This window comes from Trichosurus vulpecula, chromosome 4, assembly GCF_011100635.1.
Source record: "Trichosurus vulpecula isolate mTriVul1 chromosome 4, mTriVul1.pri, whole genome shotgun sequence".
Lineage (NCBI taxonomy): Eukaryota > Metazoa > Chordata > Mammalia > Diprotodontia > Phalangeridae > Trichosurus > Trichosurus vulpecula.
Window position 1 is genome coordinate 246,931 of NC_050576.1, and position 121,896 is coordinate 368,826.

Below are 121,896 nucleotides of genomic sequence, written 5' to 3' on the forward strand. Positions count from 1 at the left end.
GCCTTGGCTGGATCTGCCAGAGTTTGCCCTTACCTGACATCTCCAAGCCAGGATAAGCCATTAGAGAAGTACTTTAGTGGAGGAAATATTTTTATAGGCCATCAAAATGTCTGCCTACTTAGTTAATAGATAGACAAGTGAATATACAAATATAATAAGGTACTGCCTCCATTTGGATAGGAGGAGATGCTCATCATCAACTCAGAAGCTTTGATCTCTAAGCACAGTGGAGGAGCTATTAGGAGAGGGAAATCTCGTAGCCTGGGTGGAGTGAAACAGGCATTGGTGTTAGCTCTCCCCAAAACAAGTTCACCCTGGTCTTGGGGTAGGTCTGGAGAGGTGATGGGTCCACTAAAACACATATCATGAGGATCCCTGCCCGTATTGACTTAGAAAAATACATATTAACATTTTCTATGTTCTATTGTATTTTTATTTAGTTGGTGTGAAATATTTTCCAATTACATTCTGGCACTTCTAGTTTAGAGCAGCTACCAATCCAAATCTCTCTTTTATCAACCAAAAGTCTCCATACAAAATGTCTGTTCTTGGTAAACATTGATTAGTGCGTTCATGGAGCTGAAATAAGTTGAGGTCCCCTGGCCATTTCTACAAAGAGCAACATGTAAATGGAGGCTCTTATTATTATCAGGGTCACACTGATAGTAAGCATTGAGGTGGGATTAGAACTCAGGTGTTCCTGATTCCTGGCTTAGTGCTCCTTCCTCTGCCATCCACAATGACTGCTGTCTTCAAGTAGCTAAAGACTTCATAGGAGCTAAAACTTCAGATACCATCCAGGTCAACTCTTTCTCTTACAGTTGAAGAAACTGAGGCCCAAGGCCACACAGAGAATAAACATCAGAACCAGGGAGTGAGTCTGAGGAGCTGACAGTTTGGATACATCAGAAAACAAAACTTCCTTCCTCACCATTAGAGCTGTCCTGCTGTAAATGGGCTGCCTCAGCAGGGTCTGGGGCCCCTACCACTAACAGTCAACCAGGTGGGAGAACCACTTGTTGGGTGTGTGGCAAAAGAGACTCTCATGCAGATACAAGGTGTCTGGGATGGCCTCCAAGATCAGATTATGTGTTTCTGATTCTCTGATACAGCTTTCAAGCCAGAGAATAACTCCCTGAAGTAATTTGAGGATTTTTTTTAGAGCAACAGACCTGCTCCATTTCATTGTGAGAGACTGATTATATCCAGATGGCCAAAGTTTACAGGAAACATCCAGCCAAAGGTAGAAGAGGCATGAAGAGAGCTGGGAAACATTTTAAATAGAATTTCAGATAGAAAAAAAGAGATAAACATCTCATCAGATTCTCCAGTTTGGGCACAAACACTTAGAGAGAAATAGATTCTGTTCCCCATCATTTCTTGTCTTGTTTTTGGCTGAAGCCAAGGAAGGCCCACTCTGGGGATGGATTGGATGCAGTGAAGGGTACTTCCAAAACCAGTGGGACACAGACTGTGCCACTAATGGAAATTATTCTGACAGTCTGACTCAGGATTAGCTCAGGTTTCAACTCCACAGAACCATTTGGCTGGAGGACCCTCATTGTCAAGAAAAGATTGAGAGTATGGGCTTTGCCTGGAAGAACAAAGAGGGTTAGACACAGATTCACTGTCTCAAATGAGACACTCACACAATTCTGAATGAGGCTCAAAGGCACTCTCTCCCATGACCCCAGAGTCACCCATCTCTGGCTCCCTTTTCCATGCAGTTCATTCCCAAACTATCCTTCGGGGGCCATTTCCTGCCTGCCTAGGAAGGGGTCCCAGAACTAGGATATCAGTTTCTTATTCCTTTATGTTACACTGAGATTTTCACTTTCTGGTTACTCTTCAGCTAAAAAAAAAAGTAAAAGAAAATGCCAAAGGGAGAGAAAAGGAAAAATGAATACAATTAATTGTCCAGTATCAGATAGCTCCAAATCAGGGAATTAAATCTTTTTATGAAGTTTTCCATTACAATAAGGGTCAGGCTCCCAAGGTAACCAAGGGCATTCACCTGGGATTATGGTGGATTTTGTACTTTCAGGCAGGGAGGGAAGAGGAAAAGTGAAAAAGGAGGCATAGGTGGTTTTTTGGTTGTTGTTTTCAGGGGAGGTTTGCTGGGTGGCTGAAGGAGGGGAGACAGATTTGGGAAAGAAGATGATGTGAAAACAAAAAGATATAAAGAAATCCATGGATACACACAGGATAGAGATCAGCAAATAAAGAGACAGGATAGAATAGGAGAAGCTCCTAAGAAACTGCCTAGGGACCTGGCTATGTGGGAATTGTCCATTCTGCTACACAGGGTTATTCCAACCTAGTTTACAGGTGTTCTTGTGGATAACTTCTCCCCCACTCTGAGATGTTTACAAGAATCTTTAAAATTGTAAATCACAAGCTTTCCATCACTCTCACTCTCTCTCCTGAAGCCAGAGAGGAGGCAGTTCCTGAAGGAAGTATCCAGCAATCCTGCTCTAAGATTGGCAAATTGTTTAAATGCTGATCAGACCTGGGAAAAGGAGTGATGAACTTATCCTAATTTGATCATTCTGAGTGACCAATGGCAACTGTTGGGGCACATTGCTTTTCTTTTGTCAACTAATTTTAATTACCACTCAGCTCGGACAAGCTCTATTAGTCAAGTCTTTGGAGGTTACATTGTCTTCCAAACTCTCCCTTGAGTAACATTCTTAATTAGTTGAAAAATTAATCCTTTCTTTTCACTGTAACCCTGCCAACCTACACTCTCTTCTCAGCAAGTGGAAAGCTAATTAACATGTTGTTAATTTCTAGGGTTGTTTCAGATTTTTCTTCTTTGGGGTGGGGGGGTTCCTTACTAACTCTTCTGAGAAAAGAAAGAAGTTTAAAGACAAGGAATGTTATAAATGTCACATACATTTGAATGAACACCAAACCATTACACTCTCAGGAAGAGTCATGGAGTTTAAAAGTTTGGATATCATCTTCACCTTGGAAATCATTTTGACAGTTTTATGCCAAGAATCAGGGTCATCCCTAAGGCAGTGTTAAGTGGGGAATCTCACAATGTGTGGGTTTCTCCTCCAACATTTTTAAATGGGAGGAATCAGGTATAAACTGAACATTTCAAGATTCTTGAATGGGAAGAAAACAAAGGGAAATGTATTCCTTGACAAGAGGAGAGAAGCCATTGTTGTTTAGTGATGATGGAAGAAAGGAAAGGTATTATATGGATCTCTGGCTTTTCTAAAACCAGTTGCCAGTTACCTCATTCTCTCTTTCTACCTAGTTCTCTGAACTGTGGCTTATTGACATGAAACCATAGAAGGGTGGAGCCTTCAAAGGTCTGGGTCTGGGAAATTACTAGGATTTGTCATACACTGAGGATGGCCATCCCAGAAGTTTGTTTTTTTTTTTCTGTTGGACTTACTGTCTTAGAATGTGAGCTCCTTGAGAGAGGGGGTGTCTTTTTCTATCTGTATCTCCAGCACTGGGCATAATGCTTTGCACATAGGAGGCATTTAATAAATGCATTAGTCATTCATTTATATTCAGCTATATATTAATACCAGTACTTATTGATTGATTGGTTGGTTGGTTGAATAAGCAATGTCAGATGCAAAATTATACCTGTTTATAAAATGAAATGGAGGGGAACCTAATAATGGAATCTTAAATTTTTAACTTTTAAAATCCTAACAAAGGTCATTTCCCAATATATAAATTGTCAAAGGATATGAGTCAACAATTCTCAAAAAATTGTAAAGTATTCACAATCACATGAAAAATGCTCCAAATCGTGTCCCTAATGATAATAAAAATTTAAATCAAAACGACCCTGAGATTTCACCACACACTCTGAAAATTGGCAAAAATGACCAAAAATGGCAACAGTCAATGTTAGAGGGGTTGTGGAAAGATAGATATACTAATACTTTTTGTTGGTGGAGCTGTGAAATGGTACAACCATTTTGGAAAGCAATTTGGAATTATGCAAATAAGGCAACCATAATATTCATACTCTTTGAATCAGATATTCTATTACTAGGCTTCTACCCCAAGAGCCATCAATAAGAAAAAGGTCTTTATGTACTCTGAAATATTTTGTAGCAGCACTTTTGTGATAGCAAAAAATTGGAAACAAAGAATATGTCCATTGATTAGGGGATGGTAAACAAATTATGGTATATGAATGCAATGGAATGTTACTGTACTATAAGAAGTGATGTGTGTGATGAATACAGAGAAGCCTGGAGAACTCCATAAGAACTGAGGCAAAGTCACCAGGGCCAAGAAAAGAATATATGTAGTAATTACAACAGCGTTAAGTGGAAAGAACAACAACACACCAAAACATTAAAAGTCAGTGCAATGAAATCATAAAGATCAATTAGGACTTGAATGGAGAAATATAAGAGGATGCCCCCAGCCCAGCCCTTAGTGGAAGTGGGAGGTCCATAGGAGTTACACATTACGTAAGTCTTCAGACTTTTTCAAGGTGTCAATCAGTTGTGTTGACTTTTTTTCCTCTTTTATAAATACTATTTGACACATGGTCTGACTATCCGGGAGAGGGGGGAGAAAGGATACATGGAACACTCTGATGATGTAAAAAGCAGAAAACATGAATAAAAATTTACTTTTAAAAATAAAATCCTTATAAAGTTTATCCTACAATTGCTTCTCTGTACCTCTATCTCCCTTATCCCCCCAGCCTTAAAGCACACTATTGCCCTTGATCTGTGTGAAATGCAAGTTCAGTTCTTTTTAAAAGGTTCTTTATAAACACCTCAGGGATTTAGGATCAATATCCCTTTCTGGTTACTCCCAGAAAGTTTATTAAAGTTCTGTTTTCAACATACTCTGTATTGGCTTCACCTCTGTCTCACTGAAAATTCCGTCTTCTTAGATCCAACCATGGAAAATCACTTAGACCTCAGAGCATAACCAAAAGCAAAACAGTTTAATTCAATTAGGAAAAGCAGGGCAGTACCAAGCAGCATCCGATGAAAGAAGCATATAATGCACCAACCCATCCTCACCCCAAGTTACCTCCTCACATGCACTAATTCCTGCTCCTTCAGGTGTCTGGTGCCACTAAGCATTTGCTTCCACCCCAGCCCCCTCAGCTTCACTTTTGTTTACACTTCACTATGATCTTGGAAAAAAGAAAAGGACAGAGCACATAGAGTCCTGGGCTTTGGTGCAAGATCAGTGCTCCCATGACAGATTGCTCAGAACCATCCATCTTCACTCTCAAGAACGGGTATCATCATGTCTGACCTCTAATGCCAGAATAAGGCTGCGACCTCACTCATCTGTTCCCCGTGGGAAGATAGAGCTCCCCTCAATAATGGAAAGCTAAAGGAAGGAAATCATCCCTCCAATGCGATATCCCTTCGCTTTCTTGTTCCCTTGGTGTGTTCACATATATTCTCTCTCTCTCTCTCTCTCTCTCTCTCCCTCTCTCTCTCTCTCTCTCTCTCTCTCTCTCTCTCTCATCATTTTCCTCACTTCCTCCATCTTCATCCTAAGTGATCCATCCAGTCCCCATCTGAAGAAGTACCAAGCATCTCAAGAAGAAAAAGGAAACTAAGCCCCACCCCAGCATATTCCCATAATGACAGTTAATGAGAAGCACCACCCAGAGAAATCCAGCACTGCTTCAATTCAGAAATAAAATCATCCTCACCTAAAACTGGGGTAAAGAGTTTGGGGATTTGTTTTTGTTTTTTTCTCCATTAAAGTCCTACTAATCCAAGATGGCGGCTGGAAAGCAGGGACCAGCCTGAGCTCCCTGCCGAGCCCCTCCAAAAACCTATAAAAAATGGCTCTGAACCAATTCTAGAACGGCAGAACCCACAGAACAGCAGAGGGAAGCAGGGCTCCAGCCCAGGACAGCCTGGATGGCCTCTGGGTGAGGTCTATCCCGCACGGAGCTGGGAGCTGGGAATGGAGTGGAGCAGAGCCCAGCCTGAGCGACTTGGACCATCCAGACCAGAAGCCAGGCGGAGGGGGCCCTAGAGCCCTGATTCAGTGAGCTGCGGCAGTTACAAGACTTCTCAACCCACAAACACCAAAGATTGCTGAGAAGGTTAGTGGGAAAAGCTGCGGGAGTGGAAGGAGTTCCCGGTTCGGCTTCCAGCCCCGGGGGCAGCGGAGGTGGGGCAGCTACGGCTGCTGCTGCTTCCGGCTCCAGGCCCACCTGGTGGGAGGAATTAAGTGGCGGATCAGAGCAGAGGTGCACAGCCTGCCGAAGATCTGAGCCCAGTTCGGGTTGGGGGTTCTTGGGGAAGGAGCAGTGCTGGTGCGGCAGAGCTGGCACCTCCCCCCCAAACGTGGAACATAGAACTCTGTAGTCTACAAGCAGTCATACCCCACTGAAAAACTCAAAGGTCAAGTTAGTTGGCTGGGATTATGGCCAGGCAGCAAAAACGCACCCAGATTCAGTCTCAGACTTTGCATTCTTTCTTTGCTGACAAAGAAGACCAAAACATACAGACAGAAGAAATTAATAAAGTCAAAGAGCCTACAACAGATACCTCCAAGAAAAACATGAACTGGTCCCAGGACATGGAAGAGCTCAAAAAGGATTTGGAAAAGCAAGTTAGAGAAGTAGAGGAAAAATTAGGAAGAGAAATGAGAAGGATGCGAGAAAACCATGAAAAACAAGTCAATGACTTGCTAAAGGAGACCCAAAAAAATACTGAAAAATACACTGAAGAAAACAACACCTTAAAAAATAGATTAACTCAAATGGCAAAAGACCTCCAAAAAGCCAATGAGGAGAAGAATGCCTTGAAAGGCAGAATTAGCCAAATGGAAAAGGAGGTCCAAAAGACCACTGAAGAAAATACTACTTTAAAAATTAGATTGGAGCAAGTGGAAGCTAGTGACTTTATGAGAAACCAGGATATTATAAAACAGAACCAAAGGAATGAAAAAATGGAAGACAATGTGAAATATCTCCTTGGAAAAACCACTGACCTGGAAAATAGATCCAGGAGAGATAATTTAAAAATTATTGGACTACCTGAGAGCCATGATCAAAATCTTTCAAGAAATTATGAAGGAGAACTGCCCTGATATTCTAGAGCCACGGGGCAAAACAGAAATTGAAAGAATCCATCGATCGCCTCCTCAAATAGATCCAAAAAAGAAATCTCCTAGGAATATTGTCCCCAAATTCCAGAGCTCCCAGATCAAGGAGAAAATACTGCAAGCAGCCAGAAAGAAACAATTTGAGTATTGTGGAAACCCAATCAGAATAACCCAGGATCTGGCAGCTTCTACATTAAGAGATCGAAGGGCTTGGAATGCAATATTCCGGAGGTCAATGGAGCTAGGATTAAAACCTAGAATCACCTACCCAGCAAAACTGAGTATCATGCTCCAAGGAAAAATATGGATTTTCAATAAAATAGAGGACTTTCAAGCTTCCTCAGTGAAAAGACCAGAACTGAATAGAAAATTTGACTTTCAAACATAAGAATCAAGAGAAGCATGAAAAGGTAATCAAGAAACAGAAATTGCAAGGGACTTACTAAAGTTGAACTGTTTTGTTTACATTCCTACATGGAAAGAGGACATGGATGATTCATGAGACCTCAGTATTAGGGTAGCTGAAGGGAATATGCATATATATATATATATATGTTTATGTATATATATATATAAGTGAATGTGTATGTATGTATATATCTATGTGTATATATATATGTGTGACACAGGGTGAGTTGAAGATGAAGGGAAGATATCTAAAAGAAATAAAATGAAATTAAGGGATGAGAGAGCATCATACTGAGAGAGGGAGATAGGGAGAGATAGAATGGGGTGGATTATCTCACATAAAGGTGGCAAGAGGAAGCAGTTCTGGGGGAGGAGGGGAGAGGGCAGGTGAGGGGGGAATGAGTGAACCTTGCTCTCATCAGATTTGGCCTGAGGAGGGAATACCATACATACTCAGTTGGGTATCTTACCCCACAGGAAAGAAGAGGGAGGAAGAAAAAAAAATAAAAGGGGGGGATGATGGAGGGGAGGGCAGATGGGGGTGAAGGTAATCAAAAACAAACGCTTTGGGGAGGGGACAGGGTCAAGGGAGAAAATGCAATGGGGCGGGATGGGTTGGGAAGGAGCAAAATGTAGTTAGTCTTTCACAACATGAGTATTATGGAAGGGTTATACATAATGATACACATGTGGCCTAGGTTGAATTGCTTGACTTCTTGGGGAGGGTGGGTGGGAGGGGAAGAGGGGAGAGAATTTGGAACTCAAAGTTTTAAAATCAGATGTTCAAAAACAAACAAAAAAAAGTTTTTGCATGCAATTAAAAAATAAAATACACAGGCAATGGGGCGTAGAAATTTATCTTGCCCTACAAGAGAGGGGGGGAGAAGGAGATGGGAGGGGGGGGTGATGGAGGGGAGGGCTGGCGGGGGAACAGGGCAACCAGAATATACGCCATCTTGGAGTGGGGGGGAGGGTAGAAAAGGGGAGAAATTTTGTAATTCAAACTATTGTGAAAATCAATGCTGAAAACTAAATATGTCAAATAAATAAATTTAAATTAAAAAAAAAGTCAAATGATAAAAAAAAAGTCCTACTAATCCTTCATCATAATGAGGATATGAGCCAGAGTACTCAAAGGTTTCAAACAGCATGTCAGCTCTGAAAGGTCCTACCAGTTGGTCAGTCAACATGCATTTATTAAGCACTTATTATACACCAGGCACTGTGCTAAGTGCTAGAGATGTAAAGAAAGACAAAAACCTGGGCTCTGCCTTTTGAGAGCAAATACTTGTACAAACAAGATATATGTAGGGTAAATGAGAGGTGAGAAAGTGCTAAGAGCAGTGGGGGTGGGGAGAGAAAGGGGCATCATTTATGTGGAAAAAGATCTCCTTCAGAAGTTAGAATCTGAACTAGCGTAGAAAGCCTTGAGGGTCAAGGCTCATGACAGAATATACATATAGTATGCATGTATGTATATATGTATATACATGCTCTTATACATACATATACACATGCTCTTGCCGTAATAATGGCTGCAATGAAAAAGCCAGGGAGTGGACTGCCAGGAGCAAAGGTGATGGGATTCCTATGGGATGTTTTTCTTATTTCCACAGAAGAGTTATGGGCCTGGAGAGAACTTTGGAGGGAAGTAACTAGAGAAGCAGGTGAGCATCACTGCTTAAACATCCATATGTGTCTATGTCTACTGCCTCTGGATCAGCCTAGGTGAACCTTGTCTGTTATTATTCTATATGTTACTACTAATTCTTCCTGAGACCAAGAAGGGGAAGTCTCTTTCCTCTTCCACATGGCAGCCCCATATTACTTACAGATGACACCACAGACAATAGGATGAAAGAATGAATGAGAATGAATTTAAAAGTATTTATTAAACTCCATGCACCGAGTCCTGTGCTATGTGCACCAGGGATACAAATGCAAAAGAGAAATAGTCCTCACCCTTTAGAGGCAGTGCTCAGACCAGTGGCAGCCAGGGAACGAGGTTTTGGCTGGAAAGTTGCAGGAATAGTGAATGATGCCACAGGCGTTAGGTTTAGAGTGCAAGGCCATAGCACTGACCACCCCAGTTGACTTGGGTGATGTCATGGCTCCTTGTAAGGAGCATAGCACAGTCATTGCAGCACTTTGGGAGGAGATCTGGGGTAGAGCAATGCTCTAAAAGGTCCACTTACCAAGGTCTTACAGTCGCCAGGCAGTCTGATGTGAGTTCATTAGTTGTAAAGTTGGTGTGAAGGTCACAGTTGTTATGGGGGGGGGGTCCTATATTGATCCAAACATATAGGATGAACCCCATCACATGTAGGCTGCCCTCCAAATTACTGTCTCTGAAAAGAAATCACATAACAATACACAATGAAAAGTATTAAATACAAAAACTAAAATCCTTCAGGGAATTGCTCCAAAAAATTTTCCTCTGTCAAAGTACATAGTTCCCTACTTTGTAACTCCAGGTCTTGGAAAGTTGCCTAGGAAATTAACTGACTTGCAGAGGGTCCCCCAATGAGTTCATGTCAGAGGAGAGACTGAGACTTCTGGAGTCCTCCTGACCTTGAGCTCTACCTGACCTACTCCCTCTACCAGCTGCCTCTACCCAAAGCTACCATATGGAAAGATTGCCTTCTGTGAGCTTTTGTCATCCATCCCTGTAGAAATTACATTCTTTTGCTGTTTTCTTCACGTTCACCACTGCCATTGATTTCTTTATGAGATCACGATTGAGCAGAAATTCTATTTCGATTCTGTACAAGTCAGATCTTGTCCTGGAAGTGGCGGGGGGAAGAATGTGAACATATAACAAATGGAATGTTTCATTACTGTAGTTTGGGGTCACCTTATACAGGGTTGGGTCAGTCAGTAACTGTCAATATTGACACTATGGTGGGTGGGGGCGATGTCTGCATTTGCAATTCTTGTTGTCATTGCTGTTCAATCCATTCAGTCATTCCATGTCCAACTCTTCATGACCCCATTTGGGGTTTTCTTGGCAAAGATGCTAGAGAGTTTGGCCATTTTCTTCTCAAGCTCATTTTACAGATTAAGAACTAGGGATACCGAGGACAGCCATAATATAATCCTTGTCCTCAAGAAGCTCACATAGTGGGGGAGCCAACATGCAACCAACTACATGCATACAGAATATTTTCCGAGGAGATGAAAGGTGATCTCAGAGGGAGGAGGCAGACCAGGATGGTCTCCTGCAGAAGGCAGGGTTTGAGCTGAATCTTGAAGGAAGTGAAGCAAGAGAAAGGTGAATAAGGAGAGCATTCAAGGCATGGGAGATAGCCAGAATAAATGCAGGAAGTCTGGAGATGGAATGGCATGGTCCTGTGACTGCTCATAGGCCAGGGGCTCTGGATCATAGAGAGAGTGTAGGGCAGTCAAATGGGAAGCAGGTTGAAAAGATGGGAAGGAGCCAGGGTGTGAAACCCTTTTAATATCAGAGGATCATTAACTTTGATCTTAGAGATAATAGTGAGCCGCTGGAGTGCATTGAGTAAGGAGGTGACATGGTTGGACCTGTTCTTTAGTGTGACCCAGGTTTCCAGTCAAGCCTAGAGAATTTGCATTAGACTATCCCAATTGGTGGGAAGAATGCTAATGCAATTCTGCAGGCCTTTATGAGGGGAGAAGTTGGCTCAAGAGCTTTTGTGCCAGGCATGTGACACCTGGAGGAGAATGCTAGACCTAGAGTCAGGAAGACCCAAGTTCAAACCCTGTTTCACACACATCCTAGATGTGTGACAATGGGCAAGTCACCTAACCTCTCTCAGCCTCAGTCTTCTTATCTGTAGGATAGGAATATTACTAGAACCTATTTCATAAGGTTATTATCAAATGAGGTAGCATATAACACGCTTTGAAAACCTTAAAGTCATACAGAAATGCCAGATATTACTATTTTTATATTATTATTGTCTCATGGATATTAATGGAGGTTATCAGTAGATTATCCCTCACTCTTGCTAGAGTTTTGGGCTCTCTTCTTTCCAATCATCTACTTCTCTGGTGACACTCTTTATACCATTACTCTTGCCCAATTCTTCCTTTGTGATATGTTGTAGCCTGCTTATACATATGTTGTGCATTTCCATTTCCTTCTGGGAATTTCCTTCCATTTCCATTTCCTTCGACTCTAGCTCTTGAAAAACTGTAGTATCCCATGACCCACAGCCAAGCAACTCCCTGCTAATGGCATTGTGTTAGTCACCCACAATATTCTGCTCACTGATCCTATTCTCAGTTATCAATACAAAAACAATTGACATTCAAAAGGATGACCCAGAAGCTCTGGCCAAGGCTGAAACAAAGACTAGATGTAGTATGTTTTAGCATCAATTAAATGTTGCTATGTACAGCTGTATTGGCAGCCCATTCTCATCAGTATTTGTATCTCCACACATGGGTGCCCATGTCATAGTGGTATGGTGCCCCTAAAGTAGAAAGACCACCAAGGAGAATCAGAGGGCACAGATTCAAAACCAGCTCTGTTACTCTGCAAGGCACTGGCAAATCATTCAACCTTTCTGTACCTCAGTTTCTCATCTGTAAAAAGTGAAGATGTTGAACTGAATGACATCTTAGATCCCTTCTTTCTCTTTATAATCCTGTGTTGAACTGAAAGAATAAAAAACAAACTTCCAACATGGTGAGCAGGTCCTCCCTCGATGTAGGATTTGGGGGGAGAATGTGGGCAAGAATCATGCAGTTTGAGAAAGAAGTCACAGACAGGTTACGATCGACATCATTAGAGTCAGTGTACATGCCGGCGGTACTCTCTTTTGAACTAGAACAGCCCATTCACTATGCATACCAAACAATGGTGTTTAGTGTAAAAGGCAGAGTTTCCAAAGGAGAGCCCATCTGAGGGGTGGCTATAAGAGTATCTCCAGCTGTGAACAGCCAGCTTACAGGGTTTGGGGTCATATTCTGACCCAGAACAGAGATCCTCAGCTGCTCTTGCACTAATAGTGGCCAAAATGAAAAAGCAGGAAAGAGAGCTGCTGGGAGCAAAGGTCATGCTTTTCCCACTCCCACAGAAGAAATCTTGACCTGAGGAGAACTTTGGAGGGAAGTCACAAGAGAAGCAGCTTGGCATCACTGCTTATTCTCCAGAAGGAACCTGACAGATTTTGGTGGATGAGGAAGATGTCTAGTGACTTTAGCCTCACCTCCTTGGCCCCACCTTCACCCAGACAAGAACAGAGGTTGGACTCTGGAGAGCACAGAGTAAGGAAAAGAAGCTGACTCAGCACAGGCATGAGTAAGACTAGACAAAAAGGGGTTATTTTATCTACCTGAGCAATAGCCCATAAAGCACTAAATATAATGGCACAAAAAGCAAGACAGGAACTTGCCCTAGGGCTGTTTTGTAGGAAACTCATCAGAAATGAGACAAATGGGATGATTAATAATGAAAAGTAACAACTAGTAGAAGAATCAAAATCACTTGGAAACTGCAAATACTGCCCCTCCCCCTCAGGCTGGCTGCATTAGAATTGCCTAGATCTGTCTTCACTGAGCCTACAGAACTTGAGTGGACATCCCAACACTTTCACTCAATTCTTTAAAAAAACAAAAACTAACCGAAAGAACCATCCCCTCTTATACACCTGCCCAAGAGCCTGCCAAACATTCCACTTCTGTGGCCTGAGTGTGGACCATTCCCTACCACCACCCCACCACACACGCACACACACACCAAATAACGCTAGGGGGATAGCAGCTTGTTCCAAGACCAGAAGGTCTATATGAATTGCCCTGATTACAGCTATGAAAAGAATGACAAAGGTCACTGGTATTTCTATGGCCCTTCAAGGCTGACAAAGAATTTTACCTCATCCCATGGCACTCTGGGATCAGAATGCTAGAGACGTTCCTATCCCAATTTTATTGACCAGAAAACCAAGAACAAAGACAAACTGACTTGACCAGTGTCACACATCTTTTAAAAATTTGAGGCAGGACTTGAGCTAGGGTCTTCCTGAAGAAGTCACAACAAAAGCCAGGAAATTCTCAAGCTAATTCCTAAAGTCATTTGAAATTTTGTTGTTGTAAGTTTTTTAACCCAATCGGTGTGAAATGACAATGGGTTAATTAGGATTTTTTTCTAACCCTGCTTTTTAATCACACAAACTGTCTCACTATGATGTTGAAAACCCCCAATATATCCCAGCAGAAAGGATGAGGAGCATGATTTTCCTCAGGCAAAGCTGGTCAGTGTTTTCTCTGGTCATCTCAAGGAAAGTTTGCTGAGCTTTCCTCTAGACCAGTTCAAATGGAAGGCTTCCTCTGATGAAGTCTACACACTCACCAGGTGTAACAACAATGTTGCTTGCAGCTGCTGTGGAGGTATAAGATCATTAACACCAGCATGCAGGACGGCTGCTAGCACAGGTTCTTTGATCTGCTTTTCTAAGGAAAGCAACTTTAAGAGATTTATGATCTCACTTTAATTAAACATACATATATCATTCACTTAGTTCAGGGGGAAAAGCACCCTGAACTTCAGAGCAAATACAAACAGAAATTACAAACAGAAAAAAAAACACAAATCAATAGACAGGATTCTAACTGTCTGACTATAACAATACATACAGTTACTAGAGAGAGAATCACCAATCTGGGTTTTCAAAGCCAGGGGCGGGGAGGTGGGGGAGGGGCACCTTAACGGCTACCCAGAGTCTCATCTGGCCAAATCACATGAACAGTCTTCCAATGAATGAGCCCCAAAGCGAAATGCTAACCTCAGAGTATATATACTGTTTCCAATCAAGGACTCTTGATTCAATCAAAGACTCCTGACTAAAACAAAGGCAAGACTCAATCAAAGGCACCTGATTGCCTTAGTACTAAGAAGCACTCTGAAAGAAAAAACAGCAAAAAGTCCTACTTTGCTTGCCATTACACCAGGAGAGATGTAAATGACACAGGAGAAAGTGTTTTCTTGGACATTTCTTTGTGCTCCTCATCATTCATTTAATCTACTGAAAAGGAATCATCAGTTATGAGCAATAGATGTAATTTTGACTTTACAAATTAATATCCAGATGGGAAAATTGCATTAATAGTGTTATTCCTATTCCATTTAATTTGGGGTTTTTTGACTTAATGGATCAATATTTTTGTGCAAGACTTTCAAAGTTTACTTATGTTTATTCAGACAGTATTCTTGTAAATAAAAGAAGATGCCAGTATTTTCCTGTGCTATGTGTATATTTTTACATTTCATGAAGCTTTTAATCTTCAAACAGCATTTGACTGTGGACTACTATCATCAGATTTTATATTTGTGGTTGTTCTATTTCAGATATTTGTATCAGATTACTACCTTGACAAATAATTTTGAAATATTGTAGAGAACATGCACATGTAATCATACTGAACTATTTTGTATTTAAAGATCTTAATATAATAAATATATAATCATTGGTAGATTGACTGCCAAGAGAATGAACAATCCTTTATCTTCCACAGTTTTCTCAAGTCAGAGCCTTTAACTAGCATTTCCTTATTGTAGCTTGTAGTCACAGTATAAGGAGAACCATACAATTTACCAAATGTTTTTCTCTTTTGTTGACTGGCAATATCATCCATTTTCAAAGGATTTTACTAATTTAACCCTAACCTGAAAATGCACCCCTTTGACTCTAACCCCAAATCTAAATTTATTGGTAGTCCTACTCACAGTGTCTTAATCATGAATATCTGATTTTTACAGAATCAAATTTCCCTAATGAAGAAAATTGTAAAGATATTTTAGTATTTTGTGTATATTTATACCACATTTGTAATCTGCATATTTCTAAACAGAAATATAGTTTGTAAAGGGGGGAGGGTCAGCTAAGGGGTGCAATGGGTAGCACCAGCCCTGGAGTGAGGAGGACCTGAGTTCAAATGCTGCCTCAGACACTTGGCACTTACTAGCTTTGTGACCCTGGGCAAGTCACTTAACCCCACTGCCTCACCAAATTAAAAGAAAAGAAAATATTCCATATATTAGAACCTCCATTTTGCAGAGGCAGCAACAGGCTCAGAGAACTGCCCATGGACACACGGCAAGTAAGTGTTGGAAGGAGGTCTGAAGCCATTTCTCTCTGGTCTCCAGGTACAATGCACTGTCCATTAAAGCACAGTGCCTTTAAGAAAGAGGGATGATATCAGAAACCATGGGCTCATTGCGCTTGTTGTCCTGCCCTCCCACACATCTCCACCCTTCCCTATGTGACAGCCTGCAGCTCACTTCCCTCCCTGGGTCTTTCAGGTCTCCAGTCACAGATGAGTTGCTTATTGAACCCCATAAACACAGATGCGCATAAGTGGATCCCCTCCATATTCCATTCAAGCCATCTCCCTGTCCTGCCCCAGACTCATCTCTTTCACAAAGTCTTTCCTGACTCTGATCATATCGCCTCGCCCCCAACATCTCCCCCTCTTTCTGGGCTTACTCTTGTAACTGGGCGGATGTGCCCAAAACTCAGTCCTTCAGGAGGTCTACACTCTGTTCTACAGGAAATTGTGGGGGCCACCTTCACACGTGAGTGCCTATCTCTCATCAAGACACGGAGGCTCATTTTTGAAAGTGAACATTGTGGGTATTAAAGCAATGACTGATTCTGATAACTTTCTCACTGACTTTGCCATTTCACCTGGAAACTGACTGACGCTGGGGCATGTTCAGGCATGTTCACGCCACCATCTGCAGAGCCACTGATGAGTGACCGTGTCTTCCAACGTGCAGTTGAATGGTGTGTCCCTTTGAGGTAGAACTGGCTTGTAGAAACTTGTCCATTCTTAATCAAGGTTAGAACAACTTTGTTTTAAAATTCCAGAAGAAAGTCCTTTTACATACAGCAGCCACTGTGGATCATTTCCTTGACAGAGCCCCAGTGAGGGAAGAGGATGCTCAGAGATGGGTTCCTCAAGCAGGGTTGTAATTTTGAACATGCTGCAGAAAACAGACCAGAAGAACTGAGGTCAAAACTGACTCCAGCAGATTTGAGATAATCATGAGCAGCCAGAGAACATTCCCAAACCCTGCACCTATCAGCCCTGCCATGGTGGGGGTCATGGTACTGTTGTATGCACAGTTGTATGTACCTTTCAGGCACTGCTCACCACCTTCCTCAGAATGCAGCATTCTCCAATGACTAGCTCCAAGAGGTGGGCCCAACCTAAGCTGGAAACACCCCTTAATTCAGCTACTCTGGTGGTGATGTCAGAACATTTTAGCTCATTTTAACACCTGAGCCAACTGACTCCTGCACCAGGAGATGGCCCACCAACAGGGCAACCCTGTTTTGGACACCACTGTGTCCTATGGCGTATGGCCTATGTCCTATGCTACAGAAAAGCAGCCATATAAACCAAGAAGCCCCTGCCCCTGGGGGAACCTTTGCTGCATCTTCCCCCATCCAAGAAGAATGGGAAGCTAAGTCAAACACACAAAACCATGGGACTCCAGAGGAGCCAGGTCAAGCTGACAACCAAGTCATGTTGAGTTTGTTTGGAGTATAGATGATGGATTAGGGATCAGAGGGTGAGAAGCCAAGTCACCCACAGCAATGGTGACCAAAGCTACTGACAAGCAAGGTCATTCCTCTTTTCATTTATATTTTAGCCATAGACACTTAAGGGTAGACAGTGGTGTCCAAAACCAAACAGAGAAAGTGATTGGGAGGGAGAGGGGGAGAGCATAAAGTTTACAGAATGATTGGGGAGAGAAGAAAGGGAGAGAATGAAACCAAAATCTTAAACCTGAACCTAAAAAGACAATATGGCATTCCTGGACCTTATCCTGGAGGATAAGCCTCTCTAATTGTTTGGCTAAAGGTTTTTGCTTTTTTTAACTTTTGTTTCAGGCTAAGCCTCAAAGCATTTGACTACCCAAAGTGCTCCCTATTGCTGAGAAGAAGTCAATGATGCACACATCTTTTTCATCTATACTCCAAAATGGGAATTTGAATCATCAGAATCCATAGACCCAGCATTGTCACTGAGATTCTAAAACCGGTGAAGAATCCATAGCCAAGAGGACAGTGCATCCCAAAGTTGGCACTTAAGCAAGCCCTAAATGCACCCACCTCCTGCCGGCTTGTGGAGCTTAGCTGTGCTACAGGGTTGTTCTGAAGTGTTGGGGGCAGGGGTGGTGGAAGAAGGTCATTGAGAAGTGACTTTAAGATAGTAAAAATGAGCAATAACAAAACACTTAATTTTTTAAAATCATACTTTTCAGCATCCTCTAAGAGATCTGGGTAATATCCCTTGATCTGCCACTGACTAGCTTCCAATAACTTCTGGGCCTCAGTTTCCTGATTGGTCAAGTGAGTGAATTTGGGCTGTGCTTCCTTCACATCCTTTCCAAGTCCAATTCCAAGAGTCTATTAAATGCATTTCATTAAAATGTCAGCACTGCAAGTCTCTCAGGCTTGACAGATGGTCTCGTTAATCCTCTCCACAAGAGACCCTCTGGTAGAAGTGGAGCCAATGGCAAGCCCCACAATGCACACACTGCTGGGCTGGAGAAGAGGACAACTTGAACATATGGCCCAAGGGACTGTGGATGTGGCATTTCATGGGCCTCTTCTGAGTCAGCCAGTAAGATTTTACAATCCCAGCTTTTCTTGCCTCAGTCATAACTGGCTGAAATGGTCCAGATTTCATTCTTTCGCCATTTTCTAACTTTCCACCTCATCATTCCAGTTAAAGAGACCCAACCTAACTAAAGTAATTTTGGATCGAAGAGATGGGATGGGAGAGGATAGAAGAGATGGGGGGTAGGGTGGGAAAAAGGTGATGGGGGCTTTAGCAGGTCCATAATTTTGCACATTAAATATTTTGTGAGGACAAGATCAATACCAAAAACCCGCAAAAGTTGATGAATACTCTACCAAAGAGAGGCTGTGTATGATGCTTTCCTAATGTGAAACTGTTACAGGCACAAGATAACGGGAATGGGGGGATTTCATCTATGCAGATGTCAGATAGAGGTCTCGTTCTGCTGAAAGAAACAGAAACAGAAAGCAAGCTGATAAATTCCTGACAATTCATCACTTGGAAGGCAATAGGGTGATAGAGAGCTGGAAAAGACCTCAGAGACCATCTAATCCAACAGTCTCATTTTAAAGATGAGACAACTGGGGAGCAGAGCCAAGATGGTGGCTGGAAAGCAGGGACTAGCATGAGCTCCCTGCTGAGTCCCTCCAAAAACCTATAAAAAATGGCTCTGAACCAATTCTAGAACTGCAGAACCCACAAAAGAGCAGAGGGAAGCAGGGCTCCAGCCCAGGACAGCCCGGATTGTCTCTGGGTGAGGACTATCCCCGACGGAGCTGGGAGCAGAGCAAAGCAGAGCCCAGCATGAGCAGCGCAGACCAACCAGACCAGGAGCCGGGCAGAGCATGCCCTAGCGCCCTGAATCAGTGAACTGCAGCAGTTACCAGACTTCTCAACCCACAAACACCAAAGACAGCAGAGAAGGTTAGTGGGAAAAGCTGTGGGAGTGGAAGGAGTTCGGAGTTCGGCCACTGCCCCTGGGGCAGCGGAGGTGGGGCAGCTACAGAAGTTCAGCTGCAGTTGCTTCCGGCCCCAGGCCCACCTGGTGGGAGGAATTAAGTGGCGGATCAGAGCAGGAGTGCACAGCCTGCTGAAGATCTAAGTCCAGTCCAGGTTGGGGGTTCTTGGGGAAGGAGGAGTGCTGGTGTGACAGAGCTGGCGCATCCCCCCAGGCATGGAACATAGTTCTCTAAACTCTACAAGCAGTCATACCCCACTGAAAAACTCAAGGGTCAAGTTAGTTGGCTGGGAATATGGCCAGGCAGCAAAAACGCACCCAGATTCAGTCTCAGACTTTGGATTCTTTCTTTGGTAACAAAGAAGACCAAAACATACAGACAGAAGAAATTAACAAAGTCAAAGCGCCTACAACAAAAACCTCCAAGAAAAACATGAACTGGTCCCAGGACATGGAAGAGCTCAAAAAGGATTTGGAAAAGCAAGTTAGAGAAGTAGAGGAAAAATTGGGAAGAGAAATGAGAAGGATGCGAGAAAACCATGAAAAACAAGTCAATGACCTGCTAAAGGAGACCCAAAAAAAATACTGAAAAATATACTGAAGAAAACAACACCTTAAAAAATAGACTAACTCAAATGGCAAAAGAGCTCCAAAAAGCCAATGAGGAGAAGAATGCCTTGAAAGGCAGAATTAGCCAAATGGAAAAAGAGGTCCAAAAGACCACTGAAGAAAATATTGCCTCAAAAATTAGATTGGAACAAGTGGAAGCTAGTGACTTTATGAGAAATCAAGATATTATAAAACAGAACCAAAGGAATGAAAAAATGGAAGACAATGTGAAATATCTCATTGGAAAAACCACTGACCTGGAAAATACATCCAGGAGAGATAATTTAAAAATTATTAGACTACCTGAAGGCCATGATCAAAAAAAGAGCCTAGATATCATCTTTCAAGAAATTATCAAGGAGAACTGCCCTGATATTCTAGAGCCACAGGGCAAAATAGAAATTGAAAGAATCCATCGATCACCTCCTCAAATAGATCCCAAAAAGAAATCTCCTAGGAATATTGTCACCAAATTCCAGAGCTCCCAGATCAAGGAGAAAATACTGCAAGCAGCCAGAAAGAAACAATTTGAGTATTGTGGAAACACAATCAGAATAACCCAAGATCTAGCAGCTTCTACATTAAGAGATCGAAGGGCTTGGAATACGATATTCCGGAGGTCAATGGAGCTAGGATTAAAACCTAGAATCACCTACCCAGCAAAACTGAGTATCATGCTCCAAGGCAAAATATGGATTTTCAATAAAATAGAGGACTTTCAAACTTTCTCAGTGAAAAGACCAGAGCTGAATAGAAAATTTGACTTTCAAACACAAGAATCAAGAGAAGCATGAAAAGGTAATCAAGAAAAAGAACAAGAAAAAGAAATTGCAAGGGACTTACTAAAGTTGAACTGTTTTGTTTACATTCCTATATGGAAAGATAATGTGTATGATTCATGAGACCTCAGTATTAGGGTGGCTGAAGGGAATATGCATATATATATATATATATATATATATATATATATGTTTATGTGAATATATATATATATAAGCTAATGTGTATGTGTGTATATATGTATGTGTAGTATATATAAGCTAATGCGTATGTGTGTATATATGTATGTGTGTGTGTATATATATATATATATATATATATACAGACAGAGAAAGAGAGAGAGAGAGAGAGAGAGAGAGAGAGAGAGAGAGGGCACAGGGTGAGTTGAAGATGAAGGGAAGATATCTAAAAGAAATAAAATCAAATTAAGAGACGAGAGAGGAATATATTGAGAGAGGGAGATAGGGAGAGATAGAATGGGGTGGATTATCTCGCATAAAGGTGGCAAGAGGAAGCAGTTCTGTGGGAGGAGGGGAGAGGGCAGCTGAGGGGGGAATGAGTGAATCTTGCTCTCATCAGATTTGGCCTGAGGAGGGAATACCATACATACTCAATTGGGTATTTTACCCCACAGGAAAGAAGAGGGAAGAAGATAAAAAAGGGGAGGATGATGGAGGGGAGGGCAGAAGGGGGTGGAGGTAATCAAAAACAAACACTTTCAAAAGGGGACAGGGTCAAGAGAAAAAATTCGGTAAAGGGGGACGGGTTGGGAAAGAGCAAAATATAGTTAGTCTTTCACAACATGAGTATTGTGGAAGGGTTATACATAATGATACACATGTGGCCTATGTTGAATTGCTTGACTTCTTAGGGAGGTTGGGTGGGAAGGGAAGAGGGGAGAGAATTTGGAACTCAAAAGTTTTAAAAACAGATGTTCAAAAACAAAAAAAAAGTTTTTGCACGCAACTAGAAAATAAGATACACAGGCGATGGGGCATAGAAATTTATCTTGCCCTACAAGAAAGGAAGGGAAAAGGGGACGGGAGGGGAGTAGGGTGACAGAAGGGAGGGCTGACTGGGGAACAGGGTAACCAGAATATACGCCATCTTGGAGTGGGTGGGAGGGTAGAAATGGGGAGAAAATTTGTAATTCAAACTCTTGTGAAAATCAATGCTGAAAACTAAATATATTAAATAAATAAGAAATAAAACAAAAAATGAGACAACTGAGGTCATGGGGGCAAAGGGAGCAGAGACCACAGCCCAGTGTGCTGGCACACTCAGCCCACACTTTACGCAGAGCTATGCCAGCAGGCCCAAGGTGGAACAGGCAGTCTGCATCAGTAGAAGCCAAAAGGGGAACTCCTGATCTTAATCGACAAGAAGGACCTAGCTGGTAAAGAAACTCTTGGTCATGCTGTACATGGACCACTGGCCTTTAGGTCCTGGGTCTGACCAGGAATGTTCCTTCAAGGTCCTGAACACCGAACAGCAGGTATGGCCCCCAGAGCTCCACCAGAGGACAATTCGGCTGCCTTGCCTTGCTTTTGGACTCTGAGCCCAGTCTCTGCTCTGTGATTCAGCATGCATGGGTCTTTCCTTTGCTGACTTGGGACTCTGTCCATCTTTTCCCATCTATAAATCCTGCCTCGCCCTGCTGTGATAACCCATCCCAAGGACGCAGTTCTTCACATGCACACCGAGCTCCGACTGACCTTTTGGTTGAACTCCCTTTTTTGGGACAGATGCTTTGGGTCTATCAACAAGTATTTATTAGGTAGCTATTATGTGTCAGGCGCTGAGCTAGGCACTAGTCTGTTCAAGTAGCAAATCCTTCCGGCCACTCAAAGAGGCTTCTGCTGACCCTGGCATTGACCCGCTGCCTACCCTAGGTCATGAGGCTAGTTCCACATATACCTAAATTTGGGGGAAATGGATTTCAAAAAAAAAAAACAGAGAAAAGGTCAACATTCTCCCATAGCCTGAAGCTCTGAGAAGGAAGCTGGTACAACACTGACGTTCTGTGTGTACGTGTGTGTAGAGCATGTGTAAATGACCATGTGCAGAAATGCAGGTGGACTCACATGTGTGTGTCTATGCATTTTATGTACATGTACACACATTCCTTGTGATTTGTACATATACACGCACTTATGTGTTCATATATATATAATACATTTATATGTTACCTGAAAATTTTCAAAGATATAGAGGTGCACACCTATATGGACACATAGATATAGACGTGCTTATTTGATCTACACAATAGCCCTGTGAAGTAGGTGCTGTTATAATTCCCATTTTGCAAATGAGCAAACTGAGGCAAAACAAGATTAAGTGACTTTCCCAAAGTCACACAGCTGGTCAGTATCTAAGGCAGGTCTTTCTGACTTTGGATCCTGCCCTTTCTACACCTAGCCACGTACATCCATATAAACATACATGTGTGAATGCGCACATGTGAAGCGGCAATGTCTTTCGAAAGGCCTTGTCAGACTTTCACATCAATCACATTCAAATGAGGACCCAAATCTGTTTCCCCTTGATCCAATCTGATAGAGACTGGTTGGTGCAGTACTTGGCTTACACACCAAAAGTCTGGGTTTCTAGGTGATCTGAGCCGATCCCTAGTTTGCTTTTCATTTAAAAGGAAAGGAATCAAAGGGAAAAAAAGTGTAATGCAGCCACCCCACCATCCAGCTAAGTAAGTAAACATTTATTATGCTCCTTCCCATGTTAGGCACTGAGGAGACACAGACCAAAACAAGATGGCCCTCCCTGTCCTCAAGGAGCTTATGTCTTCTCAGAAGGAGACGACGCCTTCATGAGTAAGAAAATAAAAAGTCTATACACACAAATGCAAAGCAATTTCCAAAGGGAGAAAGTGTTCCTAATAAGGCAGGAGTTGCTAAACTGGCTCTGAAAGAAGACAAGGATTCTGTGACAGAGGTGAAGGGAGAGTCATTCCCAACAGGGATATCCCTCGAGCATGGAGGCTGGAAATAGATGGAGAATGTCTAGCAGGCAAAGTTGGATTGGAGAGCACATGAAGGATACTAAGATGAAAGTGTCTGGAAGTCAGACTGGAGGAGGGGGCTGTAAAAGAAGTCATGCTAAAGATGTATTTTAGCCTAAAGGCAACGGCCCCTGAAGATTTTGAGCCAGTTAGGGGTAAGATGGTCCAGCTTGTACTTAGAGTGATCAGTTTGGCTTTGGGGGAAGAGGCTGGCTGCAGAGAGACCATCAACATGAACAAGTAGGTGAAGCGCAGCCAACCAGCAACCAAAACACCAACCAAGATTCAAGGACAAGAGACAGCCCTCAACCCACAGTAGGGTTAGGAGGAAAGCAGTGAAGCATCAAATTCAACTGGCAAGGACATTTTTACTCAGAGTCCTCTCCCTAATCAAGAAACAGGGAGTCTTTTGAGTCTCAATGCAAATGTTTCAAAGGAGGTTATAACCAAGGTGGGGGGGGGGGGGAGGGAATTAGCATTTTTCAGGAAAGACTGCCAAAATTTTCCCTTGAATGAAAATCCCAGCCTTGCCAAGAGAGAGGTCAACACCAGCCAAGAAAATAAAACAGAAACAAAGGACTTTTGCTTCTGAGTAGTTTTCTCTTTCCCATTGGGAGAATCTGATTCCTGGGGAGAATTAGGTCAAGCTGCTTTTCTCACCCCCTTAGTTTCTGAGGGTCTAAATGACTTACCTGGGACGTACCCAGTCAGGTGTTCCTTATAACTGCCAGCCCTTGAATGAAAGGGCAGTGACTGGTATATCCCCCTTGTGCAAGGAATTCAGGGTGGCCCCCTCTTTCTCCCTCTCCCCCAGTTTGTGCCTCTGTACCCAATTAGACAATATCCAAATATTTGGTTCTCTACAGAAAGAAAGACACATTTAATATACATGAAATCTAACTTCTGAGTCCAAGTTTTCTTCATACAAGACTAAGTTTCTCATTTAGAATGATCAACTTCAACAACTCCCATTCAGCAAGACATTTTACTCAAAGTCATGCCTATTGATGAAACACCTACTGAACTCAAGGCATGCCATTTTCATACTATTATTTCATGGAAACGACCTTGTTTTAAATGGTATCTGATAGAAATGTCCTTGATTTAAACTACCCTGGGAGGTAGTGATTTCCCGAGCCCAGGAGGTCTTCCCACCCAGGCTGCCTGGCCACTTGCTGAGGCTGAGATGGGACAAATGACTTTGATGGGGTGAGGAGGTCAACCAGGTAATGGCCCACTGCCACCCAGTGATTCACAATTTAAAAGACAATGGAAAAATATGAAGAATTTGGTCAATGTTGGCAGAGACAAGGTTCTTCTCTTGGATGCCTCTTTGTAACAAAGAAACATGTGATCTGAAGGGGAAAAAGGAAATGGTCATTTTTCTGCACCCTCCACAATGGCTGGCTGTCCCTGCCCACCAATTAGCTGGCTGCAGAGGGCACTGAAGCAGAGTGGTCAGTAGAGGATGCCATTCTTCCAAAAGTCCATGCATGGTATTTACCAAGCAGAGAAAATGATGTGTGCCTTTAGAGCTCAAAGATCCTTTGGCACAGAGAAAAGTCAAGCAAGCCAGAACCAGTCTTTCCCCTCACTAGCAAAGAGGACATAAGTAAATAAGCATTTATTAAGCTCTTACCGTGGCCCAGGCACTGTGACAGGCAGTTTACAATTAATCTCATTTGATCTTTATAAGAACTCTGAGGGATAAGTCCACTATTACCTCCATTTTTAAAGTTGAGGGACCTAAGGCAGAGAGGTTGAGTGACTTGCCCAGGGTCACACAGCTAAGCGGCTGAAGCTAGATTTGAACTTAGTCCTTCCTTACACCAGGATCGGTGCCCTGCCCACTGTGCCCCTAGCAGCCTCTCTCTTCTCCCTTCCTCTCCCATCTGCTCCTCTCCCCTCTTCTTTTTCTCCTCTCCTCTCCTTCCTCTCCCTCTATCCACATAGAGAATCATACCCTATCCTATGGGGGCTCTTCCTGAAGGAATAGAAATTTTGATCACTGAAACCTCCCAAGATACCTCAGGGTTTCCAGGCTAAATTTCTTTCTTAAGGACCAATCTTTAAACCCAATTCACTCTGGCTCTCTTTGACTGGCCAACAATAGGTCACCACCCCAGCCCCACTTAGTGGTCAATGTTTGGGCCCTGATGGCTCAGAGTCAATGTAAATAGAAATTGTTTGTGTTTTGGCCAGAGACTCTGATGGTCTTCCCCTCCCATATGGATTTTTTTTGACTAGGTAAAAAGAGGCCACTCTTTGTCTCATTTCTTACCTAGCCTTAATCACTGAATGGGCACCACCTCAGTCAAGCTGAGACCTGGGAAAGACCTCAGTTTAAAAAGGCCAAGGTCTCCCACTGCATCTGGAGCCATCTCCAGTCACCTTGAAGGTATCTTGCCACAGGACCCAGATGGTTCCAGAGGAGAAAGTGAGGCTGATGACTTTGCACAGCCCTCCCTTACTTAAATTTACTTGCAAGTCAATGGCATCACCTTCCTGGTGCCTGGTCCTCTTCGAGAAGGAAGGACAAGCAACAACAGCAGCAGCCTTTATATGAGAATGTGATATATCGGGTGTCAGGGGGCATGAAGACCCTGATAAGTCTTACTTATTTCAGAGTCAGGATCTAATTTCTTAGCCTTCCTGGACAGAATTCCTTTCAGGCCCTAGCTCTGCACAATGTCTCTTCTGTCTAAACTGAGAATTAAATGATTATCCAGGAACCTTTACTGTGCAAAGATGAGCTTCATCTTTCAGTCTGCCACTCTGGGACAAGGAAGGGAGGGAGCGTGCAGGGAGGAGGCATCTCTGTCAATGCAGCTCAGCATCTTCTGGGCTGAGAGTCACCTGGATTATTGACTTGCTCAGGATACTAGAGTCAGTAGGTATCAGAGGCAGGCCTTGAACCCAGGTCTTTTTAAATATCTCCAAGGACAGCTTTTTAATCCATTATGCCAAGCAGGCTCTATAATAATGGCAACTGGCATTCATACTGGCACTCAGAGAGATGCAAAGGCTTTACAAAGAGTATCTCATGTGAGCCCCACAACAACTCTCTTAAAAGCTGACAAGCCTTTTACTTTTGCTCATTTTTCTCCTGTGAGTTCATCAGGTTGGGAAACTCTTGGTTTACAAATCCCCTCTGCTGACTCAGATTCTCGTTTTACAGATGAAGGAGCTAAAGATCAGGGTCATACAGCTAGTCGGTCCTAGAAACAACATTGAATGTAGGTTTTTCTGACTAACTCCAGCATGCTCACCACTATATCAGATTGCCTTAATAGCTGAATTAAGATCGATAATTCTAGCACTTTCACTCTGTTAATTATTTCCTATTTAATCTTGTGCAGAGTTTACTTTGTATATGTTTGTTTGCATGGTGTCTCTCCCATTAGACTGTAAGCTCTTTAAGGACAGGAACTGTCTTTTGCCTCTTTGTATCCCTAGCACTTAGCATAGTGTCTGGCTTAATAAATGTTGATTGATTAATAACAATAAACTAGGGCTTCTCTAAGATTGTAAATTTTAAAGCGGGTGCCCATCTAAGTGGTCATGGTCAATCTCAATATGACCATAGAATCCCAGTGCTTGAAGGGACCCAAAAAGATCATCAATATAAGGAAACTAAAGCCCAGAAAGCTGATCTTCTTTGACCACAGTCAAATGGGTGTTAAAGTTATGACCTCCAGGTCTCCCGACTCCCAGCAGTGGGACCTGCTCCACCACTGATAAAGTCACCAGTAAATAAGCAACATTTCAACAAAATCCTGAATAGACACTCTAGGAATAATCTGTGTTTAAATCCAGAATCTTTCTTTCTAGTTTTGTGATCATGAGAAAGTCACTTAATCTCTCTGACCCTCAGTTTCTTCATCTCTAAATTGGGAATAATTATACTTTTACTACCTATCTCACAAGGTTGTTAAAATATCCTTGCTATACTCTAATTTATTTATAACACAACTAAAGTGTTATACACCATCCCAGGCACACTGAAAAGCTAGAATATGTCCAGAGGAAAAAATTGGAAACCATGCACAAGGCATTTCGACTAAGTGCAACCAACATCTGTTCAAATTAATTGAGGACTTGTGGGATTTTCATGAAGTCATCAAGCTAGTCTGGACTTTAAGGATTTGTATCAACTCTATCACTATAGAAATATACATTTCTAAAAAGCTAGTTTGTTTCTTTTTACTGACTCACCTGATAATCATTGAGGAAAGCATACCAGTGGGGGCTCATGAGCTATAGAATTAAATAACTACCTCTGACCCTTCAGGGAGACATAGCTCCGATGGCCTAGAGATCAAGCATGCCACTCCAGGTGAGGGGAGCTCTGGTCCCACCTCACTGATTTCTTAATTGTGTGCTTCTGGGCAAGTCACCTGACCTCAAATCAGTTTCTTCATCTGTAAGAAGAGAGGAAGAGGGGAACTAGATAGCATCTAATATCCCTTCTAGTCCAAATCCATGAGTCTATGATTGTAGTCCAACTCTTTCATTTTACAAATGTAGAAACTGAGTCTCAGAACAGTGAACTGACTCATCTGAAGCAGTAAATAGATGACCTAACATCTGAGTGAATGGCAGCAACATGCTTTTTGATAAGAGTTTGCATTTTTTCTCTGTGGCACAGAAAAAAAAAGAAAAGTAACACCTGAGTGGGGGGAAGGAAAACTTCTGTTGTGTGCTGAAAAGATTATATGAATGACTTTATTGTCTGTCAAAGGAAGGGTTGGCAAGGTGCCCTCCAAAGTCTAGCATTCTGCAATTCCAAAACTCATCAGAAGAGAGTGATCTCCCAGTGCTCCAGCATCTGCCACTTGGGCACTGGGGGAAAGCAATCTACCCAGATGTGCAAGGGAGGATGAGGTGCTTAGGCTAGGTGGTTACTAAATGCCATGCACCGTGGAGCAAAGACAAGAATAAAACAACCCCTGTTATCAAGGGGTTTACATCCTAGGGGGGCAGAAAGAAATAAATACAGAACATGATGCTTAGGGGTATAAGCAAAGCAATTCTTTCTCTTTTTTAAGCAATTTACTTCTTATGAGACATAAAGCAGGAGTCCTTAATCTAGGGTCTATGTTTCTAGGGGTAGATTTCAAGAGATCAATGAACTCGGGTGGAAACAATGACCTATTTGTTTTCACCATCCTCTAAGTGAGATTGAGCAACCCCTCAAATTGTGAATGCAGGCAACAAATCCAATGCTGATGGGGGATCTGTCCACCAGCTTCTCGAGGCTGCCGAAGGGACCCCAACAATGTTCAGAATCCCTGTTATAAAGAAATGGTTTTTATGTGAAGGCCTCACCTAGGGGCAGGCTCGCTGGAAGATGCAGATTTCCCTCTGAAGACTTTATGTTTTACTTTAAATGAGAAAAATTAGCATCTGTGATTCTTTTAAAATATTTCAGCCCCAGCTGAGTAACTGTCCCACAATCATTAGAGAGCAATCTGAGGACTCAATGGAGGTCAGAAGAGCTCCCCCTTAGAAGCTTAACCATCAAGTTCTGAACATTTCCTGAAGGTTATTTGGACAGCGCCAAGGCAGGGAGTGCTGCTCAGCAGTCTTTGGGAGAATTAATACAGAAGAAACATCTCTCATATCTCTTTAGGCTTTGAGATTTGCAGATTTCTTTACATCAGTTTCTTTTGGTCCTCACAAAAACCCTGGGAGGGGCAGGCTGTTATTGTCCCCATTTCACAAAGACTGCCATCAAATCAAGTGCTACCTTCCCCAGGAGGCCTTCCCTCATTCCTTCTGTTTTCTTTGCATTTTACAAATATTCTGTATTTATTTCTTTCTGCCCCACTAGGATGTAAACTCCTTGATAACAGGGGTTGTTTTATTCTTGTCTTTGCTCCACAGTGCATGGCATTTAGTAAGCACTTAATAAATGCTTGGTGAATTTTTTTAAGTGACTTGCTCAGAGCTGCATAGGTCAAAGGCAGGATTTGAACACAGGCCTTGCTGATGGATCACCAAATCAGAGAATCTCAGAATTGGAAGGGCTCCTCAAAAGACATCTCATCCTGCTTGTGCCTGGAAAATAATCTCTTCTGTGACACAATTGTTGAGTGGTCATCCAGATCTCATTTCGACATCTCCAGCAAAAGGTGACCCATGAGCTCCTGAGGCAGCCCTTTCCCCTCTAGGACAGCTCAAATTGGTAGGAAGATTTTCCTTAAATGGAGTCTAAATTTGGCTCTTTGCACCTTCCACCTATGGCTCCTCCTAGTCTTCTCTTCCAAGGCCAAGAACAAGTCTCATACACACGACAGTCTTTCTGTTCTTTCCCAATATTTCCAAAGGCTTAGGAAAACTCAGAATTTAGGGGAAGTACAAAGCCCAATACAAGCCCACAAGACAGTAAAACAAGCCAGTTTTGCGAAAGGAACACACTTACCTTAGGAAGGGCAGTCAGGATGCATGATGGAAACAGGTCAGGTCTTCAGGGGCCTGGGCAGAATTGGGCACCTTGTGGAATGGTGTCCTCCTCCCCACCTGTGGAGAGCCCTAGATGGAATGGAAAAGAAAAGTCTGGTACATTTTAATAGTGTTCTTATCTGGGTCAAGCAGGACCAGGCATTGGGGAAGCAAGTGAACCTAGGAACTGGTGCTGGTGGGTGGAAGTTTGGGAGGAGAGATGAGAGAAAGACACCTGGGGAAATTATCGGTGGCTAATTGATAGCCAAACTCCCTGCTGGTAGGAAAGGGGCTTTGCTACTGCTGGTCTCACTCTGACACTCAGAGGGGTTTGAGCTTCCTGGGGGCTCCTTCATCTTAGCAAGAGGGCATGAGTCATTTTGCCTTGAAAGACTTGAAGACAACCATCTAAGGCTCTTCTCCATACTAGATCCCCTCATTGCTTTCTGTATGCCTTGGTCCGTCTTCCCCACACACACACACACCCCACCTCACCTTCTCCTGGACATGTCCCAGCTTGTCAATGTCCTACTTCAATTGTGGGGTCCATGAGGAAAGACCATACCCAGAAGAGTTCTGCCCAGAGCTCAGGCAGGCTCCCTTCAGGTGTTTCATGTCAATTCAAGCTGATAAGCATTTATTAAGTGCCTACTGTGAGCCAGGCACCACCTGACTAACACATCTTCCTCACTCCTGGCTTGCATGAGCTTTGGAGGCTAGCACACAGATTACCCTTAAAAGCCCAGGTGCTTTCACAGACACTGTTGTCTAGCAACACCTTCCTCCAGCCCCTTTCCCCAGAGAGGACATTTTAAACTCAAGTTGGGTGCTCCACATTTCTTCCTATTAAATTGAATGTTGTTTGAATTGGCCATCTTTTTTCACCAGCAGAGACCGTGGGGACTCTTTCCTCCACTTACTCAGTATATTCGCTGGCCATCCCAGCTTTGCCATATTGAAAAGTTTGCCATCTGCCCCCGACTCAATCCAAGTTGCTGATCTGCCGACCAGCCCAGGACCAAGCATGAATCCAGCCCATGGACACTCCCCTGGAGACCTCAGGTTGGCATGGGTACAACCTGACTAAACTCTGGGATCACTCATCTACCCAGCTCTGAATGCCCCCCTAACTCAGCCACCAACTAGTTCATATCACTCTGTCTTTCCATAAAGATGACCCATAATACAGATGTGACCCAAGTATTGCTCCCTGCTGAGAAAAGATGCACTGTGAGCAGGGAGGCTGCTGGTTGGTTAGACTGGGAGGGCTTGTATCCTCAAGGGTCAGGCTGGTTGTTTTCCCCATACACATTAGACTGGGAGCTCCTGAGGGCAGGGCCTGTCTTTTGCCCTTCTTTGTATCCTCAGCACTTGCCATAGTAGCTGGCACATAGTAGGTTCTTAATAAATGCTAGTTGACTGACTGACCCTGGGAAAAAGACTGTGCTGGACTTGAGCTTTTGCCCCCAGAGTGGCAGAGGCTGGCCTGGAATGTCTGAACCTAAGATCAGGTCTTGGGACTGGAGGGAAGGGTCACTTCTGGGATGCTGGCAGCTGCTGCATTTGAACTATGTGGCCTTATCCTCCAGGGCAGAGACCACAAAGCCAGTGGGATCCAACAAGCAAGATGGTTTTGTTTCAGTTGAAATTTATCCCCTCTTTGTGCTGCATGTCTGTGATGTGACTGTGCACAGGGAGAAGGAAATGGAGAATGTAACTAATTTGTACATAATTGTACCCAAAAAGGCCAGAAGTTTAAGCCTCTGTCCAAAATGGTAGTGGGCTTTTCCCTACCTGGGGGGCTATAAGCAGAGAGAACCTCAATGGTTTGCTATTAGTAATGCTTGCTATCCTTAAACTACAGAATTAAACTTAATATGGGAGATTGTTCTCCCATTGTCCTAGACTCAAATGAGTCAGTCTTTTTATTGCTGTCTGGGACAGTGCAGGGTAGCACTGAGGGCAGAGGCTGATGAGGAGGAGCTATTTTGGGAAGGGGAAGAGGAGGTGGGGCCAAGCCTGTCTGGAACTCCCACATTCCTCTGGTGGGAGGGAGTCCCAGTGGGCAGCGTCTCTCACTTTGGGGTTCTCTTATAAAGCCAAACTCTGCCAGATGGTTCCCTCCACCAAACAACCACGTAAGTATACCTCGTGGCTACCAATCTGGTAACATCATCAGCAAAAGAAATGACATAGTCTGATCTGGAGTTAGCCAGTCAAGACACATTTATTAAGCCCCACTACGTGCCAGGGAGAGCCAGGTAGCTCAGTAGGTACAGCAGCTGGCCAGGAGTCAGGAAGACCTAAGTTCAAGTCCACCCTCAGATACTTACTAGCTGTGTGACCCTGGGCAAGTCACTTCACCCTGCTTGCCTCAGTTCCTTGTCTGTAAAATGAGCTGGAGAAGGAAATGGCAAATCACTACAGTATTTGTGCCAAGAAAAATCTTAATGGGGTCATAAAGAGTCAGACACGACTAAAATGACTAAACAAGTATGTGCCGGGCACTCAGCTCTTAAGCTGAGGACACAAAGAGAGGCAAAAGACAGTCCCTGTCCTCAGGAAACTCCCAATCTAATGGGTATTCAACTCACCTAATTTTTCAAGGTTTGCAAAGCCCCTTTACATACATGATCTCATTTGAGCTCACAAGAATCTTATGAAGCCAGTGCTATTTCCTCCAATTTATAAGAGTGGAAACTGCCTCAGAGAGCATTAGTGACTTGCCCAGAGTCACATAGCTAGTGAATGTCTATAGCAGAATCGGAACCCAGATCTTCCCTATTCCATGCACCATGTCATGATGGCCCTGGACATACACATAGAGGAGAATTTCTGTGGCCTTAGAGTAGTGCCTGTGAACCAGGAGGGGACTGGTCCCTTCTGCCCTGCATCTATGGCCCTCTGACAATTACCCTGATATCACCTCTATAGAGAAGCCAATTTCACATTTTTAATGACAACTGGTATGGAGACAGTCACATCAGAAGCAGGACTTGAACCCAAGTCTTTGTGTGCCAAAGTAGGGTCTCTATCCACCAAGATATGTGTGCTTTAGAGGATCTGTGAAAGGATGAGGTCTGGCCAGATGACCTCCTAAATCCACTTCAGCCATTCTCTGCTCCACTGAGGGCAGCCATCTCTTAGACCTGAGACATCCATGACCTGGATTCTGGGGGAGAAACAAATGATGGAGACCACAGTGGTGTCTGAGTGAGGATGGGGAGGGGGTTGGGGGATGAGGAAGAGCAAGAGGAAGGGTCAAGGATTCCAAGTGTGTGGAGATGCTTGGAGGTGGGGGAGGGGCTGGGCCAGCTCAAGCAACCTACTTTTTCATAGGAGTTTTGGATGTGTTTGTTCTTAAAACGCTGGGTCTCCAAACCTCACCTTGGCTGGAACAGCAGGGGCTTCTCCTGCACATGGCCCCCATCTAATGGGCACAAGACTAGAACTGCTCCACATCTGACCTGGGCTGATTGGCCCCTCCTTGGGCAGCCCGCTGGCCTCCCACTCCCTGAGGGCTCATTACTTACCAGGGAGACTCAATGGACCTAGCCCTTTGCAGCTGAAATCTCCTGGGCTGACACAATCCCCCAGCCTCCACCTCCCAGCAGCTGGCCCTGCAGTGAGGTGCCGTCACACCCAGCAAAAAAAAAAAGATTGCTCTCTGAAGGCAAGTCCCCCAAAGCTTCTCCTTCTGGGACAACTCATTGGAAGAGCATTTTAGTCAGGCCAACTTAGCTCCTCAAAAACGTTGTTGGAAGAGAAAAATGGGCCCAATTAGGAATCAGCACTCCTTTTCACTGTTTCAACATAAGTTGAGTAACTTCCCCATGATGATGAGGGAGAAATCCTGCCTCTTTGCCCTTTCCCATTCCTCATCAGGGCTTCCTTAGAGAGTTAGTTGGCCTTTTGCCTTCAAAAATCTGGTTTTCATCATTTCAGAACTGGTTCAGACCTAAGACAATATAGGAAAACTCAGAGGCTGGAGGTTTGTAGTCACCTTTAAATTTCTCTTTGAAAAAATAATAATAATACTATGCCTATCTCCACACACACAGAATGAGCTTCTTTCTAGCGGTATTAGGGGACTTGTCATAGGTCATGGATGTAAGGCCAGAAGGGGCCATTGAGGCCATGGAGCCCAACCCACTCATCATCTACTAAAGGAATGTGCTCAGGCACTACTGTAAGGCCACAGAACTTCTCCCATATCTGGATATCTAGCGTCATCATGACATAATACATGGGTTCAAATCCTGCCACACTCACCAGCTATGGGATGCTGGGCAAGTCACTGAAGCTGTCTGAGGCAGTTTACATACCCATAAAATGGAGGTAACAGCTTGCTTCTTGTGGGCTCAAATGAGGCAATTTCTGTAAAAGGGCTTTGCCAGGTAAGCAGACCAGGGGTAAGATGGGCCTGGCCCTGGCAGGAGGAAACTCCCTATGCCGAACATGAGCCACAATATGGAATGAGGACTCACAGTAACAGGCTGCCCAGGGGAGCCTGCAAGAAGGGCTCACACACCCCCAGGAGAGTCTGTCAGACCCACTCACACACCCCCAAGCCACTTGATTCCAGCAACAACCCTGGGCAGTTACTACTTTAATCACTATTATCCCCATGGTGCAAATGAGGGAATGAGAGTCTGAGAGACTGGCCCCTGGTCACACTAGTGAGTGCTGGAGGTAGGATTCGAACCCAGGGCCCTCCTGCTTCCTTGTCCACCAACACCTTCCCCCTCCTGGCCTCCGGGGCAGACACCTGTGAAGAAGGTCTGGGAGGACAAAGAAGAATCCTAAGGAATGAGTCAGGGAGGGCAGCCTGCTGGTGGACGGACCCAGATCCTCGAGAGCACACTGAATTCTGGGTGTACATTTCAAAGGCTCTGAGATCTTGTTAATCTACATCTTCCCTCCATATGTCCAGATAAGAGCTCATCCAGGCCCCTCAGTCCTCCAGGAGTCACTCTTGGCCATGTTCTTCCATAAACTTTGGGTCACCCAGACGCCTTCCACAGCCTGAGCTCTTCCCTCCTTGGAAACCAGTGAAAACAAGGGACAGCTGGCAGCCTGTTTCAACAATCTGGCTAGCAGCTTCTGTGGGGGTGTAAGATCCACCCACAGCCAGCACCCAAAAAGCTGCCAACAGCACAGGTTCTTTTGATCTGCTTAACTAAGGAAAGCAAGGTGAAGGGGCTGACAAGCTCATTTTAATTCAGCATACAAATATCAGTCACTTAGTTCAGGGGAGAAGGCCAGCACCCTGAACTTCAGAGCAACATACAAACAAATTATAAACATCAACAGACAGACCCAATACAGATTCATAGTTACCAACATCTAGGTTCAGCCCGGGAGCTCAGACAAGGGCTGGCCCAGAGTCATGTGCCACCACTGCTGCAGGAATGAGCTCCAAAGAACAGACAGCCAACCCCTGGTTTTTATATCTTTTTCAGCGTCATGGGTGAGTCACACATGCAAGTCACCCACGTGACCTAGAATCGTCACAAAGAGGTAGACTTAAACCCACGTGGTCTAAAAGCCTCTGCTCTCCCAGACGTGTAAACTAGGCCCTCGCTGGAGTTAGCCCCACCTTGGGCCCCACCTTAGTTGCCAATCCACACCCACTAAGGTTTTATACCTAATAGGGGTTTGGGCCTGGGGCTTAGCACCTAGTAAGGCTCAATGAATTACCCAAAGAGAACAAAAGCCAAACTATTCAAGGGCACTTGTTGAACTAAATGCTAAGGAGCCCATTTTTGGTTACCAACACACAGCCCTCCCCCCAGGACTTGCCCACCTCTTCTTCTGGCCCTCTATTATAGAGGCATTGGGGCACAATAGAGCATTGGACTTGAAATCTAGACGACCAGCCTCAAACACTCCCTAGCTGCGTGACCCTGGGCAAGTCATGTAACATCTCTGAACCTCAGCTTTCTCATCTGTAAAATGGGGGTAATAAGACCATCTGCATCACTGAGTCACTGCAAGGACCAAATTAGATGGCACACACAAAATGTTTTGCAAACCTTAAGCAGCTAGAGAAATGTCTGCTACTACTAGTGTTTCTCCTGAAGAATTCCTCATTGTAATATGCTACAGGGCAGCTAGGTGGCAAAGTGGGTAGGGCACTGATCCTAGAGTCAGGAAGACCTGAGTTCAAATCCACCCTCAGACACCTATTAGCTTGTGACCCTGGGCAAGTCACTTCACCCTATTTGACTCAGTTTCTGCATCTGGAAAATGGCAAACCACTCTGGTGTCCCTGCCAAGAAGACCAACAGAGAGTCAGGCACAACTGAAACAACGCAACAATGATGCGCTGCAACCTACATATGCCCTTCCTGAGTAGCCCTCCGGGTGTCCTGAAGCTCTGTGGCCTCAAGGCCACGTGTGGTCCTTTAAGTCCTTGAGTGTGGCCTTTTGACTGAGTCCAAGTTATCCTTTTGTGAAGGGGTTTTGTTCTGTGAAGTTTGGATTCAGTCAAAGGGCTGCACTTGAGGACCTAGAGGGCCACATGTGGCCTCAAGGCTGCAGGTTCCTCACCCCTGGACTATGGTATTCCATAGCCCACAATCCTATGGCATCACCCAAAGAAGATGGTGTTAAAAAGACAGGCCTTTGTCTAAGGGTCATGAAAAAACTACACAATTTCCATCCACCCCCTTTTCTTCCTCTTATTCAATTCTGGGCCAAGAATAGGCAATTCATTGTTCCTCTACAGGGTTAATCCAAAACATACTGGATATGTGTGTTTGTGAGCACATGTGTGGTAAACGTATATATACATGTGTGTATACATGTATGTATGTGTATGTATGTATATATATGTATATATATATATGTATATATATATGGGAGGGTTGAGGAAGAGACAGAGACAGACAGACAGAGACAAAGACAGAATTGGTGGTCCAATGCAACTTTCCCCCTTTTCCAATGCCTTTCCTAGAAATAGCCCAAATCTGGTACTAACTACACCAATTAAACAAAGCCAAAAATCTCAGCTCTCTTTGAGGAAAGAGGAAGTTTTGGTCAAGGACAAAGGGTCAGACCTTTGCAGCTGTGTAATGTGTCTGGGGATCCTTCAAAGCCAAACAGGATAAAGGGCTTGAAGATTTTATCTGAATGGATCCAGCAAATTGCATGACAGTCCAAACAGCCAGCAGAGACACCCAGAGGACTTCATTAGCTCTCTCTAGGGTATTCAGAAGTGGCTTAGAACCCTTGAGCCCAAGGCAAATCATCGCCTGTTGATAATCTAGCTCTCAGGCAGCAGTTTCTCTAACCATTCTGACCACCTATCTTTTGCCAAGTCATTGTTTCAGGCTTCTTGGAAGGAATCTTCCTTTTGCTTGTTGTTAAGTGCACTGAGCACTTGACCATTTCACTTTCTGTCCAGAAACAAAAACTGATTGAAAGATCATATCTGTTAGCTATCTTGCTTGAGGGTATGCAGTGCTTCTCTCCCACAAAAATTTTGGTTCTGTTACTGTATCTTTAAGAGGAATTAGAATGTTGGGGAGATGTTCAACTATCATGGCTGGAGAAAAAAGACAGAGAATTGGGGGCATCAACTGCCTTCTTGGAGAGACATTTTGTGGAGACGTTCTGAGACAACTGAATTTCAGAATTCTTAAAAGATTGCAAATAGCCCTCCTGAGAAAACTGTATTTCCAGAGTTGAGAAGGAATCAGCAGTTACAGTTGATAGTTGGAGGTGACTCTGACTATATCATTATCACAGCTGATACGTTGTTGAAATGTGTGAATGTCTGTATTGTTTGTTACATTGTTAATAGATTGTATGGGCAGTAACAGTTGATATTTATTTAACCCTACTAGACTGGGCAAGTAAGTCACTTGACCCTGTTTGCCTCCATTTCCTCATCTATAAAATGAGAAGGAAATGTCCAACCACTTCGGTATCTTTGCCAAGAAAACCCCAGTGGGGTCACAGAGAGTTGGACATGACTGAAAAACAACTGAACAAAGAGACTTGGCTTGAAATAGAAAGAGGGGAGCAAAAGCTGATGGAAAGAAGCTGGTTCTTGTAAGCTGGAGTGGGGGCTCTGAGCTAATTGATGAATTAATAAGATAAATTATGCATGCCTGTTTTCCTATGAGGAACTATCAGAACACCCCCCTTGACTGCCTTGTAGAACTCAGAGAATTAGCAAGGAAATTAATCAGGAGCTGGTAGAGTGGCAAGGGTTGGTATGGGAGCCAATTAGTCCCCACACAGCCCACCAGACTCAATTTAGACTTCATTTAAACCCAAATACTACAAGTATATCATCAATTATTATTAGGAAATCAATCAGTCAACAAACACTTATTAAGTGCTTCTTAATTAAGTGCTAGAGATACAAAGAAAGCAAAAACCTGTCCCTGCCCTCAGAGAGCTCACAGTCTAATGGAGGAAACAACATGAAAATAACTATTTATATACAAAGCATATACACTGGAATAAATGGAAGGAAATAAGGTTCAGAGAGAAGGCACATTAGGGGACCAGGAAAAGGGAGGATGGGCTAGCAGAAGTCAGCTAGTCCAATCTCCTCATTTTATAAATGAGGAAACTGAGGCAAAGAGAAGTCAAATGACTGGTCTAGAGCCACACAGCTGGTAAGTTTCTGAGGCTGGATTTGAACTGAGATCTTCCTGGTTCCAGGTCTAGCGCTCTACCCACTGAGCCACCAGCTGCCTTATAGGAATGTAAAAGGGAGAAATAATCATAGCTACTATTTATGTAGTGATGAGGTGCTTGGGTGCTTGTGCTTGGACCCCAGTTGCACAATCACATCCAGTTCTAAAATCACATTTCTCCCTAGCTTCAAAACATTGGTCCTAGCAGTCCCTCTCCAGTTCAAGGACAGCATGCCTTAGCAGAACACTTATCTCTCCTCCTGATACTGCAGCCAGCTCCACCTATAGAATTCATTGGTCCAACTCCCCACATATGGGCTAATTGGCTGTGCATTGGGACATAATAATATTTACTACTTACTGACTTTCCTGATATGTATCCTAGACATAGTCAAATGTATATTCCCTCACATTCATCCTGTCTAACAAGACATTTGATGGAAGCCACCTGGATATTTCCAGTCAGCCCTGACTGTTGGTTGACTTAGTGATATTTCACAGTCAAAACCATACCCCCAGGTAGCCCCTCCTTAGGCTATTTCCCAGTGAACTCTGGATAAGATACCTGCGCAGTAGATATCAAAAGGGCATGTTCCTTTAAGAACTGACCACCCCTTAACAATGCCTTAAACCCACCTCAAAACACCTAATTGACATGTTTCACCCCCAAATCACCCCCTGTAAGGTTGCAGGTTCCCTAAGAACTCTTGCCCACTGTAAAGCATAATAAATCTTTGCCAACTTGACTTAAAGAATGCTTGAGATCATAAATTCATTTCAGATGGCCCCAACCATCTCTAGTACTGGGGTCTGTGAGGGACACTCCCCTTCAATGACCCCATCTGGGGACTCCAATCTTGGGGTTCTTGGACCCCGGCTCCCTCAACCCTCAACAGTAGCACCTGCTATCCACCAGGTGCTTTGTAAACATCTCCTTTGATCTTCACCACAACCTGGAAGGTGGGAGCTATTACTATCCCCATTTTACAATTGAGGAAACTGAGTTAGAAGTGAAGTAACTGGCCCAGGGTCACCCAGCTAGGAAGCATCTGAGGCTGGATTTGAACTCAGGTCTTCCCTACCCCAGGCCCAGCGATCTATCCACTGTGCCACCTTGCTGCCTAATTTTTTTATTATGATAGGGAAAATAATATGTATAAAAACATAGTACAAGGCAACAGTGCAAAATGTTGTGGGAATTTATAAGAGGGAGGATCAGGAAAACTCTCAAAGAATGTGGCATTCAAAGGCTGTGAAACTCAGAGGATGCTCAGGGTTTCCAGGGGTAGAGATGGGGGTGGGCAACAGTGGAAGGGACACTTTCTGGGACAGCAGCCCAATGGCCATGTGCTCAACCAGCCTTTCCTGAACTCCCCCAAAGAGGAGGAGCTCACCACCTTCCAAGGCAGCCCAGTCCACTGTGCAACTGCTCAAAGTCAGTAGTTAGATGTTTTCCCCTGACATTAAGCTGAAACGCTCCTCCTTACAATTTCCACCCAGTGCTCCTAGTTCTGATCTCTGAGACCAGACAAAACAGGGCAAACTCTCTTCCAAATGATCTTTGGAAACCCCAAGTGACTTAAGTGTGTAGGACCATGTGTCCTGCAAAGTATCTGGCCCATGGTAAATACCTAATAAATGCTCAATGAATGAATGAATGAACATGAATGAAAACAAATGTAACATGTAAGAGAATATTTAGAAATCTGAAAAATCCCCAAAATGAGACCTCTTATTAAGAGGACCAAGGACATACTGAAAACTGGGGTCATTTGGGGGTTATAACCATGTGTGACTGTGGACATTAACACTAGGTGTGCCCTTTGAAAACTGAATTTGTGCAGCAACCAAACACTGGGAAAACCTGTAGCCAAGTCCTTTGACAGCAAAGCCTTGCTTAGCTGGCTTCCTCTTACAGTATCAGAGCATGACCAACATTCCAGCTTGAGCAGAGAAGTCACTGCTGGAGGCCCAATGGCCTGGCAGCCCTCTGTGAATGCCTCCACCTCAAGGCTACAGCTTCTAATTCTTTAATCCATACCTCCTTTCTTCTTTAAGCTCCATTAATAGTGTTCAAACAAATATAATCTTGTTTAAACAAACAGACCCTAAAAAGTCCTCAGGTGGACAATAAAGGCCATTTTTCAGAGTCTTCTCCGGTCAAGTACATGCATCGAATCAGAAATGTCATCTCATAAATCTGATCAGTCTCTGGAGAAAAGACAAAAGGAAAAATCACAGCCAAACTCTCCAAACTCTGGCTCTTCCCTGGGGCTCGGTGAGCTGTTTCTGTTTCCTTAGAGATTTTGTGACTATATTTCAATAAAACTGGTTTCCTTTGTAAGCCAGTGTATTTTACTTTATGCATTTAAAAACAAGACTCTGAGAAGGGTCCATAGGGGTCATCAGACTGGCATCCAAGGGGTTGGGGACACAGAGCAAGAGCTCTTGCTTCAGAGGTTGGTTTCTTATTTCCAAATGAACACTGTTGGGGTGAGATCCTACCCAGTGTCATTTGGGAAGGTCCCATTCTCCTCAAAATACCTGCTTCTACTCACTTTCAATGTTTTAAGTTCTAGTCACAGAAAGAGGTCTTCCATTCCATCACTAGAGATGTCTTAAATACAAATTTGATTGGGAAAGAGAATAGACTGGCCAAGTCCCACTAGTAACGGCTGGTATCTGAACCTTTTTCTGAAGGGCTTATTTAATGGGGGAGGAAGAAATTAAGGGTAAAGGGAAAAGGTGGCTAGGGACAGGGACCTCACAATTTTGTCTGGGGTCAGGCCTAGGTTGAGTGCACAGTACTTCATCTGTCAAAGCATTTTTAGGGGCAAGATTCCTATCTGTGGAATCCACTGCTGTTTTCCCTCAGATCTCAGAGGTGTTGACCTTCAGGGGAGGAGTCACAGGAAGCATGGGGTCTGATGGAGAGGAATTGGCTAAATGCTTAGAGCTCAAGTAGAAACTCTTAAAACTTTCTGGGTTATTTTAGAGAGTAGTCCAGAGGTGTGCTGAGGCCTCCGGTGGGCAGTTTATTTTAAAGTAACTGAGTTACTGGGTAACGGACTTGGACCTGTGATTTCACTGCTGCAGGGAGCTCCCAGGGGGATAAACTCCCTCTCTCACTACAGATTGACACCTTTTCTGAAATAGTTTTAGAAGGAGAGTTCCTGACCTTTATCGTATCTTAGACCCCTTGGGTAGCCTGATGAAGACCTTTTCAGAATCATGTTCCAAAGTACATAGAATAAAATACATAGGATTGCAAAGGAAACCAATTGCACCAAAATAGTTATCAAAATATTTTTAAAAGAATAAATTCATGGTTAAGAACCTTAGGGATTTGTCTCTAGATTGGAATGCTAAGAGTTAAGTAACTTGCCCAGCGTCACAAAGCTTCATGGCTCCCCACGGGTCCTGCAGTCAGGTCTCTCTGGCTTCAAGTGTGGGTCTCTAGCCACATCGATCCATATCTCTAATTGATTCAACAAGAAAATGAAAAATCCATAGTTTTTTACAGTGAGATATATAATTGGAAGAAGGAAAACTGACAGTTAAAAAAACTCAATTTGATAGACTTAGCCCTTCTTAGCAATTCCAGGACCTAAAACTTTTCCAAAGGACTCATGATGGAAAATGCCATCCACATCCAGAGAAAGAACTATGGAGTCTGAATGCAGAGTGAAGCAGACTCTTTTCTCTTTTGCTTTGTTTTGTTTTCTTTCTCATGGTCTCTCCCATTCATTATAACTCTTCTATCCAACATGACTAATGTGAAAATGTGTATAATAGGAATGTATGTGCAGAACCCATATCAGATTGCATGCCCTCTTAGGGAGGGTGGGGGAGAAAATTTAAAACTTATGGAAATGAATGCTGAAAACTGAAAATAAATAAATAAAATATTTTTAAAAACTCAAAGAGGAAATTTCCTGAAAGGCCAGGTATCCACCTCCTTCTTGTATTTGAAAATGGGGAAATTGAGAGAAATGTCATGGTACTCAATAGAGTTTTGAAAAGAGGACTGGAAATATCTGCTAGGAGAGTAAAAAAAAAAAAACTAGTCCTTCATCCTAGGGTTCCCAAAGATGGAGATTCACTCATTAAGAGGCAAGCCTAAGACCTTCCTTTGCATTTAAATGAGTGATTACACTGGATGAGGCAGAAGCCCAGCTTCTTCCATCAGTGCCTCTTACTTACCCAATCCAATTTGGAAAACAAGTGGAATATTTTCAGGGGAAATGCACTGGGGATATTTCCTTGATTGTCTGACATTAATAGCTAGCTTTTATCTAATTTCTCTAAACTCTGAGCATAGAAAAGTCTCGGTTACGATAGTAGACTTCCCAATCAATTTGTTTAAGGGAGACAACAAACACCTCAGTTAGTGGGGTGAAGAGCTGAAGAAGGAGAGTGTCCTCTACCTGAAGCACATGGAATGTTTAGGAAAACCAGATAGGGCCTTCGAAGAAATGACTTAGAATCAACTGGACTGAAGCACATCCATGCCCCAAGTGGAAGATGCCTGGCACCACCAGCAGCCTCAGAGTCTTCGAGTGTCAGCCACTCTCTGGAAAGATGCAGAAAAAGGGAAGAAGGATACTGAGAGTGGCCAATTCACAGCTGCCTCCATCCAGATCTGGAGGCAAAATTAGCTCATGAGGCTCAATGATCTCTTTGAGGAAAGACTTCAAATGTGGAAATCATGTATATTGTCTGAACAAATGGAATGGCATCAAATCCCGGATATACTGCGGCATCTCTTCAGAGAAGTGGGAGAATACAGATACAGAACAGGGGATAGTTGTGGCTTCAGAGAAGCTGGAAAATAGAGAAAGAAAATGGAGAAATCTTCTTTATGAATATCTTGTCCTCTTTACCCTGTGAAGAGGATGAAAAGGTGCTTGTAAAGACATTGTGTTTGTGATTCTCGGTGAACTAACTGTTATGGGGACTATGTTCTCAGAAGAGAAGTCCTTCGTGGTTACCGTGAGGGTCTGAGGTGACAGGCTTTCTCACAGCAAAAAAATTTGTTCGTAATTTCTTCTATCTTTATTTTATTATTGGTTTCACTGTCAATAAATTATATATTCAATAATCTTAATTTTGCTTAATGCTAGGAGAGAATGAGATGAGAGACAAAGATAGAATGAAGAAGGAAGGAACTACTATTGGGAAATGAGGTTTTTCCAATATGTTAAATAATTCATATTTTGCTTTAGTTGGTTAATTGAAAGAAACACAGACATCTTAATAATTAATGAGGAAATATCCAAACATGTCCCTGGATTACCCTAGAATTGAGGATGATAGTATTAAATGTGGCCATAAGTCAAGTGGCAAACTGAGGAGGCACCTACAAGTGAGGCTGGTGATCCATGTAACCCTGCTCCGTGTCTAGGGTGTTGCTTAGGCACCTGGCTATAGAATGATTCTTACTAATTAGGTGCCAAACCCAGTTGTTTCTATGTTGATGAAAGACTGTAAACGCTGTTAGCACCTTCTGAATTTGGGCACCCTAGGGAAAAACTCGGGCCCCCCTCCCCTGGTTATGATTCCACTCATAATTCCTGCTAAGCTATGTCTGCAGAGACAAACAACTTCCATTTTTGGAGAGGCAGCCTGGTGCCCTCAAAGCACTGGACTTCAACAACAATGATTCCTGTTACTATTGGTGATCTTGAAGTCAAAGTATCTGGATGGTAGTTCTATCTCTTCCACTTCCTGGCTCTGGAACTATGGGCCAGTCACTATACCTTTCTGACCCTCAGTCTCTACATCTATAACAGGGGGATGATAACATTCTACTAGTGACCTCTCAGAGTTGTGGTAAATTAAGGGCATGTACTGTATGCATATGTTTCTACTATTTTTCCAAAAACCACTAGTCCTGGTCCTGTCTTCCTGAAGCATCCTCCAGGTTTCTGTATGCTTCAGGATAGAACTCTGTAACCTGTATTTTAATTTATTAAACAAAAATTTACTAAGCATCTACTATGTACAAAGTGCTGTGCTACGTACAGAGAATACAAAGACAAAAAGAAAACAATGCCTGCCCTCATGGAGCTTATAGTCCACTCTGGGATACAGAAAGTGCACAGAAAAAGTAAGTTTCAAATCATTTCAGGATGGGGGGACACTGCCAACTACCCTATGTACAAAGGCACACAATCAAGAGAAGACGTGTAAAATTCTGGTGACAGCTTAAGTGGAACCAGGAGGATGGGAAGCAGAGGCCTGTGGAGGGCCTGGAAAGGCAGGCAAGAACCAGAGTGTAGAGGGCTCTAAATGACAGGCCCAGGATTTCCCATTTTATTCTAGAGGCAAGAGGGAGCCAGTAAGGACTTGGGGGCAGGGGAGTGGTGCACACCATCTCCAGGATGTCCCCAAAGTTATAGTGAAGTTTTAAGCTTAGGAATATTAATTTGTGTGAAAGATGGCCCCATCACAATCACGGTCTACCATACCTGCTTGAGAATTTCCCTAGACTTCCTTTCCTGAAACAAGAGTTTGATGAATGCTTCTCAACCTGCATCCCTATGGAAAAGAAACTGAGTGATTCCATTTTAAGGACCACTCAAGTAATAAACCATCTGGTTGGTATGAAGGGAGCACTCCACCATCACAAATGTCCCTTCTTCCTCCTCTCATAAGTTAACATATTGAAATTGAGCATCATTATGAGGAGGGATAGAATTGAAGGGGAACAATAATCTTGATAAACCAAAGCCTGTGCTGAATCCGGAAGGGAATCTTCGGAAGCAGTGTGATTTTTCAATTAGTCACTAAGAAATTCAAGTGCTGGGTTTGGTTAAGTGGTTCATTATGGAATCCCACGCTCCGTGCAACCCCAAATGGGAACATTATGATTTAAACCCATTGCTCTCTATTGCAAGAAAAAAATTAACAGGAAGCTGAGGTGCAGGACATTTAATAGCAAGCTTCTGGGGTTACATATACATGTACACACATATTTCCATATTTAGAGATACAGAGTATGTGCATATAAGTATGTTACATTTATAGACAACGACAATACATAGATATATTTACACTTATAGCTACCTTACACATATTCATAGATGGATCACATGTTATGAATATGAGTTACACGTGTATAATATATTATGTCATATACATATGATATCTTTAGATATGTATATGTCTCTATTTTAGACAGAAGTATTTTTAAAAGGCTGTGGCTATATTGCCTTGACAAGTGTTCCAAAGTATAGGTCCACTAATTACTGAATGAAAAACTGACTTGACTAGTTTGGCCCATGACAGACAGCTGAGTCATAGCAGCATCATGATAGAGGGGGCTTTGAAGATTCTTCTAATCCATTCCCCCATGGGTAGGAGAACTAAAAAAAATTTCTAGTCAATAGTAATTATTAAACAATTTCTATACTAAGCTGTTGCCATTTTAAATCATCACATACATAACTAAACTTACTCCAGTTTTAAACCCCTCCACAACAAACCCCTTTGGGGACCCTCCAACACACAACAGCTGACATTCATTTCTCCCACACTGCAATTTAAGCCTCTTGCCCTGTCCTCCAAAGAGTTGGAGCACTCCTTCTCACTCTTGTCTACTTCAGGCTGAAGTATCCCCCTTAACTGAACAGATAAGCTCATTTTCAGCCTTTAGTGACAGTGGCCTCCTGGCTGTTTTCTGAACAAAATCCTCCAGTACTTGACTCCAAGCACTTTCTCCGGCTGTCCTCCTTTCCTGAAACACTCTTCCTCCTCATCTCCATTTCCTTTAAATATCATTTAAATTCTCATCTACTTCAATCTACCTTTCCTACTGTGTCTAAACTCACACACACACACACACACTCACACTCACATATACATACATACACACACAAACACTCACATATACACACATACACACACACATATACACATACAGACACACACACGCGCACGCACACATACACTCACATATACATACATACACACATGCACACACACACTCTCACTCACACATACACATATACACACTCACATATACACACATGCAGACACACACGAGCACACACATACATATACTCACATATACATACATACACACATGCGTGCGCACACTCACACACACACACACACACACACTCATACACACTCACACACTCACACAGTGCCTTCTCTCTGATGTCACCTCCATTTACCTCCACTGTCTCTGTCTTATAAATACATAGTTGTTCCTATGCTGTTGTCCCCATTAGACAGTGAGCTGCTTGTTGCCAGGGACTAGTTTTGCCCTTCATCATGCCTCCAAGGCTCAGAATAGTGCCTGCCACACAATAAGAGAATAATGGACACCTATTGAATGACAGACAGAGATGACAAGAAAGGGGAAAGTCTGGCAGCCTGCGGTGCCCTCTCTCCTTCATCATCACCTCATTTCCCAGGAGCCTCATGGCTGCCTTTCTAAACTTCCAAGCACCTGGCACCTTCCTTGGCTCCGTGGCCCGTCTCCCTCTTTGGCTGTGCAGAGATTTGGGGGAGCCAAGGCTGAGGTTCCATTATCTTGACTTGGTCAAGACTCCCATGGAAATCAGTCTGCTGAAGCTCTTGCTTTTCATTCCTAGGTCAGTCAGCTCACCAACAACTGGAGTCTAGTTTAAGGCTTTGTGAGTCTATTTTTTCCGCTGGAAATACTGGTGGTTTCTTAAGAATAGGGTTGGTTTCACTCTTTTTATTTGTTACCCCTGTGCCTACACCAGTGCTTGTCTCACTGATTGTGGATAGAGAGATTTCTTTGAAAAATCACTCTATTAGAATTTTATTTAGCAAACGAGCCAGTAGTTTTTAAAAGGGGGGATAAGACAATGTGGTTTTTTACCCAAAAAGCCTTTTTATTCTTGGTTTTGACATCTAGACACTATATGTCACAGGGACTAAAAGCATTTTTCCCTTCCAAGCCATCCATCATTCCCACAACAGCTGTGATGCTTGAAGGCAGCAGAGAGCTCAGGTTACTGAGGAAAAATAATAAAAAATAAGGTCAAATAAAAAAGAAGGTCACAGATGACTGTCTGGGCTCTCTCTCCAGCCTTGGTCTCCATCCTGAGCACCAGAAGCACCTTTCCAACTGAGAATTGGACAGCTGTCCCACCGGAATCCTCCAGCCATGCCCAGAATGACTGAGTCTGAGACTTGGGAGATCTCAGCCTAGTTCAGAACTGGAGAAGGAGCCCCAGTGGAGGGGCATCCAACCTCTGCTAGTAAGCCTCTTTTGACTCTTCAAAGCAGCCCATTCCCTTTTGGGCCAGCTCTGATCTGTAGGAAGTTTTTCTTTCCATCTACCAGCAATCCACTTCTTTGTAGTTCCTATCTTGCAGCCTTCTGGAGCCTGGCAGAAGCATGGTGGCCCACACAACTTATGCCATTTTGGGCTGCCTTAAGGGAGGCAGGAAATTCCAGGACCAGAGAGATGATGGTCCCACTGAGCTCTGCCCTCAGCAGACCATAGCTGCAGTGTTATATTCAGTTTTGGAGACATTGGTGAGCTGGAGTGGGCAGGATGGTGAGACCCTAGATGGGCTTGTCTAGCCTAGAAAAGAGACAAGAGAAACCTGATTTCTGTCCTCAAGTATCTGGAGAGTTGAGGTACAGAAAAGGGACCAGTTATTCTGCACAGCTGCTGTGATAGGGTAGGAGTTGAGTTAAGCTATGGCTTTGTTGGGACAGCTAGTTGGTGCCATAGTGCACAGAACACTGGGCTGAGAATCAGGAAGATTCATCACCATGAGTTCAGATCTGACCTCAGATGCTTACTAGTTGTGTGACCCTGGGCAAGGCACTTAAACCTATTTGCCTCAGTTTCCTCATCTGTAAAATGAGCTGCAGTAGGAAATGGCAAACCACTCTAGTATCTTAGCCAAGAAAATCCCAAATGGAATATTATTCTGCTATAAAAAATGACAAGCAGGATAATTTCAGAAAAACCTGGAAAGACTTACATAAGCTGATGCAAAGTGGAGTGAACAGAACCAGGAGAACATTGTATGTTGTAACAGCAATACTGTACAATGAAGAACTGTGAATGACTTGGCTATTCTCAGCAATACAATGATCCAAGACAATGCCAAAGGATTCACGATGAAAAATGCTATCCACCTCCAGATACAGCTGATGTCTGAATACGGACTGATGCATACTTGTGAGTTCATTGCTTGCTTGCTTTTTTGGAGGCAATCAGGGTAAGGTGACTTGCCCAGGTTCACACAGCTAGTAAGTGTCTGAGGCCAGATTGAACTCAGGTCCTCCTGCCTCCAAGGCCAGTGCTCTATCCACTGCACTGCCTAACTGCCCCTTTTCTTTCTTTTTTCTTTATTTTTGTTGTCGTTCAAGTCTTCTTGCACAAAATGACTAATGTGGAAATGCTTTCCATGACTGCACTTGCATAATTACATCAGATTGCTTACCATTTCAGGGAGGTGCAGGGGTGAGAGAGAGAGATAGAATTTGGAACTCAAAACTTTTTTTTAAAATGAAAGATAAAAATTGTTTTTACATGTAATTGGGGGAGGGGAAATTTTTTAAACCCAAATGGGGTCACAAAGAGTCAGACACAACCGAAATGATACAACGACATGGCTTTGGTAGTATAACAATGATCGTTTATACAACAATTTAAGGGTTTACATATGTAAACTCATTTGATTCTCCCAAAAACCCTGGGAGGTTGGTAGGAGGGCTTTTCAGACTTGATGAAGCTCCCTTCAGGAGGCCTCCACACACATCCTCACAGGGAAGCAGAAGACCATAGGAGGAAGGTATGAATGTGTCAGTTATTCACAGCCAGAGATTTTTGCTGCATTAAAAGTCAAACTTTTGTAACACCGTGTAATCAAAGAAGTGGGGGTGGAGTTGGAGTCAAAGGGTTGGAATCCCCATGCATTCACTACGAATCAGCCTCAGTGATCGGGCCTCGTCAGTCCCCTCTGTCCCTCTGATTGGGAGCAAGAGCAATGAGCTGCACCCCAATACACTCAGGACAGTCATTTCTTCATTCCACCCTCTACTGTGTTCCTCATGCCTGGACACCATCCCATTTTTAACTTCGTTTTTTGTGTGTTGTTGTCCCCCTTAAGACTGTAAGCTCCTTGAGGGCTGGAACTAGCTTCTTTTTTATAAATTTGTAACCCCAGTGCTTAGCATAGTGCCTGGCACATCATGGACACTTACCAAATGTTTGTTAACTGACTACGATTAACTTGTACCACTGCTGGAGTTGTCCCTTTGTATCCCAGAGAAGCCACTACTGCCTCATCATTAGTGTCTGAGAGCTTCTTTGCAGTCAATCTGATCCTTGCCTGAAGGAACTTCTAAAAGGAAGATCCAGGAGCAATGGGTACAAGCTTCCAATGGCCTGAGGTCCAGGCCCCCTCAGCCTCCTTGGAGGTCCCCAGACAGAAGCTTGATGGCCATTTGTTGGGCGTGTTATAGAGGGAATTTCAACTGAAATTCTGTCATTTTTCTTCTCCCTTAGGTTCAATATTCAATCCCTCACTAAATCCTGTTTTTCTGTCATCTTCATAATAATCTCCAATTCTACTTCTGTCCATTTTCAATGTCAACAATAAGACACATGCCTATAGTAATTTACAGTTTGTAAAGTGCTTTACAGATGTTATTTCATTTGATTCTCACAAAAAACCTATAAAGAAATTGCCCCCAGCATCCCCATTTTACAGATGAGGAAACTGAGGTAGGGAGAACCACATCCAAACAAAATATCTAATTTTAGTGGTGGGCTCTTATATAGAGCTGACAACATTGCTGTTACAATCAGGAAGATAGTTGCAGGTGGGCATCACTCTTGTGAATTGGGCTGGCTTTCTTCTACATAAGAGGAGCAGCAAGCCCTTGAGCCTCATGTAACTGGGTTTGGAAGGTGTCTCAGAGGGCATCTAGTTCAAGACTGCATTTTACAGATGAGGAAACTGAGGCCCAGAGAGGATCAGCAAGTTGCCTGAGGTTGTGCCAGTAGTCAGTGGCTGAACCAGGATTCCAACCCTTTGACTCCAACTCCACCCCCACTTCTTCAATTACACAGTGTCACAAAAGTTTGGCTTTTAATGCAGTAAAACCCTCTGGCTGTCGATAACTGATACATTCACCTTCTCTGGTCTCATACTGCTGCCTAGCTTGACAGCGATGTTTTCAAGGCAGGAACAGTTTTAGAGAAGTGTCATCTTATCTTCAGTCACTATGAAACAGCTTCCTCAAAAGTGAAGTCAGTCCCAAACCTGGCCCCAACAAGCCTGACCCAACAGCACTTCACAAGCCAGCCTATGAGTCTGGTTTCCACAGATACCTGTGGGCTGGAGAGCCATCAAGGTATTGCTTTAAAAGAATTGGCAATAATATGCATTCAAATGTTGGTACCCCCATTTTACTGATCTAGCTGGAGCAGAGGGTCTGTCCCAGACATCAATTGATAATCATTAGGGGGAGTGCACTTGTGAGATCTCCTAAGTCCTAGATATTAGAAAAGAGGCCCCTGTGGTCTCCTAGGACCTTGAGGGGAAAGTAGAAGAGTCTGAGAACCAGCAGGCCAGCTCGAGGCACGTCTGCTTAGGAGAGGAGCTCCTGACATGACTTCATGCAAATGGTGGCTCTAAGATAAACACAAAGAACAGAAGATTAACTCCAATAAACTGTAATGACCAATTGGGATTCAAGAGAATGAGTAAACAATCATTCAACAAGCACTTATTAAGGACCTACAGTTTGCCAGGCACTGCATTAAGTGCTGAAGGGGCAAAGATAAAAATGAAACCATTCCTGCCTTTGTGAGAAACAAATTGCAATTATGAGCCCATCATCAAAGCTCCCAAGATGGCACCTAGAATGGGAGGAAAACTCTCCTGAGTCAACAATGGACTTAGCCCACCAATTCCAGGGCAAAGGGAGTCAGGAGACAATCAGTTGAGCATTCAAGCTTTGCTTTTATTATCATCCATTATGTTCATCTGAAGATCTCTAGAAAAAGATGTGTGGTTTGCTGAGGCCAATTGTTCTAATGCCACATGTGCCTGTAAGATGTTAGTTCCTCAATATCCATCAGTGTGGTTTCCCAACCAGGCTGCCCCCTGGGAGTAGGAGCTGTCCAAGTTATTTCTTTTCCCTTGAGTACTGGTAGAAGAAGAGTCTGTGAACAGTGCAGAGGTGGAGGGAGGGGGCAGTTTCCTTATGATTTACCTCAACATTCTGGTTCCCAAAAGGTTTTTCACTTAAGTTCATGTGTCCTCTAGTTTTGTCTGGCAAAAGGAAGCCCTCAGATGGGGGCTCACGAGCTATGGTTTTTCATGTCTGCTGCTCAAAGCCTGCCTTGAGCCTGACGGAGCTTTAAGGGCTCTCTTTTGAGGCGGTTTGGTCTCCTCCCCAGCTACCCCTCTATTAGGGCTTTCTGAGGCCATGGAGTAACTTCCAGGAAACACGGATTTACATAGATTCTTTACTAAGCCCACACAAGTCTGTAACTGTAATTGTAATCTTTTACACAACAGCCAGCTTTGGATTTTTAAATGTATCAACAGGTTATGATTTTTGACCCAAGAAAGGTATAAAATGTAGCAAAAGTACAATTAAGTAAATAATTTTTGCCACTCAATGTCAACTGGACTTTAAATACTAAACAAACATTTAAACTCTTTAGGTTGGGGAACTGGAGGAGGAGGAACCAGCCTGTGATGTCAGTGGCATCAAGAACTCCCAGAGAAGAAACTCCCTCTGTGAATCCAGATTGCACCTGCTCTGCCATCTGCTTCGGAAGCTGCCATGCGCACCAAGTGATGAGGGGACTTGCCCATCATCACACAGCCTGCATCCATGCCCGATGATAGGCTTGAACATAGCCATGCCTGACTCTGAGACTAGACTGCCCCCTTCAGGGTGCACAGCCTCTAAGCTAAGAAAATAAAGTTCCCAGGAGGTATGTATGTGATTTCTAAGCTGAGTTACCAATGGTGACCAGAACAAGTGGCCTTTAAAATGATCTCTCTCAGTGGCCTAATATTCATTGATAGCTTTAATTCTAATTGTCCATGTTCATTTAAAATAAGACACATTAGCCGCTAATTTTCAAAGACATTCAAACAGCTGCGGGTAAAAGTGGGATGCAGTAATGTAAAAAACACAGGGAGTATTTGACCTAAAATCTTCAACAGCTCCTGTGGCCTACACAATAACGTTCACACTTCTTTAACTACCATTCAAGGCCCTCCACAATATGGCCCCAGCCCACACTTACAGACTTATCTCTTGACACTCCACCCCATGACCACCTGCCCACTCCTCACAGATGTGCCCTTGCTTACCAGCTTTGGGTGCTTGGAATGCCCTTCCAAGTGTTGGAACCATGTGACCTTTGGCAAAGGTAAACTCCCAGCCTTGGTTTACTCATCTCAAAAATGGGGATAATTATAGTATAATTATCCCTTCCACATTCCGGGGATTAGAGACTGGAAACTGTCCATTGTTTCTTCTTATCTTTCGGTCTAGGCCATGGCTGCAGCAGACCAAGCCCCCTCAGTGGTTCTGGGACGCTCAGGGCCCAGGGCTCGAGCCCCTCCCACTAAGAAGGGGAAAGAGGAGCTGCCTTCTCCTGGGAGTGTCTTCCTCCTTCCATCTCCTCTGCAGCTGATATATGATGCCAAAGTTTTCTCCAAAGACAACCTCTCCCCCAGCATTCTATAGTGTTTGTTCCCCTAACCGCTTTGTGGACAGGTCTCTGAAGACACTGATATACTCTTCCAACTGGATCAAGGAGGCTGGGTCAGGGAGGCTGGGCCAGGGAGGCTGGGTCAAGGAGCTGGATCACCCCCCAATCCCATCCAGGTTTCTTTGGATAAAGTAGAGTCTCTAAAAATAATTAACCCTTTTTAGGAGAGAAAAAAACAAATTGGCTTCATGCCCCTGTGCTCTCCAAATATCCTCCACATGGCTAAGGAAGTGATCCTCCTAAAGTCCAGGTTGTTTCCTGTCATTTTATTACTGCCTAACTCCAGTGGCTCCCTATGAGATTCCTTAGGATCAAATCTAACCTCCTCTTGGCACTAAAAGCTCTTTCTAGCCTTGCCCCTCCCTCCCTTTCCATTCTTCCTCTAGTTACTCTCCTCCACCCACTCTTTGGCCCAGACATACCAGTCTGTTTGTTCAATGTTCAAGGCCCCATTTTCCATCTGCACCATCTTTCACTGGCTCTCCCTCCTCAGTCCCAGCCTTTAGGATCCCTGGTTCCCTTCAAGATTGAGCTCAGGCATCACTTTCCCAAGTGGCCTCTCCAGGCCCCCCAGCTGCCAGTACCTTCCCCTGTCTAGTTGCCTTCCATCTACTCTACATGCATTTTCTATTTACCAATTTACATATAGGTTGTCTCTCACATTAGAATGTAAGCTTTGTAAGGTCAGGGACTATCTTGGTTTTTTTCTCCATATCTCTAACATTTATCACTGTGCCCGGCACCTAAGTGATGCCTCAATACTTGCTTCTTGATTTGTTTTTCTCCAAAATTAAAACCACTTACAATTCAGGCTCTAAAACGGAATTGACTTTCTTTCTCTTTGAGATGATAAAAACAAAATTGGCATTTTTTCTCATGAAAATGTTTTTATTTCAAGGAATCATGAAACCTTTGCATGTTTTAAATATAAGGAATATTTTTAACTTAATGTTGTAAAGTAATTGGCTTTGTTTCTAATCAAAGATTACTACATTTAAGGCATCTGGAGGTGGAGCTGCCACAGTGAACAGTGTCTACACTAACCAGTCACAAACCGCTTAAGCAAATCAGTTTCTTCAAACATCCTTGTCCTTTATGAATGATTCTGAGTAAAATCTACGTGTGGTATTTAAAAGGGAAATGGAGGAAAATGATAAAAACACTAAAATATGCACCCAGTCTCCAGTGCCACCTCTGAAGTTCTGTTAGTCATCTTGAATTAAATATATTGGGGCAGCTAGGTGGCGCCATCGCGCATTGAGCGTTTCACCTCAAGTCAGAAAGACATCTGGAGTTCAAATCTGGCACTTACTAGCTGTGTGACCCTGGGCAAGTCACTTAGCCTCTGTTTGCCTTAATCTACTGAAAAAGGAAATGGCAAACCACCCCACATCTTTGCCAAGAAAACCCCAAATAGGGTCACAAGGAATCTAACGTGACTGAACAAAAATGAAAACTATTTTAATCACTATTATTCAACAATCATTTATTAAGTTATCTGTGGCACATAGGGCACTGTGCTTAGTACCAGGACTATGGACCAAAAAGGAAACAACCCCTGCTATTAGGAAGCTCCTGTTCTAGGGGTGGGGAAAGGAATATAGAAGCACATTGAAAAGATAAGTAAAGATAGTTTGAGGAGAAAGATAACCTGATGGGGAGGGGATGAAGAGAATACTATTACAGGGAACTCTGAAAGATAGAAAATATTTCCCTAAAACTGCTTTTGGGAAACCAGCTTTTCTTTGAGGTTGTAGTTTTATGGTGTGACAACCAGGTTCATACAGAATAGCCCCAAGAGCCCAAAAGCTGCCCCCATTTTCACCTTCGTAGTAATGAAGAGCTGGGAGTCATTTCCCAGAAGGCAGCTTTTGGGCGCTTGGGGCAAGGATAATCTATGACATTTTATCCAGTCCAGGTTTCCAGAAACATTCTATTAGCATGAACTGGGCAATAGTTAGGACAGCTCCCTCAGCCTACGTCAAGATAATGAAGCTCCGTTTCCCAAAGGGCACGCCGGTTAGAATTCCACATCCTGTCCCTGTCACCTCCTAATAGCTCTCCTGACCCAGCACCTTCAGCTGACTCATTGCAAAAGCCATTTCCTATTAATGTGCTTTTAGGCAGAACGGTGGGCTAGAACTGAAAGAGACAATGCATGATGAGTACTTTGAGATCCTTGGGTGACAGGAGAGATCTGCTTAATAGAGCCATTACAAAAGAAATGAATTGGGTTTCTTTGTTAGGATGGAGGAAGTGACTGGTAAAGATCAGAGTGTCTCTCCCCAGGCTTGATGAAACCTCTCTCTGGCACTAAAGGGAGAAAAAATAGTTTATCCCTGCTCGGCAAAAGTTTGTTTGTTCCAGTAATGGGGAAAATGTTCCAAGTTCGAGCACTAGGAAGAAATGAACACCTCGTCTCTCCAGTGTGGTTTGGCTCATGGGGTACATTATATACTGCCTAAGGCTTCTGTAACTGATTCTAGGAGCAGTTTTTACTATCGAATTTTGGTCTTGGAATTGACCACAAACTCAGTGATTGACCATTTATAATCATCGGAAATGTACATGACGTGTCCAGAACAACCAAAATTCTTTTGCAAAAGAGATTTTCAAGCATGCAGAAACTTGACAATAAGAATATAAACGTTGCCTAAGCATTCAATGGCCACAAGAATTCCATCCAATGCTTCCCAGAGGGGGCGTCTCATAGTTGTGAATAACAAATAATAGCTTGTAAATTTCTAAATTTGTATCTGATATTAAATGAGACTGCAGGATGTCTTTTAAGAAAGAACTGCTCATGTTGAATGAAAAAAGCAAGGCTGCCATAGTGAGAAGTCTGCTGTCCATTTCTGCTTGCATGTATTAAGTGGTCCCTGAATTATCCCATTCCCTAAGAATCCTCTATTTTACATCTCCACAAGAGATCTCTTACCCCACCATGAAGAGGAAGGGTTAAGGCTAATGTGAGTTGGTATTATGAAAACTCCTAACGAAAGGGCTGAGACTTCCGATTAATGAAGATGGGGTAGCTGCATTCTTGTGAAATACCCTCCCACAGCAACCAGAAATTCCACATTTTCTAAGCTCTCTGATTATACACTAGGGATTCTTGAACCACCACTAAAATTTGGGTCCAAATGTCATCAAACCAGGCTTGATTCAAACGATTAAGCCCATGCAGGTGCTAGTCAAAGGTGAACATTTCTGAGGAAAACAAGAGGGCTATGTGGGTAATGACCTAGCCTGGCAAAGAAGTGACTCCTGATTTCCTGGGATTTGTCCTTACAGGTTGTTATTTCTGATGACGGTAATAGCAGAGAGATTCTTTCCCCCATAGCTTAGAGAGAACCCTCTGGGGACATCATGCTGTGGCTTATTAAATGACCTCTGCCAAAACCATTCCTTTGCCTTCTATCTCTCATTTGTGAAATGTCCAATAAATTTCATAGGGCAGTCATTTATCCCCAAATGAGGGATGAGGCTATGGAACCATTGTGTTAAAACTTTAGGGTCATTAAATAATGCATTAGATAATGTTTCCATTTTCTACCATTTCTTCACTTCCAAAAAGTCTGTCTGGAGGCAACATCTCAGGTCCTGAGGATTGAAAAGTTATACTCCATCTGCAAGAACAGAAAAAATGATCTCCAGTGTCCCTTTGTTTTGAGGAAGTGTCTCAAATATAAAGATGATGCAAAGAACATAAAGCCAGCACTGGAGGGCTTCAAACAGGTGGGAGAAGGATGGAGAAATGTTGCTTTTTAAATGCCTGTGGCATAAATGAATATTTCTGCCTACTTGTACTTCTTCTTCCCAGTCCGCCTCCCCCACTAATCAGGCCGCGAGATGGTCCTGGGGACACAGTTCTGGGCCTGGAGTCAGGAAGTTCAGCTCAGTTGTTTTTCAGCCCAGTCTGACTCTCTGTGAACCCATTGGGGGTTTTCTTGGTCCCTTGTCCTGCTCATTTTACAGATGAGGAAACTGAGGTAAACAGGGCCAAGTGACTTGCCCAGGGTCACACAGCTAGAACGCAGGAAGATGAGTCTTCCTGACTCCAAGCCCAGTGCTCTATCCATTCAGGAAGACCTGAGTTCGAATCTGATTTCCAACACTACCTCTGCTTGCCTCAGTTTCCTTGTCTATAAATGGAGGTAATAATAGCACCTACCTCCCAGTGTGGTTGTGAGAATCCAATGAAATGACGACGGTAAAGCGCCCAGCACATAGTAGGTACTACATAAATGTTAACTATTATTAATCAACAAATAACCAAAAATACCAGCTAGTCCCTATGTAATCAATGTTCACACCTATGAGGAAGGTGAGACGTTCCCCTGATTGCAACAGGACAACGAGGGTCCAGAGAGAAGAGTGGATTTCTTCCTATCCCCCGCTAACTCAGAAGCAATGTGTCTGGCTCTTGGGAGCCTTTGGGGAGCTTCCTTTATCCCCAGAATATCTCTTAGGTCAGGGGTGCAGGACCTGTGGCTTCTAGGTCCTCAAGTGTGGCCCTTTGACTGAATCCAGACTTCACAGAACAAATGCCCTTCATGAAAGGATCTGAGCACTTAAGGATCTAGGAGGCCACATGGCCTTGAGGCTGCAGGTTCCCCACCCCTGTCTTAGGTTCACCTAAGAATAGGAAGACAAGCATGCTAAAAAAAAAAAATCCAATCCCAAAATTTCAGTCCCCAAATTTCCTTGCACAGTTTAAAATTCTGCAAAAGAGTTACACAGTAAGAGTAAAAAGCTGTATGTCCACTGTGAAAAATATGGAAGCTGAGGGTATGGAGTGGAGGAAGCTTGTCCCTCAAATTTACATCTGTAAGCACACTGGACTGATGGTTCAGTTGGTAATGACTAATGGGTGATAGCACAAATTTATAACATGTATCAGTGTTAAAAACTACCCAGAAACCAATGCAGTGGGTTTTGTTTTTTACTTTTTCACTCAGAATAAATGTCACAAATATACCAATCCAATCAAACCAGCATTCACAGTAGCATTAGAAATCTCATTATACACAGATGTTGTTGGTTGGAGATTCTAATAAAAAGCATTTGGTCTCACTGTAACCGCCCTTGCTTGGCATCATCGATGGCGCCCCATACATCAAAGACAAATTCATCTGGAAATGCAAAGTCTCCGAGACCCTCATCCAGAGCTACGGCAAACTCATCTGGATTCAACTTGTCTTTTCCAGCTTGGAATATTGTTGTAGCTGCCAAAAAAGGTGAGGGGCAGGGGATGGGAGAAGAGAAGGCAAAACTTTTAAAGTGTTCTTTGGAAAAGTAAGCATCCAAGTCAGGAGAACGAAGCTGATCAATGTCGTGCTGAATACAATAAAACACAAGGTTGGTTCTTCCAATAATTTTGTTTTTATTATTATTTAGGATTATGGACTGTGAAGAGGACCTAAAGAAAAATAGTGTCTTTTTTCCAATTGGAAAAACATTTAAGTAAACCATAAAACATTGTAAATAACATAAAATTAATTGTAAAAAGGCACCTAGATGGTATGGTGGATAGCACTGGGCTTGGAATCAGGAAGATTTATCTTGCTGAGTTCAAATCCAGCTTCAGATATATATTAGCTGTGTAGCCCTGGGCAAGTCACTTAACCCTGCTTGCCTCACTTTCCTCATCTATAAACTGGGCTTGGGAAGGAAATGGCAGACACCAGTAACTCTGCCAAGAGAATCCCAAATGGGGTCACAGAGAGTCACACGCGACTGAAAAAGTGACTCAACAACAACAAATTGTAAATAACAAGAATCATATTGCAGAAGAATTCTGTTCCCTCTTAAGCAAATGGGTAAGGTTTCATCCACTTCCAAGGGTGTGAGGGATGAAATACCGGGATACCTTATGAGGGAGCAGGGAAGCAAACACAAAGAAACAGAGTCATTCCCCCTTCTCTCCGTGTGATGTCACTTGTGGAAAGAGTATTGGATTTGTAGGGATTTGGGAGGTTTCTGGTGATCTGAGAAACTTGTGGGCAATTGGGAGGACATTCACAAGAGCTGTGTGACCCTGGCCAAGCATCTCACTTCTCAAAGCCTCAGTATATGTTTCTGTGAAAAGGGCTAACAATACTTGTACCACCCACTTCCCAGGGTTATTGTATGAGAAGAGCTTCACAAACCTTAGAGCAATCTACAAAAATGTTCACTGTGGCTACATGTTAGCAGGCTTTGTTCACAAACACTAGCTGTGCTTTGGAAGAGTCTGGCTCAACCATAAGGAATGCTTTAAGGCCATTCAGGAAAGATACACGTGTCTCTGCAGTTGGACTAAGATAACCAAGAACAGAAGAAGCTATTTCTTTGAGGGTATTTCCAGACCGAGTGTTGGGGAGATACAAGGCCAGTCTCTTGGGTTGCAGTTTGTCCACCGTTCCCCAGGACACGTCCCCTGCCCTCTGATCTTTCTCTAGGTTTTCTCCTTTCCTCCAAGATCTCAGCCTCCCTGTTGGATTCCACAACTTTCTCTATGGGAATGACACCCAAATCTCCATCTCTAACCCTCGCTTTTTTCCCAGACTCCAGACCCACAATCCATGTGCATTCTGGACATCTTAGTGAATGTGTATTCCAATCATGCCTTTGACACTTACTGCCCACAGCAACATGGGCAGATGACTTGGCCACCTTGGATGTGGTCAAATGAAAGAGTTGGACTAGACGACCTCTCCGGTCCCTGTGAGCCTGAGCTCGTGACCCGGATGTCCTGGCAAGTAGCTCGATTCCCATCCAACAGAGCAACGTATATGAAGTCAGAGGTCCTCAGTGTAGCAACAATGTGGCTAGCAGCAGCTGTAGGGGTATAAGACCAATAACACCAGCATATAGAAGGGCTGCCAGCACAGCTTCTTTGATCTGCTTTTCTAAGGAAAGCAGCTTTAAGGGGTTAACAATCTCACTTTAGTCACACATACAAATATAACTCACTTAGTTCAGTAGGAAAAGCTGATTACAAACATCAACAGACAGACCTTGTCTGATCAAATCACAATACATAGTTGAAAAACCAATGGGTCTGGGTTAGCAAAGTCTCAACACTCCTTCCCTGAGTATGCCCCCAAAAGTCAAACGCCAACCTTGGATCTTATATACCAGTCTCAGGGCCCTGGGGCCCTTGATTACCTCAGTGCTGAGAAGCACTAAAACCAAAAACAGTAAAAAAATTCCATTTTGCCAGCCATTACATTTGAAAGGCAAGAGTCATCAAAGGCACTTAATTACCTCAGCATTCCTAAGGAGAAGACAACAAAAAGTCCTGCCCTGGTTACCATTACATTGTCTTAGGACTGAGAAACACTTCAAAGACAAAAAGATCCCATTTTACCTGCCCCATTCAAACAAAGACCAGAACCATTAAAGGCACTTAAGAGAAGAACAGCAAAAAGCACCGCCCTGATTACCATTACACTCAGCTCCCTTCCTGTTATGCCACTTACTACCTCCATGACCTTGGCCAAGTCACTGAATCTCTCTCAGCCTCAGTTCCCTCATCTGTAAAAAGAATTGTTACACTTAAGAGCTCTGACCAACCACAACTACAGAGGACTAATGACTAAGCACACCATCCTCCTACTGACAGAGAAGTGATGGACCCAAGACACAGAATAAAACACATTTTCAGTTACAGGCAATGTAAGAATTGATTTTGCTTGACTTTGTATATTTGTTACAAGGGCTCTGTTCTTTTTGGTTCCAGTTGGCAGCAGAGTGATGGAAAAAGAGAGATAAGGGTGAAGTAGCAAATGAGAAAAGAAAGAAAAGAGGACTACCAAAGCATCTTAAAAAACAGATACACCAAAGAGAGCAGAAGGAATCACAAAGGGGATGGCTTTGAAAGTGACATGTTGAATTTGTAACATGTCGTTTTTTAAAAAAAGCAACTTGTACCCATTGAGACCTAGAGCTCCAGGTACAATCCTCTTTTCTCTTCTACTGTGCTTATGGAAATCCCAATTTTATTTGATGTTTAAGGTCAGAAGAAAATGTAAATAAATAAAGCAAGTTAGATTTGATGACCTCTAAGCCTTCAGTCCTAAATCGATGACCCCATGAACATTTATCACGCTCCACATGTCCAATGGGAGCTCATCATTTCCCCTCTCTCCCTGCCAAACCAATCCTTGGTGTTTTCCCCTTGACATTTTTGCTGAACCCCTGGCTTGAAACCCTGGAGTCATCTTGACTTCTCCCTCTTCTTCAACCCCAACTCCAATCAGTCCCCAAGGTCTTTGGATTCCACCTCTACCATGTTTCTCTTTTTCAGTCTTATTGCCAGAGCTCCAGTGTGTGCCCTGATTACTATCTGCCTGTGCGACCTCCCCATTCATCTATTCTGGCACCCATCAGCCTGACAGCTCTGATCTTATCACTCCCCCACACAAATAAAGGCCATGTCATAGCTAAGGTGCTCCACAGTCTGATCCCAATCTACTTAGCTAATTTTACCTTACTTTGTCTGGTCCCCAAGAAACCTTTGGATTAGATTCCAGGGCCCCAATAAACTTGGACAGGAAAACATGCAGCTTTATTTTTACTAACCTCTAACTGAAATTTAGCACTACCTACAATTTTAGATTTTTTTCATTCTGAGAAGGGGTCCCTTAGGCTTCTGGTGAAACCAGAACTACTAAAGGAATCTGTGACACACATCCCCCAAAAAAGGGTTAAAATTCCAAAAGACTCATGATAGAAAATGCCATCCACCTCCAGAGAAAGAACTATGGAGTCTGAATGCAGATCCAAGCAGACTATTTGCTCTCTTTTTTTGTTGTTGTTGTTGTTTTCTCTTTCTCATGGTTTTTCCCTTTTATTCTGATTCTTCTTTCACAACACGACTAATGTGGAGATACATTTAATATGATCGTACGTGTATAGCCTGTATCAGATTGCTTGCCATATTGGGGAGGGGGATTTAGAATTCAAAATCTTATGGAAGTGAATGTTGAAAACTAAAAACTAATTAATTAATTTTTAAAAGGGTTAAAAGGTCCCTAGTCTATGTCTACCCTAAGTCAGAGCTAAATTGGGAGGATTGCACACTGAGACCTGGAAGAAACCTCAGAGGTGTCTAGTCCAACTGAGGCTCAGAGACATGAAGGGACTTGCCCAAGGACTCCTAGCTAATAAGTTTCTGACCAAGGACTATTCCCTGCACCACAAATACATTCTCACGCTGAGGCAAGTTACCAAAAGAAACAGAATACGCAATGCCTACTGCTGACCTAACAGAAAACAAGCAATGAGGTGGGCAATGGATACAGCTTTGGGCCTGGAGTCAGAAGGATCTGTATTCAAATCCAGCCTCAGATACTTTCTAGTTCTATGACTCTGGGCAAATCATTTAACTGCTATCTGCCTCAGTTTCCTCAGCCATAAAATGGAGATCCTAATCACGTAGGGCTGTTGAGAGGATGAAATGAGGACACACCACGGTGCCTGCCACCTACTAAGTGCTATAGAAACGTCACTGTTGCTGTTGCTGTTCAGTGCTTTTTCAGTCATGTCCAACTCTTCATGACCTGATTTGCGGTTTTCTGGCAAAGATACCAGAGGTTTGCCATTTCCTTCTCTAGCTCATTTTACAGATGAGGAAACTGAGGTAAACAAGGTTAAGTGACTAGTCCAGGGTCACATAGTTAAGTGTCTAAGGCTGAATTTGAAGTCAGGAAGATGAGTCTTCTTGACCCCAGGCCCAGGGCTCTGTGCACTATGGGGCCACCTAGGAGCCCATAGAAATGTTAGTTATTTTTATTAGCTATCATTAAGTAGACAAATGACAAAGGACACGACCAAAGCAACCTTAGTATAGACAATGGTATGTGCACATTTTAAAAATAAAAATCCCTAAGCCTTCAGGCCGATGGATGAGACCAAGGAAGGACCCAGAGTAACTTGGCTAACTCTAGGAAATGAAGCCAGGGATAGGGTTAGTCTAGAAAGCCACTGGAGAGCTCCAGAATAACAGGGACAAGGCTCTCAATCAAGCTAGAACAAGGGGAAGAAGAACCTCAGCTTAGTCCTCTGCACGTGTGCATGCTCCGAAAAGGAGACTGGGAAATGATACTTTTTAAAATGGTCATAAATCACACTGGACAATGTGTCATATGGTTTCTGGAATGTCCTTTCAAAGTTTCCACTGGAAAATACTGTATGCCAAAGAAAAAGAGGTGAGGTGAGAATTACTAAGCTGTTGAGTCAGGCAGGGAAACAAATGAATCATCTGAGCCAGAAAACACAGAAGCCAATTCTTGCCTCCTAATCATTTTCATTCTGCTCAAAATTCAGAGGGTGACAGCATTTGTAAAAGGGACCTCAGTGGCCCTCTCCTCCAACCCACCCCAACCCACTACCATATGCTCAACTGTCCTCCAATTTTTGTCAGAAAACTTCTAATGAGGGACACTGTGTACATGTGGGCAAGGCTGCCCATCCCACTTAAGGGACATTGTGGTTATTAGGAGGGTCTTCCTGGCACCTCTTTGCAGCTTCTATCCATTGCTCCTGGGTTAGCTCTTAATCAATCAATCAATCTCCCCACAAGCATTCATTAAGCACCCACTATGCACCAGGAACTCTGCTAATCCCTGGGGATACAAAGAAAGTGAAAATGGAGCCTATTTTTCAAGAAGCTTGCCTTGTAACAAGAAAGTACACACATCCATAAGTAGGCAAACACAAGCTACACACAGAAGAGATCTCAGAGGGGAAGGGACTGGCTACTGGGGGGACCAGGAGAAGCCTCCTGAAGAAGACGTCACTTGGGAAAAATAAGATGGAACTTGAGTGAGTCATATAGGAAGCCAAAGATTCCTAAGAGGTGGGGGTAAGGAAGGAGGGCATTCTAGGCATGGGGGGCCAGCCAACACAAAGGCACAGAGAAGGGAGATGAAGTATCAGGAGTGAGTTTATTGGTTTGGGGAGGTAAATTATACGATCAGAACTGTGCTTTAGTAGTAGAATGTGGAAGAGGGCTTAGAATGGGGAGAGATTTGAGGCAGGGAAGCTGGTAAGAAGACAATGGAATAGTTCAGGTAACATGGTGAGGGCTTGAAGTAGGGTGGTGATGTGGGAATGGAAAGAAAGGAATGTTATCCAAGAGATGTTTGGACAAAAAAGCAACAAAATCTGGCAACTGGTCAAATATATAGGCTGAGTAGGAGCAAGGAAGGGCAGCAAGATGGCGCAGGGGATAGATCACCAAGCCTGAAGTAAGAAGGACCTGAATTCAAATCCAGTCTCAGATACTTGCTATCTGTGTGACCCTAGGCAAGCCATTCAATCTTGTTTGCCTCCTTATCTGTAAAATAAGCTGGAGGAGGAAATAGCAAACTACTCCAGTATCTTTGCCAAAAAAAAAAGACTCCAATGGGTTCATGATAAGTTGGATACAATTGAAAAAAGACTGAACAACCGAACGAGGGTAAGGACTTGTTGAGGAGGTTGCTGAAGCTTCTAATATTGCTGACTGGAAGGATCTTGGTGCCCTCAACATAATAAGGAAGTTTGGAAGAGGGCCCAGTTTGGAGACAAAGATACTGAGTTCTGTTTGCAACATTTGTTGAGTTTGAGATGGGACATCCAGTTTTAAGATGGGTCATCCAGTTCACTATGTCATGTAGATAGCTGGTGATAAGGGATCAGCGTTCAGAAGACAGAGTAGACCTGGGTAAAGAGAACTGGAAATCTTCTGCATAGAGATGAACACTAGATCTGATGAAAGCACCAAGTGATAGAGGATGGAGGGAAAAGATCATGGATGGAACCTTGGGAGAATGTCATGAATGAAGGTCAACAAAGGTAACTGAAAGGGAAGCGTCACACAGGGAGAAGCTGAGGGAAGCATCTGGGAGAAGAGGAGGGTGCTCAATGGCATCAAGTGTGAAGAACTCAAGAATGATGGATGAGGACTAGAAAAAGCCATTGGCAATTAAGAAACTGTTTTTAACATCGGAGGCAGCAGTGTCAGTTGAAAAATGAAGCCGGATGAGAGTGAGAGGAGAGGAAGGGTAGGCTACAAGTATAGACAGCTTTTGTAAAAAGCTTGACTAAGGAAAGGAGAGGCAGGATGATAGCTAGGAAGGAAGGTGGGAATTGCTGAGGATTTCATTGTACTACTGGGAGGCTTGGGGATGTCTCCAGGCAACAGGGAAAGAGCCAGCTGATAGGGAGACATTGAATTACAGAGAGTGAGGTTGATGGTGGGGGCTGTCTTCTAGGAGAGACAGAAGTCAGTCAATTAACCAGCATTTACAAAGCACCGACTATGTGCCAGATACCGTGCCAAGCACTAAGGTTACAAAGAAAGTCCCTGTCCTGGAGGAGCTCACAGGCTGATGGGAGAGACAATATACAAGCAAGTATATGTACCATCAAGCACACATTAGGGGGAGTCTGCAGGAAGGTACTCAAATTTATGGGGACTGGGAAAAGTGTCATGCAGGTGAGATGCTGAAGAAAGCTGGGGGAGCCAGGAGGCAGAGAGGGGTCCAGTTATGGCAGAGCACCAGAGAAAAGACACAGTGTCTTGTCCATGGAACAGCAAGGAGGCCAGTGTCACTGGATCAAAGAATATATAGGAGGAGTAAAGTGTAAAAAGAGAGGAAGGGGAGGAGGGGGACAAGTTATGAAGAGCTTGAAAGGTCAAACAGAGGATTTTATATTTTATCCTGGAGTTCATAGGGACCCTTGGTGTTTATTCAACTGGGGGGAGGGGAGTGATGTGGTTAGACCAGTGTTTAAGGAAGATCAGTTCAACAGATGAGTAAAGAACAGACTGAAGTGGGCAGAGGCTTGACAATGGAAGACCAACAAGCAGATTAGCGCCATAGGCCAGGTGTGAGCTGCTGAAAGCCTGCGGGGGAGGGGGTGGCAGCATCAGAGGAGAGATGTCAGGAAGGTAAAAACACCAGGATTGGATATGGGGTGTCTGGGAGGATGGCGGTACCCTGGACAATGATAGCGAAGTCAGAGAAAGGGAAGGGAGAGGGGGATGATGATGAGCTCGCCCTTGGACACGTTGAGTTTGATCTATGGACATCCAGTTTGAGATGAACAACAGGCAGCTGAAGAAGAGACTGAAGGTCAAGAGAGAAGTTAGAGCAGGATAAGAAGATTGACGAATCATCAGGAGAGATGATCACTGAAGCCATGGAAGCTGAGGAGATCACCAAGGGAAGTGCTATGGAGGGAGGACAAAGAAGGCTCTGCACAGAGTCCTCTGGGACAGGTAACTGGCTGAAGATTCAGCCAAGGAGGCTGAGGATGTCTCAAGTTGGCAGGAGGAGAACCAGGAGAGAACAGTATCAGGAAAACCTAGAGAGAAGAAAGTAGGGAAGAGAAGAGAGTGATGGGCAAGATCAAAGGCTGTAGGGAGGTGAAGGAGGATGAGCACCCAGAAAAGTCTGTTGGATCTCGAAGCTAAGACATCAGTGGTCTCTTCGGAGAGGGCAGCACTGATGGAATGGTGAGGTTGGAAACCAGACTGTAAGGGGTTAAGAAGAGAGGAAGAGGAGGGAAGGGGGGAAACAAGCAGGGTTTGATATTCATGTCATTGTTTCTAGAGCAGGGTGTGACATTCATCTGCCCTGTTATTGTTCTAGAGCAAGGTGTGATATGCATCTGACCTATTGTTCTAGAGCAGGGTGTGATATTCATCCATACTGTTACTGTTTGAGAGGAAGAAACTTCAAACTTTTTGGTCTCAGGACCCTTTGTAGTCTTAAAAATGATTGAGGGTTCCAACTAGCTTTTGTTTATGTATGTGTGCTGGTACATGTTTAACATCCAGCTCTCCAAAAACACAGGACACACTTTTAAGTTCAATCTGCATCACTTTCTTAAGTCTAGATCAGGGCTGTCCAAAACACAGGCCATTCGCCCCCATGCAGCCTGCCTGTGTCCACCACAAGCACAGAAATCAACACAAATGCTTTAGTTAAAACATTTATGTCAATTTCCACGCCCGTAGTAAACACAGGTGGGCCACATAAAATCGCACTGCAGGCCGCATGAGGCCTACGGGCTGCACTTTGGACAGCCCTGGTCTAGACAATCAACAAAACAACAAATCAAGCCTCAATTTATAGGGTTTGCTGATTTCAGAAGTGTAAACGCTCATGCTGAAAATTTAACAAGCAGCTCTCTGCAGTCCATACAAACTGGCTCCAGACCAGGCCTGGTTATATTTATTGATAGTTACCATAATAGAAATTAAAACAGCCTGGGATTCTTATGAAAACCTTTCAGATATCCCACAAGGGTCTTGAAGACCCCCAGAGGTCTCTGGACTCTACTTTGAGAAGCCTGGAGGTGACACAGCTTAGGAGGCAGATTACTGGGTTGGGAGTCTGGAAGGCCTGGGTTCAGATTGGGCAGCCCCCAGGATTTGTCTGTGGCATAAAGTTTCCCCAAGGTGTGAAGGACATCGAACATGGTGGACCAGTAAAGCAAGGTTAGGAAGCCATGTGAGCACTACAGATGTGTCAGGTATGGAGAAATCCATTCCCTGGGGGCACATATCAGAATGCACAGGATTTCAGCTCCTTCCTCTCAGATTTTGCCTTAAGTAAAGAGCAAGTTCTTGATGCGTAGTTTTTACTTGCACCAGGCCTGAGTCCACGTTCATGCTCAAGGACATCTTATTGGGGCTCCATAACCCTTTTCAGCTTAGTGTTTATCAAACCTAGCGTGGTTAGGGGATGGGTCAAGGGCTTGGGGGGGGGGTTGGGGGGGGGACCTCACAAACAGGGCTGGAGGTGGGGCAGGGGGGCCCAGGAAGAGAGCTGGGGCTGAATTCCATTTGGGACCGGAGTGCTACCACTGAGGAGAGTCATTTCTCTACACCTCAGTGTCCTCATATGAGGCACAGGCCAGACAAGTTCCCCAGATGTTGTGAGAAGCAAATGAGTTTCCATATACAAGTGAGTATGTATACATGGCAGCCGAAGGCAAAGAGACAGACAGACACAGAGACACAGAGACAGACAGAGACAGAGAAAAAGAAGGCAAAAGAGAGGGGTACAAAGGACAGACAAAGACAGAGACACAGGAAGAGACAGGGCTGGGAAGTGATCTAGTATTATAGCTGGGTAGCCCAATGGATAGATACAGCCCCGGCCCCGAAGTCAGGAAGCGTCGTTGAGTTGTTTTGTTTCAGCCGTGTCTACACTTAGTGACTCCATTTGGGGTTTTCTTGGCAGATACTGGAGTGATTTGCTATTTCCTTCTCCAGCTTGTTTTACAGACGAGGAAACTGAGTCAGGCAGGCTCAGGGGAGCTGAGCCAGCTCCCTCTTTGTGGGGATAAGAAATGAGGTCGAGCCCACTGGGGGCCCAATTCAAGGCCCATCTCTGGGACTGACTCACTGTGCTCTGCCTCAACCTTCTCAGAAATGAGAGGATGGGGCCAGATTAGCCCTCAGGTCCTTTTCACTCCAGGTCTCTAGAATTTAAGGAAATACAACAGCTGCATGCTGCCCTCTGGTGGTCCTTCAGGGAAACTTCTCCCTCTATCCTTAATATTTAGTCCTCTTAAGGAAATGCTTCTATTAATGGTATTTTTCAAGCTAGTTTCTTCCCACCATTTTTGAATGTGTGTAGGGAGGAGGGAAGGGATGGAATAAGCATTCATGTGATGCCTACTGTGTGCCTGGCACTGGGGTAAAAGCTTTTTACAAATATTATCTCATTTGATTTTTATAACCCTGGGCCATGGGTACTCGTCTTATTCCCATTCTACAGTTGAGGAAACTAAGGCAAATGCAGATGAAGTGACTTGCCCAGGGTCACACAGCTAATAAGTATCTGAGGTGGGATTTGAATTCAGCTCTTCCAAACTCCAGGCCCAGTGCGCTACACTGTGGCGCCCCCTTGTGGCCTCTACAATGTGGGCAATGCTTATTTTGGCCAGACCACATCTTGAGTCCTGTTTTCAGTTCTGTATAACACTTATTTTCAAGGACAGTAACTAACTGGAGAGTGTCAAGAGGAGAATGACCAGAAGTGGGAAGGGCCTTGAGACCATGCCTCAAGTGGACCAGCTGAAGGACCTGGATGCCTCCCCCCACCCCACAGCTTTAAGTTTCTCAAGAGTTCTCACCAAGAAGTGAGATTCTCTTCTGGGCCCAGAGGGAGAATCAGGAGAGGCCAGTTTAGGGGGGTGAAGTTCCCCACAAAGAACCCTGCCCCAAAGTGGGATGGGCTGCCTCAGGAACATGGTGGACACCTCCTCCCTAACTGTCCTGCAGCAAAGACTATTGGACAGAATGTCCTTCCAGGATTCTGAGTTGGACTCAGTGGCTCCTGGGGTCCCTTCCAACTCTGAAATTCTGGAATTCTGTGAATGCCACATTGTAACTGTAATAGGGAGGGGCACTTGCCAAACCCCCATCCCCACCACATCACCAGACTGGAAGCAACACAGAAACCTGGGTTCAGTCCCTGCTTTGGCCCTTACCAGAAAGGGGGGGAGGCATGAGCTCTCAGTATCCCTGCATCTCTTTCTTTGTTTACAAAGAAGGGACAAAAATGTTTGCACCACTGACCCCACAGAAATATTTTACAGAAAGAAGTTTGTAAAATCTTAAGATGATAAGTAACTATATGATTGCACTTGTCCTAAACATTCAAGAAGACACTGACATGAGAAGAGTCTTGTTTCCATTCATTCTATGACCCCTTTACGTGAAAAACTTCTAGCATCCAAATTGTCAGCCCTTCAAGGTCACCTACACTAAGGCCTTCAGGCTTCCCACCTCCTTCCAATGATATTTCACACTGATAACCCTAACCCTGACCCTTATGCATAGAACATGTCAACTTTTCCAGACTTATTTCATGTAACTCTCCCTTCTATGTACTCTATGCTTCACACTCCTCATGCCCTGTAGAGAGCTCACCTCCAAGCCTTTGCCCAGGCTGTTACTTAAACCAGGAATTCCCTCACCTACTCAACTACCACATCTACCTGTTGAAATCCTACCAAGTGATAGTGATGGGGAAAAAAGAAGGGAAAGAAAAGAAGGAGAGGGGAGAGGAAGGCTGCAAGAGAGTGCCCACAGGAAGATGAGTGACATTGTGAAAGGGATTGAGGTCACACACATAACTATCAGGTGCAGGAAGTGAAGCTATGAGGGCAGGAGTGGAAGAACTCAGCTGAATACAAGGAAATCCTCCCCAAAGGGGACTGGGGGTTGCAGCAGGAAATGATGGTCACCGTTCCCTTGAGGTCCTCAAGCAGAAGCTTTTGTTCAAGGAGCCTCAGACTCATCTAGCCCAGACCCTCAGTTTACAAATCAGGAAACTGAGTCCCAGGGAGTGAAGTGACTTGCCCAAGGTCACAAAGGTAGGATGTATCAGAGGAGGGATTGGAGCCCTAATCATCTGACTCCAGGGTGAGAGCTCTCTCCATGGTGCTGAGTACTATATGGAGGGAGCCTTGTTCAGGTCCTTCTCTTACCCTTGACCCATTCCACATTAGATTTCCTTGGTGTGTATATAACTCCCAGCTCCCTAGTAGCATGGACTGTATCTTGGCTCTTTGTGCCTTTTTGATTGAAGAATTAACAACTGAGAAAGTCAGAAACTACTAGGAAGGCAGGCCTGAGTCACAAAAGGGATTCCCAAGTTGGCCGACATTCCTCCCCCCCTTCCCATTTCTCATCAGAGTGTAATGTGCCAATGGGAGGCACTGGCTGCAGATGACTAACTAACTTTATAAGGGGGTTACTAGTCAACTTCCAAGAAGAGCCTGGTGAGGAATGGTGGTAGCCTGAAACTATAACGTCTGGTCCTGGGGAGGAATGGTGGTGGCCTGATACTATAACTTCTGGTCCTGGAGACTCCTGGACTCTTCTTTTTCATGGTTACCATGTGGGGTCTCTTGAGGTTTTGCTAGCCCTCCCTGAAGATTCCTGGGCAGAAGCTGTGTGGATACTCGTTACAAAGGCTGTGGATGGGATTCTCTGGCAGCTCTGAACTAGAATAAATAAGGCCCCTTCTCATCCTTCCATTCTGTGCCTATGAGCCCCATGAAGTCCCAAACCACTGACTCACTCTCTTTCTCTCTAAACAGAAGCTCAAAGCCCATCAGTGATAAGGCTCTCCTCACTGGGGGCAGGAGGTACTGCTTACTCAACGCTTCATGCCTGAATGAGGGGCAAAGCTAGCAAGATCTTGAGAGAGAGTATAGCTTGGCTCCTTGCCAGACTCTTTCTCTCCCTCCAAGATGTCTCCTTTCTCTATTGAAGCTGGAAACCAAAAGCTTCTTCCTCTCTCCTCTCACTGGTTGCATCTGGAAGAGCCTGGGACAAGAGTCTGTGTGGCTGATGTCTCTGGGCACTGGGCTAACCAGAAAGTAAATTCAACAGGGATCAAGTCTCACCCTTGCCTTCCAACACTCAACCTCATAAGGACAGAAGGGGAAAGAGGTGACTGATCAACAGTGGCCTAATCAACAGAGCAACTAAATGCTCTGGAGGTCTCAGTGGACTTCAAACACAAGTTGAATCAGCAGTGTCTTCTGGCAAGCAAAAATGGAAATTCACAAAATGCTCTAAATCACTATTGATTAGAGAAAGGCAAATTAAAACAGCTCTGAGGTGCCACCTCACATCTGTCAGATTGGCTAGTATTGTTGAAAAAGGAAAATGTTGGATATTGGAGGGGATGTGAGAAAACTGGGACACTAATGCATTGTTGGTGGAGTTGTGAACTTATCCAACCATTCTGAAGAGTAATTTGGAACTATGCCCAAAGGGCTGCAAAACCCTTTAACCCAGCAATGCCACTACTAGGTCTATATCTCAAAAACATCCAAAAAAGGAAAAGGACCTATTTGTACAAAAATATTTATAGCAGCTCTTTTGTGATACCTAAGAATTGGAAATCAAAGGGATGCCCGTAAATTGGGGAATAACTAAACAAGCTGTGGTATATGACTGTAATGGAACATTAATGTGCTATAAGAAATGACAAGCAGGATGATTTCAGAAAAACCTGGAAAGACTCACATGAACTGATGCAGAGTGAAGTGAGCAGAACCAGAGCATTGTACACAGTAACAGCAACATTGTACCATGGAGAATTGTGAATGACTTAGCTCTTCTCAGCAATGTAAGGACCCAAGACAATTTCAAAGTAGTAAGGATGAAGCAGACTATCGACCTCCAGAAAAAGAACTGATATTGATTGAATACATGAATACATGTATACATATATACGTGAATACATGAAGCAGGCTATTTTTGACTTTCTTTCATTTTTCTTCTTTTATTTGAGTCTTCTTGTACAAAATGACTAATGTGGAAATGTTTTACATAAGTACACACATATAACCTATATCAGATTGCTTACCATCTCAGGGAGGAGGGAGGGGAGAGAAGGAGGGATAGAATTTGGAGCTGAATACTTTGAGTGAAAATGTGAAAAATTTGGAAAAAATGGGGAATTCACTGTTTGGGGCCATCAAAATGGCGATGGGACATGATAGTTACTCTGGCAGCTAGATGGCCCAGTGGATAGTGTTCTATGCTGTGCCTAGAGTCAGGAAGATTTGAATTTAAATCCAGCCTCAAACCCCAACTAACTGTGTGACCCCAAGTGGGTCTCTTAAGCTCTATCTGCCTCAGTTTCCTCAACTGTAGAATGGGGATAATAATCCAGTTTACCTCCCAAGAGTATTGCAAGGATTAAGCGGAATACTTGCAAAGCACTTAGCACAATGCCTGGTTTGGGCACCTGATAAATGCCTGTTCCCTCCCTCCCTATCCTGCTTTCATCAGATCACAGCCAAAGTGCCGTATTCAGATCTGAGCACCCCCGTTTGCAAAGGCCACCAATCAGAGGGAGAGTATCCAGGAAGGTGGAAGGAGGGCCTTGAGTCTGTGTCATAGGAGGACTATTTGATGGAATGGGGGTGTTCAGCCTAAAGCAGACCCGGAGGTCACCAACTCTGTGAAGGTCCTGGAGGTAGCCAAAGGACCATATTTATTGTTTGGTCCTGTAGGGCAGAATCAGGAGCCACAGGAAGCATGAATGCCAACATCTAGGTGTGGCTTCGGGAAAAACTTCCTAGTAAAACTATCTAAGAGTGGGATCAGGGTTAGACTCAGTGTCACTGGGGAGTCAAAGACCAAAGAGAAAAGTCTCTATCTTCAAACAACTGACAGTCTAGACAGAGGGGACAACATACACAGATAGAGGGAGATGGCTACAAAAAGCCAATACTGGGTGATTGAGGGAGGGGCAGCCAAGTGGTGAAGTGGATAGAGCACTGGACTTGGTATCAGAAGACACTTACTATCTGTGTGACCCTGGACAAGTCACTTAACCCCATTTGCCTCAGTTTCCTCATCTGTAAAATGAGCTGGAGAAGGAAATGGCAAATCACTCCAATATCTCTGCCAAGAAAACCTCAAATGAGATCATGAAGAGCTAGACACAACTGAACAACAAAATTGGGGAGAGGGGGACAAAATTAATTTCCACTTAATCTCTGGTGTCAGGGGCCTCGGAAGCACTTTTAGAAATAGGCAACTAGGCTAAAATCTCCCTTCATGGGAGGGTGTATGTCCCCCATCATTGGAGAGATGTGAGCATAGGCTGGATGACCACCTGTCAAATTGAGACCTGCTAAAGACCTTAGCTTTAAAAGGCCAAGGTCTTCCATCGCATCGGGGGCCATCTCCAGTCAACCTGATATGCACCTGGCCACTGGACCCAAATGGCTTCAGAGGAGAAAGTGAGTCTAGTGAGATTGCACAGATCTCCCTCACTTAAATCCAATTCACTCGCATGTCATGGCATCACCTCCATAATGTCATGGTCCTACTCGAGAACGAAGGACAAACAACAACAGAACTGTCTTCACCCTAAAACTTCTGTGTTCTTTCTGCTCTGCAAAGACCCTTCAGTCATAAAGCACAATCTAAGAACCAAACACAGGGCAGACAAGGGCCCAAAGAAGAAAGGAAGGAAGGGAGAAAACAGTAGAAGAAAGAGGGGAAGGGAAAGGGGAAGCCTGATATTGTCAGGTCAGGGTGAGTGTCAGTAGGACACAATGGCCTCCTCCAAGCAACAGGCAAGAAGAGCCCTTGACCTTAAACCTCCTTATCTGGTGCAAAAGGTGCTCAGGAGAAGGGGCACCTCTCATCCAGGGGATGACTCTGTTTCCTGGAGTCCTGGCAGGTTGGGGAAGCTCAGGGTCCCTTCTCAGAGCCATGATCACAAATATTTGAAGGAATTGCTCATTCTCCATCAGAGAGTGGTGAAAATAGAGTTGGTTTTTCCCACCCAAGCTCATGGAGCCATGAAATCAGGGGCCCAGGGACCCACCTCAGGCTAAGGAACTCAGATCTTGGTGGGCACCCTCCAAGCATTCACATGCTGGGCAGTCACTGGGAATTCAAAGACCAAAGTGAAGAGCCCAACACACATATATGGAGGGAGATACAGACAAAATGGGTACAAATTCACTGCCAGGTAATTTAAGGGAAGGCACTAGCACCTGGGGATCAATAAGGACTTCATGTAAAAGTTTGAACTGGGAAGGAGTCTGGAGATTCCAAGTGAGGTGAGAGGGCATGCCAGGCAAAGGGCACAGCCAGGGCAAAAGCATGGAGATGGGAGGTGGAGAGTTTACATACCAGAAACCAGCCAGTTTGGCTGCGCTAGACCATACTGTACCAGAAAGGAAGTGATATGTAAATGACCTGAAAGGCAGGTTAGAGAGGTAGCAGGCGTGACTGCCAGACTGGTGTGGTATGGTAGGCCAGAGTGTGAAGGGCTTTCAATGCCCATCCATTATTTTATAGAGGAGGAAGCAAAGATTAAGTGACTTACCCAAGGTCACACACCTTGTTACCTCCACAGTCTGAGGTAGAACTCCTGTCTCCTGCCTCCTGGTCCCAGGCACCACCCCGGGGATTAGTCTTTGCTACTAAGGCACTTACTTACCTCGTAAAGATTTGACGCACTCCTACTATTGTCACTTTTTTGTTTTTGTTTTTTGTGGCTTTTCCTTTTTGTTCTATTTCTTCTTTCCCAACATGACTAGTGCGGAAAAATGTTTAATATGATTGCTCATGTGTAACCTGTGTGAGATCACTTGCTATTTTGGCAAGGGGGGAGGGGAGAGAGGGAGAACATTTTGGAACTCAAAAAATAAAACACTATTTACTACAAAAAAAGATTCGACATGCTCCTTCATGGAGGAGTTCCCCCTCACATTCACGCACAGCTCCTTTTTTCTCTCGCACTTACTTTTCATTACCTATGAATCAGTGCTATGAACTGCTGCCTAATTTCCATATTTTAATCTGCCATTTGGGGCCCTCTCTGCCAAGGCCATCTTTCATTCCCTTGATAATTACAACTTTGGATATTACATAAGTGGATCACATGATCACATACATACCAAATACAACTGAATTTGTGGGATTAAGGTATAAAAAGTCATCTATAAATGGCAAATTCTTACCTAATTCAATATCTCGAATCCCCAGGTATAATTCCAGAAGACTATCCACCTTCTTAATGGCTTTCTCATCTGACTCCGAAGGCTTTATTAAAGATAAGAGAAAAAAGGTGTTATCTTATTGGCAAATCCATAACAACCCGCACGCTCTGGGCCTGCTTTGTCCCAACTGTCTCTCACAAGCACCATTTGATTTAATACACGAGGCCTTTTCCACCTAGAAGCTAAAGTTCTGAGTAGCTGCTGCCAGGAGCGCTGTTCGGAACCCCTGGCCAATGGTGCCAAGGTTTGGCTCCCAGATGATGTGGGGTTGATTCTCTGAAGGCTGTTTTTTTTTCTGCAAAAAACTTTTATGAAAACACTTTAGAGAAGGGATGATGTTCTACGCCACCCTCATAAATATGAGATAATAAGTATCATACAAGCTTTACTTAATTACCCTAGGTGATGGTGTTGGGCATGAGTGCATGACCACAACAGTCCAGAACCAGACCAAAACATCGTGGGGAAATGTCTAGCAAACGACACAAGACAACCAAGCATGTTTGCCTGGGGTCTTCTAAGTCACTGTGTGCCCCCAAGGATGGGTTTGAGCACTTTCTGCCTGGGACGTGATAGGGCTTGACTTCTCATAAAAGCTACCGGAGGCCCTCAGCTCCAAAGGTCCACCAAGGCAGCACCTCCCAGACACATAATATGGCTAACTCTCCATAAAATTAATTGTCACAGAATCCCAGCTGTCAGGAGCACCGAGGCCCATCTGGGGGCCTAAAATCCCCTGCACAAGCTACTCCTCCAGGCATCATCCAGTCACTCTGTCCAGCCAAGGCCTTTCCTCTTCTGCTTGGCTCCAATAATTGAAAAGTTTTTCCTCCCACCCAGCCTAGATCTGTCTCTTTGACACTTACATCCCTTATTTTTACTCCTGCCCTCTGGGACCAAGCAAAATAAGCCAAATTCTTCTTTCACAAATCGACCCTTCAGATTCCTGAAGACAAAGCTCATGTCCTTCCTATGCCCACTCTCAGATTCTTGAAGTGATCCTCCTATGGCATGAATTCAAGGTCCTTGTGGTGCCATGGAAAGTCTAATGGATCTGGTCAGAGGACCCAGTTTCATTCTAGCTATGTAGAGGCAACCAGGTGACCCAGTGGCTATAGCCCCAGGCCTGGAGTCAGGAAGACCTGAGTTCAAATACTGCCTCAGGCACTTTCCAGCTGTGTGACCTCTCTAGGTTAAGCTTAGTTTCCTCACCTGTACAACAAAGACTGCTAATATCTCTCCAGCCCTCAATCCATGATAGCCTGTTACATGTGGGCAATAGTTGTTGTGATTCTGTCTGTGTCCCTAGCACCTAGCACCCTGACTTGCAAACAGGAGGCAAAACTGAATACATGTTTTTCATATGAATTTTTGAATTTTGAGGCATCCCAGCCAATCTGTCTCCTCCCTCATCTCTCCTGATTTGTTGGCCTGCACCTGGGGGTTCCACCTTCTGGTCCCCAGCCCTCCTCTATCCATTCCCTCAGGTTGGTGTCCCAGGACTGCTGCATCACTGCCCAAGAATCCTTCCTTTTCATTATTTTTAGCGTGTTCTGGGAGCCTGGGGTTCTGAGTCACCCAAGTTTCGCCATGGACCACATTCTCTCCCGACCCCAACAGAAGGACAAACGGAAAGGTGTAGCTCTGATTCCCTCTGAGCCTTCAGCAGCCCCAGCCTCTATCCTGACTACAAAGGCAAATTCATTCTCTCGGCAGTAGGCTCAGGTCCAACTCCTGTTCACCAACACCTGCAGTTTTTCAGAGTCCTGAGCCCGCCCCAACCTACCAGCTCTTCCACAGTGGCGGGACCTTTTGATCTCAGCCGTAAGGTTCCCTTGCCAGAGGTGATTTTTCCGCCCGTTGTCTTTCCAGCCCCTGACCTTGGCTGGATTTCTATAAACAAACACACAATGAATAGTAAAATGGCACGCAGTTCGTGAGATTCCACAGCTTGCTAATAAAGACCAAATGTGGCCTGGTTGCTCTGACAGTCAGCCCCAGTTACGGAAAGCCCTGAAGGACAGAGCTTCCTTCCTTCATGACTGGGGTGGGGCACTGGACTAGAAGTCAGGAGATCTTGGTTCAAATCCTGGCCCCTCCGCTGGGTAACTTTGGGGTTTCCTCATCCACAAAATGAGGTGATAGATGTGCATGACTTCCCTCCCAGGGCTGCTCTGTGGTCCAAAAGAGAGACTGGAGAGATGCCTCTTATAAACGGAAAAGGGCACCACCATACATATCAGTATTATTACCATCAGCAGTTCTCCTGGAGAGGAAAAGTAATAGTCCTGCTCCTCAATAGTTCCTTCAGGGAATCAAAGACGAAAACTATACTGTCTGGAATCCCACCACCCCTCCCAGACATTTACTGGCTGTGAGACCCTGGCCAAGTCACTTAACCCTTCTGAGTCTACATTTGCTCGCTTATAAAACGGCTGTAATAAAAGCACCAACCAGGCTGTTGTGAGGGTCAGATGAGGCAATATTTGTAAAGTGCTGCCCTAATCTCCCAGATCCATGGAAGGGCTAATTCTCAATTACTCCTATTTACCCTGTATATAACTTGAATGGACATAGCTATTTGCATGCTGTCTCCCTCCTTAGATTGGGAGTTCCTTGAGAGCAGGAATTGTTTCTTGTCTTTCTTTGTACCCCCAATGCCTCGATCAGTGTCTGCAGGCACTAGCAGGTGCTTCTGTTACTGACTCAGCCCTGGAAGAAGGGAATAGGACAGCTGTTGAGAATTATGTTGTCATTCAGTCATTTTGCAGTTGGGTCTGACCCTCCGTGACCCCATTTGGGGTTTTGTTGACAAAGATACTGGAGTGGTTTGTCCTTTCCTTCTCCAGCTTACTTTATCAATGAAGAAACAGTGCTTTACCCCTAAAGAGCAGAGGGGAGCAACTAGGTGGTGCAGTAGATGAGCACTGGGCCTGGAATCAGGAAGATCTGAGGTCAAATCCAGCCTCAGACATTTACTAGTTGTGTGACCCTGGGCAAGTCACTTCACCCTATTTGCCTCCGTTTCCTCATCTGTAAAATGAGCCAGAGAAGGAAACGGCAAACCACTGCAGGATCTCTACCAAGAAAACCACAAACAACAACACGAAAACCAAAGTGAAGAGTGGCGAGTGTCACAGAAGCAAGTGTCCAGGGCTTAGAGGGGACTGCAGGGGCCACCTAGACCAGCCTTCTCCTTTTACATATTAAATTACCAATTTACCAATTACCAATAAATTACATATTAAAAAACCAAGACCCAGAGAGGGTTAAGTCCCAAGGATACCCATGTAGTCAGCAGCAAAGCTGAATTTGAACTGGACTCCTTGGATATCAACTCCATCTATTTCTACCTCCATCCTGCCTCCAAGGTTAGACTGATTTTAACGCTCTAGAGAAGGGGTTTCAGAGCACTAAAAAGAGACAGCCAGGTACAGAAGATGAGCACCTACTGTGTGCCCTGAACTAAAGTACCAATTTACAAACACGTGAGTTTTGATTTCTCAGTAGAAGGAGCCTAGGGTTCAAAGCCCGCCTCTGTCACTTAACACTTGGATGATCTCAGGGATTCCATTTGCTTGGAGATTGGCCAAGGTACCCTCAAGGCACCTTCAGCTCTAGGTCTGTGATCTATGAAATGAGAGGCAGAAAGAGAATATTCCCTAAAGTTCCTTCAAGCTCTACACACTCCGGCACCAAGTGATGCTAATGGACAATGTGCCAACATTTCCTAAGAGGTGACAGGACTACCCAGAGTTGTCCAAGACAGTCTAGACCACTCACACAAAGAGTTCAAGGAAGCATTTGGAAAGGACAGATGGGAGGGAAAGGAGCCTGAGGAAAGAGACAGCAGCAGCAGCAGCAGCACCAGGAGGTTTTCAAACTCTGTGGGGAGGGTTTGATACAGGGAGAAGGAAGGCATAAAAGAAGGTGGCGATTGGCCTTGATCCATGAATAGTGAAAGCAAAGAGACAGCCAGGGCCAGGCAGCAGACAGAGAGAGCAACAGAGCGAGCTTCCCAGGCAGAGGCAGGCCCTGGAAAAGCTGAGTCCAAGTCAATCTCACCACTGCTTGTTGGATCTCAGGCAACCGAGTCCTGAATATGGCATTCCAATCCTCCGTTCTCCAAAAGCAGCAACAACACACCAATGACCCATCACCTGCTCTGCCCTGGGCACTTGGCTACATGTTGGGAATTCAAAGACAAGCATGGAACAGTGCTAGCCCCCAAGGACGTTACATTCTACTGGGTGCAGTGGACAACATGCATACAAATATATTCATGATATATTCAGAATAAATAAAATTAGGGAGAGGGAGCACTGAAAATGGGGGAAAGGATGAGGAAGGACCTCCTTTAAGAGGTAACACCAAACTCTACTTTGAAGAAAGGTAGAGATTCTATAAGACAAAGGCAAGGAGGGACTGCCTAATAACAAGCATGAAAGGTGGGTGGGGCCACCCCTGCCAAGGTTGGCTGCATTGCTAAAGCTTCTTGGAGCCACAGGTGAGAGCTGCATGATGGGAGGTCACCAAAGGTGTAGGAAAAGCCCCCAACCAGAGGTGCTAGTCTTCCCTGAACACCTGTATGCCCCCCTGCAAAGATACAGAGGTGGGAGATGGATTGTAATCAACAGAGGAGAGGAAGTAGACCAGAATGTCTGGAGGCCGGGGGAGGGAGAGGCAATAAGCCAGGTGTATTGGGGATCCTTGAAGAGTTTGGCCTTTGTTTCTTTTAACTAATTCAGTGTCTTTGATTGAGTCTTACTAGGTGCTAAGCCCCAGGCCCAAACCCCTATCTATTAGGCGCTAAGCCTATGTGGGTGGGAATTGGTAACTAAGGTGGGGCTCCAGGTGGGGCCAATGAAGGGAGGTTATGAAGCTTAAGTTCTGGTTGCTCAGATGAGGTTTGATGAGGGCTAAAGAGTGCATAAAAAGGGAAGACAGAGCTATTTGCTTAGGGCTCTCACTCTTGGTGGTGCCCTGATGTGGAGACTCCGGGCAGCTATAGTTAAGAGCTCTCCAGCTTGCCCGGATGTTTGGACTTGGTTAAACTCTGGTAACTATGAATTGGGATTTGAATCAGATAAGATCCGTCTGTTAATTTTGTAATTTGTATGTATTTGCTCTGAAGCTCAGGGTGCTGGCTTTTTCCCCTGAACTAAGTGGATGATATTTGTATACTGGATTAAAGTAAGATTGTTAACCCCTTAATGTTGCTTTCCTTAGTAAAGCAGATCAAAAGAACCTGGGCTTGCAGCATTCTTTGAGCTGGTTGTTGTTGGTTTTACATCCCCACAGCAGCTGCTAACTGGATTGTTAAAACACCAGGACAGATGGGCACCAGACAGAGGACTTTGTATTTTGTACTGGAAGTCAGAAGGAGTCACTGCATCCTCTCACAGAGAGGAGTGCCCTGGTCATACTTTGACAGATGTAAGAGTATGGCTGGGAGGAGGGAGAGGCTTGAGGCAGGGACAGCAATTAGAAGGCTACTTTGGTGGTTCAGGGAAGGGAAGATGAGGGCCGACGTTGGAATGGTGGCCTTGTGAATGGAGGGAAGGGCATGGATGCAAAAGCGGCCAAGAGCATAGAATCAACAGGACTTCATGAGTCTTTGAATGTGGGGCACAGAGGGAGAAGGAAGAGTCAGGGCTGACTGCCAGAGTGTAAACCTAGGTGACAGCCCAAGAGACTGAAAAGGCAGGGTCCAACAGGACACCAAAAGAAGGAGGCCTGCAGGAGGGGTGATCATCGCATCTTTGACATGTTGACCTTGTAAGCCAGAGGAGGAAGTCAGAACCAGATAACATGGGGGAAGGGTAGGGCAGGGTGGAGACAAGATCCTTTTTCCAGCATGAGTTAGACCAAGTGGTCACCCAGCTCCCTTCTAGCTCTGGACACTCTTCTTTTGCTCCAAACTCTTGTTTCCTCAAGTTTCTCCTCCCAAATTTCAATCCCTGGCCATCCTCACAATTCCCAAGCCCTCCAAATCTCCTTTCAAAATGCCTCCTGCTCCTTGAAACTGGGTCCTTCTCCCATAAACCCCTCCCCACTGAACCAAATTATGTCTCTGGGTCTCAGTTTACTCATCTGTAAAATGAGAAAATTGAACTGCAGAGTCCCTACGGTTCATTCTAAATCTAACATTCAATGATTTCAGAATTAGTTTTGATTATTTGCCAATTTAGGTTATTCAGATTCGGCTACACTTTATTATTCAATTCAAAAAACCTTTATCAAGTACCTACTATGTGCAAAACACTGTCCTGGGCACTGGAGGAGACTCACCATTTAGATAAAAGAGATTCGTGGCTCCTTTCATAGAGTCTAGTGGGAAGTAGGACACACATACAGATTTTCCAATACATCATGCCTCAGAGAGGAGCAAAGTGCTGTGTGGACAATAAAAAATACTAAAGATACTGATGAGATACCAGTGAGATAAATGTCATATTTTTAGATCACTAAATATTCCTAAGACTATAGTAATAATTCCCAACAGGAATCTCCTGATATCACAAGAAATTCCTAATAATCTCAAGAGGAGTTTCTAAAATTCTCAAGAATGAGTGAATGATATAAAATGAAATTAACAGTTGTTATTTATGTTCATTCAATGATCTCAAGAGACATTTATTAAATTCTCAATATCTCAAAACAAATTTATCTTAATTTTGTTTACACTAACTTAAAACAAAAAAATTACCATATATTAGGGCATGCCTTTCAGGAATTGGTGAGAATGATATAAAGTCATAAAATAAACAAAATTACCAAATTTGAAGACCTCAACCTAAATCCTATAACTCTCCCCATCTATCCTAAAGTGAACAAATTTTTCTGAAGTTTTCCCTATATGTTGCCTTTGGGAACCATTTCTAATCTGCAGGCCTTTAGGCAACACCTGAATAATCAGAGGAAAGGACCTGTCTGGTTCTGATAAAGCAAAAAATATGTGTGATCACCACAGAAAAGGATTGTGCGAGACTAAACCAAAGTTGGCCATTTGGTGGCGCCAAAGGGAAAGCTAAATTAAACCCTATTCCATCAACGTCTGCCATGTTTCTCTAGGCTCCTGGAGACTTGGAATTATATTTAATCTAACTTCCTCGTTTTACAAGGGAGAACAGGGCCAAAAATGACATCATTATAATAAAAAAAAATTATCATTGATTGGGTAGGAAAGGTTTCCTGCATCCCATTCAAGCTACTGCAACCAAGATGCCCTGTGATGCATTTACAAACCCTGGCCTGTCTGCAAATGGGCTGAGTCCTCTACAAATAGGCAGCTTGGTCCTTCCTGTTGGTATCTAAGCCAACTCAAGTGCAGCATGCTATCCACTATGCCATATTGCCCTTTAAGACTCTTGAGAAGCACCATGGGCTTCGCAGATTAAGTATAAGAAGGTTCTTTACCACCTAGAGTTCATAGTCTCAGACTGAAAACCACGGGCATGGACATGGTGTGATAGAGACCAGACCCTAAGTGTTCTGGAAAACTTTTGATCATTCAGTCAGTTGACAAGCATCAGTTAAGTACCTCTTGTGTGCCAGGCACTGGACTAGGCTCTAGGGATACAATGAAAGGTAAAAGACAGCCCCTGCTCTGGAGCTCCCCATCCAATGGGGAGACATCATGCAAGCAACATATACAAACAAGCTATATAGAAAATAAAGTGAGGGGAAAATAATATTTGTTAGTAAAAAAAATTGATCACAGACTACATTTAACTATTTATAAATAATTCTATATCGTGTACTAGAGTGCCAATAGTTGTGTGCATTGTAAAACTTAGAAACAAAAAGCAAATGTAAAAGGTTGAGATAAAGATAGACATGTGTTTCTAGTGTCAATAAGGTCTCACTGGAATCTATTGATTAGAAGAGTTATGTGCTCAGACCTGGTCTTTAAGAATATCATTGTGGCACCCCTGTGGCCAGTCCCAGAGCTGGGTCCCCATCATTATTCTCAGACACTCTCTTTACCATAGTCTATCCACCTCTTCTTTTTGGAAGTTCACTCAATTACAATTTCTGCCACATAAGATCATGGTAGAGACTGCATGCCAGCCCCCGGTCATTTCCCGCAGCTTTCTCAGGGAGCTCTGTCCCTGGGTCACTCCTGAACCTCCCAGTTCCTCAGCCTCTCCACCTTCACCTCACATGGGGAACAGTCCCATCCTGGACCTCATCATTCCTCACAGTTTTCCCCTTTACAATCTGGTGACGCTCTAGCTGACCCAAACTGCATGCCATCCCATGACCCAAACTTCCCACTATCCCATGGCCCCTCTAAACCCATCCTCTGCCCTTCAGGACCTTCCCTAGCTATCCCCCTGCTCCGATTTCACATTCCTTTGTTTTCCTATTTCCACTCTGTAAACTCCACCCCCACTCTCCCCTCTCTGAATCTCTCCCCTTCTCACCCCCTTGTCCCATCACCACCACTGAGGCAGCAGGTGGTACAGGGGACAGAGCCCTAGGCCTGGAGTCAGGAAGCCCTGAGTTCCTATTTGACCTCAGACAGTAACTAGCTATGTGACCCTGGGCAGGTGACTTCACCCCTCCGGGAGGTTTGCGTCCACCTCCTGCCCTCTCACTTTCTTCTCTACTCTTTCCAGTCTGGTTTCTGAGCTCATCATTGACCAAATTAAGTCAGCAGTTTTTTTCCACCCCCAGGGCTTGGCAGTGACTTCTATGCTATTAAGGGTTAGTAACAAAGGGTTAATAAGCCAATGGAAGGAGGTCTAGTCCTTTAAAGGAGTGAACAGATTTCCACAGCCTTGGGAAAATGCTCGGTTTTACAGGCCAATTTCACAGGGCTGAGGTCATTGGGAAAGACAGAAAAGGGAAACCTTAAAACCATCTCTCAAGAAGCATTCCAGTCACTGCCTGATAAGGACTGGGCAGGCTGCCCAGACCCGGCCCAGATCAGAAAGGGCCAACCAGGAGGGAGCACAGGTCAACCCAACAAAGCATCTGGGTAAACTGATGCCACCAAAGGCATCCCAGGAGCAGACTTCACAGGAGCCACAATCCCGTAGCAAGGTCCAGCAGGGAAAGGGCAGATGCCTTGACCCTTAGGAGTCAATGAGTTGTGCCAAGAATAGCACCCTTGAGAATACATCAGTGTCCTCAGCATCTGCCTGCAATCAGTGAGTTACTGCCACCGGTACTCTCTGCATGGCCTTCCTGGATTCAAACCCTCTCCCAACACGTACTGGCTGTGACCGTGGATAAATCACTGGACTTCTCTGAAATAAGATCTCTTCATCAGCAAAACCAAAATATTCCTCCTAACAATAGTGTCTGTCTCAGATAACATATGTAAGGTGTCTCAAAAACCTTAAAAACGCCGTGAAAATGTCAACTTGTGGTTTGTTTGGTTTTTAGAGAGCAAAGAGGTTATGGAGAAAGAACAAGGACTTTGGAGTCAGAGGGCCTGGGTTCAAATCCTGCCTCTGACATGCTTTCCTCATCTGTAAAAATGGGGGAAAGGAAGGGGTCAGACCAGATCTGAATCCTAGCTCCTAATATTAGAAAAACTGGGAAGGGATGGGAGCATGTGCCCCAAAATGTCTCTGTCACCAGAGGCCCAAAATTAGGAACTCTGACCAGGCCTGGCCAGGTCAAAGAACTTGACTTTGACAAGTCAAAGGATTTGTTGCACAGGATTGGGGGAGGGGGAGAGAGAGATACAGGTTCTACTATGCCCAGAACATTGTGCTACATACATGTACCATCCCTGGCCTGATGTACTACATACATGTACCATCCCTGGAATAGTGTGCTACATCCACGTACCATCCCTGGAATGTTGTACTACATGCAAGTACCCTGGAAAACTGTACTACACATAAGTACCGTGCATGGAACATTGTACTACATACATGTACCATTCCTGGAATATTATACTACATACAAGCACTATGCTTGGAATATTGTACCACATGCATGCACAAAACCTGGAATGTTATGCTACATGCAAGTACTGCACCCAGAACATTGTACTACATACAGATACTATGCCTACTATGCCCAGAATAATGTAGTGTATACAAGTACCATGCCCAGATCACCTATTGCATGGTCCCAGGGACAGGATGACCCAGGGGGCTCCTGGGGCTCCTGCCCACTCTGATCATATTTGATCTATAAGCACACACATGTGATCTTGGGGGTGGCATCACCACATGTTTCAAGTAGAACCTTCCTCAATTTGGGGTCAACACAGAGCAGGGTGCACAGGTATCTATCAGCCATGTCTGTGGTATGGGACAAACCCAAGAGAACGTTCTGTCCCAGGAGTGTCCTCAGAGCACAGAATTATAGACTTAAGGCCCAAGGTGACCCAAGCTCCACATGGCATAGCCAGGATTTGAACTCAAGTCCTGTGATTTCTCATCATGGCAGCTCCCATTTCTAGAGTGCCCACTATGTGCCAGGCACTTGATAAATATTGTCATATTTGACCCTTACAACAATCCTGGGAGGCAGCTGCTGTTATTATCCCCAGTTTACAGCTGAGGAAACTGAGACAGATGGCAGTGAAGGGCCTTGCCCAGGGCCACCCAGCCAGTGTCTGAGGGCTTCCTGATTCCAGGTCCAACCCTCTGCCCACTGCTCTATCTGCCAACATCCAATCTAGCTCTCTCTCCATTTCCGAGCAGGAGAGTCGCTCCTCTCCCAGCCTAGAAGTAGCCAACGAACCAGCATTCTTTGTGGGCTCAGAAGAGCAGGGGTGGTGGGTGGCTGCACCCCGGGGTGTCACTGCAGCCTTGCAATGGGTTGGCACAAGAGGGGGCCACCAGAGGCAGTCATCCAGATGGTGGTGGATGTTAAGAGACCCGAGGGAGATGGTCTCCTGGCTAAGAAGACGTCCCTGGGGCAGGGGAGGGGGCTGAAGACCAGGCCGAAAGCATCTGCGGAAGCAAAAACAGGCAAAGAAGGATGTCACCCCCAAGGGGAAGCTCTTCCTTCCGGCCTTCGAAAAGCAGCCGTGGGGCCAAAAAATGGCGTGCTTTCCAACCATGTGCATAGCATCAAGCGGCCGCTTCTGTTGAATCTAAGAATCGAGTCCAAATAGCAGCTGCTTTCTGGGGAAGCCTAGAATTCGGCCGGCCATGTTGGGAGATGGAAGAGTCCAAGCTCCTTTGGAGGTTCGCCCAGCTGAAAGGCAGCGCGTTTACCAGGAGCCTGGTGCAGCCGACAGAGAAAAGGACTCGAGTCCAGAAGACCTTGAGGCTTTCCAGCAAGCCTCGAGGCCTCAGTTTCCTCCTTCCGAACGAGAGGGGGTGGGTGGTGCTAAGACCTCTCAGCCCAAAGGGGCCCAGGGCCCAGTGCCGAGGGTGACCGCAGAAACCGGGACCCGGGGTTGGCCGCAGCCCCTCCTTCAGACCTAGACATGTCCGTGGCAAAGATGCACCAATTCCTGTGGATACTCACCGAAAGCCTTCTTGGGCTCTATTAACTTCAGCGAAAATGACTGGTCCTTCTTGAGCTCTTTGAGCTTCTTAGCGACATCATAGTGCCGCCATCCAACAATATTTTGTCCGTTTATCTCTTCGATGTGATCCCCCACGCAGACGCTCTTCTCTGAGTCCATCAGGCTGCCGTATTTTATTCTCTGTTGGGGAAAAGCACATTAAACATAGAACAAACATTTTCAAGCGAGTCCTCTAATTTTTCAAAGGTATTTTTCAGAGGATCCTTTTCACGGTCGCATTAGCTCTGGACCCCAGCGCCATTAGTCCCTCTGAGAATTCTAAACATCGGCTGGCAACATTGATCTGACAGTGCTGGGGCAGATCCAAACCTAGAAGCTCGCCAAGCACATAAGGCGAATGGAGGAAAGTCCTTAATTTGAGAGTTCTCATCCTGGGCCTTGCCTGGAGCAGCAGGCTAAGTCCTAGCCGGTGCTGGGATGCTTAAAACACGTGCATTAATCATATCCCTGAAATACCTGGTCAAACTCAATCTATTTCAACCTGAAGGTGACTTCTTTCTCACTTCAGTCCCACAAAGGACCTGGGATTTCATGAGGGTGGGAGCTGCCTTCACAGGTGTGAGGGTTAGGGTGGGGAGTCAGGGGTTGCTGGTGAATGTTTAACTACTAGCTCCCCCAAAAAAGCCAACAACAACCAAAAATGTGCATACAGCACGCTTTTAAGTTATTCTGCATTACTACCACTTTCTCCATCAATTTCTTAAGTCTAGAAAATCAATAAAATTACATATCAAGCCCTGATTTGTAGTGTTTGCTAATTTCCAAAGTGTAATGCACAAACTGAAAATTTAACAATCAGCTTTAGTGAGCTGGTACAACTGGTTCCAGTACATCCCTGGGTGCAAGTCACAATAAAAATAGCTGATGTTTATATGGTTCTTTAAAGTTTGCAAAGAGTTTTACAAGTATCATCTCATTTGATCCTCACAACAACTCTGAGGGGTAGGAGCTATTATTATCCCCATTTTACAGATGGAGAAACTCGAGGCAGACAGTGGTGAAGTGACTTGCCCGGGGTCACACAGTTAAGAAATATCTGAGACCAGATCTGAGCTTCAGTTTTCCTGACCCCAAGTCTAGTGCATCATCCTACTGAGCTGCCTAACCCCTCCACACCATAATGGTCTTCCAGAGTGACTACAGGTAAAAGAATTCCTCCCCGTGGAAGCCAACCTTCTTCCTGGTGATGAGACACAAAGCTGGTCAGCTGGTGCATCTGTTCTCAGGCCCATATCCTAAAGTCCTTCCTGTCTGGGAGGACTGGCCAGAGTCAACAGGCCAACCCCTGCAACACCTTCTTGCAAAGGTGAATTGCTAAGGTAGGAATCGAGGAAGGTATTTCAATGCAACCTTTAGAGGATGAAAATTAGGTGAAAACCGCAAGTGTGTCCCTACTTGCCAAGCCTCATATCTCATAATTCCACAGAGCACTGGAAAGAGTCCAAGGAGCTGAGTTCCAATCCCTGGCTACTGCAGATCCCAAAATTTATAGAAGCCATATGGCTTTAACCTACTCCTTCCCCTAACACGGAGTAGGGCAAAGAACAAGGAGAAACAGAGAAGATAGATGTGAACTGAGGCTAATCGATCCCAGAAGAACAGTCTGGGTCCTCAGTGACTACAATAACCCTCCAAAGACATGGACACCTGGCTGCTCCCAGATGACAAAACATACCTTCCACCTGTTAGCATAGAGGTAGGGGCAGAGTGTGGCATGCATCGTCAGTTATGGCATTAGTTATGTTTCTTAACGCTTTGTCACGTCATGAGGGGAGATTCCATGTGGAGGGAAAGAGAGCTTACCATGATGTAAAAATAAAAGATTTCGGTGATTTATGAAAAACAGGTGCCAGGTATATACTCATTTGTTTCCATGTCAGTGTGATTTGTTCCCCCTTCCCCACTCCCCTCCCAGTGGAATCAAACAACCCATCAATGTGTTCTAGGCTGGTCCTCAGGTCCCCAGCACCTGGAACACATTACTCACTAAAATAAATTATTGTTGGACCAAATTAGGTTGGAAAAGTTGGTTTCACACTATCAGTAATCTCTGTAACTGAATTATACACACACAAACACACACACACACACACACACACACACACACACACATATTTTAAATCTTCATGGAAAGATATCCAGGTGGCTTTTTTTTTCATTCTTTATTTTGTTCATTAAATACCAAAGTCAGTTGGGTTTCCCCTTCACCTTCTCCATAAGATATACAATCTTATAAAATACTAGTTTGTTGCATGCTAACATGGTTGAGAATTAATTAACTTCCTTCATGAAAGTTACCTGATCATGTTCTGCTCAGACAGAGCTCACTCTATCACCCTGCAGGGGGTCAGAATCAAGCAAAGGAAACCTGAGCTCTCCCACCCTCTGGACACAACCTGCCAGAGTGGGCGCTGCACTGGAAAGCTGCAGAAGCTGCTCTGGGAACAGTGAGAAACTGGGTGACCCCTCCTTAACTGCCCATAGAAAACCCAATGAAATCCAATCAATGGAAAGACTCCAAGGAAAAAAGGAAAAGTGAATGCTAGGAATAGAATGGGTTCTAAAGACATAATCTTCACCAACTTGTTTAGCATAACAAGGACTGGAAAACGGTCATTCTTGGGATTCCTCCAAGCACAACAATTTACCTAATTAATGATTACCTTTCTGAGCATTAGTGTATCCTTAGGCAAGGGAAAGGAGCCACCTAAGTAACCATGGAGAAAGGGAAAAGTTGGGGGAATTAAAGGAAAAGATAAAAGGGGAAAGTGAAGGTCTTGAAGAAGAATTCTAATAGACAAGGATGGTTTAGAACGGAAGGTGGAAAATCTGAATGAAGCCTAGACACTGTCACAAGTTGCCAGTTAATTTGGGTTAACTCCCTTCCTGAAAGGAAAAGGGTCAGACCCCATCAGACAGAGTGCCTTCTATTGCCCCATGATAACAATACCAAAAAAGGGAATAGTAAGCCAAGTCAACAAGCATTTGTAAAGTGCCTACTGTGAGCTTGGCATTGGGCACTAAGAACTGGGGATACAAATAAAGGCCAAAAAAAAGTCCCTGCCCTCAAGTAGCTGACAGTCTAACAGGGTGGATAATGGACAGACAACCCGTACATGCCAGATGGATCTGCAAGACAAATTGGAGGCCATCTAAAAGGGAAGATTGGGAAAGTCTTCTTGTAGAAGGGGGGATTTCAGCTGGGACTTGAAAGATTCCAGAGAAGGCAGGAGAAGGAGAGTTCCAGGCATGGGGGAGTCAGGAAAGGGGAAGGAACAAGGAGGCCAGGCTAGCATTACTGGATGGCAAAGTACATGGGTGGGCACAAGGAGGAGTATATAGAATGGCGGGAAAGGTAGGAAGGGGCTGGGTTATGAAGGGCTCTAAAAGCAGTGACAGAACACAGAAAGATCAGCTCTCCAAAAGCCCAGTGTTTTAACAATCTGGCTAGCAGCTTCTGTGAGGGTTTAAGATTCACCCACAGCCAGCACCCAGAAAGCTGCCAATACCACAGGTTCTTTTGATCTGCTTAAGCAAGAGAAGCAAGGTGAAGGGGTTGACAGGCTTACTTTTAATTCAAATATCATTCAGTTAGTTCAGGGGGAAAAAACCAGCACCTTGAACTTCAAAACAAAATGCAAACAAATTACAAACATCAACAGACTTTGTCTGATTCAAATCCCAACACACAGTTACCAGAGTTGAACAAAGTTTCAACATCTGGGTTTACAAGCTGGAGGGCTCCTTAGGTACAGCTACCCGGAGTCTCCTCATCAACACCATCTCCAGAGCCCCGCACAAATGGCTCTGTCCTCCCTTCTTATAGGGCTTCAGACATCAAACATCATCTGAATCACCAGAGCTCAGGCTCTGGTGATTGGTTCTTGAGTTGGCCCCTCCCCTTAGGACCCTGGGAGGTTCACATCCACATGGATTATGTTAACACCTAATGGGGTTTGGGCCTGGGGCTTAGCACCTAGTAAAGCTCACTGAGATAAATTGAGTCACTCAAAGAAAACAAAGGCCATTCTGGTTACACCCAGACAACTTTCCACCCAAAGGGTCCACTTCCTCCTAATAAAAAACATTTGGGATCTGGCCAAATGTTCATAGAATACAGATAAAAATGGATAGTCTTTGTCCTCAAGGAGGTTACACTCTAACAGGGCAAATTGAGGGGGGTGGAGCCCAATGACTATTGGCCAGAATTTCAGAAAACTACTGTCATGCTAGACCACAGACAAAAGACAAAAAGGGATCACCAGGAAGGTGCCCAAACTGGGGAAACCAAGCCATCCAAAGTATTAAGCACCTACAAAGTTCAAAGCTATATCCTACATGCTAGAAGAGATTTAAATATTAAATAAACTATGGTCCTTCTCTTCAGACAGTTTACAATCTAGTCAAGATATCGTGAAAGAATATGGTGTAGTGGTTAGAGGGAGGGCTGACCTGAAAAGCAGGAAGACGTCTGACAGATGCTGGCTGTGAAAAAAAAAATCATTATGAAACCAAGATTCAAAGCAACAACAGGTCAACAAAATACTGAGGCAAGATCCTCGGCCAGCTTGAGGCTTCTTAGAAACTACCTTCTTCTCCCAACTCTGTCCTTTAATGCACATGCCTATCCCATCAAGCCTCCATTCAGGTTTCCAGGTGCTCAGATGCCAGTCTCATTCAGACCCTCTTCACTTCTTGCCGGCCCACTCCAAAGCCACCAGTAAAGCCCCAGGGGCTCCCTCTTGACTGAGCTATAAAATACAAACACCTGTTCTTGGCTTTTAAAGCCTGTCATCATCTCCTTTCTAGTTTGCTTGTCCACTGTGCCCTTCATGCACTGTACATCCCCAGAGTCTTAGAGAAGCTTTAAGCTTAATGGCTTTGGAACACCTCATCTATTCCAGCCAAACTGACCTGCTTGCTGTTTCTCCTCTCCATACTTTTGCACAGGCTATGCCCCCACCTAGATTGCATGCCCTCCTCACCTTTGCCTCACAGAATTCTGAGCTTTCTTTGAGCCTCAGCTCCCGGGTCACTCCCTACAGGAGGGTCTATCCTGATCCTCCCAGTTGTTCTTCCCCTCTCTCCACTCCCTAAAATACTTTGTATTTCTTGTCTGTAGAGAAACTGCTTTCCCCATTAGAACATGAGCTCCTCAAGGGCAGGTTACATTGCTTCCCCCCCCCCCATGTGCCCAGTACCTGGCACTGAATAGAATCATCAATTGAGAGTGAAGAGAACCTGGACATCTAGGAGGTGAAGTGGACAGAGTAGGAGTGGAGAGTCAGAAGGATCTGAGTTCAAATGTGGCCTCAGACATTGACACTTACTAGCTGTGTGACCCTGGACAAGTCACTTAACCCCTATTGCCTTGCCAAAAAACAGAAAGAGAGAGAGAGAGAGAGAGAGAGAGAGAGAGAGAGAGAGAGAGAGAGAGAGAGAAGAAGAAGAAGAAGAAGAAGAAGAAGAAGAGAGGGATGGATGGAGGGAGGGATGGAGGGAGGAAGGAAAGAGGAAGGAAGAGAAAGTAAGGAAGGAAGAAAACAAACAGAGCGAAGGGAACCTCAAAGCTGCCTAGTCCATGGAGGGGGTAAAGTATCTTGACGAAGGTCCACAGGCAGGGAGGACCCAGAGTAGGATTCGAACCCAGGTTTTCTGTCTCTAGAGCAGGGCTCTTCCCACAGGATGACCTTATAAGTACTTAAGAAATACTGGGCAGGCCCTAATCTCGTCTGTGGAGACAGAGAGGGAGGGAAGAGCCTTGAGGGAGGGGTGAGGAAGGGAGGGGGGGCAGTGGGATAGAGATGATCGCTATTACCAAAGATAATGTGCCTGGGTACAAGGGAAAAAGGGAGGAGAGGAAAAGGAGGAGAAGGAGAAGGGGAAGGAAGAAAGAAAGCACAGAGACTCCTCCTCTCTATGGCCTCTGGCCCAGGCCACGATTAGCTCCCAAAGAAATTATTTAAATGAATCTGTCCCCTGAATGAGAGAGCCGGGGGCTATGTGACATTCTAGCCCTATTACAACAGAGTACCATAACATCTTTAAAATGTCTATAGATAGAAGCAGGACACTGAAAAGAATGAGGTTAATGGCTATTTATAAAATAGTTCCCCACTTAATGAAGAAGAAACACACACACACACACACACACACACACACACACACACACACACCCCTTCACTTTCCAAAAAGGATTGCTGCTGTCAGACTTTCTTGTCATTTTTCATTTCAAAGTGGCTGCTGCCTCATCGGGTAGAGTGAGTTCTTCACCTTGTCTGTGTCCTGATCCCCTTTGACAGTCTGACGATGCCTATGGACCCCTTCTCAGAATCATGTTTGTAAATGCATACCCCGCAAATGACAAAGAATACAAGAAAACCCATTCTGTTGAAATGCAGATCTCAAATTATATATTTTTAAAGATTTCACAGTCCTCAGGTTAACGAACCCTATTGAATAATTTTTTTGGCTAGCAATATGGAAATAGGCAGTAATCAGGGTAAGAATAATCAAAGCTTTGAACCCCAAATGGCCATTGTTGGGAAAATACCTTGAAAATGTTATCAGAAACAAACCCCCTCCTTCAAAAAGAAAAATAAAACTTCTATCGGTTTAAAGAATCAGAGATTTAGAGTTTGAAGGGACCTCAGATATTGTTTAGTGCAATCTCCTCTTTTTCCAGGTGGGGAAACTGAGGCCTTGGCAGTTTAAGTGTTTTTTCCAGATTCATACAGGTAAGTCAGCACCAGCGTCCTCAGCTTCTAGGGTATCTGTTATTTCCACTGCACCAAAGATTTTCCTACCTACGTTATAGTAATAAGCTAAAGAAAAAAATCCAAACCCTAAATGTCCAAGCAAAGAGGACAAATAAATACGTTCAGGGAGTGGAGCACCTATATTGAGATTAAAACTGACGAGGATAAAGAGCACCCCGAAACCTGCAAACATCTGGGTGATATGACACAAAGTCTTCCTCGCAGAACCAGAGAAAGGAAAGCCGTCTGATAACAACAGGGCAGGAAGTGAGAAGAGAAACAAGAGGAACTTACCTGGCTGGAAACCCTGAGAAGAGGTAGGACACTTTCATTTACCTGTAAATCGCTACCAACACGTTTAGTTGCTTCCACTGATGCCCGATGATATTTTAATTAAGCACGTGTCTTTTTAAAGAAGTGAAAAATGAATAAAAGTGTCTGTTTCTCCTCAGCGCTCAGCACAGTGCCTGGCACATAGTAGGACCTCTAGAAGCGCCTCTCATTTCCTTCCCTTTCCCCAATTACTCCGCCCTGGGAATTGAGTGGTTTTCTCTCCATGCCTCCTGAAGTTGCACCAGAGCCGGACGCAACGGACCCTTTGTTAGGACAGGAAGGGTGCGAGCCAGGCAGCCCCACCGCCAGGCCTGGGCCTCTTCCCCTAGGTCTCCTTCCCGTACTGAACCAGGCACGTCCTCATTTATTGGGGTTTCATCTTTTATTCCTTTCTCCTCCCCACTTCCCAGTCCCCGAATACAACTTTGTAGACAAAGGATCCATGATTTCATCCTCGAGGTAAACTCTTGGTGCTGAATGCCCTCCACCAATAAAGATCGAACATCCCTAAATCTTGGGGAATCGATCCCCAGAGGCACAGAAGGTTAAGTGATTTTCGCAGATGGCCATAGCTGGAGAGCGTCAGAAGTAAGATCGAACCTTAGGTCTTCCTAAGGCCGAGCCCAGCAGTCTTGCCCCTGTGTAATAGAAAAACCTCCCTACCAATTTTAAACTAAGTTTGTAAAACTCCATAATCTTCTGTTCTTATTTCTTTTCCAATTCTGCCCTAGGCTGTTGAACTTTTGGCTCCAGTCTCTCGCACTCCCACAACGACCCTTCCAATCCACAAAGGGATGGTACCTAGTACTGGGAAGTGGGCACACAGGGTGTTGGGCATACCCCAAGAGATCAAGCAGGAGGCCCTGTAGTGGATGCCAACAGCTCTGCAGTCCATGAATGTTTGTCCAGTTTCATGCCCCCCATCTGAGAGGCCCCTGGGCTGGCGACACTGCAGAGATAGAGCAGTCTCCGCCTCATTGCCTGAATTTCCATAGATAATCCTGCATGACTTTCCCACCACAAGTTTTTTCCATTTCATCAACCCTCAGGACTTCTGACGGAGTCATCCCTCTGGCAGGGTTATGAATAGGCGGCCTCTCCACACCAACTTCCGGACTGGGCCTTTAAAGCCCTTCGGGCTGGCTGGATCCACATCAAACAATAGGTCTCTGGCCTCCAGCTCTTTGCCTGGAGTCACTCCTCCTCACCTGCCTTTCCAGGCTCTGCTCAGCTTCTCCTGATCCTCCCAGTTAGTGACCAGGATCTCTCCCTCCACAAGCTATCTTCCAGATCACCCTAGTTAATGACCTGGTTGCTGAAAAATCACTTTTTATTTACTTATTACTCGATGCATGATGGGCAGCCCCCCTCTGCCCATACACACCATACATAGAACATAAACCCCTTGAGGGCAATACATTCACTTTGGTTTGTCTCCACCCACACCTAGGAAATACCAGTTGAATTAAATCTATTTACAGGTTTTACCCCTCAGGAGGATGTGAGCTTCTGGAAGAGGGACAGATTTTTTGTTTTGCCACCCAAAGCCATGTGACAGGGCCTGTTGGAAAAATGCTGGTGGAATGTAGGGCGAACTCCGTGGTATGAACCTGGGCCCTTTTCTTATGAACAGCTCCCTGTATTCAGACTTCAGAACAAAAACTTTCTCTTCCAATCAGTCTCAATTACTGAAGAAAAAAGCTGGGGCTTTCTTATTCATTCCTAACAAAGTTCTCACTCTTGCCTTCAGGCCTTCCTACTCTGTGTTTCCATCACAGAACCACATCATTCAGGGCTTTTTGACCATTTTTATGTCACCGTCTTCCAGGGCAGTGTGGCATCGCCTATGGACCCCCTCTCCAGATAATATTTTCCAATGTGTAAAAGGTTAAGCAATGCAACAAGTATTTATTAAGCACCTGCTGTGCTAATTAATTAAGCACCTAACCCTAACCCTAAATGCGCAAGCACTAGGGGTATAAACTGTTCTTCGTCTCACAGTTTTGAAGAGGACCGATAACGTCAAGGGGTGGTCTTGACTCAAGTGTGAATTGGATTTAAGTGAAGCAGAGTTCCACAAAGCTGTCAGCCTCACCCTGTCCTCTAGAGTCACTGAAGTCCAGTGGCAGAATAAAAGTGGTAATGGCTCAGAATGCAGAGGATGGCCGTGGCATTTTCAGTGTCTGAACAAGCTCTAAGCATGCCACAGCACCTTCGAGGCCACTGGAACAAATTATTCTTCTAGGGAAAGTCTTCACATGCTTGAGGGAAACATCCCTCTAACTCCCCAGTGGCTTTGAGGTCCATCCATTGGTTACCCTCAGCCTGGTTTAGCCCATCCGCCAAGATGGCTTTCTGGGGTGTGGCCATTACAGGCTACAGCTTCTTGGAGCCAAGGTGAGAATTGGGTGAGAGGTGAACACTAAAGGTGGATAAGCATTCCTGAAAAGGGCTGGGCAAGCCTCACACCAGAGGTCCTGGCAAAGAGAAAGATGGTCCCTGACCTCAAGGAGTTTGCATTCTAATGGAAGAAGACAACACCCAAGGGGAGGTCCCCACATGGGAGTATGATAGCAAAGTCCAGACAGTGAGAAGCCCAGCCAGGAGGAGAATGAAACATGGCCAGCCTGGGCCTGGCCCCAAAATGGAAGTTTCTACCCTCCCAAAGAATTCACAAGGGGTGGGGAGGAGCAACATGGTGGAGATGTGATATAGGAAATCAAATATATCAAAATACCGTTTTCAAGGTATTTTTAAAAACAAATTCAAGGGCCCTGGGTTAAATTTTCCTCATAGCTGAAAAAAATTTTAAAGGGATTTAAAAGGAACCAAGAAGGCAGTATGGAGAAGGAGTACTCAGCAGCTCCACTCCACCAGTTATAAGCAGCAAGTCAGGAATGGAGCTCAGTAAGCTCCCAGTGTGGAACGGGTCTCCCCACACCATGTTTTGTCTGCCCCACGCTCTCAGGAAAAAGACTGTAAATCGGATAAAATTCTTTGGGAAGAATGGGAGGAACTGTGGGCAGACAACGCCTTCAGTCGTTCTCTAAGTAGCCTAAAGACCACTGACTTCGATTGCCATACAATCCTGTAAAAATGAATCAGCTAAAGCTTACCTTTATAAAAGCATAGCCAACGCCATTGTCTGTGATGGTGAGGCCAAGGGCATCCTCCGATTTATACACATTCACTTCTTTCTGAATTCCTTTCACATGGGCAAATATTAAATCTTCCAGTCCAATCTGTGCTCCTAAGAGTCTTTCCATGTCAATCTTGGGAGTACTTAAAGTACAGTACAAAATCTGTATGGAAAGAAAAAGAGGAACATTCTAATCTCCATTAGGAAAAGGCAAAAGATGCCCCAGCTTTGGGCGGGGGGGGGGGGGGGAAGGAGGGCTGTCCCCAAAGTCTGTGCATTGGTGACCTCTTCCTGTCCACACAGTTGTAGAAATTCAGCCAAGTACCAGGTGATCCTCCCAGCGTCACCCACTTACTATCAAAGGAGCAGAGAGCACCGCCATCTTCACCGCAGAAATAAACCAAAATAAGACCCCAAATATAGGAAGAACCAGTCTTCAGTCAATTCATTTGGCACTTGCTAAGTGGCCACTAACGGAAATCAAATCAAAAATGAACATTTGCCCCTGCCTCAAAAGAGATCACTTTCTACAACCTGGATACCCGTACACAAGTGTCTAAGCATGTACATATACGCACATGTAGATGTTCATGCATATATGTGTTTCTGTGTGCACATGTAGATGGACATGCATATACATGTGTATGTATGTATCATCTAGCACATTTTATACTACATAATATCATTATAACATTATATTCTCTCTCTTGAACTCTGAAATTCTTAGAAAACCCTATTTAACTAGAGAAAGAGGAGTTATCATTTCTTTCCCATCAGCCCCAGCCCCCAGCACATTGCACATAGGTATTTAATATATGATTGTGGACTGATCAGATGGAAAGGATCCAGGCCAGGGAGATCAAATGCAAAAAAAGAAAAAAAAAACACAAAATAACATTCCCTGTGTTGTATCATATTTTTATTTATTCTGTGAAACATTTCTTAATGACATTTTAATCTGGTTCAGGCACCTGCTTGGGGGGAGGGAGCAGGCCATGAGTCTGACACCTCTGGCTAATCCCTTTCTTCTGTACATCAGGCTTCTGAAGCTCAGCCTGGTGAAACCACCTGCCTAGGGAGGAATAGAGAGAAGATTCAAATTTGGGTCCTCTGGTCCATGAAATAGAAAGGCAAAAGGGAGGCCTGCTGGGGGTGTGTGTGTGTGTGTGTGTGTGTGTGTGTGTGTGTGTGTGTGCTCATGCACATGTGCCCTTCCCAAAAGGAAAGAAAGGAGGCCTAGAAAAGAGCCATAGCAAGAGAGGACAGACAACAGACCAACAGATACATGCATGGATGGACGAACTATAGAGATGATGGTGATGATGATGATGATGCTACAGATAGATGACTGATGGAGATATAGAGAGATAGATGGATAAATAGATGATAGATAGATAAATACATAGATAATAGAGCCATCCTAGCCTATAGATCAGCCCAAGACAGTTTGGTTATTGTCTGCATCAAGGGTTCTTAAAATGAGGTCTATGAACTTTAAAAAGAAATTTTGGGCTATCTGTATTTCACTAAAATTGATTTCCTTTGCAGTCCTATATAATTCCTTTTATGCATTTAAAAACATTATTCTGAGTAGGTTTCACTGGATTGCCAGAAGGGTCTATAGAACAAAACAAAACAAAACAAAAAGATTAAGATCATGTGGTCTGCATTCTGGAGAGCAGCTTGGAACTATGCCCAAAGGGCTATCAAACTGTGCATACCCTTTGATTCAGCAATCCCGCTACTAGGTCTGTATCCCAAAGAGGCCATAAAAAAGGGAAAAGGACCCACATGTATAAAAATTCTTTTGTAGCAGCATTTTTGTGGTGGCCAAGAATTGGGAATTGAAGGGATGCCCATCAACTGGGGAATGGCTAAACAAACTGTGATATATGATTGCAATAGAATATTATTGTGCTATAAGAAATGGCAAGCAGGATGATTTCAGAATAAAAAACTGGAAAGACTCACATGAACTGATGTAAAGTGAAGTGAGCAGAACCAGGAGAACATTGTACACAATAATAAGAACATTGTACAATGATCAACTATGAATGGCTTAGCTAATCTCAGTAATACAATAATCTAAGACAATTACAAAGGACTCATGATGAAAAATGCTATCCACCTCCAGAGAAAGAACTGATGTCATCTGAACACAGACAGAAGCATATTGTGTTTCACTTTCTTTCTCTTTTTTGATTGTTTTCTTCCACAAAATGACAATATGGAAATGTTTTACATGATTGCACATGTATAAACTATATCAGATCACTTACTGTCTCAGGGAGCAGGGAAGGGGAGGAATAAGGAGGGAGGGAGGAATAGAATTTGGAACTCAAAACTTAAAAAAAACCAAATATTAAAAACTGTTTTTATATGTGATTGGGGGAAAAATAAAATATTGGTTTAAAAAACAGGACCGTTGGTCTAAATAACACTAGGAAGATTTTTTTTTGTTTGCTTAGCTTGGGTGAGGGAAGGGCAGAAACAGAGTGTCCTCCAGATGTGAAGGCCAGAGAAAATAGTCAATGTTTCTAAGTCATGATATAGTTACTCCTTGAGGATGAAAGTCTTGCATTATGATTATAAGAAACTAGAAAAGGCCTGAAATGTCACAGAGTTAGGAGACCTCAGAAGTTACCTAATCCCACTCATACCCAAACCAAAACCTCCTCTAAAGTATCCCTTACAGGTGGTCAGTCAGCCTCCCTCTACTCAAAGACCCTAGAGATAGGGAGCTCATTATGCCCAAAGAGAGTTCATTGCATTGATGGACAGCCATCACAATTAGGAAGTATTTCTAAAGTATTTCTATAAAATTGTGAACAGCCTCGAATGTCAAGACTTAAATTTGGCAAGGAATGGGAAACCATTGTTTCATTAACAGGGGAACCAAAGTGCTGTCCTTCTGAGATTAATCTGTCGAGCCCCTACAGGGTGTATTGGAAAGGGGAGAGTAAGGAAACAGGGGAGTCCTTCAAGAGACTTTCATAGTATGCTCGGTGTGAGACAATGAGGGCCTGAATGAAGTTGGCAGTGATAAATCAGAGGATTTGGAGTTAAAATGGACTTCAGAGGTCAACTGGTCTGGAAGGAAGGAAGGAAGGAAGGAAGGAAGGAAGGAAAGTATTTTAGGTGGCACAGTGGTTAGAGCGCTGGGAGTCAAGAAAACCTGAATTCAAATCCAGCTTCAGACACTTCCTAGCTGTGTGACTCCAAGCAAATCACCGAACCTCTGCCTGCCTTGGTTTCCTCATCTGTGAAATAGGGATCCTAAGAGCACCTACCTAAAAAGGGTTGTTGTAAGGATCAAATGAGACCATAGTTGTAAAGCCCTTTGTCAGCCTTAAAGTGCTGTATTAATGCGGGCGCTTTCATCTTGGGCTGACTCACTCAGCCAGCGAGCAAGTGTCAAGTCTCCTGTATGCCTTTGCACTGGCTGTCCCTATCTCTAGAACATTCTCCAACTGCCCTTGGTTTCAGGGGCTTCCTTCTGGACCCAGACCAAACTCCACCTCCCCCAGAAGATGTTTCCTGCCCCTCACCCTCCCCTAGCTGCGCACACCCCTTCCCCTCTGAGATTCCTCTCTAGCTATGCTGCCTGGATCTTTTTCCTTCCTGGCTATTGACATGTGGTCTTTGCCTTTAGAGTTCAAGCTCCCTTAGAGAAAGTACTTCCTTTGCCTGTTCAGCATAGGGCATGCCATGCTTAATAAATACTTGTTAACTATTGCCTGCCAGACTGTCCAGAGGACAGCAATGAGATGATGCCACATGAGAGTTAGTTCCAGGACCGGATTGTATAGAAAAGGAGGCTCCAGGCAGCTCCAAGGAGACACATCTGCTCTTTGAAGGCTGCTCTTCTGTTTGGCAGAAGAGGGAAGAGCCAAGAGAGAGAGCTCTTGGGGATGAGCCCACCTGTCAGCCAGCATGGAGGAGGCTGGGTAGCCTGCTTCCAGGAGAGGCGAGACCTCAGAGACGTGGAGCATCAATAGACAATCGGCTAACCAATGGTGGCGGCCTCCTTGGGGCACCAGAAGCAAGGGTGCCTTCGAGGGCCTCTTGCTGGCCTCTGGCACATGCCCTTCATCTGCTCCCTCTGCTCCCTCGTTCTCTGATGGGTCCATGGAAGGGGAGACGCCTTGGTCCAACATGGAGCCTTGTCACATGCCATTTGCTCTCTTCTCTTTGGGGTAAAGGAAATTAACCTGCAGATTCTCCAATTCAAACAATAATGTTTGGCATTGGTTAACGATCTTGCTAGCTTTAGGTGGGCATACAATTCAGTTTGGGATGCAGAGGGATGTGGACTAATGAAAAGTGTTGGAAAGTAGCAGTGAGAAGTACTTTCCTCTATTAAACAAATTATCTTTTTCAGTCCCTTCAAGGAATTTGGAATGCTCTTTCCTGCAGAAGAAAGGTGGTAATAAGAGAAAACATGATAAAGAAAACAGTAGCACCACTTGAGTCCATCTTTTTGAAGGCCTCTCCAAAGAAAGGCAGGCCAGTGCCAGGTCTGCTAAGTTAGAAAGTCCTGGTCTATGAGCCACCTGAGGAATGGGGTATTTCCCTCCTTGAAGGACAAGCCTGCCCTACTGAATTCTGAGAGTCACCTTCTGAAGGCTCTCTACCCATGGTGAAATGGTTTTGTCCCTAAAAACTCAAAAAGATAGGCTATAATGGTGTACACAATCCAAGCTGGCAGAGGAAGTGTCTGCAATGTTGGGCCATAAACTTTGCAGAGCCCTAGAGAAAGATAACAGCTGGTGATCTCATTGGAAACTAAATCCAAGAGCAAAGGTCTAAATCTTAAGACAGAAATGTTGAAAGGCGTATTACTCAATTCAATATTTATTAGCCACTGACAACATTTTTAAATTGATCTTAAAATGTTAAATAAATGTCATCTCTAAATGTAAAGGCATTGTGGTAGGCATGGGGAGGGCAGGTGACAAAGAAAAGAAGTAAAAAAAAAAAACTACTGCTTCAAGGAGCCTACACTCTAATACATTGCTGAGAATCTAGCTAGACTAGAATGTAAACTCCAGTTAGAAGGTAAGTTCCTTCCAAGCAGGGATTGCCAAAGCAGAGCCAAAATGGTGGAGCAGCAGGAAGGAGGACACCCAAGTTTCCCCAGAATCACATAGGGAGACAGGCAAAGAGGTCTGCATTCAGTAGGGGTAGGGTCTAGCCTGGAAAGTACTTTCTAGGGCAGGAAGAGGCTAGCAGAGGTCTCAGATCTAGCCTAGGGGACACCTCACATCGGGCATAGAAGTAGGTGCCAACTGGAAGCTTTGCTGCTCTCATCCACTTCTGGGTCACAGATCCAGGGCAGATTGAGAAGGGGACCCGAGATGAGGAAGATATGGGATCACAGCCAGGGATAACTCGCCCAGCAAAACTGAGTGTAATGCTCCAGGGGGAAAATGGCCCTTTAATGAAAAGAGGACTTCCAAGCATTCCTGATGAAAAGCCCAGAGCTGGAGAAAAACTCTTAAATCCAGACACAGGACTCAAGAGAAACATTAAAAAGATCAACATAAGCAAGTGATCGATCATATGGGACTAAACAAAGAAAACTGTTTACATTTCAATATGGGGAGATGATGCCTCAGAACTCTTTCATCATCGGGATCATAAAAGTAGTCTAATTAGACAGAGGGCCTGGGAGAAATTTTATTATGTTTTGATGACCATAAAAGAAGAATGGCATGGGGGGGGGGTGGCACGGGAGAGAGGAAGAATGGAGAAAATTATCTCACCTAATCGGGTTGTGAAAGTAGAAATCCAAGCAAACACGGACATAAACCCACGAATCTCACTCTCCTCTGAGCTGGTCAAAGGAGGCAACACACACACACATTAGGTACATAAATATGTTGGCAGCACCCTTGACACAGAAGGCTACCCTCCTGGCAGCCTTCTGAAAGCTTCCTTTCCTCTAACTTTGGACTCCCCCTTCCACCACCCTCCACAATTCTTACTGATTTCATCACTTCTTTGCCTCATAAACACCTAAAAAACTATGAGAAAAATATCCTAATTTCTAGTATAAAACATGGTTAGGGTGGGGGAGGAAACACGTTTCTCAAATAATGAGTTGATTCAGCTTTCCAAGCAGATTGAGGGGCCCCCTGCCTCACAATGAGAGTAGACACAATGAGGAATTTCCTGGTCTACACAAGAAGGTTAAAAGCAGGAAAAGCTTACTCAAAAAGCTTTCCCAAGAAAGTCGCCCAGAATGTAGACATTGTAAAAGGAGTTGGAACTGGACATGGTGGCTCAGGCCTGTGATCCCTGATTTCGGAGGGAGGGGGCGGATAAGCTCGTTTTGTGCCCCAGGAGGACAAAAGCCAAGTAAGAGTCTGGACTAGGTCAAAACCCAAGCCAGCAAGTGTCTGAGAGTGGGGGTGGAGGAGTGGGGTGGGGGGAGGGGTGCCATCGGGCTCCCAAAGGGGCTGGGCAGGAAAACAGAGCAGGTGAACCCTTTCCTACTGATCAGGATTGGGACAGAGCTATCACTTCTAGCCCAGAGAAGACGGGCAGACCCAGACTCCCAAACCCAAGCTGTAGGAGAGGGAGGGGCTGGGGATGATGCCATTCACCCAAGGACAATTGGCAGTCAGGCCCTGAGGGTGTTTAGCCTGAAGGAGAGGAGAGTGGGGGAACCAGCTAGCTGTCTTCCAGCGCTTAGCACAGTGCCTGGCACATAGTAGGGGCTTCCTAAGTGCTTATTGACAGAATTCAAGTATTTCAAGGGCTGTCCAATGGAGGAGAGTTAGCTTTGTTCTAATCAGCCTTGGGCTCCAGAACTAGAGTCTGGGACTTCAGATAGCCTAATCTTCATTTTGTGGGTAAGGAAACTGGGGCTCTGAGGTAAAGTGACTTGCCCACCATCACACAGCTAAGTAAGTATCTGAGACAGAAATCGAACTCAGGTCTTCCTGACCCCAGGCCCAGGACACTAATTACCTCAATAGCAGCTGCCTCTCTCTGGTCCCCTACTCTCCCAACCACAGATATCGGAACCGTAAGAGCAGCCGGCACATCAGTTTGCCACAATATGCTGGGTATTTTGTACTGCATAACTACGACCTATATGGGAAAGGTGAGAGGCATCAGGGAGGAGCAGGAAACACCCCCCGCCCGCCCCCCCCTCCCCCGCACTCCTGCTTCCCCACTGTGCCCCAGAGCAGCCCTGCTCACAGAATACAGCCGAGCCCTGGGGTTCTTTTCAGGAGATCCGACTCAAAACTATTTTCACAAAATAACCCTCGTAAAACCCTCCTCCCTGAGGTTGGATCTCCTATCAAAACAACCCATCCCGTGGGATGGGACCAGAAGCAGCCCCAAAAAAGGCCCAGGTCCTCCCTCTGAAGCCAGAAAGGGTTCAAGACTGACCAAAACCCGGAGAACAATGCCACTTGTCTCTCTGTGGTTTTGTTTTGTAAAATGCAGTTGTTATTCTCTCTCTCTCTCTCTCTCTCTCTCTCTCTCTCTCTCTCTCTCTCTCTCTCTCTCCCTCTCTCTCCTCTCTCACTCCTCTCTCCATCTCTCTCTCATACACACACATGAAAAATGTTATGTTAACATTTAACAGGATTTTTAGTGTCATTTTAAATGAACTAATAAACTTTTATCCATTTTAATTTCTAAGATGGTAAATGTCGATAGATATCACCCCCATAAGCAGAAGCTCTTTGGGGAGGAGGATTTTCAAAAGTATAAGGGAATCCCTAGACCAAAAAGTTTGAGAGTTGCTGCCTCCGAGCATTTCAGCAGGAGGGCTTCGGCTACCCACCAATTATGTCCCAAAGACAATCAGGCAGAGGTAGAGAAAGAAAAATCAAGTCCAAACGACAGCAACTCCTCAGCTTCTCTAAAGGCTCACCTCCCTGGGATAGTGGAGAATGAGCTGGCCTCAGGATAAAGAAAATGAAATCCAGTCAATGAGCATGTTATTAAGTGCCTACAATGTGTCAGACACTGTACTAAGCACTGGAATCAACCAACATTTATTATATACCTACTATGTACCAGACTCTGTAACAAGTGCTAGAATCAGTCAACATTTTTATTAAGCACCTACTATATGCCAGGCACTGTGCTAAGCACTAGAATCAATCAATCAATATTTATCAAGCTCCGCTGTGTGCCATCGACTACATGGTGCAGCATAGTGGAGATAGTGCTACGCCTGAAATCCTGAAAACTCCTCTTCCTGAGTTCAAATCTGGCTTCAGACTAGCTGTGTGATCCTGGGAGAGTCATTTAACCCTGTGGGCCTTGGTTTCCTCACCTGTAAAATGGGCTGGTGAAGGAAATGGCAAGCCACTCCAGCATCATTGCCAAGAAAACCCCAAATGGGATCATGAAGAGTCAGGCATGACTGAAAGGACTGAACACCTCCTCCCTCCATAGCAACACCATAAAGGAAACATTGCCAGACTTGGATCTGGAGACCCAGGTTTGAATCCTGACTCCAACATCTATTAGTCATATATTCATGGGTAAGTATGAACTATCATTATTACCAGATGTATTCAGGGCACTGATATATCAACATGACATATACAGCCTCAGTCCATACCATATATAGGCTGTAGATACACTACAGAAATGGAGATGGGGAGCATCTGGACTTGCAATTGGAAGTAAGGAAGTCCCGGTGTGGAAACTCTTCCCCAACCCTCATGCAGATCAGCAGCTCATCCATAACTTATCCTCCAGGAATACACCAGCACTCTGAGATCAAGGGCAGATAACCACAATCACAGGGCTTCAGGGTCAAATGGAGCGAGGGTTTGAGCCCAGCTTTTTCTGCCTCCTAGACCCTCAGCCTTGCTGAGTCTTGGTATATACCGAGTCTTTGGTATATACCAAAAGGCTACCTAAATCCCTGGAAGAAACAAACAAACAAAAGAAACTGAATGCTGTGTAATCGTAACAACCTAGCCCAAAGAAAACTTGACAAAAAGTTATCTCCTTCCCTTCACTGGACAGATGGGTGGAGGACATTGCTAATACTGTCAGACTCAGCTGTGGCATGTTTCTTTTTGGTTTTTCTGACCTTTCTTTTTTAAGTTACAAGAGATGTCTCATTAGATAAAGGGGAGAGGAGGAATACATCCAGAAGTTAAGGGGATGTTCCAACAAGAGATCACAATAAAAATGTCAATAAAAAGAAACAAACTAACAAAAGAAACAAAGTGTCCCTTATAGACTCTGGCTGCCCAGCACCCAAGGTGCTCGAATATTAAACGAACAATAATACATCATGATCTTGTCTGTTATCCTAACTGGAAGTCACAATTGAGGGGTAATTTTAAAACATTTGACTCATCGCTTTGGTAGGAGAAATATTTACTCGGTCATTTATGCCTTCTCGTTTGTTATGTTTCCATAACAATCAAATACCAAACTTCTAGCACTTGTTTTGAAACACAGATGAGAGAGACAGAGACAGAGAGGAGAGGAGAGAGACACACACACACAGAGAATACACACACACATACATAAACACACACACAGGGTGCCTTGCCTCCACCTTCTCCACTACTAGTGACTATCCAGAAACAACTTTCAAGCTTTTGAAAAGATGTACAATTGGCAAGAAGACAGCATGGAAGATTTGGGAACATGAGCCAGAGCTCTCTATTTAGACCTCTGGGAGCAGAGTATCCAGAGCTTGGCCTCAAACACCAGAGAACTTTCTATAAATGAATCACTTCTAAATGAGCTCTCCTGGGTCAGTGGCAGCATGTCAGAAATAAAATAGGAATCATTTTTCCTGCTCTCCTGGCTTGGGGAGACTACTCTTATTCATCATTCAAAATAATGAAAGCAAAATTACACTTTTATAAAACATGGGGAAATGTATATTCAAACACATGATGTTTGATGTTAATCTGCTGGGTGACTACTAAACATAATCAACAATCAAGCAGCATTTATGAAGTATCTACTGTATGCCAGGCACTGTGCTAAATGCCGGAAGATACAAAGAATGAAAGAGGCTGACACCCTAATGGAAGAGACAAGCCTGTGTATCCATGTATTGTATGTATGGATACAATGTATATGTATGGCACACAAACACTATATATGTGTGTATACATATATACACATATGATATAAGCAGAATAAATATTAAAAGGATCCAAATTGAAGTATCCAAAATATCCAAATATAAGGCAGTTTGGGAGGAGAGATACTAGCAAGTGGAAGAATCAGGAAAGGTTTCAGCGAGAAAGTGGGAAAGAAGAAAGAGATTCTGGAGGGGGAAGGGGACAGGAGCCCGGCTTTGTTAAGGTGGCCAAGATGGAGCTGAGCTTCAGGCAGAGTAGGACGGGGTGGCAGCGGGCCTGAGGGTGATGGGCCCCTACCTCCTAGGATACCATCATCTCACACGTATGTACTCAGTCTATGTGGAGAGTGCCCTGTTTGAGCTACACTGTGGCCTCCTGACCTGGTCATCTTCAGCTCCTGTCTCTGGGACCACTCCAGGGATGATGGTGACACCATTGAAAATGACCAGGAAAACATAGAACAGCTCTTTGAAAGAATGGAACACGTCTGGCCCTCCTCCTGCCTCCACCATCACCATGCCCTGGGCATCATAAGACTTCCTGCTTCCTGAGCTGCAGCCAAATTTTAGGACTCCTTAGGAATGAAAATTCTAGAGCCAAAATTATACAGGGCCAGACTAGCAGAATATCACTTGCTCTTACACTTCTGCCATGCAGTGTGGCATTAAGATGGCATCTACTGATGCCAGCATGCCTACAACAGCCACTTGAAGCTATTGCTGGCATAAGTGGCAAAGGCCTGGGATGTGGAGGCTCCCCACCCAGTTACTCCTCCTGAAAAATGAGGTAAAGAGTGTCCAACCCTAGAGTACCAGGCCCAGTGACTCAACAGGACTTCATCCTGAAGCCACCCGATCCAGGAACCTGAGAGGACTTCGTTCTGGAGACATCCAACCCAAATACTCAAGCACCCTCAGTCTTGAGGTTGTTCAGCACTCACCTTCCCACCATGGGATGGCCTCTCCTATAGCAGCCAATGTAGAGAGCTGCAGTCTTCATTTAGAAAAATGTCCAGCTCAGAGAACCAAGAAGCCTCCTGCCTTTCAGCAGATGGCCCTAGAGACTGAGAGACAAATGTTGGAGGGGCTGTGAGAAACTAGGTATAGCAAGGTCCTTTCAGAGGAGCCACTATGGAAAGCCATTTGTTGCCCAAACAGTCACTGACCTGGTTCGTCATTGACCCAGTGATCCCACTACACGGCATCGACCCCAAAATAAAAGAGAGGAAAAGGTCCTCTGTGCAAAATATGTGTGCACATACATTCTACACATATATACACATATGTATATGTGCATATAGGTGTGTGTGCTTGGACATGACCAACACAGGAATTTGTGACACAGGTTTCATTTTTCTTTCTTTTTTTCAATGTGAACAAACTGGAAGGGAAAGGAAATCTATGCTTGTGAAGAAGAAATGAGCTTTTAAAAGGAAGAAACATGAACATCTAGCCTCTGCCTCCACTGGAGCGATGTGTCTGTCCTGGGGACAGACAGGCGTTCCCAGAGAACTGTCCTCCAGCAGCACCTCCCTAGGGGCACACATGCAACTTCAAGATGGTGCCGGGTCTTCAGGCTTTGTTGGGTATTTTGAAAACCATTTGGCTCAGTAAAACAAAACACAGACTAAAGGGTCATTTTCCTCCAACAAAGATGAGTTCTCATATAAGCTAAAAATCAGACCAGATTCCTTGAGATATGCAGCCACAGAGAAAACATTTGGTTCCACAATCCTTTGATTATCAGCATCAGACAGGGCACAAAAGCAGAGAACTGTGAGCTCTCAAGGTATCAGTGGCTGTCACAGGTACAACCACCCTACCCTGCTCCCTGACAGAAAACCCCTTCTTTTCACCATGAATATCTTCCATTGATGCCACACACACATAACCTCCTGGGCCTTAGTTTCCCCATCTGTAAAATGAAGGGGATGGAAGTGATGGCCTCTATGGTGCTTTCCAGCTCAAAATCTATGGCCCTATGATTATAGAATGCGAAGACCCGAAGTATCAAAATTGTGGGTGACATCTGGTCGATGGAAGAAGACTGCAGCAAAATGCTAATAGTGAACATCCATGGGACCATTCAAGAAACATGATGGTGGGGGAAGGAAGCTGATCAGTCATGCAAGGAGTCAGTGGGGCAGAGCCATGGCCACTGGGCCTCTAAGCATCCTGGAGTGAGGGACTTGTAAAGCCTGCAGGGACTGTGTGTCTTCCTCCAACTCATTCCCTTATAAACTGTGTAATTGGAAAAAAGAAAAGAAAACAGAGGTAGCAGCATGCAATAAATGATCTCAGTGCTGCATGGATGCCCCCAAAATGATCACACTCCTGGAGCAAAGTCACCTCTGTATTCTGCAGCTTCTCTCTGGTGATGGGCAGAGCAGATAATACCATGGTCTCAGACTTCAGCCCAGATCAGGAAAAGACACACACTGGCACAGGAAGAGAGACTGAGTCAGAGACAGAGATGGGGGGGGGGGAGGAGAGACAGAGACAGACAGAGACAGAGAGAGAGACAGAGAGAGACAGAGAGACACAAACAGAGAGACAGCATTTATCAGGCACTTACTATGTGCCAGGCCCTACTCTAAGAGTTGGGAATACAAGCAAAAACAACAACAACCAAAACAAGACAGTCTTACCCTCAAGGAGCTTATACTCTATTAGGGGAAAGATAACACATAGAATGAGAAGAAATGAAAGAGGGGGACAAGTCTGGAGGGTTAGGAGCAGAGCTGAGGGAGACACAAGACAGGGTGGCCCAAATACTTCCTCAAATGGACGTTCTAGGCAGAAGCTCCCTGCACTTGGGCTTCACTCTCTTTTTACTTAGTCTGGGACCCCTCTCTCAGGGGACAATCATGTACCTCCAGTTTCAGGGAAAGTTTTTTTCAACCAAATGTCTATACCATACCTTCTCAGCAAATCCCTTTGTAAAAAGCAAATTTAAGTCCAGCTGACTAATGTTAATAGGACACACACAAGTGGGAGCTCAGGAATAACAATACCAGCACCCTAGCACCTCTGGGGTCTCCCTAGAATCCTCACCTTAAGAGCTCTCTAGGGACCCAGCTCACCAAAATGAGTGTAACTGGGGGAGTAAGTCCAGCTGGGGCTTTCCACTACAAGCCAAAGGGACTCCAGTACATCTAATTCAAGTTAAATAATTAAGGTGTGTTGCCTTTGGTCTTGTTGGATGGGCCATCTCTTCTTCAAAAACCCCTGAGTCCTAAAACCAGCCAGGATGGCAGAAGGTGATACCTTGCCCAGATCAGCAGAACAGACGGGTCTGCAGTCCTGTTGATGAGGTAGAGTCTGCATGGTGTGTGATCCTATGAAAAGCTACGAGCTGTAGCAGGAGACACAGGAATACTTTTTACGACAAGAGTTTGGGGGACACGACTTTTTTTTAAAGTCTGGTCTGTTCTTTACTCACCCCTGGAGTGGGAGATAAGGGTTGACTGAAGATACAGAAATGAAAGAAATGAATTAATAGTCATGAGATGTCCGGTGTGGAGAGGAACTGGAAGTCTTCTCCCGCCTAAACTGGGTCAGACAAAAAGCGTGCTCTGAACTTTAGGCCCAAGTCTACCAGGAACGATTTGGATTAATTGATCCTTATTCTCCTCCAAGCGTTGTTCTGCCAAGAAAGTAAAGGTTTCCAAACTTCCTTGGGCCCCTTATGACCTTGGGAATCTTGTCCCACACAAGACATTTTGAAGTAACGTTTATAGGAATCTTGAAGGAGGAAAATCTCACACTCTGATAAAACATGGTTCCATAGTTTAGGATTGACAGTTTTTAGTCTGTAATCTTTCAGGAATATCCCAGAGAATCAGTGTCCTGAAGCCAACTAAGCCTTCTCACCACTCTGGTCTCCTGCTCCCACCTGGACCCAAGAAGTGAGAGGAAGCTTCAAGCTTCTTCTGAAGACCCTGACCTAGCAGCTCCGCAAGGGTGGTGCCCTGAACCCTGCAAGTGCCCAAGGTCCTTTTGGGTCCAGAAGGCCAAAAGCAGTTGCCTATTAAAATACCCAGCCCTCTTCCAAGTCCATTTCTGTGTGAAGCCAGATTTTCCTCCTATGCTTCAACCAAAACAACACAGCATGACAAACCGAAGGCAGAAGCAGCTGGGAGGAGCTGGCCAGCGGGCTCCCGTTTAAGTCAGAAATTAAAGAGATTTGCAAAAAGATGTAAAGTCATGCCACTTTTCTCACTAAATTTTTGTTTTGGAAATATAGTTATTTTCCTAACGCTGTTGTTTATGTTCGCATGTCTTAACTTTATTGTTATTTTTAACAAACTGAGAAATGGTTTTTAAACTGATCGTTTTCATTACAGTAAATATCCATAAATACCCGTGGATGTGCTGGAGAGCCAGATGGGAGTTTTTATACCTCAGGAATCAGCAAAGCTACAGCTCAAGGCTCAATTTATAGTTTCGTGGATTGTCCAGATGGAGAAAATGTCAATAACACAGATTAAACTTAAAAGTGTGTCTGAATATTTTTTTTAAGAACCTGTTGTTAAACATTTACAACCAGGATCCTGCATATAACTCACATAAATAAAAGGTCTTTGGGGTCCTCAATAACTTTGAAGAGTCAAAGGGAGTCTTGAGACCAAAAAGTTGGAGAACTACTACCCTAATTCCTTCAGTAGACTGGAAAAGAGGACATTATCCTTAGGAGCACATCGAGGCCATTCTTGGTTATTGAGCAAAGACATTAAGGACCAAATGAAAGGCTTCGGGGACACAAAAACAGCCATTTTGTTACTGCCTGGGGAAATTAGAGATATACATAGAGCTTAAATTAACCAAGTGTGACAACTGGAAAGCTAGGTGGGACCCTGGAGACATCCAGTCACCTTTGAAGTGCCTGGCCCCAGGGCGGACAGCCTGCTAAAGCCAGAGGCAGAAAAACAAACCCAGAGGCTTACAGTGGAAGTCCTTAGAGAGAAACACACTTATCGATTGTCTTCAAGTTCACAGGCTCCAGGTGGAAAGTCCCTGCTCCAGAACAACCTCTGTACAGATGAGAAGCTAAGGCCCAAGGAGGAAGGTGCCGCACCAGTGCTCTCACTGGCATACGGAATTCCTAGGAGAGAAAACTCCCTCTACCAACTTAGATCAGCGCCTTCTCCAAAACTTGCCTAGAGCCCTTGGAGAAGTGCCCAGGGTCAGAGGAGAGACTTCTTGGCTCCAGCTCTCCATGCTCCACACTGCGCTGTCTCAGTTTAGTTCATACCTGAAAAAAAAAACTGTCAAAAATGGTCCTTCCGGCTTTGCTTGGAGACCACTAGTGAAGGAGAACACAAACCCACATGTCTCCCAGTCAGCTGAGGGTTACAGGAATTTCTTAGCAGTCACATCACCTGCTGATGGTCTAATACGACCCCCAGAACTTTGAAATGCCATTCCCATCTTGTGGTCATCTAGCAGGAAGCTTAGGGGAGCTCTTGAGACATAACCAAACCTGGACTCAGGAAGACCTGAATTCAAATCTGGCCTCAGAAACTTCCTAGTTGTGTGACCCTGGGCAAATTGCTTCACCTCTGCTTCAGTTTCCTCATCTGTAAAATGGATATCACTACAGCATCTACCTCCGAGGGTGGTTGTGAGAATCAAATGAGAGGCCATGCAAAGTGCTTTGTCAACCTTAGAGTGCTATCTATATCAATGCTCCTTATTAGTCTTATCTCCAGGCTAACCCAAGGAGAGGAGGTGGGGTGAATTTTTTAGTCCACAGTGACCAAGACAAGGGGGATTATTGGTAAAAGGCACCCATAAGATGGGGCAGTCATAGTGAGTCAACAGTAGAAGATGGCAGCCCAACAAACTAGTGGGACCTCAGGATTCATTAAGAAAAGAGAGTGCCTGGTGCTACTGATGAGATCTCATCTGTCCTCCCACAGGGCTCTGCCCTGGTGAAGCCACCGCTGGGACGTTGTTTCATGTTGGAGGGACACTAAGGAGGGGTTTAGAGTCCTTGCCCTACGAGGGTAGGTTGAAGGAACCACAGTGGAGCTGATTGAGGAAAGACAATCTATCTTGGAGGGCCGGGGGTGCTGTCACACAGGAGAGGATGTTCTGTTTGGTTCCAGAACCCAGAGATATGGTCAGAAAGGGCAGAGAGGCCAATGTGGACTTGAGGGCAGGAAAATGTCCTAATATTTAGGGCTGTCCAAGTGGTAAGGGATGACCATGAGAGGCACTGGGTTCCCCTCCTTGAAGGGCTTCAGACAAGTTTCTGGAAAGGTTGGAGTGAGGCTCTTTTCCGGGTAAGGGTTGGGATAGATGGTCACTGGGGTCCTTTCCAATTCTGAGATTTAGTGATTCTGAAAATGATATTGGAAAGATGAAAAGAAAACCTTCTAAGGCAGACAATGGGGGGCGAGGTGGATGGAGCTGAGGTCATCTGAAGAAAAAGGTAGGGCCAGGGTGTGCCCGAAGGCTCCAGAAGAAAGAATGGGGAAAGGTTTGGAACAGCTGAGCCCAGGAATGTGAGAGGGAGTTAGCAAGAGGATAAAAGCCAGCTGATCTGGATCGAATGAGTGATGGCAGCGTATCTGGGAGACTGTCTCCAGCAACATTCAGCTGCCTGAGAGTGGGGGAGGGAGGTCAGGGTTGAACATTGCCAAAGTGGGATAAGCAGATGGTTGGGGGAGGAAGACAGCAAGGACAGCAAGCAGGGGAGGGAGAGCTTTGGTGGTGGCAATGACCGCATCCCTGGAAGGGCTGCACCAGCAGGAAGAGACTGTCAGTCCTTCTCCTCTGCATTGTTTTTCCTCTATCACCTTTACTCTCCAGGGTTCTAGGGTGGGGGGGGAAGAGGCAGTGAGTCACCTCAAGAATAAAGGGGTAGAACCATTCTAGAAAACCCTTTGTAAAAATGCAACCACAAAAGCAGTCTACACCCTGTGCCCAGCAGCACTTCCTACTGGGCATGTATGCCCCCAAAACAGGTCAAAAGGCCCATCCTCACCAAACTGTTCAAGGCACTACTTTTTCATCATGGTAAAAAACTGGAAATGAGCTGACTGCCCATAAACTGGGGCATGGATAAACAAGTTGTGCTGCTGTTTGTGAATGTACCATAAGAAATGACCAACAAAAAATTCAAAGAAACGTGGGAAGCCTTATATGAAGGGTCTACACAGACTCTACGGAATGACTATACAACAATGTAGATCAAAAGAACAGGAAAAATGGAAGGGAATGCTTGTGATTCATTATAATAATCAAACTTCACCCAAGAGAAGAGTTAAGAAAATGTGCCTCCCTCCTTTCATGGGAAGGGTGGGGGGCTGTGGGTGGAGAATGGCACATATGCTTTCAGATGGTTTAAAAAATAACCATGTTTTGAGGGAAGACTTGCTGGGCAGAGAGGTGGGAAGGTCCTATGCAGAAATGTGTGTGATATGAAAACAAACAACATCAATGAAATATCTGGGTGGTGAGGTTTTTGGAGGGAGGTGTTGCACGTTTGTGTTTTTGTATTTTAAAGAATGAAGGGTAGAAATGAATCAAAAGAACAGAACACATTTAGCTACATGAAGGGTGGGCTGGGAAATGTCAGGGGAGACCTGAAAGCAAGACTTAGGGGTGCCCAGGACAGGCCCTGGGATGCGTGGTCTGACCCGGTCAGTGGCAGAGAAAGAGAATTCAACAGCTCCTCCCACAGTTCCATCAATGGTTATTGGCCTTCTCAAGGAGCCCACCAAAGTTATAATCCTCTTGGTTCTCTCTCAGCAAATACAGAACGTAGATTTCTGTTTCATTGCCGGTGAAGCCTGGAGAGAAGGTGGCCAGTCATTGCAAAGGAGTTACATGGAGGGCCATCCACAAGTGGTTTAGTCACTTGTGGGGGGAAGGGGCTGAGGGGGGAGGGAGTCAAGGAGCCATCTGGGGCTCCACAAAAGGAAGTAAAACAACCAAGCCAATGGGCTCCCTCTTCATGGGACTAGATTAATGTTTGTGGCTTCTGATGCAAAGGGAGTTAGTTTGTGCTTCAGGTAGGTTTGAACAGGTTCCCTTCCTGGGCAACAATCAAGCTTTCCAAAAGTAGGCTGAGATGACTTAAGAGGTCAAGAGTTCTCTCTCACTAGAGGTCTTCCAGCAAAAACTGGATGACCACTTGTGGAAAATACAGGAGGGGAGATTCTCAGTCATTGGCTGGATGGTTTCTGAAGCATCTTCGAACGCCTGAGATTCTGTGATCTTATCCTACCTCTTTGTTTTATAGATGGGTAAACCAAGGCTCTGGCAGTTAAGTGAACTATCCAAGGTCTCACTGGTACCAAGTACCAAGTAGCTACAATTCTCTCTTTTGTCTAGAAGAAATGTCATCTTACAAAAAATAAGAGCATGTATACAAACGAGTCAAGGAAGATAGTATTTGAAATCTATTCAAAACCAAAAAAATACACAGCAGTTTCAGTTTCTGAAAATGTCCTGCTTGTGGAAGGGCTCCCTTTCAAATTTACCATTTTTGCTTTTAAAAAAACCACACTCTGAATCCTCCCCCTCATTGGGCCTTAACATCTCAAACAATGTAACAAATTGTAAACAAAAATTAGGATAAGAAGAAATATCCTCCGTGAAATGTGTGTCCGTTTTAAGTGGCTCTATGTAACAATGCCTGTCCACATGGAGTTTCCTTTTCAAATCAGCAAGAAAGCTTTATGCGACTGGTTCCAGGTCAAAAATTGAATGGGAATTTAACGACCACCTTCTCCACATCTTCCATGACAGTGCTGGACATTTTATACAAGACAAGGTGGAGTCTGGAGCTTTTCATTTCCCATGTTCTCTAGACAAGATTCATTTTTAGCTTCAGCTCTCCTCTAAGTGAATCTACCATTCTGTGATCTCCTAAGTACACGCCTAAAACATGACCCTGTGGACATGTTGGCCAGTGGGTTTCACTGAAAACTAACCTGTGTCAACGTTTCCTCCAAAGCCACCCAGAGAATCAGTGAGCTCCTTTGAAGGCCAGAAGCCCCCCACCTGCAGGAACTCAGTCCCTGGAGGCCTTGATGGGATCTTTTTTCATGGGAGCTCCCTATTTCCCTGGTCTTTGAACCCCCAGAGCCTTAGATAGCATTTGGCACCAAGTAAGCAATCAATCAATGTTTGTTGATAGACAATTTCAAAAACAACAACTGGTTTCTGCTCTAGGGTTTTAAATAGACCTCTAAAAGGAGCCCACCGGACTAACTAATCATGAACCCTGACATCAGATCACTTCCAAAGGCTGCTGCTTCCCTCTCTGCTCCCTCAGTAGAGAAAGGCAGCAGGATTCCTCAGACAAAGCTATTTATACCCTCCTTGGCCTTGGCCCAGAGAGAGGTCAGGCCTCTTCCCAACACTTGTGACTTCTCAGAAGCTCGGAATGCTGCAGTCTTCTCTGGGGGACTGGGAAGGGCAGGGAATGTGCTGCCGGGTACTTCTCTTTAATAAGTTACTTTTCTTTCTAAATGATCCACTGAGCTGCTCATGACAGAATGAACAGTAGATTTGCCTAACAATGCCTTTCCTCTAGTTTGTGGGGTTTGGGGATTTTTTAATCTTTTTTGTTTTTTTACACCTGAGACTCTATTGACATGGATTAATGCCTTTGGCTAGAACTTGGCATGAGAAATGTGCACACCTGTAAAAAAGTATTCCTGAACCTCAGTGCTGGCCATGGGAGTAACCTGTTTGATCCATTCAGCTGTCCTCTAGTAAAAGAGCAAAATAACAACTCCCATTTAGGAATCATGTAAATTAGGTAGGCGTTATTATCCCCATTCTACAGCGGAGCAAACTGAGGGTTAGAGAGTTGAAGGAACTCACCCAGGGTTGCAGTCAAACACTACCACCCAGGTCCTTCTAATACCCAGTTCAGGGTTCTATCCACTAAGCCACACCCTATGAAGTCTTCTCCCTTTCAAGAGCCCTAGATGGCCCACTCAGGGGCCATCTAGTCTAATCCTTTCCTTTTAAAGTTGAGGAAAATGGAGTCTAGAGCCATGAAATGATTGCCCAAGCTCAGGCAGGTCCAAAGTGACAGGGCTAGGAGTTCAACTTGGGTCCTGTAACTTCAAGGTCAGCACACCCCTTCCTCTGTCCCAGGCCATTGGTACCGATGTCTCCTAAACCTCAGCAAGACCAAATGATACATCTCATTGGCTGGGGATAGAAAAGTTTAGTTATTTGTTTCTGGGGACTTTTTGGACCATTGGTGTGGGGAACTTTCAGTGAGGAAAGAGTCTGTACATCCACCCCTGCTGTGTGACCGATAAGCTGGAGGCTGAAGGACTTCTTGGTCTCCCAGCCAGTGGCTGAGGGGGAGACCTAAACCCCAGCCTTCCAGGCCATCCCTCCCCCACACACACTTCCTCTCCATGTCACAGGTCAAAGGGTCAGAGAGTTGGAAGGGACCTAAGAGCCAATTCGACCCCCTCATTTAATAGAGGAAAATGAGGCAAACAGACATTAAGTGACTTGCCCATGCTAGTCAGTATCAGAGGTGCAATTTGAACCCAGGTCTTAGTTTACAGGATCTTATTCAGAAATTGCTCTTGCATGTGACTTTCCTCATTTCTGTACCCCACTATCTTAAAATAACCGGTTTTCTGGACTTCAGTCTGCTGCTGGGCACCTCTGGAAGCTGTGAGGAGCTCTGAAATGTTACACTGAAAGTTCCCTTTCATGTTCTTTGTTGGAACTTTGCCTTGACCTCATTTTTTCCTCAGCAAATATGCAAAAACAATAGGAAACAAGAGATAGCAGGATATGCCCCTGGGGCCAACTCACAGCCCTGGTATGCCTTCCCACTGGTTCAAGGCCACCTGAGCTTTGAATTGTTTCTAGGACCAAGGAAGAGATAAGCTCTCCCCTGGTTCACACCAAGAAAAACTCCTTGGCACCTTCTCCCACCCTTGCCTGCCACCCTGAACAAACAGCCTGCACAAGCAGATCTCAAAGCCCCTCCATTGGTGCCTACTGGTGCCAAGCCAAAGCCAAATGCTCCAGTGTCTAGGCGTTCATTCTACAAACCGAATTAACCAAACCATCAGCGGAAAGAGTCAACCTCATTTTCTTTGGGCATAGTTTGTCTAGGGTAGATGCCAACTTTGTGCCAATGCTGCTGATTATCCTTTGAATAGCAATTTGTGGAGTATTCATTCAATCAATCCAGCAGCTGGGGATACAAAAAGAAGCAAGACAGTCCCTCCCCTCAAGGAGTTACAATCCAATGGGCCAAAAAACATGCAAACAAATATACAGAAAGGGAGCTACAGAAAGGATAAAGATGAGCTGAAAGAACCCAAAACCAATCACAGCTAATGACTGTGTGACCTTGGGCAAGTCACAAACTCTCTGAGACCCCCACTGTTTCTGAATCTTGGCACCTTTCCACTAAGACTGCCCCACCCCCTCCTTGAGAGCAGGGGTTATTTTTTTTTTCCTTTCTTTTGGTGCTTAGCACTGTGCCTGGCACATAGTAGGCACTTAATAAATGCCTCTTGACTTGATTGGAGCCTCAGTTTCCTCACCTGTAAAATGGAGATAAATAATGCCTGTGCCACCTATCTGGTGTGGGCAGCTTGAGCGCTTCACTGATAATCTAGAGATGTCAAAACAAAGTGACAGGCTGCTACCACTTTGGGTGACCACGTTTTTAGAAGCCACAGACAAGAGACAAAAGTGACTGGCCATTATGGGAGGCCACAGATAAGAGTCGAGGCAGAACCAGTGGCAGCCGCTACCTTGCTTCCCCTTCTCGCCTCCTGTATGAACCTATTCGTTTACATTCGTCTCCTCATGGGAATGCCCGAGGCTCCTGGACGGCAGGCTCTGTTTTTGTCTTTCTTTTTTTCCCTAGCACTTAACATAGTGCCGGGCACACAGTAGGCACTTACAACAGCATGCTTGTAGATTGATTGGTTGATTGATATGGATGAGCTCACAGATGCACTGCAGACTCACAGGCGCCATACCAAAAGCTCAGAGCCTGACAGATCTTCACTCTAGAACTGGAAGGAAGCTCACAGGAGGAGCCCGAGGCTTAGGGAAGGGAAGGGACTTGGCTAAGGTCACTCGGGTAGTGAGGTTAGCGTTAGAATCCGCGTTTTAGCCCAGGCCGGCCGCGCTTTTCCTCAGTACTCAATGCCTCAGGGTCCGGCGTGACCATCACTGTCCTTGCTCTCAGTGAATTTGGATGGAAGGAACGAGCTGTCTAGACTTGTCCAAAGGTCTCAGCGACACAAACGTTTGGGGGGAAGGGGAGCAGTAATGCGGCCAACAGTCTGAGCGAGAGGAAAGGGGAGCAGCCCTTCGTTTGGCTCTGCTCGGAGATAGAACCTCAGATGGCTGCCGAAGCGCTGCCGAAGCAGGGCCTCTCCGGTCCCTTTGGGAAGAATCTAAGCGGAAGGAAGCCCAGGCCGGGAGGTCCTAACTGCCCTGCCCAGAGGAGGAGCTCACACAGCACTCACTCTCCGGCCAAGTACTCGGACCTTCTGATTGGCTTCGGGGAACAAAGGCGTCTCCGGAGCCTCCAAGAGACTCCAGCCTCTATCCTTGTCTCTCACGAGGTGGGTTGTCCGATTTCCAACCTGCTCCAGGCAAACTCCTACTCTTTTCTCTACCGGCCCTAGAACCTAGTGCACTGTGCCTTGTATTGATTGTTAAACTCTCAGGGAACAGAATTTCCAGAGTGGAAACCCCTGCCGCATGCAGGGAGGAGTGTGAGCTGCTGAGAGGTTCCTTTAGCGGTTCAGCTAGTGTGGCTCGGATGAACCGCTTGACCCCCGGGTTTCCTGACTCGAGACAGACCCTAGCCACTGCCCCACACTGCCCTTGGGAGAGCTTTTTAAATGCATTATCTTAGCGACTTTAAAAGTGTGGTCCAGGACCCCTTTCAGGGGGTCACTGAAATCAGTTATTTTCAAAGATTACTAAGACGTTTAAATGTCTAAAATGGTAAATAAATAGAACACCCATAAACCAAAGGAGGGGAGGGGGAATTGGGCCTCAGTCATTTATAGGAGAGTAAGGGAGTCCTGAGACCAAAAAGTTTGAGATGTGCTGCAGGATTTATTCCATCTGCCTAAGAATCCAGTGGCATAAGTAACGCTGGAGGCATGATTAGCATGTTCACAGATAAGGAAAGGGACCGGTCAGGCCCAGGAAAGCTGAGCGACTTGGCTCCTGGACTCAGGAAGCTAATAAATGTTGAGAGATGGGATGTGGACTTTGATCTCTGCTAAATCCAAGGCGCCTGTCCTCCCAGACCATGGCCATGATGACCTCCTTCCGCCTGCCTTCCGCGGAGGATAGTAGCTCTAAAGATGAAGATAACATCAGAGGCCTCCCAGTCGGCCCTTTCCATTGGGCAGATCAGGAAATTGAGGCACAGGAAGACTAAATGATTTGCCCAAGGACAAACTGATCGGAATCTTCAAAAGAGGGATATGAAGCCAAGAAAGAGACCTGGGTTTGAATCCCGGGGTCTGCCCTTTACTCCCTGTGAGGCAGGGGCAAGTCTCACGCCTCCGGGCCTCAGTTTCCTCTTCTGGGAAATGAGGGGGCCCGACTGAATGGCGTCTGAGGACAGGGATCCTGCCTCCACAGCCGGGAGAGGGAGTCCTCGGCCATCTGCGTGGCGTCGAAGGACAGGCACTAAGCAACAGGCAGCCGAGGCGAGTGAAGCGCGCCCAGGCACCGGCCCCGTGCGCTTCCTTACCTCCGAGGGCGAGATGTCGAAAGCCTGGGCGATCTTGGCGTAGAGCTCGTGGATGCTAGAGAAGCCCTCCACTGTGCCCGTGGCGCTGCCGTGTGCCAGCTGCGTGTGGAATACCAGCCTGGGCTTGGGCTGGAGCTCCAGGGGCAGGGACTGGGCGCTCCCAGCGCTCTGAGAGATCGGCTCGCCCTCCATCAACTTGGACACGTCCTTGGACCGGGCTTTCTTCTTGCCCCGCAGTCCCAGCGGCATCTTGTCTACTCACGGGGCGCGGCTGGACGGGGAGGGGGCCCTACAGGGATCCAGGCGTCCGGGCGTCTGTCCGTCGGGCCGTCCCGTTGGGGTCAGGAGGTTGGCACAGGTAGCCTCGTGCTCTCGGACCCGCAGGTACAGCAGCGTCTACAGTGGTTACAGCTTGGAGCGCAAGATCAGCGGACTTTGCTCGGTGCGGCCCGAGGGCAGGGCCCAGAGGGGCAGGGCAATCCTGGGCTGGGTGTGCCCCAGGTGAAAGGCGGACCTT

At 44.7% G+C, this 121,896-nt stretch overlaps 1 protein-coding gene across 1 annotated transcript; it reads right to left on the minus strand.

Moving 5' to 3' along the window:
• Window positions 1-58,343: 58,343 nt before the first annotated feature.
• GIPC2 (GIPC PDZ domain containing family member 2) lies at window positions 58,344-121,628 on the minus strand. Its single transcript, XM_036757589.1, has 6 exons — window positions 121,380-121,628; window positions 97,529-97,714; window positions 87,261-87,441; window positions 77,599-77,705; window positions 75,774-75,855; window positions 58,344-58,498 (listed from the first exon to the last, which is right to left on the minus strand). Exons 1-6 carry the CDS (start codon window positions 121,626-121,628, stop codon window positions 58,344-58,346), a joined length of 960 nt encoding a protein of 319 aa, XP_036613484.1.
• Between the last annotated feature and the right edge of the window lie 268 nt (window positions 121,629-121,896).

Excerpts from the sequence above, each read along its gene's own strand:
- GIPC2 (XM_036757589.1), bottom strand. The coding sequence starts at position 121,628 with ATGCCGCTGGGACTGCGGGGCAAGAAGAAAGCCCGGTCCAAGGACGTG. Across the intron at positions 87,442-97,528 it reads TTGGCTATGCTTTTATAAAG|AGAATAAAATACGGCAGCCT; the intron begins GTAAGCTTTAGC and ends TTTCCCCAACAG. Across the intron at positions 77,706-87,260 it reads AGAGCCCAAGAAGGCTTTCG|AAATCCAGCCAAGGTCAGGG; the intron begins GTGAGTATCCAC and ends GTTTGTTTATAG.